The sequence below is a fragment of the Erithacus rubecula genome (assembly GCF_903797595.1).
Source record: "Erithacus rubecula genome assembly, chromosome: 27".
In the NCBI taxonomy this organism is placed as follows: domain Eukaryota; kingdom Metazoa; phylum Chordata; class Aves; order Passeriformes; family Muscicapidae; genus Erithacus; species Erithacus rubecula.
This window is the reverse complement of record NC_136679.1, coordinates 1,945,265-2,062,738: the sequence shown is the minus strand read 5'-3', so window position 1 is coordinate 2,062,738 and position 117,474 is coordinate 1,945,265. Positions and strand designations below refer to the sequence as shown.

Below are 117,474 nucleotides of genomic sequence, written 5' to 3'. Positions count from 1 at the left end.
GGAGGGTGTGGATGTGGAGCTGGGAAAGGTGGTGTGCTCACCCAACCCCCCAGGCTGAGCTCTGCCCCAGCCCCTTAAAAAGGCTCCGTTCACACCTGGGCAGTGCAGAGCTCACGGAGCCCTGCCCTGGAAACGCCGAGAGAATTCCTGAATTCCACCTGGGACAGCGGCAGCTGCTCAGGCTTAAATAGTCCAGGCTCCTCCTCCTCCTCCTCCTCCTCCTCCTCCTCCTCCTCCTCCTCCTCCTCCTCTTCTTCTTGTCTCTGCTGCAGTGAGCCCCAGGTTCTGTAACATTTCACTGCCCAATTTCACTTCATCCTTCCAGTTCCTGGAGTTTATTGCAATCATCACTTTTATGTGAAGGTTTTCCCAGCCCTCCAGCTGCACTTCAGCAGCATCTCTGGATTTTTCTAGAGGCATTAGCTAAGATCACACAGGAAGCTCAGTGTGTTGCAAGGGCCTGGGCAATCTATGAGACAGAACAGCAGAGAAAATCATCACCTCATAAAGCAGCTTCCACCTTACAGCAGCTCTGAAATAAAACATTCCTTTCAGGAATCATTTGTTCCATAACTTCTATCTCAGATCCTAGCCAGGATTTCCAGATATGATGAATCTGTCAGGCTTCTTCAGTTTTAAGGAGCTAAGTTTCACTCTTGAAGTACATTGCCTGCACAAGTTCTAGGGGGAAAATGGCATTAAACCTTCCTTTCATGTATTAAAAATGAAGCTATGAAATTGCATACAAGCATCCTCACTCATATTCAAACCATCCAAAAATGTTCTTTTGTTGAGGGAAGAAAGTTGTCTTCCTAAAATGAATGACTGATACAGAAGATGTAAAAAGCATCTATCCAGGAAAAAAAAAAACTACCAACAAACAAATAAAATACAAAACAAAAAAAACTTTCTGCAGAATTACACAGAACAACATTGATTTGTCCCCATGTCTCTGTATCAGGGGTGTCAAAGTTAAATGGGACATAACCCAGCTGCTTCTTGAACCAAAGTAGCTGAGAGTATAGAAGAGAATTTCATTCACTGTGTGAGAAAAGGATTTCTCACTGGAGAAAATGATTCCCCAGACTCCACTGAATGTCGTGGTGAACCATTTAAACTCCTACACCAGGGGAGGCCTTGCTCCCTGGGATGTTTCTGAGATGAAGTGGAGCAGGTGGAAGGTGAGGCATGTCCTCTGCGTGGGCCAGGGTGTGCTGGGAGGGGCCTCCACCAAAAGCTGATTCCATAAACAGTTGCTGGAACAAACAAAACTTAATTAGCAACAACCACCACCACAAAGGCTGAGTGAGAAAACAGTAATATCCCAAATCAATACAGGAAATTGGCTGTCACACGAGTTCCACCCACAAGGTAACAGACTGGGATTTGCTAAGGATCTAATCTGGGCAGGAGAGAAGGGATGAGAGGAGAAATGTCACAGTCTGAGGTTCAGGGTGCTGTGAGGTCTCACAGGGCACATGTGCAGCTGAACTATCCACTGCATTGGGCAAAGATATAATCTTAAAAGAAGAAAATGGAAGGTAGCAAATATTTCCTGCTTTTGGTCGTGCTGTGTCTGGGAATGGAAAACAAATCTGAAGGAAAAATGCTGTTTTGAGGTAGTTTATTGACTTAATCCCCAAACCAGGAACTTTACCTTTGTCGTCCATGTGTTGTAATTGTGCTGCATAGGGAAAACATCCTGATAAAATTCTGAATCCCCTTCAGGAACATGAACAATGACACTCCCAGCCATGCCAGGAGAGACCAGCCCCAATCCTCACAGCTTTCCCAAGTCTCTCAACCATCCTGTACCTGCATTTGGCCCAAGCACGTGAAGGGTTTTTATCTGCCACACTTCCTTCCCTCAGCCTGACACAGGGCTCTTCTGCAGTTGTTGTGATACCATTTTTCATAATTAATTTGTTATTTATAAAACCCAATTATAGAGGTGTGATTGAAATAATTGCTGCCACGTGGTACTTGCCATTGTTCACTGAGTTTTTATGAGATTTTACAAAGAAGTCAGAGTGGTTCTGTGTACCTACAACATGCATCCTGCTTTCCAAAGGCATAAAGCAATAAAGGATTATAAATAAGGAACATATATCATAGGATAGCAATAAACCTATAAAGAAATCAGCCAGAATTCTTGACAAATATCTGGGCATTAGAAGAGAGCTAGTCCTGCACTGTGGCAGTGTGTTGTTGTGCTGAGAGGGCAGTGACCAGGACCAGGTGAGTGGGATGAGTTTGTTTCGGGTGACTGTTAACCAGTGCACTAGATCTCAGCAGAGATCTCCCTAATTCAGAGCCACCCAACAGAAATTACATGTTTTGTGTTAATAAACAAATGGTCACAAACACTTAGAGGAAGGGTTAAGCTTCCTGCCATTGCCAAGCATCTCCCTTTGGCAAATTAGGGCTTGCAACCACACATGGAAAGCGGGTACTCCCTTCCACGGTGACACCCACCATCTCAGCTATAAATGCAGAGGAGGCTGGCTGCAACTTGGAGCTATGATTCCAGAACAACTGTAAGACCAGCTTTGACTTTTCACCTGAGTTATTTGCTGCTGCCACCATGAGCTGTGGCTCCAAGCAGCCCCTGAAGAGCTGCCTGCGGGGGAGCAGCGGTGCAGGGGCTGGAGGGGGCAGCTCAAACTCCTCGCTCTCCTCCAGGACTGTCACTTCCAGGACAAGTGGTGGGGGCAGATTTTCTGGCAGCAGTTGTGGAGGAGGAAGCTCCCGGAGCAGCTATGCTGGGGGAGGAGGTGCTAGCTATGGGATGAGCAGCAGCAGCTGTGGAGGAAGGCTGGGGGGTTATGGAATGGGCCACTGCAGCATGGGAACGGGCTTCAGGGCAGGAGGCAGCAGCTTTGGGGGAGCCTATGGAGGAGGCTTTGGTGGAGGTGGTGCTGGTTTCAGTGCTGGCAGCTTTGGCAGTGGAGGCTTTCATGGAGGGAATGGGGGAATCCTCTCCTACGATGAGAAGCTGACCATGCAGAGCCTTAATGAACGCCTGGCTTCCTACATGGAGACGGTCAGGAATCTGGAAAAGGAAAATGCTCAGCTTGAGCAGTTAATCAGGGAGTGGTACCAGAAGCAAGGTCCTATTGGCCCAAAGGACTACAGCCACTATTATGGACAAATTGAAGAACTTCAAAAACAGGTAGGATGTTCTTTGCCAGAGAAGTTTAAGCACTGACAGACTGAGAGATTCACAGGGAATGTTTTCCTAACTTGTTGTTTCTCTTCTAGATTGTGGCTGCAGCTGTGGAAACCCACAAGGTACTTTTGGACCTGGATAATACAAAGATGACTGCAGAAGACTTTAGAATAAAGTAAATATATATTTCTCTTTCACAGGCATTGACTTCCTTCCTCCTGCTTTCCTGAACTTATTTCATAGATTAATTCCATAAACAAATATCAATCCACAGGGACTTGGCTTCCTCCTGATTCCATGGCAGCACAACTGAAATAATCTGGGAAACTTCAAATTTTTCAGTTTTCTTAGAGTGATCTTTGACAGGAATGCTACTTATGGTTGCAGAGGCAGAGCTTACAAAAAGTTTTATTTTTAAGAAAACAAAAATTGGGATTTTCTGTCACTGAAATCATGTTAACCAGATAGATGGAATCTGCACAAACTTGCAGTAAGAAGAGACGATGAGAGAGACCACAGAACATATTTTAATATTAAAGTTTGATATTGATATTAAAATTTACATTTATTTAGTATTAAGAATAATAACTTTATGATATTCAGTAATATAATTAATTAAATGTTAAGTACTGGCTGATGATGGCTGAGTGATGCTGCATGCTCCAAAATACAGACACAAAAGCAGACACTGATACAGGAATAGGTGAATTTTCCATAAATAATGTCAGTTAGGATGAGGATGAGGGGCCAGGAGCAGGGCTGAGCTCTCTGCACTGTCCCTGGTGCAGGTATGAGATGGAGACTGGGCTCCGGCAGAACGTGGAGGGCGACCTCAACAGCCTGAGGCCCCTGCTGGACAACCTGACCCTGGCCAAGTCTGACCTGGAAATGCAGTTTGAGTCTCTGAAAGAGGAGATCATCGACCTCAAGAAGAACCACGAGGAGGTAAGAGCCAGCTCCTTGAAATGCACATTGGAGATGTGGGGAGATGACATCCTGTGCTGGAAATACCAACCAAGGGCAGGGCCAGGCTGCTCCAGTGTGCCCCTGAGCTCAGCCCCCTCAACAAGCATTGACTGGAAAGTCAAGGCTAAATAAGTGCAACACAAACTCCCAAATATATATATAAATATATGTATATATGTTGTTGAAAAGCTCCATTTGTGTTATTGCCCTTGGCCTGATTTTTCTCTGCAGGAGATGAAACTGCTGCAATCCCAGTCCAATGGGGATGTGAATGTGAAGATCAATGCTGCTCCAGGAGAGGATCTGCTGAAAAAACTGAATGAGATGAGGCAAGAATATGAAGCTATTATTCAGAAGAACCGTGCAGAGGTTGAAAAGTGGTACGAGAGCAAGGTAAATGCTGACAACTCTTGGTAAGAACTTCCTGTAGAGGAATGACACAACATCCATTGCTTTTATAAAGTAATGGTTGAGTCCCTTTGGTCAAAATGAAGTAAATCACAAATGGGCTTGAATTGCTCTGGCAGAGCCACATAAGCAAGTTACCAGAGACCCTTCTACAGATTGTGTTCTAGATGGTCCCATGATAAACTGCCATGTTGGCACTGTAAGTAAAACTCAAAAACTCCAATTCCCTACGTTAATTTTTCAGATGGAGGAAGTGAGTCAACAAGTCCACTCAAGCAGCCAGGAAATAGAATCAAGCAACCAACAGATCTCTGTGCTGAGACGTGAATTCCAGAGCCTGGAAATTGAGCTGCAGTCTCAGATCAGCCTGGTAGGTAACAACTGCTCCTCATCCCCTGATACACACAGAACTGAGGAGCTGCTGGAATGCCAGAGATAGACAGAGGATCCTTGGCATATCTGACACCACATGGGACTTTGCTCATGTTGGGCATAAGAATGATCTAATCCTGCCACATTGCCATCAGCAGTGCATTTTGTTTCCCCTGCAGATCGACTCTCTGCAGTCCAACCTGGAGGACACGGAGCGGCGCTATAACCTGCAGCTGCAGCAGATCCAGGGCATGATCGGGCCCCTGGAGGAGGAGCTGGCCAGCATCCGCTGCGAGATGGAGAGCCAGAACGAGGAGTACAAGATGCTGCTGGGCATCAAGACCCGCCTGGAGCAGGAGATCCAGCAGTACAGGGCACTGCTGCAGGAGGGGCAGCAGGGTGTTAGGTACAGATATCAGTTAATTAACTTCCTAGTTAATTCCTGTACGCAGCACTGGTGAGGTCACACCTTGAGTGCTGTGTCCAATTCTGGGCCCCTCAGTTTAGGAAGGACCTTGAGACACTTGAGTGTGTCCAGAGGAGGCAAAGAGGCTGGTGAGGGGTTTGGAATACAAACCTTGTGAGAACTGTGGGGTTACTCAGCCTGGAGAAAATGAGACTCAGGGGTGACCTTACCACTCTCTACAGCTCCCTGAAAGATATTTGTAGCCAGCTGGGGTTTATCTCCAGGCAACACTAACAGAACCAGGACACAGTCTCAAGCTGCATCAAGGGAAAATTAGGTTGGATATTTGGAAAAAGTTTTTCATTGAAAGAGTGATGAAGCACTGGAATGACCTGCCCAAGGAGGTGATGGAGTCACCATCCCTGAATGTGTTTAAAAGACTGGATGTGGCACTTGCTGCCATGGTCTAGTTGAGGTGTTGGGCATGGGTTGGACTCAATGATCTTAAAGGTCTCTTCCAACCCAGTGATTGTGTGAATTCTATGAACTTTCTATTGATGCAATCAGGGAAAGAGGATAGCAGCAATGTTTGTATTAGCAACTGGTGCAAGGCATTAATCATCAACTTATTTACTACAAGCACAATGGAATCCAGATCTTAGCTGGCAGCACACAAACTTGTACTTTCACAAATTTGTTTAGAATTGTAACCTGCCATTTCTTCCCTTAAGTACCATCAGGAAGTGCCATTATTTGGAAAAATGAAAGGTAAGAAAGAAATAACACACCCCTTCCTCCTTACAGCACTTCACAGGGAGGAGCTGGTGGTGGATCTTCAGGAGGAGGAGGAGGAGGTCATGGAGGAAGTAGTGGAGGAGGAAGCTGTTGGTCCCCAAGAAGCAGTGGAGGAAAAACTGGAGGATCATATGGAAGATCTTCCTCTTCTGAAAGTGGAGGAGGAGGGAGTGGAGGAAGAACAGGAGGTGGAACCTGTGGTAAAACTTCATCTGGAGGAGGAGGGGGTAAATCCTGCCTCTCCCGCTCTTCATCTTCCCAGTCCCAGCCTGGTGACTCCTGTGAAAGCCCAGGTAAAAATGGAATTTAAAAATACATCCTGCAACTCATAACTCTCTCTGAATAGCAGGAAAGGATATAACAACTTCCTTCCTGGAAATATTTTTGCTATTTTTTTCCTGATCTTGTTTTAAGGCCACTCTGACATTTGTTCTTAGACACTGACAAATCAACATGAGCAGCACAAAGGATGGCACGAAGAGTTGTGTCAGAGGATGGGTGAAAAGAGGAAATGGAGGGGAAAAGGGAAAATAGTGAAAAATCCAAAGTATGCAGGGAAACAGGAAAATCAGAAATGTCACTGGCATTAAGCAGGGGTTGGTTAAAGCAAGGTGGAATAGTTGGAACACTGGAGACATTTGAAGTATTAGGGGCATTGGCTGCAAAATACTGAAGCAGCAAAAGATGGAGAGTGACCAAAGGGTCTGATCCATAACTGATTTCCTGGCTCTAGTTCCAGGAAGTGCTGAAAACATGAAGCTCTGCCTGGAAGGAAACAAAACATTGGAGAGAGGAGCAACCATGGAGGAGGTGTCTGAAGCCATAAAACAGATGAGACGGGGTAAGGGTGCAGGTCCTGGCAGCACCTGGCAGACAAAAGCCTGCAAATGGTGAAAATGAGCAGGAAGATGTAATTTTTAAAAAGATTCAATTCCACTTTCGACTTTTAATGAAAAGATGGAATACTGTCCTGCTCCTTACTCCTCCTTTACTCCTTATAATGACCAGGTTCAGTCAGGCTCTGTCCCAAACACAGTTCCCACTGCAGACTGAGTTGTCTCTTGCCCCAAATGTCTGAAGCCACCAGTGCAAACAGCAGCAACACTGCACAGACACTCCTGATGCTGAAAACAAGGCAGTGAATTCAGGATTTTGCATAATGAGGAAGATTATATAGTAAAATTTGGTGTAGATGAGCTCTAGTTTTAAAAAAATTCCTACATAAGCTTTGCAAACTCCTCTACAGAATTTTATTCCTCTGATCAAACATCCTCTGCCATGCAACACTTCAACATATATTAATGTTTGGTAGGCAAGATTAAAGCATATTATGTGCCATCTCTCTTTAACTTATAAAAATCTACTGTAAATATCTGTACACACACAAGTGCAGATTTTAAGTTCACCTGTATTTGTTTTGTGTGCTGCAGCCACTCTAAATTTAAAGTGATTTGATGGCTGAGAACAGAAGCAGATCCATGTAATTAATTGCTAAATCTGCAGACACACTGTAAAAACTCAGGTCTGACTGTCTGACAACCCTGAGAACTGCACAGGTGATACTTAGGAAGTAGCATAAGGTTAAAAATGCTGAATACAACAAGAAATTCTTGTTTTTCTCCATCTTTCAACAGGGAGTTTTAGAAAGGCTGAGGAGTGATCAGCAGGACCAGCATCTTCCACTGCACCTCCCAGTGAGGCTTTGGACCAAGCAAGACTCCACTGAGCACAGCTGAGCATCCCCTGCCACGAGCAGGAGCAAACACTCATCCAACTGACTCAACCCCAGGGGCTCCTCAGAGCTCTCTGGATGTTCTGTCTGCTTCTTCCATCTGGGTTTCTGTTCCAAATCACTGATACCTGAGTTAATCTCTACTGTGATTGGTGTTCCTGTGGAATAAATGCTAATAAATCTTTGCTTCTCTCTGATGCAACCAGAAAGTTGTGTCTGGTACAAGTTCCTTTAGCAGAGTTTTTTGTTTGAATCAGTTACAAATATCAAGCCCATGATGTGTCAGATTACCCATAGGACCCAAAGTTTTCAGTGACATATTCACCACTTAAGCCTCACTGGGCAAAACTTTGCATTCTGCACTGCCAGGAACAATGTTCTACTGGTCCCTGCAGTGGGAAAATTCAGTCAAAACCCTTCTGTTATTTGCTTCCATCAGGGGCAAGAGAGTGGGTTTAAGGAACTGATTATTCCCTATAAAACCCCTTTAAAATATGAGCTCTGTTGGGAATTTCACTTGAAAATAACCCAGAGGGTTTCTCACACAACTCCTGCTCACAGACACATCCTTCCTCCTGTGCACTGCTCCCCTCACCTGCTTAAGCCCAAACAGAAGGATCACTCCATGAGTCTTTCTCTCTCAGTTTTACAACCACGAGGTTTGTTTTTTCCCTCTGAGGAAGGCATCAGCCATGGGAGAAAGTTGGGAAACACAGACTGAGTGGGAGACCGTGGGAACAGGAATCCTAAACGCCTGAGTTCCAGCAGATCTGTGCCAGTGATTCACAGTGTTGCCTTATGCTGGGCTCTAAGCCATGAATTGGTACTGGAAAACAACAACAAAAAATCAGATTTCTTTTTCCAGTATCTCTCTGGGGGCTGGAGGAGCCCAGCTCACCTGCATGAAGGACCCCTGCACACACAGGTGCTGATGGACCTGGCCTGACACCACAGCAATGACAGGGATTATTTGCCAGGATACCCCCAACAAAATCACCTTCTTCATTTTTAACCCCTTGCAGCATCACATCACACTTGTCTCTGTTATGCTCCTTGTCCCCTGAGCCTACTTTCTTCAATTGCTCTGCTCCTTTTCCACCTCTGGCAGGTGGTGACAGCTATTTCTCAAACCTGTCTGTTCAGGGTACTCAACTAGAAGCCCAAATTAAGGAATACTCCCTGCTTTTCATACCTTCTCTAAGAGCCAGCCAAATTAACCTTAGAAGTGTTCCTGCTCAGTACCTGCTTCCTGTCCCAGGGTGATTTACAGCCATCAGCTGCCCTCTGGCCTCACAGGGGCTGCTGGGGTGGCTGGACATGATTTACTCAGAGGAGTTCACTGCTCTCTGTCACTGTGGTACCACTGACACCTGTTGTTCCTGACTTTCTTTCAAAAAATATAACTTAACTTTTAGTATTTTATAGCCAGTTATTGAATTCTCAGGCATCTCTGCATTTAAGCTTGCAGAAGAGATTCTCCTGAATTGATCCCTGGGGAAGCAAAGCAGAAAGTGAATTTGGAGTGTGGGAAGGGCAGTGAGGCAGTTCAGGGGCTGAGAACCCAGGGCTGAGCACAAACATGTACAAGGGTGCAGCATGTTGCAATATTCACTGCAGTTCTTCTGCTGATTTAAATGTTTATTTTGATATGTTATAATAAGTTAAGAATTTCTGAGCCATAAGGATAAATAATATACTACTACTACTACTACTTTTGCTGCTCAGCATTGATTGTGCTGTCTTTTTGTTATCTAAAATCTGTGGCTTTCTCAACAAGATGTTTTTATAATGGTTATACATTTAATGAGTCTGCATCTACAATCAGCTTCACAATATGGTTTATTGCATGCTACAGTATGTGACTAAATACAAACCACCAATAAACTCATGAAACCCCCTACTCAATCCTGGCATCAGCACTCATCACAGACAAAAAGCAGACTAAAATGAGATGGTTTCTTACCAGACCCCAGAAGAAAAAAGCCAGTTTTAAGGATTCTTTCCTTTTTACATTTTGCATTACCAAATCTGTACCTGGCTTATCACTGGCACTTTCTTACTGAGAAAACAGGCTTACATGGAGGAACAGAGCTGGAAAATTCAAAGCATTGCAAAGCAGGAGTAAAAAATACAAACACTGTAGTACTGTCAGGTGTCAAAGCTTAGGGCAGGCTCAAAGTGGGACAACAGCAAGACTGAGGAGTGAGGAGAACTCTGCACTTTTTATTTGCATGCATCTCATTAGTCATTAATCAGCATAATAACCTTTAATTTTATGAGCACAAAGTGTTGCAATTCGGATACTTATCTGGTGCTCCTATTAGCACTCTGAGAAGATAATTGTGGTACGTGTTGGAACAAGAGCTTCAGAGCAACCTTAGGCAAAAAGCAACGTGCACACACTCTGCCTGTTTGGCTTCAGAGCTGCCAAGCAATCCATGGGTCCATTTGAAGGCACAGATGTAATTTCCCAATTGCCTGTGTGTGCATTGTGCTGATGTCTCCTTTGTTGAGCATTCACTGCCAGCCCTGTTAATTGCCAAATGCCACCCAGACCATCTTCATGGGCTGCAGGATGAGTACAGCAAGTTCATCATGTCACAGAGGTGAGGGGGAAGGCAGAGCCCACCTGGGCTGTCCCTGAGTGTGTCAATCCTCTGCAGAGCTCAGACAGCAGGACCTTCCTCCCTGGGCTATGCTGCAAGGAGAGCAGATGCCATGGATGGCCCCCTCCCCACCCCCCAGGAGCTGCAGCAGCAGAACCAGGCCATGATGCCACTGTCCATGTCCTGGACACAGGACACTGCACTGACCAGCTGTGGGTGCCCACAGCTCCAGGGGGCTCTGAGGCTGCACAGCCCAGAAGGACTGAGGTGTCTGAACCTCAGGAACCTTGGCAGGTGATCTGTTTTGGTACCAACAAAATGAATTATTCCAATGTAATTGCCTTCACCCTCTAAGAGTCTGGGGAAATGACAGTGGGACCACTCTGATTGTGCCTCAGAAACTGCTGGAAATGCTGACAGGAGGAATTAGCAGCCTACAAAGTGTCCCCAGCTGTGGGACACACACACCCTGACCCCCAGCTCTCACAGCTACGTGGCAAAGCCCATGTGTGCATTTTTAGGATTGAGGAACACTGTTCTTCCCATCAGACTCTTTGCATGGAAGGTCCATGTTATACTACATAAAAGAATGGTGGAGGTTTTAAATAGGCAAGCCCACTGCTTCCTTGTTTGCTTTGGTTTTTAGCTAAATTTCTTCAGAAACAACAGTGATTTCACTAGAGCATTCTGAGCTGAAGCAGGGCCATCTATGAGGTGAAAACAGACCCTCTCTTCTTATACAATTTCTGATAAGAGTGATGGGAAGAAGTCATTAAATAGATGAAAATAAACAAGTAGTTGCCTGTGGCAGCAGAATGACCTTGAATTAAGGGGAAACGTTTCAATTTTTCATTTGAAAAAATGAAAGAGAGAAAAGAGAGAACACATTTTCTCCAGGTCTGTTTGGAATGCAGCAGCTCCAGCCTGCTGGAAAAGTCTCCCAGTCTGCTCACAGGGTTTTTCATCACTCTGGTGATTCGGAGTCACTTCTTTGATCCTGATTAAAGGAAAGCAATAACAGAGTGAGAGGGAAGGAACGTGGGCTGGGCTGAGGCAGGCAGGAGAGCAGGTGGAACATTCCAGCACTCTGCAGACCAGGCTCTGCTGGGGGCTGCAGGAATAAAGGTCCTTACTCTGCTCCCACTGGGAAACAGCAGAGTTATATAAGGTGTGGATACTACATCAACACAGAAACATTAATCATTCAACTGTGCACCACATATGGGAAAAACATGAGAGATGATCCTAAATGGTTCCTTTTTAGGATTCCATAAGTTTACACCATCCATATATTAGTGAAAAGCACCAGAGAACAAAAACCTTTTATCTCTTTTAACGAGTTCAGAAATTAAAAATTCATTCTGTTCCACAGAACAGAGGTCTGGTTTACAAGTATTTGCACAGTCAAATATTTAAAAAGAATAATTAAAAAAATTAAAAATCAACCAGGAGGGAATTCAGTGTGTGCAAATTTACAGGAGGATGAAGTATTCATAGTTCACCTGTACTTTTCAGGTACTTTAGTGTCCTCCAAAGAGACACACAGGAATATGGCCCAGCCTGGTGGCCAGCAGGGCTCCTATGAAAACAAGGTGTTCCACACCAAGGTGGAATTACTAACAAAGACAAAACAGCAGCAATGCTAAAGACAAAACAGGAACACCCTACAAACATGTGATTTGGAAGTTGCCTTAGTTCTATAGGGAAAATCTGTGATTTATGATCCTACTTTATATACAAAGAGTGGTAACAATACAAAGCTAAAATGAAATGTCAAGGTGAGTGAAAGTTCTTCATCCTTAGTGGTTTGAATCTTTCTTTCCTATCATTGATGTTAATTTTTGAAGTATTTTCCAAGCCTGCAATAAGACTTGCCCTTCTCAGAAGAACTCTCCCATATGGACAAATCTCTGCTGTGAATAGTTACATATGGAAAAAAACACCAGTTTTTTAAAAAAGGAAATATTCTGGGTTCTCAGAAGATAAATAAATATATTAAGACATTATTTTGGCAATTTTTTTACTCTTTCTTTAATCATTCCAGGGACTTCTGCATTTACTACCACTAACAAACCCACAGATCTTCTATCTTGGCTATGAAAAGCATGTCTAAGGAATATCCCTGGAATATTCCAGGGATGGGAATTTGAACATGATAATCAATTTTACTCACCACAGCAGAGTTTGTGACAAAGGGTCCCACTGACCAAAGCAGCATTAGCCAGACCCAGAGGCAAAACAGCATGAAAAATGAAAAAACATTTTGCCTATAGGAAACTCCATCTTTCTGCACCAGTAACAGATTGTGCCAAAACCCAGAAACTGTTTATGCTGCTGAGGTGTCACTACCAACCTCCAGCTGAGAATCAGGAGAAATTATTCCATCACCAAACTGCTCGGAATCTTTCATCATCTTCCAGCCATTGAGAGATCAAATAGCAAGATAAAATCAGGAGGTTTTGAAAGCAATTGCATAAGCAGCAATAGAGCAATGCTGGCACAGACATGGCACAAAGGCCAGGACAAAGGATGTGGTCAGGAAATGTTAAATAATCTTGGATTTCCAATCAACATCCCACCAAGGCAGCTTTTGGAAAGCAAAGATTCTGCTGCATTGTCATCTCCAAGAGGTCTTGGCTGGGAGAAGGACAGCAGAGCACAAATGGCAGCTCCTCTCTGCACCTGAGCTTAGGGGAGGTTGCTACATTTCATAAGTACCTGCAGTCATTAAAGGCTCCACAGAGAGGAGGGGAGGCAATGAAGATGTTTCAGACAGAACAAACTGGGAAACTCTGCATGTTCTCCAGGGCAAACTGGGACAGGTTGGGCCCATCTATAGCAGACACAAATGCTGGTGGTATGCTGGTATTTGCACATCTGCCTTCAGACACTCAGCTTTGGCACCCAACCCACCTAGTGAGGATGGAAACTCCTCTGTCCAGGGTCAGCCTCTGGGATCAGGGCAATTCTGAAGGGTTGGCACACTTCTTTTGTGGTCTCAACAGTCTGATTTCTACTCATTTTTGTGAGAAGTCTTTCAGCTTTTCTCTAAGGATGCTATTTTCATCTCAAGGATCTTTGCTTTAAGAACAGTAGATATAATTATTTTATCACCTACAATATATGACACATTAACAATAGAGAGAATGAGCTGCTTTATATTAAATGATAAAAAGTCTTCCCACACACTAGTTTTTAAATCATTGTCTGCAATAAAACCACTTCTAATTGGGATACAATTGACTTTATAATACAATTAATGCACCCTTATCTTCTTTCCATTTTAGATCAACAGTGCTTTGGTGAAAAAAGTCCAATATTATTTTTACATTTGAATTCTAGGACTTGGCTGGCTATGTGCTGCCCTAGTGCTTTCTTCACAAAGGAGGGATTTTGACTTTTAAACAATAATCCCTCTGCATTGTGTGAAATACCCTGTTCATATTAAATAAGTTGTTCTCTTAGTGCTGGCAGGAATACATGAGTTGGACAATCCTTACAGACAAGTCACACAATCCTATTAATAAAACTCTTGCAGTAGCATGTATGGTGAGAAATGGAACATAAGCTGTGTAGAAAATCTGAAATGCACAAAGTTGGAAAGTACAAAAGAGAACAAACAACAGTCTTTAGCAATAGCAGATACAGAAGAAGTACCTATTCCAGAAATCACTAAATGAAAAGAAAGCTGCCCAAAAGAAGTGAGATGTTCAACCTTAACCAAGCCTCAGAAGCCCAGATGTGGGCTGGATTGCCTGAGATAGCTGCACAAAAATACTGTTCAGCAAATTATTCTTGGCACAAACAAGAAGTTTGGTAAATGCCCTGGGAGAAGGAAACACCCTGATGGTGACACCCAGTGTCAAATGTATAAATAGAGAGAGCTGGGGATGAAAATTTGCAGTCCTGAAGCTTATCAGGCTGTGCAGCTAAGTTTGGGGTTGCGGTTTGTCTCTTGCCTTCTGTCACCATGAGCTGTGGCACCAAATCTTCCACCAGCACCATCAGAATTAGCAGCGGAGGGGGAGGAGGAGGAGGTGGAAGATGCAGCGGTGGGGGTGGTGGAGGTGGTGGAGGGGGTAGGTCTGGTGGATACTCCTCAATGTCCTCAAGACGATACACCTCTTCTGGAGGCAGCGGGGGCTTTTCTGGGCGAAGCTTCGGTGGAGGAGCCTCCAGGAGCAGCTACGGGGGAGGTTTCAGCAGCGGCAGCTGCGGCAGGATCAGCCGCAGCAGCTACGGGGGCAGAATGAGCGGCGGCGGCTACGGAGGGGGAATGAGCTGCGGCAGCATGGGGGGAGGGCTGGGGTCAGCAGGGGCTGGCTTCGGGGGCATGGGGGGCGGTTATGGGGGTGGTGGCTACGGTGGAGGTGGATTCAGCGGCTTTGGGGGTAGTGGTGGCTTTGGTGGAGGGGGCAGCTATGGTGGAGGCAGTTTTGGTGGCATGGGTTTTGGGGAGGATTCTGGCTTGCTCTCCACAAACGAGAAGCTGACCATGCAGAACCTCAATGATCGCCTGGCGTCGTACATGGATAAAGTGCGGCGCTTGGAGGAAGAAAATTCCCAACTTGAGCAGCTGATCAGGGAGTGGTACAAAAATCAAGCTCCCTCTCAGAGCAAGGATTACAGCCAATATTACAGGACAATTGAAGAGCTGCAAAACCAGGTATGATGTACTTGGACTAACTTGGAACAGGTCCTTACTGGACTGGCACTTTCCTGGTGCAGCACAAGGCTCCCATTTGGGGTGATAATCCCCTTCCTGTGCTTTAGTCAGGAAGCAGAGTGATGTGGGGACCAACTCCTGTCCACATGTTCTGCCACACGTGCATTTGGGGCAGGAAGCAATGCTGGGTGCAGTGGCAGATCAGCACCAGTGCCCCATCCCTGTGCCATGGCCTGTGCCATGCTCCCTTCAATGCTGGGCTGCTGCTGCTTGTTCTTCACTCTTGAAGAGCAAATTTAATCCTTGCTTGTGTTGTGCTGTTATTGCCATATTAATTGGAGGTTTTTGTGAATATACAAGATGAGCCAGCATGTGCAGCTAGTCTCATTCTAGCCATTTAACAATCAGGTATCTCTTGTATGTATGTCATACAGTCATGTTTGTCCTCGTGTGAACTTGGCTCTTCTCAAAAGTAATGGAAATTCTGCTTTCCCGTTGTTTTTTGTTAGTTGGGTTGGAGTTCTTGTTTGTTTGTTTTTTCTTTTTTTAATAAGGAAATATTCTTTCCAATAAGGTATTTTTAATGGATATTCTTTCAACCAAAATTAACAGTAAAGGCACTTTCTTTTATCTGGAAGCAATAAACTCATCTCTCTCAAGAGCTCCTGCAGCTCTAATTAGGCTTGAAGGCTTGACATTGCCATAATCCCCTTCTGCAAGGTGTTTGTGCATAGGTGTTTCTTGTCTCTGTCATCAGACCGAAAACACAACTGGCTAAATAACACCTGCCCCCTCCCTTCCAGATTGTTGGTGCAAATGTGGATCTTAACAGGATGCTTCTTGACATGGACAACACCAGAATGACTGTGGATGACTTCAGACTGAAGTGAGTCACCCCCTTCCTGGCTCCATCCACTTTACCTCTCTTTATCCCCACAAGTTTCCACTGCCAATTAATCTTTGTAGAAGATGGAAACTTTTGGCTACAATCACAGAATAGAGAATTGTTGGGAAAAGCATTGTGAGAAGGATTGCTTTGGGTTTTCATTATTATTTTTCTCCAGACAAGTTCCTGAAGAGACACATTCAAGGGACTCCATTCTAAGTTCCTTCATCCTTACATGTAGATTTATAAGCATAATTCTCATGGTATATATAAATCTCACAGAGAGAAACTGTACTGAAATCAAACATAGCTATTGGAGACAGAAAGAGAATGGGCTCCTTTCTTCTAAGATTTGACCAGAGATGTAAGATGGGAACTGTCCATAGCTGAGATACCAAACAAAGAGGTCTGGCAGCACTTTTACTCTCTTTCCTGTCTGTCATTCAGGTATGAGACTGAATACACTCTCCACCAGAGTGTGGCAAGTGATATCAATGGATTACGCCCACTTTTGGATCAACTGACTCTGTCCAGATCTGACTTGGAGACACAGTTTGAGTCTCTGAAAGAGGAACTGATCTTCCTGAAGAAGAACCATGAAGAGGTAAGTTTCTTCACACTTCAGTAATTAAATCCAGTAATTAATTGCTTTTTCCACCAGCAGTAACCAGATTTTGGCCACTGTTGTTGATCATCCAGCTTGACATAAGTCAGCTTTGATGCTGAGGAACGTGTAGAGGGCACAGCTGCCCACAGCTGGTGTCATGAGAAACCAGGTCAACACCTGAGACCAGGGGGATGAACAGCTTTCAGTACAAACTACAGTTTGCTGGCTGAACTCATGGAAGGAAAATTGGATAGACAATATGGAGGAGTCAAAAGAAAGCATTTTTACTCTCTTCAATATTTCCCACTGAGAAGATCTATGTCCTTTTCCTTCCCTTTATTTGAACTGATGCAATTCCTCCTTCACCCATTGAGAACCTCATGGGTTTTTTGTGACTTTTTTTTTCAGGAAATGAGAGGACTGCAAGGCCAGTCTGGTGGAGATGTCAATGTGGAGGTCAATGCTACTCCTGGAATTAACTTAATGGAAAAATTGAATGAAATGCGCAGCGAGTACGAGAGGCTGATAGAGAACAACAGGAAGGAGGTGGAAAGCTGGTATGAAACCAAGGTAAAGCACAGGCAGGCTTTGGTCATGAAATTGTCACAAAATACTGGATCTATTCATAGCCAGTGAAAGGCAACTTATCATGTGTTATAATTACTTTAGGCAGTTTCCTATAACAACTGGAATATCAGTTATGTGGTAAACCAGGTAGAGCCTCTGTGTTCCAGCAGCCAGTGAATTATCAGGGTTTTGGTAGAGTGGCTTGTGGGAAATAAACAGTCTGCATGGCATCTTTATTCTTATTAATTGATTTCCTGATGCTTTCACGATAACCCCACAATGTTTTCTAAACATCAAAAATGCCTCAAATTTGGATGTTAATTTTTCAGATGGAAGAAGTTAATCAACAAGTCCACTCAAGTGGCCAGGAGATACAATCCAGCAACCAGCAGATCTCTGAGCTGAGGCGTGAATACCAGAGTCTGGAAATCGAGCTGCAGTCACAGATCAGCATGGTAAGGAAAGGCATTTTATTCACCTGCGACACAGTGTGGATGTGAGAAGAGCTACAGCCAGCAAGTAATCCATCCAAGGGGAATGAGACATTGGATGATTTATCTTCAATGATACACTTTTTTTTCTGAGGATTTGTAAAGATCTCCTGTTTTCCCACAGAATTAAGTTAAAGTCAGCACATTCCCATCAGCAGTGCATTTTGTTTCCCCTGCAGATCGACTCTCTGCAGTCCAACCTGGAGGACACGGAGCGGCGCTATAACCTGCAGCTGCAGCAGATCCAGGGCATGATCGGGCCCCTGGAGGAGGAGCTGGCCAGCATCCGCTGCGAGATGGAGAGCCAGAACGAGGAGTACAAGATGCTGCTGGGCATCAAGACCCGCCTGGAGCAGGAGATCCAGCAGTACAGGGCACTGCTGGAGGAGGGGCAGCATGACCTTGTGTACGTACTGACACAAACCAGCCCTGTGGGACACACAGCTGCTGGTCAGTCACCGGCAGGAAATGTAACAGTCGAGATTTGCAAAATAGATTTTGTACTGAAATGAGGCTGATGTTGGCCAATCACCTCCAAGGTGCGAGATATTTCATTCTGTTCAGAGTATAATTAATGCAGAAATTCTGAACTACCAGTTTGGGGCTGGACAAGGAAACCCAAGTAAGAGAGCCTGGTTCCAGGAAAGCCAGGAACTGAAAAGGGAGGAAAAGACTGTAAGCAAAAAAAAACCCCACCAAACCAACCAAAGTTTTCCAAATCTTTAGAAAAGTTTCTGAAAGTTCAAGCTACTTCAGCCTCACTTATGCAGTGTGCCAGCTTCTTCTCAGAAATGGTGCCTGAAACATCAGCTAAAGTTTCATTCTCTTCTTTCTGATTTTGAGCCATACACTGATGTATGTGCCAAATATTGCAAGGAATCTCTAGGTAGAATGAGGGGAAAAGCAAAAGCTCTTGCACTTGAGTTGAAGTTGAAAGAGAGGATAATTTTTGGCACTGCCTCAGTTGTTTTGCTGTGCAGTGCTGGGTTCTAACCAGCCCAGAGAGGTGCTGGCTCCTGGGCAGCAGCTGTAGCTCAATGGCTTTTGGATGACAAAGTGCTGTTGATTAACTTTTTTTTCCCCCTTCTTTCTCTCTCTTTGCAGAATCCCAGCAGGAGGAATGGGAGGAGGCATGGGAGGTGGTAGAATTGGAGGTGGTGGTTATTCTGGAGGAGGAAGAGGAGGAGGTGGCGGCATGAGTGGTGGATATGGAGGTGGTGGCAGCGGAATGGGAGGAGGAATGGGAGGAGGAATGGGAGGAGGAAGTTGTGGAGGAGGAATGGGAGGAGGAAGCGGTGGAGGAGGAATGGGAGGAGGAAGTGGAGGAATGGGAGGAGGCAGCGGTGGTGCATGCATCGGAGGAGGAGGAGGAGGAAGAACCTCGGGAGGCATCAGCAGCTCCCACTCCTACTCTTCATCTTCCCAGTCCCAGTCCTGCAGGAGTGGCGGTGAAAGCCAAGGTGAGAACTATGGTATGAGCAGAGTGTTCTCTCAGTCCCATCCTCACTAATTTATGCACTAATTTACACCAACACACTGTTCCAAAGGCAAACAATACAGAGCATAAACTAAAATTTATGGAAAGTATTAGATTTACTTTGCTTATGGCCACTCCCACATAATCCTGATGTCTGGGGGATGCTGATATCTCAGATATGGCAGGACTGATGAAGTTTGTGCTTGTTTTGTCTCTACACAGGATATGGAAGAAAATCTTTTGACTGAGAATATACATCAAGGATCCTCCAGCACGAGACTTTTCAAAAAGAAACTGGCCCAAATCCGCTGCATTCCCCACACTCCCAAGGAAAGATGATGCTCTGAACAGTTCCTGGGAGCTGCAGATTCCACCTGTCCCCCTGCCCTGCATGCTCTGTGCTGCTTCTGCCCACAAAGCTCTGCAGTTTCAGTCATTTGCACTCAAACTGCTGCTTTACAGATCCAACCTGTTTGGTACTCAGGTTGCTTTGAATCAGGAAAATGTCTCTAATAAAATTTAATTTCTGTCTGATGCAACCAGAATCCTGTATGTGGTTTTTCTTTCCAGTTAGAAAACACAAAGCCATGCCAAGACACACCTCCAGGCAGAGAGGTTGATGACACACTCCAGTAGTTGAAAACAAAATTTAGAGTTAAAACACAATTTCAGAGCAGTAAGGGCAAATCAGAATCTTCTTGGGTTGTGCCTTTTTTTTTTTAATAATGTGTTGGATGATCTTGTGAGCTGAGCTCTGAGACTCAACAGATGAATATCAGCCTTAAAGGGACTGCAGAACCTCAGCACTCAATGACTCCAGTGGTGCTGGCAGCACATGAGTGTCCACAGGGGAGCACTAATGATTACAGAGCTGTGGTTGTAAAATGAAACCAATGTTTCAATTCACAAAACCATGATGGATACTCATTGCTTTAACCTGGAGATGCACAGATAAGGAATCTGGTTTTGAAATTATAAGAAGTGAAAGAGAAGTATAATTCACAGGAACTTTACAAAGTTCATTTCCATAAAATGATAATATTGACAGCAACTGCCTTTGACCTCTGCCCATGTAAAAAGGCCTGGAATATTCACTTTTGGATACAGCTAGCAGTGCATCCCAGGAACTGAGGGGTCAGAATTCCAGTGAGGCTGCCCAAGGCAAGGGTGCATCTCACCTGCACACAACCTTCAGGCCGAGCTGCTGGTGCAGGGTTGCACACAAGGGAGGGGCCTCTGGGGCTGAGTTGAAAGAAAATGTGAGTTCTACAAAAGAGGAGCAGCACTGCTGAGTAACACAACAGATGCACATAAGTATGAATTGAGAGAACAGATGCAAAACTGATTTCCAGAAAAACATGCCACACTGCCATGTAAACTTTCTCAACACTTGGAAACCATTCAGGGAAACAGAAACACTTGATTTCCACCAAGCCCAAGTGTGCTGGTATTGTGCTGGCATGAACGAGCCTTTGCAGGCTTTGCAGAGATTTTGCTGCAGAGGTGCTGCCAAGGACATGGAATGGCAACAGTGAGATTCTAGTAATGCTAATATCCCATTCTTTGGTTTAGAAACTTGGACTACACACACCATCCAGAAAGACCCACGGTGTTCATGATAAATGGTCTGAGGATTAAGAATTGTGTGTATTCCAGAGCCCTCTAAGGGAGGGAATTGCACTGTCACCTCCTATAGGTGCAGGTGCAGGGACAGGGATCTCCACTGATGTCACTCCATGCTTTAAACTAACCTTGGGAGAGTATTTATTTCCCTGACTTCTAATTACTTTGCTGCCCAACAGGCACTAAATGCTACACATCATACAGTGATACCCAGAAGGGATTAAAACAGAATGAAGACAGCAGCTACTGAGAGACCCAGGTGGAGGCAAAGAAGGATTTCCAAGATCATTTCACATCTATAAGGCACAGTATTGGGTTTGTGTGGCAAGGTGTGGGTAGCAGGGGATATAGTGGGATTTCTGTGAGAAGCTTCCAGAAGCTTCCCCCGTGTCAGTGCCAGCCCAAGACAGAGCCAGCAGCGATGGTGGCACCAGAGTAACCAAGGGTGAACAAACCTGCAGCCAGAGAGAGGAGTGGGCTCATTTCTTCTTCTGCAATATGGAACCTTCTCCTAAAACACCTCTAGGTTGAATCCATCCTCCCTTTCTGGGGATAAGCTGATTTTGAGGTGGCAATTCACAGCAGGTCCCAGCAGCTCCTCGTGCTGCCTTTGCACAGTGCAGTGACTCTTCCATAGGAGCTGCAATGATGATATTGAATGCACAGCTGGAAATCCAAAAAGTTTGTTTCTGTTCAGGCTTTTCTCAGTTTCACAGGAGCTTGATTAGTAAAGATGGAAAAAGCAACTCACTGCCTTTCCCTATTGCACAGGCAGTGGAAAAAAGTACACAAGTATTTCTGACTCTGTTGGGTGGTGCAAGGTATTCTGTCATGGTTGCAAAACACCCTTCACTGTAATGAGTTCAGGGAATAATGATATTTTTTTCAGATCTAATCTTTGGCTCTTTTAATCAAACTAATTTTTTCATTGTATTATATAATTCAAGGATGTATTCTGAGAAATTACTATTTATATAGAATTATGAGAATACGCAAAGTAAAATATTTCTCTCAATTTCTTCTGAGTCCATTTAAAACCATTACAATAAAATTAGGAGCTCTTTGATAGGAAAGTATTTAATATCTTTCCTCTTCCACAATGTTACTTTTGTGGCTGTTTACACAGAGTTTTCTTCAAAAAGAAAAAAGACTGTGATCCACATGCTGCATGTTCAGAGAAAACTGAATGCCAGCATGACCTTGTTCAATACAGAGGGAAAAATTCAGAGACAAGTTTTCTTCTGTCACATATATGGGAATGAAGTTTAAAAAAATGCATTAAAGTATAGTTCCACAAAGCTGATGTAAATTTGTAATAAATCAATGAATGAAGAGTCTCCCTTGGAAGCTGTTTGTGTTACCAACCATGTCTGTGATCTCAGGTGGAAGACCAAAGCTGAGCCACTGAGTTTCAAAACATAAAAAAACTATGGACACAGACAATAAGTGGAGACTTCATTAGCTGCCGTTAGCAGCGAGATATTGCCAGATTAACAGAAACGGAGAGATATTACATTGTCCAACAAAGTATCCAACAAGGAGCCACCCACATAAAATTATAGTGCAGCTAGGTGTGAACCAACTGAGACATATTTGCACTGAATGGTAATGCCTTTTACTTACCTCAGACAAAATTCCTCTTAGCACATCATTTTTGGCATGAGCACTATGGCTGGCAAAGCCCATGGGAAGCTGGACTGCCTGGCAGGTGACACCCACCCGGGCAGGTATAAATAGCCAGCAGCAAGCACGGCCCGCAGCACTTTGATTTGCGGTATCTCGCCGAGCAGAGCTTTGCACCTGGGGCCGGAGAGCTGATCCCTTGCTCACCATGAGCTGCAGCATCAAGAGAACATCCAGCAGCTCGTACCGGAGCGGCGGAGCGGCTGGAGGCGCCTGTGGCGGCAGCGGCGGCCGCAGCTCCTCCGTGTCCTGCCGGCGCTACGCGTCCTCCGTGATCGGCGGCTACGGCGGGGCAGCGTGCGGGGGCTACGGCGGCGGCCTGAGCATGGGCGGCCTGCCCGGGGGCTTCGGCGGGGGCTTCGCGGGCAGCTGCGGCCCCGGCGGGGACCTGCTGCTCAGCGGCAATGAGAAGGTCACCATGCAGAACCTCAACGACCGCCTGGCCGCTTACCTGGAGAAGGTGCGAAGGCTGGAGGAGGAGAACGCTCAGCTCGAGCACCACATCCGCGAGTGGTACAGGAAACAAGCTCCCAGCGTTTCCAAGGACTACAGCTCCTACTACCAGACCATCGAGCAACTCCAGAATCAGGTACCATCCTCCCGCCACACCTGGCTCCATCTCCCGCATGCTCTCCTCTCCTGCAAGCCCTTCCTCCTTCCTCTTGGCTTCTTCTTCCCCCTCCCTCCGTCCCCAGCACTCGGCTCCACCGTGCTGGTGCTGCTGCAGGCACAAACGTGCAGAGCTGCACTCGCATCCCCTGGCTGAGCAAACCCTCAGAGCAGCCCAGGGGCACCAGGGCCCAGCCCGAGGCACGGCAGCTGCAGCAGCCACAGACTCGCTGGCTCACGCAATGGACATCCCACAGTGTGCAGGTGCCTCCAAACCAGCCCTGTGTGCTCTGCAGTGCTTCCCCCTGCTCCCACCCACACAGCTGCATGGAGAGCAAGGACAAAGCACCTGGATCTGAGCTCCCTTTGTCCCTTCACACTCCTACAGACACCAGGTGGAAGGACTGAGGTTTCCCCTCACAATCAGGTCACACATAGGAAAGAAACAGTGTAAACAGACACCATGAAGAAGTACATTATATGGAAAGGGCTGCAAGCACTCTTGGGGACACATGGGGCTATCCCTCACTTGAGAAAAGGAAGAGCATGTATTTGTCAGAATGGTCTGTGATAGCACAAGCTTCCCTGAAACGTAAATCTGGATCATTACCCTTCCATATGGCCCCTGTACTACTGCAAGAAATAATTTTAAGACACACAGTGACACCCTACCGAAGCTTAGAGCCTTCTTTCTGCTTGTCCTGGAAATCTAAACACAGAAAGACTCCTGTTCACCTTCCCCTTTTGCAGATTATTTCTGCCACTGTAGACAACAACAGAATGCTTCTGGACATCGATAACAGCAAGATGACTGCTGATGACTTCAGAATGAAGTGAGTACTCCCTGTGAACCTTGCATGGCTGTCAAAGCCCTCTCATCATGTAAGAACATAAGGGAGGACTGCTCTGGGGGTATTACTGAGTCATCCTGTTTTACTGGAATATTGATCTTAGAAGGATGTGTGCTATTGACTGTCAGCATCTCATTTCCCCATTTCTGTCTCTGTGTGTGTGACACAGGTATGAGAATGAGCTGGTCATCCGTCAGACCGTGGAGGCTGACATCAATGGCCTGAGAAATCTCATGGATGACCTGACTCTGGTTAGATCTTCACTGGAATCTGAGCTGGAGTCCTTGAAGGATGAGCTGATTGCTCTGAAGAGAAACCATGAGGAGGTATGATCCAGTGATAAATAGCACAGCCAAAGACATAATCCATCAGTTCTTCACAATTCCCACCATCACAGAGCACGTCAGTTTTACCTGATGCCATGGGATTGTCATTCCTTTGTACCATGGTGCTGCTTTTTCCCAGCCCACCAAATGACCTGTGTGTGTTCTTGTGTCTCTCTCTGGACTCCCTGCAGGAACTGAGGCAGATCCAGTCCCAGACTGGTGGTGATGTGAGCGTGGAGGTCAATGCTGCCCCTGGAGAAGACTTGACAAAGATCCTGAATGACCTGAGAGATGAATATGAGCAGATCATTGAGAAGAACCGCAGGGAGGTGGAGCAGTGGTATGAGGTCAAGGTATGGAGCAGTGCCAGAGTGGATCTGCTGTGGAGGGACAGCCCAGCCACCCTGTCCCAGGGCTGGCTGAAAGGGAGAGGCTCCCTGGAGATGTGAGTACTCACTCAGCCAATCTGCTCCCTGTGGCTCAGCAAGTGTCTCTGGGTTTGCCTCTGCAGATCCAAGAGGTCAATCAGCAGGTCACTTCCAGCAGCCAGGACATCCAGAGCAGCAGCCAGCAGCTCAGCGAGCTGAGGCGCGAGATGCAGAACCTGGAGATCGAGCTGCAGGCTCAGCTCAGCACGGTACGTGGGCAGCATCTGCAGCCCTTCCCTCCCTGGCACGGGCAGGGAGCTGTGGAACTCTGCTCCTCAACTCTCTCTTTGCCTTTTAGAAAAGCTCTCTGGAAAACTCCCTGGCAGAAACTGAGTCTCGCTACAGCTTCCTGCTCCAACAAATCCAGGCGCAGGTCAATTCTGTGGAGGAGGAGCTGGGCAGCATCCGCTGTGAGATGGAGGGTCAGAGCCAGGAGTACAAGATGCTGCTGGGTATAAAAACCCGCCTGGAGCAGGAGATCCAGCAGTACAGGGCACTGCTGCAGGAGGGGCAGCAGGATCTTGTGTATGTATTTCATATTACAGCAAGGGAGTACAAAGAAATCCTCATTTATTTATTTATCAATAGAGACTTTCTGTCCCTGAAGTTATATCAACATATCTTTCAACTGAATATTCAAAGTTAGTAGTTTCTGATGAATTCTCTATTTTTTTTACAGTGCCTCCCAAGGAGCTTTCCAAGGAGTTGGAAAATCCTCCCAGTCATATTCTGCTTCCTACTCTCATGCCCAGTGTGGGGACATGTCAGGTAAGTCGACACTTTGTCAGCATGTGATTATTAGTGGGTTACATCTGCCCCAGTGGCTGCAATGTATTTGGTCAGAAAAAGGTTTTGCAGTTTGGGTTGGGAAAAATTCTAAGGTCCATTAGCCTGGGAGTGAGAAACATCATTACACTGTTGCAGCAGAATCGGGAGTTAAAATACAGCAACTGTTGATCTTCCCTCTGCCTAAATACAAAATACTGTTTATAAACTTTATGGGATGGGAAATACTTTTTGCTTACTGGAATAATAAAAAATACAGTTCTGAGGAAGCACCGAGGCTGCTGCTGGGCATGGAGCCTCTGTGCCTCTGCTGCTGACACTGCCAGCTGTGAGAATTCCACTTGGCAGGAATGCTCAGACTTCCCCTCAAGGCAGTGATTTGCTCTGTGTTCTCAGGGCAGTCAAGAGTGTGCTAGAGCAGCAGGAGAGACCCTGGCACCATCCAGCTGAGATGCAGCAGTGAGAGATCTGAGAGTTTCTGCAGCACCAAGGGCTGGGAGGAGCAGCCTGGTCACCTGCCCAGCAGCTCTTCCCCTGCCCTCCAATGCTTGGCTTGCTCAACTTGTCTCTGGCAACTCATTCTGCATTAAAGGGCTCACACTCTGCTGGTAACTCTGCTCTAATAAACCTTTATGTCTGCAATGCAAATCACAACGTGTCTGAGAAAATAAATTTAACCAACCTCATGTGGGTATTTATCCAGATCATCCAACAAACGTGGGCTGTGCAGTTTTATGGGGTACTTGGTCCCAGGACAGTCCATTTTGCACCAGGAAAATGGACACAGTGCTGGGATAGATCCACTGGGTGAAAGCAATTATCAGAAATGTGACCATGGCTGTGTGAGGTGAGACAACAGCAAGCCTCTGCCTAGGGGAACTGCTGGGTGAGGCTGCAGAACTCTCTTCACAAGCAAGAGGTAGAAGGTTGAAAATAGAAATCTTGTTGGCAGTTCTTGACATAATTTTTCTCCTTCCTGAGACGTTAAAAATAATTTACCATTTTGTGTTTTAGTGGTCACTAAGGGACTGCTTCCTGGCCCCTTGCCTTGCCACTTGCACTAAAGAGAATGAATGATGTGAGTGAAAGGAGAAAGAAAATACAAATTATGGGAAACTATCAGCAGATTAGCTGTTAATTTACTAAACTGTACCCAGTGGGACTACTGTGAGTTATCTGAGTCCATTACTGTCATCACAGCCAGATTACTGTGGGAAGGAAGGTGTGACTCAGGAGAGGTTATTCCAGTATGAAGGGGCTTCCTCACAAGTATTTCTACACCTTTTGTTGCACAGAGAATGACACATTGCTGACTTCTGTTAGGAAAAACTGGCAGCAAGACAATGGATCTGTTTCTTTCAGTACTATGCACCAAAAACATTCCAATATTTTATGACAGAAATTTCAATTTAAATACTGATATAATACCAAGAACCCAATTTCTGTTAGTACACACAGCTGGCTGATACTCTGCCTTAAGAGAAATGAGAGACACATTCCTTTCACTGAAGGTATTTTCTATATTTTACTGCTTAAGAACATAAAATATGCAACATAGAGATCAGAGAGCAATACTAAATTAGGACAGCTCCTTCAGAGATATTTTACTTTCTGAAGATCACAGTGAAGCCCATTCTTAGTCTCTGATTATTGTGCACCACATACATTAAACCAGCCATGTATCAATGGTTGGTCCATTCCTTACTGATTAAACCTGGTTTCTAGTATTTCCCATTTAATTTCAGACTGAAGGACTGATCTGTTAGGCTAATGAAATTAAACACTTTCTCATCACAACCAACTTAGAAGAGTTTGGTTTTGTTTAGGTCTTCTCTCAGTAACCACACACCTTGGCTCTGCCAGCACAGCACCCTGGCTGCAGCCTGCAGTGAGTGTCCACAAAGAATTCACTTTCTACTCCTGTTGAAAAACTGACTTTTATCAGTCCAGCACCAGGAATTTGTCTGAATAAAAGCCTGTCTATGAGTAAAAAGTTCATTTCAGCTTCAACAGTATAGAAAGGGATGTAAAGCAAATGCAAACACGACTTTTTGTCTCCAAAGGCTGCCAGAACTCACTCAGGTCTCAGCTGTATTTACTGTAGCTGAGGCAGCTGAAGGAGATATCTCTTATGAGGCCAGATTACAGAACCTTAAACTACAGCTAATGTATATAACTAAAGAACTGAAAGGTTATTTTGCTTCCTTCTAATGTTCCAGAAGCACAGAGAAGCATCAGAATGATCAAAAATGATCAGTTATCTCCCAGAGCACTCCTGGGCACTCCAGAGCTGCAGTGTCTGTCCCCATTTCTGAGCCAGTTTGGGGGTGTGAGGTCTTGGTGGTGGCAATGAGGAGAGTCCTCAGGCGCCTCAGGATCAGCTCAGTGAGGAGTCCTGCTGACAATGCCCTCCACACATTCCTGCTGATCCACAGGGCACTAACCCCCACCTAGGGATGGGCCAAGGCCTGTCCTAGGGACAGCACACACCACAGGTGTGCCAAGGCACAGCAGGACCCACAGCCTCTGTCTGAGGCTGGCAGGAGCTCCAGAAACCTTGTGCTATTTCTGTGATCAGGTATCCTGACACCACTGCTGCTCCCAGTGCTCACTTCACTCATCCATGTTCTTAGAAAAATCCATACACTTGCTCAGTGCTCTGAAAAGATGTACAGAATATGGAGGAAAAAAGGCTTTGGCAGGGAGGAATTTAGAATTCAATTAGTTGCCATCATTGATAACATGAGCATATGAAAGCAGGTAGAGAGAAAGAGAACATGAAAGGATCCCTCTGCTGGAAGAGCTTAATTTCCCTTGGGGAGTCTCTAAATTTGTCCTTTTTCAGTGGTAGGAAGGACTATGACTAATGATTTAGATCAACCACAGAATTAAAATAGCTCACATTCAATAGGATTTTCTGTAGGTCTGTACATTTGCAAGTTTATGAGCTCACCCCATGGAGTGACATAAGAGAAAGATGAGCCCATAATGGGGGCTGTGTAAATCCTACAGCTCTGATTGCACTGAACAAATGCACAGGCTGAGCAGGACAATGGATGATGGATGAGGAATGTACAAATGGAGCTCCTGACTAAACTCTTGGGAGTAGCACTCTTCTTACCAAGACCACATTTGACTCATTTACTGGAGAATTAATTGCCAGTAATTGTATCTAGGATTGTCCTCTCCCTCTCCTGTGACTGAGGACAATCATCCAGTAATGGCATCACAGGCTCTGTGGAAACCACAGGCTGCTTTTGGTTCTTCTGCCAATTTGGAGTATCTGTTTGTGGCTCAGCATCCAACTTCACCAGTGAGTAAACAGCACTGGGAAAGAACTCCCAGCAGAACTCCTACTTCAAACAAACTTCTGACTTGCAGAGGTGCCTGGGGTGCACTATGAGCAAAAGGTCTGCCAGGGGAAGATGTGATTTCAAAGCTCTTACAGAGCCTTTGAATTGCTGAGGAGCCTCAACATCTTCTACAGCAGAATGTCTGACCTCCTTCTGCCATCACAAGGACTATGAAAGGCAACGGCTCCTGAACAGTTTTGGCTCTTCTGGCTTGTGAAGTAAATCAGCAGGTCCAAATTTACCACAACAGCCAGCTCAGGGCAAGAGCCATGTACACAGGAGAGTGCCAGAAATGCACATGGAGACAAAGAAATAGCCCCAAGTTCCAGAACAGAAAGTCTAGAGATTGAATATTTGGGATGCAGCTATGGCAGAAAGGTTGGTTAGATCACTTATTCAAAAAAGAAGAGAGGAATAGAAAGAGAAAAGGCATCTGGTGATAGTATGAAATTACAGCATTGGGAAATGTCAGAAATTGTTGGGTCAGGTATTGTGATGCAACGATGCCGAGAAGGAGATATAAAATCAACACCTCTGGCACTGATGCCAATGAGCAATAAACATCTCATAGGGGAGAATAAAAGTGCATTTCAACAATCTAATGAGGAAAATATGACTAAGGAATCACACCCTGTGAGAAAATAATTTTTATTTTTTTAATAATGATGACTCAGTCTCAATAACATATGCAAAACACCTGGTTCTGACGTGTGGATAATTAGAGAGCTACCAATAAAACAACAATCATAATTATGCAGATCAAAGGATTACATTATCTGTGATATGGGGGTGGTGGTGTGTCAAGAAAGAGGGTGAATGGTTTTTCATGATTCTTCAGTCAGCCATAACACACATTAGTAGCTTTTATGGATCTCATAATCATTATGGCTAAGAAAAAAAATCCTGCTTGAGCCACAACTGCAGGGTGTGTGTTAGTAACAGTATAAATGCAGAAACCAATAACAAAATGAATGGGTAAATTATAACTTTCAAGTAGAGATGGATTCCCATCAAAGTTCAACCCTCACATAATGAGGCCTATTGTCTTTCAGGCTTAAAATTCACATTTTTCCAAAAGTTATTTAAAGGCAAAATTTCCTTTCTAAAGAAGGGCTTATCACAATCTGCCCCCTTACAGAAATGGTGCAGTTGTTCAGCACCAAGGGACAAAAGACTGAAGGTAAGGGGGATCTAGAGGGTCATCACACCCACATCTGTCATATAAAGATAAAATCCCCAACATCAATTGCCCAAGATCAGACTCTCTCTTCCATCCACAGCTCTTGCAAGGAAACTCTTCAAGACCCTTCTGTCTCCCACAGTTAAAATTTGCCTTTAGTTTCCAGCCCAAACACACTCAAATCCAGGCTGTGCCCTTTCCTACATGGACAGCAGGATTGTTCTGTATTTCAAACAGCCCTGCTACCTCCTTCCTCAAGAGCCACCTGATAACAATCTCAACCTCCACCTGGCCAAGCCAAATCCTTGCTTTCCCAGGACGCAGCCAACGCAGACATATAGATACATATTTCAGATTAAGATAACCTCTGAGTGATTAGAAATTTGCACAGAAATGTTTAACACTCACAAATTTAAAATGGCATCATCGCATGCTCATGAGACAGGAAGATTTCCTGGAAGTGATACCACCAGAGTTTGGTGAGAACAGAAATAACATTACTGCTGTTAGGCTCATTCTACTGTGATTTACCACTAAATACTCTGACAGCGCCCACACTGAGCTTTCTTTTCTAGGGAAAAAAAATTCTAAACCTAAATTCTAGATTCTGACCTAAACCCAAAATTCTTAGAGATTCTATTTCCAGAAGTGGCAGTTCCACAGGCTAATTTGAATCAGCCTCATGCAGAGGGTGCCTGAGTTCATACTTCTCCAAATCTGAAACTAAAGCAGAGCGATTAGGTGGTGCTTTCACCACCTGTTTTCAGGACAGAAGAAAATTACTCCAAAGAACAAAGAACAACTATTAAAATGAGTCTCACTCGCTAAGTAGCCAGCAACAAACTATCTCCAACAAAATCTAACTCACAGCCACCCACCCGAAAATTATAGTGCAGGCTTGGTGTGAATCAGCATGCAAACACACGACCTGGGGGGAGGGCTGTCCCAAGCCCCAAAAGAAATTCCCCTTAGCACATCACTTTCGGCATGAGCACTATGGCTGGCAAAGCCCATGGGAAGCTGGACTGCCTGGCAGGTGACACCCACCCGGGCAGGTATAAATAGCCAGCAGCAAGCACGGCCCGCAGCACTTTGATTTGCGGTATCTCGCCGAGCAGAGCTTTGCACCTGGGGCCGGAGAGCTGATCCCTTGTTCACCATGAGCTGCAGCATCAAGAGAACATCCAGCAGCTCGTACCGGAGCGGCGGAGCGGCTGGAGGCGCCTGTGGCGGCAGCGGCGGCCGCAGCTCCTCCGTGTCCTGCCGGCGCTACGCGTCCTCCGTGATCGGCGGCTACGGCGGGGCAGCGTGCGGGGGCTACGGCGGCGGCCTGAGCATGGGCGGCCTGCCCGGGGGCTTCGGCGGGGGCTTCGCGGGCAGCTGCGGCCCCGGCGGGGACCTGCTGCTCAGCGGCAATGAGAAGGTCACCATGCAGAACCTCAACGACCGCCTGGCCGCTTACCTGGAGAAGGTGCGAAGGCTGGAGGAGGAGAACGCTCAGCTCGAGCACCACATCCGCGAGTGGTACAGGAAACAAGCTCCCAGCGTTTCCAAGGACTACAGCTCCTACTACCAGACCATCGAGCAACTCCAGAATCAGGTACCATCCTCCCGCCACACCTGGCTCCATCTCCCGCATGCTCTCCTCTCCTGCAAGCCCTTCCTCCTTCCTCTTGGCTTCTTCTTCCCCCTCCCTCCGTCCCCAGCACTCGGCTCCACCGTGCTGGTGCTGCTGCAGGCACAAACGTGCAGAGCTGCACTCGCATCCCCTGGCTGAGCAAACCCTCAGAGCAGCCCAGGGGCACCAGGGCCCAGCCCGAGGCACGGCAGCTGCAGCAGCCACAGACTCGCTGGCTCACGCAATGGACATCCCACAGTGTGCAGGTGCCTCCAAACCAGCCCTGTGTGCTCTGCAGTGCTTCCCCCTGCTCCCACCCACACAGCTGCATGGAGAGCAAGGACAAAGCACCTGGATCTGAGCTCCCTTTGTCCCTTCACACTCCTACAGACACCAGTGGAAGGACTGAGGTCTTCCCTTACAATCAACATTTTTCATAATGGGATCACTTACAGCATCAGGGGCAAAGCCCACAGTGCCTCCTACACCCAGAGTGCAGTACCCCATGGGCATTGACCATTTCCCAACATATATTTTCTTCTGTTCTTTCCCCCATGATTATACTCTTTCATCAAAATATTTGGAAAGCCAAAATCTTGCACATACCAGTCCCTTTGGCATGGCAATTCAGGAACTTTCTGTGGCCCCTGAACTACTCCATGAAACAATTCCAAGACCAGCAGTAACACTCTACCAAACCTTTGTGTAGTCTTTCTGCTTGTCCTGGAAACCCAGACAATGAAAGACTCCTGTGCACCTTCCTTCTTCCCCTTTTGCAGATTATATCTGCCACTGTGGACAACAACAGAATGATTCTGGACATTGATAACAGCAAGATGACTGCTGATGACTTCAGAATGAAGTGAGTACTCCCTGTGAACCTTGCCTCTTTTGCCTCACAAATTTTATGAGACTCATGAATGTAGGTGTATGAAGCCATGTCTAAAGAGGAATGATCAAACCTACACACTGTAATGAAATGAATGTGCAATGCTTTCCTCTGTACAGGTATGAGAATGAGCTGGTCATCCGTCAGACCGTGGAGGCTGACATCAATGGCCTGAGAAACATCCTGGATGGTCTCACTACCACTCGGTCCTCACTGGAATCTGAGCTGGAGTCCTTGAAGGATGAGCTGATTGCTCTGAAGAGAAACCATGAGGAGGTATGATCCAATGATAAATAGCACAGCCAAAGACATAATCCATCAGTTCTTCACAGTTCCCACCATCACAGAGCAAGTCAGTTTTGCCTGATGCCATGGGATTGTCATTTCTTTGTACCATGGTGCTGCTTTTTCCCAGCCCACCAAATGACCTGTGTGTGCTCTTGTGTCTCTCTCTGGACTCCCTGCAGGAACTGAGGCAGATCCAGTCCCAGACTGGTGGTGATGTGAGCGTGGAGGTCAATGCTGCCCCTGGAGAAGACTTGACAAAGATCCTGAATGACCTGAGAGATGAATATGAGCAGATCATTGAGAAGAACCGCAGGGAGGTGGAGCAGTGGTATGAGGTCAAGGTATGGAGCAGTGCCAGAGTGGATCTGCTGTGGAGGGACAGCCCAGCCACCCTGTCCCAGGGCTGGCTGAAAGGGAGAGGCTCCCTGGAGATGTGAGTACTCACTCAGCCAATCTGCTCCCTGTGGCTCAGCAAGTGTCTCTGGGTTTGCCTCTGCAGATCCAAGAGGTCAATCAGCAGGTCACTTCCAGCAGCCAGGACATCCAGAGCAGCAGCCAGCAGCTCAGCGAGCTGAGGCGCGAGATGCAGAACCTGGAGATCGAGCTGCAGGCTCAGCTCAGCACGGTACGTGGGCAGCATCTGCAGCCCTTCCCTCCCTGGCACGGGCAGGGAGCTGTGGAACTCTGCTCCTCAACTCTCTCTTTGCCTTTTAGAAAAGCTCTCTGGAAAACTCCCTGGCAGAAACTGAGTCTCGCTATGGCCGCATGCTCCAACAAATCCAGGCTCAGATCAACTCTGTGGAGGAGGAGCTGGGCAGCATCCGCTGTGAGATGGAGGGTCAGAGCCAGGAGTACAAGATGCTGCTGGGCATCAAGATGCGCCTGGAGCAGGAGATCCAGCAGTACAGGGCACTGCTGCAGGAGGGGCAGCAGGATCTTGTGTATGTTCTCTGTTTGCAAATAATGGCACAAATTTTATCCCAAGCTTTTTTTCTCTTGGCGTTCATGGAAGACAGAGCAGGATATTTTACTTGTCTGTAGCTGAAATCTAAATTCAGCAACTTGTTTTTCAAGGCATCTGCACTGAAATGTGTCTATCAAAAACTTCCTAAGCACATCAAACACCAAGGGAAACACAGAGCAGATTGTTACTATCAGGTTTTGAGTTAATCAGTTCCTCTTGACCTGCTTGTGCAGAGTGAATTCCATGAGAGGAATCACTGTGCCAAACCAAACTGTAATGAAGTTCCTTCTGTCAGCAGACAAACAAGCACAGCTGCACTGTGAGAGTACAAAAATTATTCTGCAACACTCTCTTGCTGTCTTTTACAATTTTCTAATAAAATACAGCTGAAGGGAATGAAATGAAAAAACATATATAAAAGTATATTTGCAAGATCCCAGAAAAGCTGAGCTGTTACATGCACTGCACATGATGTCAGCATGTATTTATTGTTCCCTTCATTAAAACTTCTTTCCTTTTACAGATCATCTCAAGGAGCTCTCCAAGGAGGAGGAACATCCTCCCACTCTTACTCTTCCAGTTCCTACTGTCATGGTCAATCTAGTGACAAGGCAGGTAAGAAACATCTTCCAAAGAGCATGCAAAGTTACAGCTTCCACATTTTGTGTTTCATCCCTTTCCCTGTTAATACCAGCCTCGTGCTATGGCTTTCACATCTGCAATTGCAGCAGGGATTAAACTATTCAATTTCAAAGCTCTTAATTTCAAAGTGGTTTGGCTCCAATTCCAGAGGCAGGTTAAGCTCCTTTCCCATGCTTTTGCTAACAAATGGATATTTAAATAGTGGCTAGGTCTGAAATGTCAGTGCTGCAAAGAGACTCTTGCTTTCCCAATCAGAGCAATGGTTTCTTCTTTCTTTCCACAGGGCAGTCAAGAGTGTGTTAACTCAGCTCCATCGTGTTGGGTTCCCTGATGCAGTTCCCAGTGCAGCCTGGCCCCCAGCATGGTACTGCACCCACACACACTGTGACCTGCCCCTGCACACACTGCTCTCCAAGTGCTACTCATGAAATCAAAATTAATGATTACTAGGCTTTTCATAAAACTATCTATTCCTCCCTCTTCATGCTGTCCATCACTGTGATCACTGTGCTTACACACAGTGCACTTGGTTCTCTACTGAACAATAATCCCTCGAATAAAACTTTACCTTTCTGCAATGCAAAGAAAACTCTGTGTCCAGCAGTCTGTTTGGTATATTAATATTCTGTTTACATTTAGGTGTAACAAGATAGTTACACAAAGAAATTAAGGTTGCATGAATTTTGTAATATGGCTCCAAAGAAATATGTGAATCCTAAATCATATGATGACTGGATAAAATCCTGGAGATAACCACATCCATGGTTATTAAACTCAAGGGTGACACCTATGGGGAAGAGAAAGGGGTGGGGGAATGCCTTTTTCACAGCATATGTTGCAAGTCGTTGATTTCCCAATTCAGCAGCTGAAGTGAAAAATCAGGATTAAGTAACCCCAAAATTTCATTAAAATTTTGTCAAATCAAAACAACTTTCCTTAGAGGTGCTGAACAAGAAATCAATCCTATCCAGGCAGCCTTTTCCCAGATTCTGGGTGAGAGCTCTGCCTAATCTTGTACAATTAGAGCAAAGAGTTAGATCAGGAAACGAGTGAGGAGTATGAAAGTTCTACTAACCCAACATTCAGTTGTTGGGATTATTCCTCCTGCCATGCTGGAAAATCTGAACTCATGTCTTTTAACTGGAAGTTCCACATGGAGGAGTGTGTTCCCTTATTCCACAGGGTCATTCCCAGCTCCGTGGTGTGTGGAACTCTGGGTGGAGAACGATTCAGGTTTTGTTACTAAACCTGCCCCACTTCGTGCACCACACTCAGCTCATTTGGGCTCAACAGAGGAAGAAAACGGGTGAAATATCTCAGTCATTTCAAAGTTATAAATCTGCATTGCAGTGTTTGGTTTGCAGGCCTGAGGAAGCTGCTGAACAGGGTCAGCCACATAGCAGGGGAGTGACTGCACTGTCCCAGACCCTGGGTGGGTCTCAGAGGCTTCATTGTTCCCTGAACGCCTCCTAAACCACCGACATTTCTTATCTTGTCACTTCGGTGTGCAAAGAGAGTCAGGACAGGTAAAACATCGTTTTGGATAACAAGGTATTATTTTAAAATGCATCAAAACTGTTCCATGTTACAAACCAAGCTGAATTCTCAGCACAGCGGGGAAGGGATGAGTCAGAGAAACTATTTCCATGGGAAACAAAGGTTTGTAAAGTCAAAGCAAATCTGCCTCTCCTTAGAGTCACAACAGGATTCTTCTGCTCTGTGCAAGTAACATAAACTCCCTTATTTCCCCTATCAACCAACGCTGAGTATCCCAAAACCCCTCAGCACCAGCCAGCTCTAATGGACTTTGGGATCAAATACTTTCTTTAGGCACAATTTAACCAGGAAGAATGTCTGTAATCCCAGAAAGGTGCCATTTGTGCTCTAGGCTGTCTATTGGGATCATTCCCGAGTCCCCTTCTTCCCTTCTGCTCTTTTTTAGGTGGGACACATCTGCAGTCCCGGAATGCTGTGGTGGAGCCTCATCCTGCTCCAGTGACATGTCCCACAGCTCAGTACAAGGGACAGGATTTATCTCTGGGTGACAGACTATTTATTTACCGAGATTTATCTGTGGTCCGTCCATTCGGGTTGGCTCCCCGGTATCCTCTGACGGCAATTAAGGAAATAACAAGTAGAATTTGTTATCAAACTGCTCCAAACACTCTCAAAATTAAATTAATTAATTAATCAGGCCTGGGATACGGTTTGTAGAAGGAAAGAACCGATTAATTAATACGAAAATCGGCACTTTTTTGTTTTCATTTCTTGGATTCGATGGCTGTGCTTAGCAGCGGGGCCTGCAGGGGGCGCTCGGTGCTGCTCCCGCTTCCCAAATTCCCGCGGTTATGGCTCAGTTCTGGAAATGAATCACCCCCAGACGGATAATACAACATTTTCAGGAGGTTTGATGAAGATAAGGAGGATTCTGGCACAGCTGCAGCGTTCAGAGCTGCAGCAAGGGCAGCTGTCAGCTATGGACAGGCACAGCAGCCACTGCTACTCCTGCTGCTGTTTGCACTGTCCTGCCCGGCTCTGGCACTCCTGGCTACAAGGAAATGGAACCACGCAGGTGGCAAGGCAGATTTCCCTCTTGGCCCACCACCAAGGCAAGGGATGAGAAAAGAAACTGTGACTCATTGAGCCTGTAACAAAGAGAGAGGAGAGAGAAGAGAGGAGAGAGGAGAGAGGAGAGGAGAGGAGAGGAGAGGAGAGGAGAGGAGAGGATGAGGAGAGGAGAGGAGAGGAGAGGAGAGGAGAGGAGAGGAGAGGAGAGGAGAGGAGAGGAGAGGAGAGGAGAGGAGAGGAGAGGAGAGGAGAGGAGAGAGAGGAGAGGAGAGGAGAGGAGAGGAGAGGAGAGGAGAGGAGAGGAGAGGAGAGGAGAGGAGAGGAGAGGAGAGGAGAGGAGAGGAGAGGAGAGGAGAGGAGAGGAGAGGAGAGGAGAGGAGAGGAGAGGAGAGGAGAGGAGAGGAAGCTGCTCCTGTGATATTTCTGACATTTACCAGCCCACCATAACCATGAAAATTGCAGCAGCCACGTTAAGTGTGAGAATTCATGCAGGACACTCCTTTCTCTCTGTAACAATTTCTGTTAGGTTTCACATCATATATGACACTTTGGAGTGCTAATCCCAACAAACATCGAGATTTCTTTAAGTGCTTCCACACTGTGTCTGCCTTATCCCTGGAAGTGCTCACAGCCTGGCAGGAGGGGCTCAGATCACGCTGTTCTAGTGGAAGGTGTCCCTGCCTGTGGCAGAGGGTGAGAGCTCTGAGATCCCCTCCCCCAGAGCATTCCATGACTGCACGATAAAGGACAAGTGACAGCGAACACGTAGTCTCAGGCACACTGGGGCTGACTCTCAGAGCAGTTTTGGTAGTGCCTCAAGAGAGGTTTCTGCTCGCTGCAATTACTGCTAATGGCAGAGTGTGGGCTCCGCCAAGCCTGGCTCCAGGGAACACCTTTCCTGGCACACACCTGTGCTCCCAGCCCTGGCAACCTGCACGGGCTGCCATCAAAGGCACCCACAGCCTCACTAATCAACCTTTTCTGACAGCATTCCCAATCTTAGCTCAGTTCTTTCCCACAATCAGATGTCAGGCTATTGAAAATCACAGCTCTACCCAAAAGTTCCTATAAGGGTTTGTATAAGCCTCACAGTGCTCACACACACACACAGAAGATTTTTAGCCAATTCCAACAACTCCTTTCTGTTGAAAATGCTGTTAGAAATCATGTCACCAGATTTTATCAGTTATTAAAGCTGAATCCATTAGGAAGCATGAAAAGGCACTCAGAAAGCACTTCAGTCACTTGCTTTGCTGGTGGTGAGCTGCCCAAAAGACAGCTGGCACAAACCTCAGTTTTTGATCAAAGGAAGATTTAAAGCTGAATATGGATGTCAGAATCTGGTGGCAAACCATGGCTCTTAGTTAAGGTAACAGTCAGGACTGCCTGGGAAGGGACTTGCCTGGTACACACAAACAGGGGAAACACAGTCCTTTATGAAAGTGGCACAAACTGTCCAACAGAGTGAGAAATCCCCTTTTGTTCCCTCAGAGTTGTGTGACCAGCCAGGGCAGCCAGAACCAGGGCTCCAAAGGGGTTTCCATGGGCTGAGAGTTGCCATGAGAACCATGTGTTAAAAACACCTCCCTGGCAGCAGCTCCACAAACCAGAGGCTGCAGGGCTTGCCCTGATAAAGCAACAGTTGGATTTCCTCACTGAGCCCAACCAGATACCTTCAGGCTCTGAGAAAAACTGAGTATGAAACCACTGGTAAGATCAGGAAAGCCCAAATGTAAGGATTCATCAGGAGGGTACTAAGAGAGCTCCTTGTGTTCTAATTAGATCCAGAACTAATGTTTGAACTAATGTTTAAGGCTTGCACAGTCAAATCTCTGCCCTTACTGGAAGCTGTGACTTACGCCTATGGTCAGAATATATTCTTACAAAATTAACAAGAGAAATAATAATCTACAAGTCTATAAATACAAGTATATGCATGTAAATATATATGAACACATAGATACAAATAATAGACAGGAACAGAATAAAACAGCTCAGCTCTGTGCTATGAGCCCCATCTACTCTGTGTCCCTCCCAAATGTAGGATTTCTTTGTTGGGCAGGAATTTTCCATGTGGTGTATGGGAAGATCCCTGTGGATAGCCCCAGGGCTCCTCCCTCAGCAGAATCATGGCAAGTGTCCAACAGCCACCTCTCCCCCAGCCTGGGACAGGTTCAGTCCCTTGGGCTTTGGCACAGGTGCCTGGGCTGCCTTTGCTGCTGCCTGCAGAAACCTGACTTTTGGAACACATCCTCCTGACAGTTGGCTGCTTGACTCTCAAATAATAGTTTCCAGCCCAATCATACCTTGCTGAGATTTACCAGCCAGATAACAGGCTAAAGGAAGTGTGAAAGTACATCCAGTGAGTCGATTTGCACTCCCTAGAGCTTGGTGCCCCAACTGAGCCCTCCTTCCCACACAATCTTTAATCACAAGATAAGAAAATCTGGTTTCTTTTCCTGTCTCAGGTACTTTACTCTCTGATTTGCTTTATCATTAAAGTTCTGGAATGGAGGAGTCAGGAGTTTAAAGCTAGTTATGTTTCTAGGGAAACAGGGACAATAGTGAAGCATTTCCACACCACAGCCAGTTTCAAGGATTTGTGAAATATTTACACTGCTCCCAGTCAAGTATTTGAGCTCTTCAGGAGGTTCTTTTATGTATTTTCCTCATACCAATCTGTTCAAATGTCCTATAAACTGCAATCATTGAAATTAAATTCTGTCCCTCAATAGCATTGCAGCAGCTTGGGCAGGAATCATTCCAGTTCAGCTCAGATCATTGATCCATCATTTCTGTCCTGCCATGAACAAACCAGAGCCCTGGACAGAAATGTCTTGTCCTGTGTCTTATTCTCACAATTTCTGATAACACAGAACCTTTACACAACCTTATTTCTTACCTCTTTCAGTTCAGAAACTATGCATTCCCTTCACCACAATCCTTCTACTTTGCAAAAATAGTAATTTTGAGCAAGTTCCAGTGTTGCTCTGCTCTTCCCAGCCCTCTTCTCCAGCCACTCACAGCTGTGTGTGAATATGCTGGGACCTGTCTCTTCAGCACAGCTACATTCTTGTCTCACAATCTGTTGGCACATTCAGTGAATATATGGAACTGCCAGGTTTGTGAGGATTTAAAAAAATAAAAGATTAATGATGGGTTGTAAAAGCCAGACAGCCAGGAAAGGTATCTTGGGCAAACCATAACTGCAGTTACCTTGCTATCAGCAGCAGATCAGAGCTTGCTGTCACTGGTTCTTCCCACAAGGAAGTTAAAAAGAAAAAATAGAAAATTTTGTGCTTGAATTAAAAAGCTGCAAATATTTCATGCCTCTGATCTTCAAAAGGGGAGAAAAACATCCCAAGTTATAATTTTAAGAGGGCCTGTGACATGATTGGTTGGGAGGGTGGACAAAGTTCATAAGAGCAAGAGAATGGAGAATAAAAATGTGCACATGAAAAAGCAGCATATTTTCATTGATGGAAGCAAAGGCAGAAAGGAAGAATTACCAGAAGGGACGAACAGTTAAAAATTGAAAAGGTAAATCCAGAATAATAAATTAGCTTTGCTCATTCATCCACAGATGCAACCATGGAACTGCAGGCACTAACCAAGTTTGGTTAAAATGTTCAGCAAGTTCATTAAAGTGTAATTGCATTAGCTACCCCTGGAAGCAAATTCAGTAGGATGTGAAAAGACAGAAGGATATACCAGTGCCCTCAAGGGCAAGAAAAAAAGGCTTCACAGGACAATGAATAAAGCTACCCTGAAACAATATGAATAATTTTATAAAGCAGCAATGACTGGCAAGGCAGAGAAGATAAAGGTAAAGCAGAACCAGGTCTCAGCCAGGAGCTTGGGTGTGACTGGATGACTTTGCTTGAAAAAATGTGTCTCCCTTCCCCTCTGATAAGATAAGGGAAATTCCCTGTGCTGACCATTCCTTATTGGGGAAAAGCTGACCCTACCATAAATTATAGTACTGGGAGAAAAAGAAACCTACATTGAATGCTAACAGCACCTTCTGCAGCTTGCCACACTGAAGGCTTTTCCAAGCATTTTAGCACACATTCTCACTATAAGGGAGTCCCTACAAAAACAAACATGCAACCATTAAGGTAGAACAAATGAAAAGTTACAATATTTAGAAATAAGTCTTAGCAAAAATGTTTGAGGGAATGATTTGGTACTAGAGGCTTATTTGTATTTGGTGTTATAAATCAGATTAATCCATTGACTGTGTGTCCCAAGCCTTTCTTCTCCTGACACTTTCAGCTGTACTTCCAAAGTGCCACTAAGAATTGCAGCCCATTCTTTGGGAGATTCTTCCCTGTAAGCTCATGCAAACCTGACCTGGCTGCAGTACCTGATCAATATTCTCACAGAGATTGCTGGTGATTGCTGCTTTTACTCCAGATATTGCAGGGGGCATCCAGAAGCCTTCTGGATCCAAATTTTCATGAGCTGGATCATAAAATATCATGCAGCATCACAGCTGCACTTTTTATTTTGCAAAACCCAGAGGTACACTGTGTTGAGGTTCTGATATGGGAGCCCAGGGAATGCTGCACGAGTACCTGGAGGGAGACATTCATATCTCCTTGCACCAGGAGACAGACCTCAAAAAGAACACACTGCTATTTATTCTCCTTTCAGCTTCTTGCTTTTCTGTTCAGTGAAGAAAAGCACATGCACTGATGCTCTTTATGATCTAAGTAAGGACTTTAATAAAAAAATAACTGTTCTCCAGTGTCTGTCTCTCAGTCAGCTCCTGACACACTGTTCCAGCTGCTCACAGCCCTTGGAGCAGTTACTGGCTGGGCAGGTTTGTCCCACCCAGGGCTGAGCAGGACATGCAGGTCTCCAGAAGGAACTGGTGTGTCTCTGGCAGCAGGAGTGTCTGTGAGGAAAGGCTGCAGTGTTCCAGTGCAGGATGGAGAGCTGTGGAAGGTGTGTACAGAGAGGAAGGAGCTCTGCTGTGGTGTCCCCAAGCATGGCACATATCCTGTGTATATCCAGTGATATATTTCACACCTGAGTCACTGCAGAATTCCTCCTCTGATACGGCCTCCTCATTACCTGCTGATACAGGTGCCTTGGCCAGCCTCCCATTTGCTGTTTGCTGTTTCCCTCCCTGCATTTGCCCCACAGTTTGACACCTCTGTACACAGGGGGTGCAGCTCATTGTGTAGCCTGAAACACCTGGAGCATTTTTCATGGGTGTAGAAAGGCCTGGCTGTTCCCAAGAGCTGCAAGTGCTGCCAGGCCAGAAGTTCCTCTTTCTCCAAAACACTTCAGATGAGTTCCACAGAATTTGGGGGGAATGAGAACAAAAGAGAATGGAAGGAAAGCTCTGAGTATCTCCTTGTGTATTAGGGATGCTCAGGGAAGAGTTCACAGTAAGAAAAGCTTTTGAAAATCCATCTTGGATAATAGAGGACCTGAAAATTTTAGAAATAACATTTTCGTGACTCTCAAAGACCAGAAGACTAAGTAATTATGTTTCTTCTCTTTGCTTCTCTCTTTCAGTAACAATCAAAGGACTCAGTGTGTAATCAGACACTTGTTTCTCCTCACTCCCCAGGTACTCAGGGATGTCACTGCTTCTCTCTGCTACAGATACAGTCACGGCAGCTTCAGAAAGATTTTTGTGTCTGTAGAAAACCAGACTCTCAGACACAGCACTTTCTCTGTTAGCTCAAATGGAACTGAGAGTAAAGACAGAATGAGTGAAAACTTCCTTTCTGAAAGAAGAACTTCTCAAGGGGAATGCCGAGGGGTGGGAACGTGAATGTCCACACACACTGTTCAGCACTGGGGCTCGTCCAAGCCCTGTTATCAGGCTGAATCACTGTTAAAACAAGGCTTTGTGTGACTCCGCTCTGGCCGCGGCGGTGGCCGCAGTGGGTGCGCTCCTAAGCCCTTTGTTCCCATGTAGGTAAACTCTAACCAGGTTTAGGAAAATTCCCCTCGGTCGGGAGGCGCCTCCTCCAAATCCCACCTTTAGCTTCCAGCGGCCCGGGGGAGGGGATCGCGCCCCGAGCGTGGAATACCGGGAAGGAATCGGCCCACGGCGAACCACTGACCAATAGGGGAACCGGCGTGTTGGCAGGAGGCTCAGGGCTGATAAATTCCATGGGTCTCAGATAACACATTCTGGAGACAACTCCCATTGTCACCGGCATAAAAGCGGTGCGGTGGGGAGCGGGACACTCTCCTACCTTGGGATCAGGAGCCGCTGAGGTGCAGCTTAGCTCAGGTCGCTGCTCTTCCTCCCCATGGCCAGTTACAGCTTCAGGCAAACCAGCTCCTCGGTGGGGGGGCCCGGCGCCTCCTCCCTCCGCTACAGCGGCAGCTTCAGGGCCCCCAGCATCCACGGCGGCTCTGGGGGCAGAGGAGTGTCCGTGTCCTCTGCCAGGTTCGTCTCCTCCGGCCTGGGAAGCGGCCTGGGGGGGGGCTATGGTGGAGGCAGCTTCAGCAGCAGCTTCGGCTATGGGGGTGGCCTGGGCGGCGATGGGCTCCTCTCGGGAAATGAAAAGGCCACCATGCAAAGCCTGAACGATCGCCTGGCCTCCTACCTGGAGAAAGTGCGTGCGCTGGAAGAGGCAAACTCTGACCTTGAAACCAAAATCCGAAACTGGTACCAAAAACAAGGGCCGAGCCCAGCTCGGGACTACAGTGCTTATTTCAAGACTATTGAGGACCTTCGGGACAAGGTAGGTGTTGATATTTATCAAAAGTCATCTTAGATTTTCACTTACAGAGGAGGCATGAAAACCCAAAAAGTTGCTTAGGGAGCCCTTAGAAAGCACTGCAGGTCATGGGAAGGAAAGGGAGGTGAGATGTGAATACAAGGGGGGATAAAGTCAACATCAGTATGGAATTATCTACTCTTTTGAATGCTAGCCAAGAGCAGGTACAAACCAGGCAGTGGGAGATGCCTGAGTGCTGAAGTCTGATAATTTAACAAAGCCTATGTTTATACACACACATATGACCAGTTAATGTATGTATGACCATATATAAACTGATATGTAATGAGTAATGAGAGGCAAGGAGTGTCAGCAACCTGCCTGTCTCTGCAGCCCCTCACCTGCCAGAGAGCTTGAAAACCCTCAGAGGCCCAGGCACAGTGCTTTAACCATGAAAATAAAAATGGGTTTAGAGCAATTTCTTTTTCATATTTCCCATACTTAACCTTGGAATTAAGTGAAGGGAAACATTTGGCGAAGGAAAAAAGGAAGCAGCAGACATGAAGTAATCAATCCCATATATAAATGCAGGATTTGCCCCAGGAGCCTTTGGGTACCTGATAACAGATTGCTGAGGTGATACACACCCTGCATAACACAGGGAGTAGCTGATTAACTATGTAAATAAATGAAAGAAAACTTGAGGTTTAGTTTTCTGAGTTCAGCCTGGAGTTCATGACCGCTCCCACGCAGGTTGCTTCTCCTTGCTGCAACCCATCCACATTTGTTCCTGATTTAAAATCTGAACTCTGCTGATGGCAGAACTGGCAATGGGATTTCCTCCTATTAGTATTCTTTTCCCTCCTTTCTTTTGCTCCCATTAGTTACGGGTAAGAAACCATACAAGTGGTTTGGGGATGATCTTTGGAGTTTTAGAAGTGGCAAGCATAGAAGATATGCTTTCCAGGTAAAACTGAACAGATTCCTTCTAAATAAAATTTCCTTCAGAGGCTTTAATGATGCATTAAAAGAATCAATAAACACTATCCTGAGTATTCTAGGAAATAAAGAAGATGGTCTCTCAAAGTCCTCTCCCTCTCAGCCAGCATGTAGTTTTGTCTCATTGTGGAACTTCTACCTAAAGCCACTTCACACACCAGACATGAGAATGTGTCCAAAACAGAATCCTGGCAGAACTACATGATAAATCTGTGTGACTGTTGTTGTAGATCACTGAGCCTTCCCTACACCTGTATTTGCTGTAGCTACAGACTAAATAGACTCTTTACTCTTATCTGCACAGCAGGGAAGCTGATAACAGTTATTTCAGCCTCAGTAATGAGCTCTCATTGTTTGCAGATCCTTGATGCCACCATTGATAACGCCAGGATTGTGCTGCAGATTGACAATGCCAGGCTGGCTGCTGACGACTTCAAAACCAAGTGAGTAATTTCTAAAAGGGAATTCACAAAATTCACAGATCTCATGAGTAGGCAAAAATCCTTGTTGAGCCAAAGGGCAGTGAAACAGGAATGGGATGCCCCTAAAGCCCCTATATAAATATTGGTTTGATCCTGTGCATGGAGTCAAACCCTTCATGTCTTTGCTAAGAGCACCATCTGCACACTGACAATTTTGCATAATGTGAAATATGTGAAGAAAGGTTTAATGCTTGATGACATTTGCTACACCATAAATCCTACAAACATAGATACATTCATCCTGTGTTTCTTGTGATTAATCAGTGAACCTGAATGGGTTTGTTTTGCCTTTTGAAGGTTTGAGACTGAGCAAGGTCTGCGCATGAGCGTGGAGTCCGACATCAACGGGCTGCGCCGGGTCCTGGACGAGCTGACCCTGTCCAGAGCCGACCTGGAGCTGCAGATTGAAGGATTGAAGGAGGAACTGGCCTACCTAAAGAAAAACCATGAGGAGGTAAACCCCAAGAAACATGTTTGAGTTTGAAAGTGGCACTAGAAAAACAGCTTGTGGAGATGTGGAGTCCCTCAGGATTGCCCTGGGCTCTCCAACAGTGAGGGAAATATTTCTGTGTAGACTGGGATCCCTCCTGCCAGTACCTCAGGAGGGTCAGTCAGCCTTAGCCCTTGAGGAAAGGACAGAAGGTTCATAATGTTTTCAGTTTACAATTGTACCTCTTTTGTCTTCTCTGCCACTCCCCACAGGAGCTGAGTGCCCTGAGAGGGCAAGTAGCCGGTCAAGTGAGCGTTGAACTGGACTCTGCCCCAGGCATTGACCTGGCCAAGATCCTGGCAGATATGAGGGAGCAGTATGAAAACATGGCTGAGAAGAACAGGAAGGATGCTGAGGCCTGGTTCCACAGCAAGGTAAAACCCCTCCATATTGTACAAACACTAACAAAAAAATCCATGAAAGAAACAACTATTAAAACACACAGAAAAATGCTATGGCAGCCCCAGATCCCCCACATTTCTCACACAGTGTTTCCCCTGTCTCAGACTGAAGAGCTGAACCGCGAGGTGGCTGTTAACACCGAACAGCTGCAGAGCAGCAAGTCCGAGGTCACTGACCTGCGCCGCACCCTGCAGGGGCTGGAGATCGAGCTGCAGTCCCAGCTCAGCATGGTAGGTCACAGTCTGCCCCACTGGAAAGGACCCGTGTTCAGAGTCCTGCACTGGCAGCAATGTCTCCTGCGTGTGTTTCCCCGGCAGAAAGCGGCGCTGGAAGGCACCTTGGCCGACACGGAAGCGCGATACGGGGCACAGCTGGCGCAGATCCAGGCGCTGGTTGGCAGCATCGAGGCACAGCTGGCTGAGCTCCGAGCTGACATGGAGCGCCAGAACACCGAGTACAAGATCCTCATGGATATCAAAACTCGGCTGGAGCAAGAGATCGCTACGTACCGGCAGCTCCTGGAAGGCCAGGAGTCCCAGTAAGAATCTTTTGTTTGGCCTCTCCTAAAACTGGCAATGTCATGGTGCTAATTTGCTGCAGTACCTTGTAAACACAATTAAATACGCCTGGAGTTCTACAGTTATGATCAAACTAATTTTTTTGGACCGTGGTGGAGCTAGAAATGTTACAGTTGCCATTTACATGAAGTGAGACCTCAAAGAGTTTCTGAAGAGGAAGGGGAACTGACAAGCAGCACAGTAGATTAATTGCAACTAACAGTTGAAGTGATCAGCTCCATCAAAGTCAGGAAAAGTGCAGTTAATAATTTTTACAGAATATGAAATCTAATTCCAAATTCCCATAAACTCCCTGTTACCAGGCAGAGAACCTTTACCCAACAGGAGCCAGTGTGGGATGAAATAAATACTGGGTAGAGAAGTGAAGGCAATCACTGAGTGACACAGCTCTATCTCATCTCATACTGCCTCAAGGAGGGAAAAAATGAGACAGAGGTTGAAAGGTTTTGGTTTCCTCTGTTATTTCTTTTCCAATGCAGTTTAAAAATACATTTCCTACAACAATTCCCTATCCTACTCTGAGAAGCAGAGCAGAGATGGGCATCTCTTCCCTGGCTGCACACAGTGTACCTGATTGATAGAGAATTTGCTGTCACCCATCCTCGTTTCAGCATCAGCATTTGATGTATTAACTCTCCTTTCATTTTTTCTCTCTGTTCCACAGGATGTTTGGCTCTCTTTCGGGAATTGCTGGTAAGAATCCTTTCTCTTTCAGGAGAAGTTTTATTTTCTAAAATGCACATAACTGCTACTTGTGTCTGTTCTAGAGACCAGGGTCTGCATAATTTGTCACAGAAAAAAAAAAATACAAATAATGTCTCTGGTTAGAATGGAAAAAAAATCAGCAATTAAAAGATATCAGATATCAGAAAAACATCTCAGACTCTGCTAGAGTAAATGCTAAGTAAAGCACAAAACACTTAATCATTTCCCTAGATGAAAGGACATGGGAATTGAAGCTTGGCCAGCTCAGGGGAATTGCAGGAACATGCCAGTAAAACCTGCCTTGAGCTGTTAGAGGTCAGCGGTGCCATAAAAGGGATGAGTCAAATCCAGGTGGTGGAGAGGAAAAGTTCTGAGAGAAGGGAATGAGAGATGAGGCCCAAGCCAAGTTCAGTGCCCATCCCAGAGTGGCCTGTGTGAGCTGGGTTAAATACCTGCTGTTCTTTCTCCCCATGTTACTGCAGATAAAAGAGACAAGCACTGAAGGTCCTTCAGAGGTCAACTGCAAGCTGAGAAAAAGCAGACAACACATGTAGATTGAGATGGAGAAATCACTCTGCACTGCTGGAAATGAATGTTGAAGCACAGAAGGTTCTTGGCCACACAAAGTATAGGCAGATTCATTCATTTAGTGATGATTAAGATGCAAATGGGGTCAGCTTTGCAATTATTTCTAGGTTTTTGCATGTACTGAATTGCTGTATCTACTCAAATAAAGATGATATTCTTGCAATCTTTGCTTCTTTGGAATTGTTGTGGTATTTCACTGAAGTTTGGCTTTACTCAGGCAGGAATTAACCAGCCAGCCTCCCTGAGAGTGCTCACAGTGTGGGGAGTTTGGGCTCTATTCTGATTCTTGCTGACTCCTCTTGCTGGCAGGAGTTTGGAACAGAGGCAGCAGCAAACCCAGCCCTTGGTGGGGAACACAGGAGTGACCTGGATTTCTCACTTCAGTGCTGTGCACTCTGCAGAGCAGAGGCAGTGGGATGGGAAGTGGTTCTGGAGAGATATTTCATAGGGTAAAATACAAAGTAAAATGCTGGTTCATAGATAATTCCTGCAGGAGCCCACAGGGTGAGCCACAGTCGGGAGAATTTTTCATTTCCATTCCCCATTCACACTGAGCTTGCAAAACTTTAGCAGCAATTTCAGCCCCTCAGCCTCTGATGCCATTGCAAGGATAATTATCCCAGCTGAAATTCCAAGTGGAATAACTTTTAGTTCCAACACCCAGAAATCACTGATTTTATTTCCTACCATCTCTCCCCAAACTGACAGCCAAGGAAACTTTTCAGGGGCTGTGCTAAAAGCAAACCAAGGCTCCAGCCCAACCAGCACCTTCCCAGCTCCTGCTGTTACCAGAGGCACAGTTTGCCCCACAGCTGAAGGGAATGAAAACAGGGATATACCCAGACTGAAAGTACCCCAACACTTCCCTCCCCCAGAATGGATCAGTTTGCAGTCTGTATTTCAGGGAGACATCATAAAATCCTTCAGCCCTTCTCTCCTTGGCCCTGGGAATGTCCATGTTCCCTTGTTCACAACTAGATGTTCACAACAGATTAATGGAGTGTTTGCATGCTTGGAGCACCCAAAGGCTCTGGACCTCCTCTCTCAAGGTGGGGCAATCCTCTCCAATCCAAAGGTGCTGGTGTAGGGTTTGGTTCAGCAGTGACTCAGGTGACCTTTCAGCATCAGCTGTCACTTCTGACAGTGCCAATCCCAGCTCAGCCTCTGGAATGAAGCATGGTGGCATTAAGCAGTGGCTTCACTTTGACAGGGGAAAACTGTGACAGGAGAGAACAACAGCCAAAAAAAGTAAGACACAGAGAAAGGGATAAGATGGGGAGAAGAGGGGGAAAGATGGGCAGAATCAAAGGGAACAGGGGCCCAAGAGGCACAGGGGGTGCAGGGGATCCTTCAGGAGCTCACCCATTTCTGTGGGGTTCACTTCTGGAGGAGCCAGGAGAAGATCTCACGTATTCAGTACAGGCAGTTGCTGAGTGCAGACACATTAACACATTCTTTGTACCAAACTTATTCCCCACAACATCCAGACCTGGAAACCTCCCTACATGAAAGAACAAACAGCTCCAGGTTTGTTTTTTAATCTTAACAAATCCCATGCCCTGAGAGCAATTTCTTGTGACAAAATCAGTCAGGGTGGGAGCCCACTGTTGCACATTTCTGGTATTGTCCAGTTGCAAATGTGCAAATCTGACAAGAAATTCTTATGCTTCAAAAATGCAAGCTATAAAAACTCTGAATTCTATTTTTTATAGCTTAGTTTTTATTTTATTTTACAATTTTATTGATTTTGTCCTGTATCTTTAAGGCAATGAAGGATTTCTGGTGAAATGTTTGATATAAATCACTCACACTATAATTTTAGAGTCTGGTTCGGGAAAAAAATGTATTTTCTAAAGGTATGTCGTGTCTCCTCTGAATGATGGTTTTATCACTCATAGAGTGATCACTGAGATGACAAACAAGCTGCTGCTTGACTGGAACTTGCTGTCCTGAGAGGAGGGGCTGGAGTGTGTCAGCTCCATTAATCCCACAGCAGAGGTAACAAAAGAGTTGGTGCAGCACAGGCATGTCAGGGAATGTCTTCCAGGAAAGCTCTGTGGAAGATGACAGCCAAGGAGTTCAGGTACCACAGGTACAAAGCTGAGACTGTGCAAAGGACAAGTCTGTGTGTCAAGACATTGAATAAGGAATTTCTGAGCAAAGGTAGTGAGAACAGAATAAAGGCATAAGCTTGAAAGAGCCTTATTTTTTTATTTTTTTTTTCAACAGGTGATAGGCTTCTATTTCCTTGTAGAGCCTGTAAGGAGAAAATACTGTAGAAATCATTGCCTAAATTATGTTATGGCGCATGATCTGCTTGATGTATTTTGTTTCCAAACATTCAGCAGAAAAAAACAGCTTTTATCTAGCTGGTTGTTTAAGTGTTCATCTGACACTGATCCAGAGTGATGCCTTGGGACATGTTAGAAAGCAGCAAAGTGTGTTTCACCACTGACCTTCCAAAGGAGTTATCACACCTGAGTGAAAGAAGACTCCATGAAAACTCCCCAAAGTTTCCTACTAAATTCTGTGGTGTTTTGTTGCAGGGTTTTTTTAATGGAGTGTGATTTGCTTATTGTGGGTTCTCTCAGTTGAACAGCCCCTGGCAGTGCACACACTTCAAGGCATTCACATTACTGGGGTCTTTAAGACAATTTGACAATTTTTTATCTTCAGAAGGGCTTGTCTGAACTTGTTTCCTGAGCCACCAACCCTTGGAGACACAGAGATCTGGCAAGGTACACAAAGCATTAATCTGCCCTGTGGCAAAGGGCCAGGCTCAGTTTGGAACATGTTTCCAGAGCAGTGAACACCCACCCTGTGCTCTGCTCAGCCCGGGGTCAGTGGCTCAGCCTGGCAGGGCACATCCCTGCTGGACTCTGCCTCTTCTTCCCTCCCAAGTGCACATCTCCCAGTGAAAATGCTGTGCACTCCCTGCTCCTGCATTAACAGCTCAGCTGGAAATATCAGAAACCTCCTTGGTTTATTCCAATCCCCACCCTGAGCTCTAAGCTCAGTTTCTGTACTGTCAAAGACTGAGCTGAAAACACAGAGCATCTTCTTATGACGCTTTTAGCAAACACATCAGTTTTCTTCTCTAAGCTTTATTTGAGGTCCCTGTGTTGCAAAGGGCACTCTGCACCCAGCCAGCAGGGCAGCTCTGCTCTCACACAGCTCTGTGCAGGGCAGGCAGGGCTGAATTCCTCAATTTCACTGGCAATTTATTACCTCTGTAATGTATTTCTGTTTCAGACTCCTGCTTTAAATTAAGGATTAAGGTGACTCCTCTGAGTGTTTCACAAGAGTTATCTTCAAATACTACTCCATTTCCTGGTGCACATTGGCATTAAACACACGTATTGCTATCAGAACTGTGTTATCTTAAACCCATTCTCTTTACATTTTTCAAAGTAACAGGATTTTAGTCCTCCCACACTTACTCTTTTAACTGAGCTGTTTCAATCTGTATTGCCTTTCTGGACTATTTCACAACGATTAATGAATTTACTGTTTCCACGCTCCCTTGCCCAGTGATGGATGCTGCTTGTTCCTCACACAATGCCATGACTAGATGTTTCTTGTACTAAAAATTCAGACTACAAAATCTAAATATTAGTTCCAAGAAAAGACCGAGAATAAGAAATATCTACTTCAATTCCAAAATTTTAAAGGGAAAAACACAGATTAAAAAGAAGGAATAACGGTGAGATGAAGAGATGATTGTACATTTTTCAATGAATGGATAATTTTACTTAAGCCTCATTTTTAGAAAAAGTTGGTTTTCTGAAGGTAGCCATGGTAAGCATTGCAAATAGGCAAGTGGGTGGGGCTGCACTCACTTTGTTTTTCCATTCTTGAATGTCAGAGAAGTAAACTCCAAGTTTTAGAACTATAGCCTGAAGAAATAACATCTGATTCATGCCTTTTGTTTAATTAAAAAAAGAAACCCCAAGCCCAAGCCCCTGCGATGTGCTGCCAGCACTACTTGTCAGGAATGTCATCATAGTTGGCCTCACCTTGAGGGAGGAGAAATTTTGGAGGGAGGGCTGCAGTGGGGTTTCTCTCCCAACACCCCATCATGAGGATATAAAAGAAGCACCAGGGTAGCCAAGGCACAGCTGTCTTCTCTTGCCAAGCTGCCTAACTGACCTTTGCTCCTTCTCGTGCCTCAGCCATGGCCACTTCCTACATGAGCTCTTCCTCCACCTACGGGGGCGGCTTTGGGGGCGCTGGGGGCAGCAGCTCCCGCCTGTCCTCGGTGCGCGCCGGCGGCTCCTGCCGCGCCCCGAGCATCCACGGCGGCTCCGGCGGCCGCGGCGTCTCCGTCTCCTCGGCCAGGTACGTCTCCTCTGCAGGAGGAGGCTGTGGCTTTGGAGGAGGCTATGGAGGAGCCTTTGGAGGGGGAGCAGCCTGTGGCTTTGGAGGGGGCTCTGGCTTTGGAGGGGGCTCTGGCTTTGGAGGGGGCTCTGGCTTTGGAGGCGGCGCTTGCTTCGGTGGAGGGTTTGACCTGGCTGGTGGCTTTGGTGGAGGCGATGGGCTCCTCTCTGGCAATGAGAAGATAACCATGCAGAACCTGAACGACCGGCTGGCTTCGTACCTGGACAAGGTGCGAGCCCTGGAAGAGGCCAATTCAGATCTAGAAGTGAAAATCCGAGACTGGTACCAGAAACAAGCTCCCACCAGCCCCGCCCGTGACTACAGCAACTACTACAAGATAATTGAAGATCTCCGAGACAAGGTATGACATTCGTGTGTAGAGGAGTTGTAAGAAGGCAAGACAATTATGGAACTGCATGTTCCATGTCTTTAAAATAAGATTGAATGATTACAAAAAAAAGTAGTGAATTCCTCCTCCTGAATACATTGAGGTCCTGAGCATTCTAGGAGAAAGAATAGCCTCTTCTCAATTTAGACACCAAATATCTTATCCTGACAATGTGATGTTTGTTGAAATTAAAATGATTGCAGTAAAAGCTAGCAAAATGTGTTTAGAATTGTCAATATATTTATTCAGGAATCAAATAGTAAAGAATGTGACAGGCAGGCCTCAAAGGCTGGAAAGATAATTCTCCTGGCTACAGATAAGACCAGGTGTTGTACAAACACATTTCCCTGTTATGGTTCTAATCTGTGTTGCACAGAGTATCACAGACCTCTGGTTTGATCATGGAATGTTTTACCATTATTCATGGGACCCTTTCTCTGTGTTTCTCAATTTCCAGATCCTTGCTGCTACCATTGACAATTCCCGGGTCATTCTGGAGATTGACAATGCCAGGCTGGCTGCTGATGACTTCAGGCTGAAGTAAGTTCACCTGGAGCACATCTGTCTTCACTCTGCTTTTCTTCACTCTCTCAAAACAGTTTTTTCTTTACTAACTTCAGATGAAAAACACCCTGGCAAGCAGAATCCATTGATGAAGGACCAATTCAGAGAAGAAACCTGACAGAACAGTCAGATTCACTGAGCTGTTTGCATGATCAGTTATAGCCCATGTCTTCATTTTTTTGTGATACTTAAATATTATTACTAGCCTGAATCATAGGGGAAAGAAGGCAGGAATAGGTGGAATTTTCACTTAGAAGGAACTGATTGGCAGGAAGAGATTGCTGTGGAGCTGCAGCAGTTCTCTGCTGGAGTCTGAAATTTAGAGTAAGATGAGGCTTTTCCAGCTCCCAGGCTCAGCAGTACATCAGATGATAAATACATGATAAATACATCAGATGATAAAGGTCTATGTGCAGCTGCCTTCCCTGCAGCAATGCACCTGCAGGTTTCTGTTTTCCCTTCTATGTCCCAGGCAGCCCTGTGCTTTCCTACACACCAAATCTGGGAGGACACTGCAAAACCCCTGTCCTGTGTGACAGTGTTTCTGTTGATGCTGATAATCACTACTAGGTTCTGCAAGGTGAAATGTCACGTTCTCCTCAGGAACAAAATCATACAGCATTGTCTGTGCTTCCTTATGCCGTAGCTGGATATTAGAAAAAAACATCTTTATTGCTTTTACACTTCTAAATCTGTACATTTTCATCTCCAGTCCACTGTTCCTCCTGTATGTGATCATTTTATAGCTGTATCAAATACAAACTCGGACATGTTCCAGTGCTTGTTTCTTTTCTGAACTGCAGGTATGAGAACGAGCTGTTCCTGCGCCAGAGCGTCGAGTCCGACATCAACGGGCTGCGCCGGGTCCTGGACGAGCTGACCCTGTCCAGAGCCGACCTGGAGATGCAGATTGAGACACTGAAAGAGGAGCTGGCTTACATGAAGAAGAACCATGAAGAGGTGAGAGTCCTGACAGTGCAGGGAGGAACACTCCCCTTTGGAATTATCTCTTGTAAATGAAACATGAAAGTTACATGTCAGTACATGTGTCCTGTGTGAGCACACAGAGAATAGGGAAGCTGGTGCAACGAGAGAGAAAATGTGATAAATGTTTGATGTGTGATCCATCTGTGGTACTTCATAGCACAGGGAGTGTCTACTGAGGTGGTGCACTGATCTTTCTGTGTCCTCTGCCTTCTGCCCATGCAGGAAATGAAAGAGTACTCCAACCAGCTGAGTGGAACCGTCAATGTGGAAATGGATGCGGCTCCTGGCATCGACCTGACCAGAGTTCTCGCTGAGATGAGGGAACAGTATGAAGCTCTGGCTGAGAAGAACCGTAAGGATGCTGAGGCCTGGTTCTTCACCCAGGTACAGTCACACCAATGAACAGCATAGCATTACCACCCTGGCAGCTCCCTACCTCCCTTTCTCAAAATGATTGATTTTTTATACATTTGTATGTGACTTAACAGTTGTTTTTCCTTTCAGACTGATGAGCTGAACCGTGAAGTTGCCACCCACACCCTGCAGATACAGAGCAGCAAGTCCGAGATCACGGAACTGCGCCGCACCCTGCAGGGGCTGGAGATCGAGCTCCAGTCGCAGCTCAGCATGGTACAGAACTGCCCCCAACACACCCCAAGGCATTGCCCCACCCTGTCCCCTTCCTCTCCTCCACTCCCCCTCCGTGGGACAAACTTCATTCTAACCTGTTCTGACATTCCCGCTCTTTAGAAAGCTGGGCTGGAGGCCAACCTGAGGGACACCGAAGGCCGATACTGCGCTCAGCTGGCTCAGATCCAGGCGCTCATCACCAGCGTGGAGGAGCAGCTGGGCGAGCTGCGCTGCGACATGGAGCGCCAGAACCAGGAGTACAAAATGCTCATGGACATCAAGAGCCGCCTGGAGCAGGAGATCGCCACGTACCGGCAGCTGCTGGAGGGGCAGGACTCGCAGTACGTCACCCTGTCAGCGTTATCTGATGAGCAGATCAGGGTCACGGCACGCTCAGTGCAGCGGCAGCGGCGGTGCCGGGCTGGCTCCGGCCACGCTCCGGCACACGCAGCCTCTGCAGCTCTGGCAAAGAAAAGGCCCCGCTGCTGTCAGAGCTCACGCTAAATCTGTACATCGGTGGCATGGAGGATTTCAAAAGATAAATGCCACCGTTTTGACATGATGAATTACAAAAGGCACCAGGTCCCATATATATGTCTCACTTAATCCCCTGGTTGCACTGGAATTAGAGCCTTCAGCCTGAGACAGCCTACAAAAACCTGTTCCCAGTATTTCATTAGCTCCTGGTTTTCTCTATTTGTGCACAGAGGTGAAAATACTCATCCTCACACACCAGTACCCCAGCTAGAAGAGCCTGGAACAGACTCCAGCTTACTTTAGCAAAATCTACATTATCATGCCCATTTCTCATATCTGATGTATACATGGAATTCCTTCTGCTATCTGAAAAGGAATCAGCTCCTTATATAGTTTCTAGAGGAGGCATTCTCAGGAGAGGAGCAGTATAAGGAGACACCTCAGGACAAGGAACTGGTCTGAGCACTGTTCCCATTCCCTCTCAAGTACACAGGGGTGGATTTCAAAGCTGAAAGCATCTTAACACCACCTCTAGTGACAGCACACCTCAGCCATTGAGAGCAGCCGTGTGAAACCCACACAAATTCCTAAATGGGTCAATGGTTTCAGGGGACAGGGTCAGGAATGGTCATTAATCAAATTTTTCTTTTCTACAGGTTGACAGGACTGAACCCCAAGGATGGTAAGAAATATTTTTATTTAATGAGGGGCTGAAATGAACAGACAAAATAGGATTAAATAAACCTTTTAGCCTTGGATTTCTTCTTACTATCACAATTCCATTCTCCCCACAATGAGCATACTCTGTATCATGTGGAGACAAAAATATAACACTTCATTTTATGTGCATTTTTGAAACCAATAGATTGCCAAAATTATTGCATGAACAGCTCATGGGATTCTAAAATACCCAAATTTCCAAAGATTCCTAAGTTCCTCTGCTGATTCACATAACATACAAGATACTTCCAAATCCATATCTGATGTGCACTCCTAAGGTATTCTGGATGAGGACCAGGAGGGAAAGTGGATAAGATGTAAAGGCAGTTCTGCCTTTGATATGTTAAATATCTTGTGAGGAAACAAACAAACACAACCTCATCATTCAACTCCTCAGGGTCTTGGCAGGGCCTTATTGTTTTTCTGTTCCCTATTTAATTATTTTTATTCCCCCTACAACAGCATTTGCAAGAGGTCGTTCTGGCGCAGAAGATGATGGAAAATCCAGTTCTACCCGTGACAGAAGATTCCCATAAAGAAATACTGAATCCCCCCATGGACCAGTGCAGCCTCCACACTGGCTAATGCTGAGAGAAAGAGTCTTTCACTTCCCCAAATCAAAAGAATGTATCCAAGAATGCCTTTCCTTAGATTTGCTCTGATTTTGTACATGAGCATTGGCTGGCTGGGGCAGAGATGCCAAGCCTGTTTTCTGCTGGTGCTCTATTGTGTCCTAACAATAAAGTTTCTGTTCTGCTTCTGCAAATAAATCCAGTCTATTGGTGGTTTTTTGGGGCCATTGTGGCACTGCCACACACAGCCCACAGGCCCTCCCAGATGGGCTGCTGGAACCCCATCGGGGATACTCTGGGAATAACAACAGCAATAACAACAGTAACTTTAACTGTCCATTCATCACTGTCCTTATTATTGTTTTTAAAGTGCCTCTAGATTCTGCCAGCCATCTGGAGCTGGTATCAGTTTAAAAGAGAGAACATAAAAAATCCTTAAGATCTTTGTTCTCAATTCCAAGGACACAACACAGCTGCAATTCATGCACAAATAAAATACATCTCTGAAAAAATACATATATTTGTGTTCCTGCACTGCCAGCAGCACCAAGGCAAATTCCCTCAGCTCCTAAGAAAACAGCAGGCACAGTCCAGGTGAAACAAATTGGTCAGAGTTTGCTGCAACTGTTTTGGTTTTCATCCATCAGGAAGAACATCCCCAGCCTGCTGTTTTAGCCACAGCACTTTCTCCCAGCTACAAATCCCCCACCAGAGGAACTGAAGGGATGCTGATAAACCTTGAAGAGCCTGGAGAACCCCAGAAGCACAAAGCAGTTACCTAAGAGCTGTACTTTGCTCACATAATGTGTCTGGAAAAGCCTTAGCCCCATCACTGGACATTCAATTCAAACAATAGTATCTGCAAAAATTATATCATTTCTAGAATTACATATTTTCTTTTCCTTCCAAGCTCCTTAGAGATGATATTTTTGTGTCTTCTATTTTCTGACATTTAAGAAAAAGAAATACACTTCTGGCATCACCAGTTTGACCATCAGATCTTTGGTGCTGCTGGTGAGAAATGCTAATCCTGCTTGTATTCCCACTGGGAGGAATTCTTAGAGGTTCTGGAAACTGCAGCAAAGCAACATCACATTCCAGTAGAAAGGAAAACCAAATGGTATAAATGATTTTTTTTCCTGATCCAAAACCTAGGTGGCTGTTGCTTGTATCACTGAAACAGCAAGAGAGGGAATTCCTACAGCCACAGGCAGCTGTCCATCCATTTGTACTCCACATGGAGGAGTTGAATCATTCAGTGATTATTGCAGGACATTGACCTGTACAACGTAGTCATCCAAATATTCTGCCTGTATTTAAATGGCAGCCTCGAAATTCAGCTCAGTTTGCTTCCCATGTTCTAATTTGGTAAAACAATTCCCAGCTGAAGCAAGCTGGGACTGTGGAGCAGCAGCCAGGGAGCAGAGCAGTCCCCATCCAAGGGTGCCATCTGCTGACAACAGTTCATTTCCTTACCCCGAGTGTCACTTCCATGCTCTGTTCTGGATTAAAGAGGTGACTGACCCCAAATTCAGCACTGCAGCCTGACAGTCATGTCAGTGTTTTAAGTTGTTTGGTCTTTGTCATTGATCCTCAAAATGTGGAGATGAAAACTGCATGGCATTTGTTCCAGTTTGGGAAGGCTGAGCTTCAGGGGAAGCACTTTCCATGTCCCAGGTCACCTTTACTTTGGATGAATTGTAAGATAAAATACAATTCTGGTTTTCATGATGTGGTAATTCCATGATATTCTCAGGACTGAGGCTCTGTGGTCTTTCACACTGCCAGCCTCACTGCCAGGCTGGGTGGGAATGCCATGGAGTCATTTCAGGTGAAACTGAGGATTCATTTTATTTCACATTCTATTCTGTACATCCATCTGTAATTCCATCTTGGTGTGATAGTTCATAGACACCAACTTGCTAAACTGAAAATTCAATCTGAAATTTCAGATCTGGCGAGATCTGCCAGATGTCATCAGTTCTATTATAATTTGGGTTTGTTTCTTTTCAAGTTAGGGCCTCAGTTTTTGTCTGATGCTTCAAGTTCATCCCCCTCCCCAGCAGAAGGGCTAACCTCGTGCTGCAGCTATGGATAGTGGCTGTAACCAGAATATTTGGGGAGAGCCAAACCTTGTACTCACTGGAAAACTCAATTTTCAGTGATTTATTTCCCCAAATAGTTAGAAAGAAGAGGATTTCTACGGCAGGAAGTGTCTGAGGAAGGAAGAGGAGCATGTGCTCAATGTAAAGGGAGCTGGGGAAAAGGAAGGAGCAGGTTCTGAGCAGAGCCGAGCCCGAGCCACAAGGAGGAGCCCGAATCCTGCTCCCTCAGGAATGAGGAGGTAGCAGGGAAGCTGGAGTGCAACAACTCCTTATTGCTGCAGCTTTCCAAATGGAACAAGCAGGGAAAACACATCCCTGGGTGTTCCTCCCGGGACAGTGGAACTCTGCTCCATGTGGTCCTCCCCAGCAGGCAGGACGAGCAGCAGGGCCAGGGCACACCCTGGGAAGGGGGTCAGCCTTCACCAGGTAAGGAAAGCAGCTGCAGCATTTCTGGGAGAGCCTGTGCTCACTCAGCTTCCTGCCTTTTCCCAAATCTTCCTCCTCTGCCTCATCCTTCAGCCATGGACTAGAACAAGACAAGTCAAACCCACTAAACTCAGCAGCTGTCACAGGACCATCCCCAGTCTACACCCCTACCAACATGAGGAACAGGACAATCTGAGACTTTGGAGAAAGACTATTCCTGCATGATTGCCAGGTCAATTTTTAGGGCTAGTAGCTTTAAATAATCTCTTGAATCTTTTGAGTGCTGTTACAAACTCATAGTGTAAATATTTTCAATAACTAAGATAAATGTCTTAGTAGTATTAATGCTGGGAACAGCAAGAAATCTTCACATTGCTGCCCATTGAGACAAGACCACTGAAACAGGACTGCACCTCAGATCATGAGAAAATCAGTATAAAAGTATCTAATTCTCATGTATTTCCCCTGGAAATGGCAGCTGAAGGGAACAGCTGGGCATTACTGACTCTAGACTGGAGATTTTTTAGTTTAGAAGCTGGATGATTTCATGAAAGCCTCACATCTCCCACAGGCTGAAGCTGTTAGGATGCAATGCATTTGAGAATCCACAGATTTGAGGATCCATGGATTTCTGTAATTCCACAGCCTGAGAATTACCCCAAAAGTATCTGCAGAGCCCCATCCCTGCCCCAGCTTCCCATTTATTCCCTTCATGAGCAGGAAAACATAACATACTAACTACAGGGTTAGAGAGAAGTCTGAGGCAGAGCTGATCCTGTTCCACACCTACGGATTTTGGCCACACCTCACTATTATCATATGAAAAGAAAAAGAAAAAAAAACCCAAACAAGCGAAAGGAAAGCAGCCCGGTATGTAGCTGATTCCAAACAACAACAGCGTGCAGGCTCATAAATGCTTCAGAATTGACCAAGAGGAAGCACGTTTGGTGATGACACAATCTTGTTGCTGTAGTCATTCATCGAAGGGAAACTCCCACAGGAAAAGGCATAAAGCTGCTCAGGGAAGGCGAAGAGGCTGCTCAGTGCTAGACAGCCAAACCTGGGGTTCGATTCACACAGAGCTAAGCATGAGCACCAGCCAAGGCCCTTTCCAGTTTTTTTCTGGGTCCCTCAGGGGTAGTTTAGGGTGTGGTTTGGCCCAGCAAGAAATTTCTTACAGAGCGTCAAGTGCAGATGGTGGTGCCAGCAGCACACATGCCTCCTTCTCCTCCGCCAGACCCTTCTGGCTGGCTGCAGGAGGGGCACCCTGGGGAGGCTTCGGCGAGCACTATGGGGAAAGCATCTTCCTGGGTGGGAATGAGAAACAGACTATGCAGAACCTGAATGAGCGTTTGGCTGCCTACCTGGACAAGGTCCGTGCCCTAGAAGCAGCCAATGCTCAGCTGGAGAGTTGCATCCTAGAGTGGCACAGGACAAAGTCTCATGGAAAGAGGCATGACTTCAACCAGTACGAGCAAAACGTCACTGACATGCAAAGACAGGTAAGTCAGAGCTGGGACTGTGTCATTCTGTGCTCTTCTAAGGAATTGGGGTTCTCCTTTATGCTGATGGCTTTCCTTTAAAGAAGATAAATAAAAGCTTTGAAATGTTAGAAATCCTCAGGAAGATAGTTCCAGGATCTGGGCATAAACATTCTTTGTGTTCACAAGGAGGAGACTGGGTACAAGAAAGGCTGGAAGGGGGTGAGGGGGATTCTGCAGAGACTGGCAGAATAAAGGGATCTGTGTGCTGCCAAGTGTTCCTTTCTGAACTGAAACTGGGGTTTGAGTAACTGCAGCTGGCAGAACATGGTCTTTTTGACTGCACAGGTCTTGAGCAAATTACAAAGCAGGAGGAGTGCAGAGCCTGCCTCTGCTGCCGCTGTCTCCAGACAGACTGGGGCATTCCAGCTCTTTGATTCCTGTGGTAGCAGACAATGAAACTACAGGAGTTTTGGGACCAATGAGCTTATGTAATCAGATGGAAAAATACTTCATTGTAATTAAGAAAATAGCAGTGACAAATTCCTTGTGGATGTTTTCACTATAATTAAAAGGAGAATTTCTGGTTCTTGCCAGTAGTTAATATTAATGTTCAACAGTAACTCTTTCAATCTCCCAAACTCACGTGTCTTCAAATTTAAGCATAATATTAATCTGTATTCATAATGAACATCCTTAGCACTATAACCATGTGTGACTAATCAGTGTAATTAACTTTACATACCCATATGGGGCAAAACCCAAAGCTCTTCCAAAAGCAATGTTGTCGTTTGCCCTTCACTTTTTATAACACTTGGCATTCCAAGACCCTGAGAAATTCTTTTTTAAAAGGCTTGGAAACGGTATTAATTTACATCTTTGCTGACTGGGGCCAAGGACTTAATCAAACTCCACACTCACAGCTAAAAGTGTTGCCTCCAGGCAGTAGATGAGTGCTCGGACCACAGCCTGTGTACAGAGAGCCAGAACTGTCATCACCCACTTCTGTTTTAAGGATAAAGAAAGGTCACCATCCCCAGACCTGCCACCTGGGCACTTTGCTTTTAACAGAAAGAGAAATAAAAACTTGTTCATCAAGAACATATATGTGTTCAAGTGGATTTGGAATTAGCAAATCAGACAGATTTAGGAAGACAGTAAGCATAAAACCATGATGCTGGTTGGGCCAGCATCATTTAAAGCCTTCACTTCTGAATAGGTTGTACCCAAACTGTTTATTTTTAACACTCACCCCTTAAACAGCTGTCTCTGGCCACAGACAGCTGGAGGCTGGTGTCTGTCCTGGATGTGGAAGGAAAGGCCAGGAAAGGATCATTTACAGGTGACAATTCAGTGATTGAACTCAGAATTTTCACTTTCTCTATAAAATATTGCAGCATGTCTGCCAGTAAAATGAGTGAAAATATAGCATCTAATTATTAACCATAATTAAATTAATTAAATGTTAATTTAAAAGGTGAAACGAATTTAGCACCTAAAATAAAACTTAGACTAAATTTAGGGTCCTATATCCAATAATCCAGAATGTCTATGATACACTGCCTGTCTGAACTTGGAGGCATAATCATTTGGATCCTATATTTTTTAACCACACTCTCCTGGATACCTGAATTCAGGATGAATGCCTGATGAAGCAACAAGTTTTAGGAAAAGCCTTGTTCCAGCCTGATTCCATCCTAGCCCAGATACACAATGAAATAGCACCTGTTCCTCAGGTAACTGTCTTGTTCATCACCTTGTGCTGCTAGATAAGCAAAGTGATCCACAGAGCATTCCAGGAGATGGGACAAAGGACATGAGAGGTCAAGTCAGTGCAGGAAGCCTTCTTGGGAAATCCCTGTTTTGAGAAGAAATTGGAGTGCATTTCCTATATAATAATGTGTGAGTTCTTAATGAAGCTGGCAGTTTGCAGACTGGTCCCAGAGGCACAGTTCATGATGGATGCAGTAAGGAATTCTGTGTGACTGTAAAGAGATAAGTGACACATGTGACATCCCCTGCTGGCTGCAGAATGACCACAGCAGTGGGCAAAGCACTGACCAGTGCTCAGATCACACAGAGAATGGCACAGCAATTCTGCACACAGCAGAAAGTGAAGAACTCATGTTGTTTTCCCCTTGCCTTGTACATTCTCCAAGGCTGGATTCAAGAATTGCCTCTTCTCTGTCACAAATTGCAGGCAGCCAGGCATGCAGGGCATTGTTATAGTTCTTGAGCTGGCCTCGATTGTGTCCCAGGGCAGTATCCGAGGTGTGCTGCTAATTGCCCAGGAATGCACAGTCTGTTAGCAGATTAGTTAAACATTCCACAGCACCTTCTTCTTCACTACAGAGGTGAACCTTTGACACTTCAGGAGAATTCTGTCATTTCCTTGTTTCTTTGTGATTCATTGAGGTGTGGGAAATTTACTCCAAGGTTGTTGAAAGCTCTGTAAATGACTTTACAGCTACAGTGCCCCTTGGTTTGCTCTGTGGATGCTGAGGGAAGGCAACCACGCTTCTCTTTCCTCTGTGTTAGAAAAGGACACGATGCTCTGCACTTATGATTTCATGATAACTATATATGAGTTCCTGCTGAAGTTCTTTCAAAGATTTGTCAGGGAATACTGAGCTTTTCACATTCAGATCTATAGTAAAAAGCTATTTCATGTTATCAGGGACACATGAGCCTTTCCAGTGCACACCGAGTGCACCAAAGGAATGAAATTGTGCTTCATCCTGCACCTTTCGGGGTGATTTTCAAATCCCAAAGCAAAATCAGACACCTGAATCAATCACTCCATGCTGCTGATGAATGAATGGACCACAACAACCAGATGCCAGTGGAATTGCTGAAGCCTGTGGTGGGTTGAGGGTCCTGCCAGTGAGTGGCTGCCACCATCACTGCTGTGCATCACAACCCCAGCTCAGCAGGGTGTTCATGCACAGGCTGCTTTTTAGCATAACATTAACTCCAGTATTTTGATTGTAGTCAGACACAGCTTAATGGTTCTTAGTGAAATTTGCCCTAAAGATGCCCAAGGCAGCTTTGTCAGCAATGCTGAACAGGATCAGAATCCACTCTCAAAACCAGAGGAAGGCAGTGACTACAATTCTGTAATAGACCATGAAGTTTGTGTAATGGAATTCATACCCTCTACCTGGCCAGGAATAAGATGATGTTTCCCATCCTCAAAAAAGTAAGAAAAAAAGTAAAATAAGATTATGGACAAAAATAGCAAAACTTCTAGGTGAATCAGGAAACTGAACTGCTTTTATTCCTATGGTCTCCTTAGCATGGGAATTCCACCATTTAGATGCTTCCTATGAGCAGCAAAGAGGCTAAACCAGCACAGATGATTTACTGTCACCCCATGGCAACACCAACCCTCCTGTTGGATTCTCTGTTTTCCAGATTGAGGATAGCAAGATCACCAATGCCAGCATCCTTTTACAAATTGATAATGCTAACATGGCAACTGAAGACTTCAGGCTCAAGTAAGCTCTTCTTTGATTTCCTCATTAGATTTGAGAGAAGATTAAACTAAACATTACTTTTTCTTGCTAATCCAATAGGGAAGTGATTTTACTGAGGTTTTCTGCTGATACTAGATTAATAAAAACAGTGTGAACAGGGGGAAAAAACCAAAAGTATGTAAAACCCACAAATGATTTCTGAAGAGCCTTGAGTCACCCTGTTTATGATACTTAGTGCAGGTCCTGATGAGCAGGTTTGACAGCAGACACTTGATGCTTGTGACAAAAGGCACTTAAAACTGTCATCTGGGATTACAAATTACCCCCTCTAAGTACTGCACTTCCCAGTCCAGCCCAAATCTGTTTCCTGGACTTATCACCTCTTGTGCCCAGCTCTGCAGGGAACATCTGTCCTTGTGTAGCTTCTGCTTTGGTAGCACACTGTGGATGTTATACAGATTAACAGCTGGTGCATCACTGGCTCCCAGCACAGTCTGATTTTCAGTACATTGAAAGAGAATTCTCAGATCGACTAAAAAGACAAAATGTTTGTACAGAACACTTTCAGGCAGGTCTTTCCAAAGGAAAAGATTTGACACTTCTGTAAGTGACTTCATAGGAATCAGGAAGATTTGTCTTATTTCTAGCAGCTGGTGATCAGCTATAAAAAATATCACAGTTTTTGGAAAAATTGTGACAAACTTGGAAACCCTGAGCACTGCCAGTCTTTCATTATCAGTTAGTAGTGTCACAAAAGGAAGCAGTGGAACTACACTGAGGGATGAGACAGACTGAATTTATTGGGTGAGTGGAGAAGCACCAATAGAGCCCACAAAACATGGAGTTAAAGGGAGAGATGCTGAAGAGCAAAAGTGCTTCCCATGCCCAAGGGAAGGCAGAGCAGCATCTCCCTGCCCTTGGCTCACTACAGACACTGCAGGAGGTTAGAGAGGAATATTAGCTGGCTTCCATCACGTTTTTCTTGTTTTTCTGAAGGACTCAAAAGTTACCATTTTGGAAAAACTAGAGCAATCAGTGCTTGCTGATACTGTTTTTCAGAGAATTGTATTCTCAAAGTTTTCATAACCTAGTAAAAGTGAAAAAAAGAAATTTTATTTCCTACCACATAGGAGTTATAAGGGATAAAGGAAAACTAATAAAACTCATTTTGTTGTTAAAATTATTTTTAAAAAATATTTAAATAACGTATATTAGAAGCAGAATTGGTTCCTTTGGTTGGTTGTTCTCTCTAGTTCCCTACAGAGACTCAGTTCTCTTATCCAAGAGCCTGAACTGGGCAGTTCTCAACATGCAGGCTGTGTCCTCTCTTTCCTCATAAAGATACGAAGCCGAGAAGTGTCGCAGGCAGGGAGTGCAGCTGGATGTGGAGAACCTGAGGAAGGAGCTCGATGGCATGACCATCATCACCACAGATCTGGAAATGGAAATTGAAGGCTTGAGAGAAGAGCACATCCTCAGGAGGAAGGACCATGAGGAGGTAGAAAAAGTTCCACTTGGTAAAATCCTATCACAGGAATCTTTACTACCGTGTAATTAACTGAGTAAGACCCGCAATCTGTAAGTAGGATTGATGATTCAGGATCTAATCCTGTTTCTGAGCAGCCAATGAGAGTCAGGTGAGGCAAAAAGTCTGTGTCTGCTTTACCAATTACACTGGGGTTTCAGAGAGGACAGATTGCTGGAGTCTCTCCCACCCATCTGTCATACACAGCTAATAATAACTGACATATTGGACAGAAATGTTCTCAGAAAGAGTTAGATATAAATACACAGAGTGCTGCCGGGTTTTAGTCATCACAGACTTTTTCCTCAGTTCTGAATATATCATTTCCCATACTCAAAGAAGCATAGAGGGGTTGAGGGTTGGGAGGGATCTCTTTAGGCCCCCTTGTCCACCCCCCACTAAACTCAAGCAGGGTCACCCAGAACAGGCTAACCTGAACAAAACAAATCTCAAATTCTTGAAGGATCAAAATTAAAAAGAATGGTTGGTAAAGTCAGGCAAAATTACTCATTCTTGCAAAATCCCAAGCACAGTAATTATATAATTCTCAAAAGCCACACTACTCTGAATTCTGCAGAGCTACACTCAGTGCTCTCTGTTATTCCCACATTTATAATTCCACTGTTTGAAACATGCTGGTTTCGCTTGATCTGGTGTTTGCAGTTATTACCTAACACCGGGCCAAACGTCCTGCTCAGTGTCTGTGGCTTATTAAAGCAGAGAATAAAACACAGGGTTTGCTCAGGGGCAGATGCAGCTGCTTTTGGCTGACCCCCTCCCAGCCCAGGAGAGTTCCTGGACACAGGGGACAAGCAGAGCCATCCCTGTGTCCAGCTGATCTGCATTCTGTGATGTCATACCCCAAAAGGCTCCTTTGCTTGGGCTCTTTGAAAATGGTACCAGGCACAAAAGGTTGTGCTACACAGAAAGGAATGTTACCCTACCTGCCTGACTGGTCCTGTAATTATGTTGTTTACACAGTAATTATATGCTTTAATCCAATTATTCCTTTAACAATTACATAGAACTTTTACATTACTCTCCTGTAAACTTAGTTATAGTTCCATAAATATTAACATAAAGGGTAAGAAAGATGAAATTACTGTTAGATTTTCATCAAGGTTTTGGGTTTCTAATAGATAAATAAATAAAAAATGTCAGTGCTTCTTCATTGAGTCCATTTCTTCCAGAAACATTCTATGAAAATATCTCCTTGCATGTTTTTATTGAGTTCTGCCACAGAAGCAACTATGTCACTGGTTTAAGTCACATCATAGTATAATAAATATATATTTTTTTCAAATAATGTTAACATAATGTATATATAACAATTGCCCCCCAAACCTCTCTGGGATTCTGTGGCTCTCAGAAACTTTCTACTTCCATAAACAATTTTGCTTGTTCCCTCTGCTAACACATGAACAGGATATGGAAGCCAATCGCTCCTCACAGGACTTCAAAGTCAATGTAAAAGTAAACGCTGCCCCTCCTGCAGACTTAGGCAAGATTCTGGCAGAAATAAGAGAAGATTACGAGGCCATAATTGAAAAGAATCGTCAGAGCCTGGACAACTGGTACAAAGAACAGGTAACAGCTATTCCCTGCTCTTTTGCAAACCCCCCCTGTGGCTGTACCTGCCTGAGCAGAGTCTGTCAGCTTTTCTCTTGCTGCTGTTCACAGAGTGCAGCAATGTCCCTAGCAGCAAGCCCTAATCCTGAGCAGATCCAGCACAACGAGAACGAGATCAAGGAGCTGAGGAGGACTTTGCAGTCCCTGGACATCGAGCTGCAGGCACAGATTAGTAAGGTATCTGCTGCAGACATCTTGGGCTGCTCACTCATTCCATATATTCTCAGAAGATGTCATGGACCAATTCTCCATTTAAATCAGCAGCCTAGCATAACTTTATTGCAGTTGTCAAAGTATGAGGGAAAGTGGAATATAGATCATGTTCAGCTTTGCCAAAATATGCAAAATAGATTCAGCAACCACCACCAGGAAGTGAAAAATTTATGTCTCTTCTTTTGACAAAACATGAGGAGGAGGAGAAGAAGAAGAGAGGGGATAGCTGACTCCAGGTCTAGACAGAAACTGAAACAAAAGACAGACAGCAACATCAAGAATGCAAAAGTCATATTTATCAGCCCTGTTATCAGGCATGAAATACACAAACTGTGAAAAATATTGCAGGGGAACTTCCACAAACAATACATAGCTCTTACACAGGTTAAAGCTCATATCCCAGAGACCTGGAGACTTTGGAGCAATTCTGGATAGCTCATGCAGAACAGACAGACTGACAGCAGTTTCAGGAGCAGAGCTCTGAGCAGAACGGATATGGCAGGGATAAATGACTCACTTTTGCCTCTCATGCACACACGGCACAGCTTTGTGGTTCTGCTGCCTTCACAAGAATAGTTATGCAAATACATAAGTGTTTAAATTACCACAGCCTTAATTTTGCAATCTTCTAGCTAGAGACCAAATTTGCTGGTATTTCTGTGTTGTATCTACCACATAAATAATAATCATGGTCTTGGTATTATCTGCCCTGTCAGAAACACATGCTGGAAGACACCTTGGCTGACACTCGGAATTACTACGCTGCTGCACTTCAAAACATGCAGCAGATCATCTCCAGGTGTGAGGAAGAGCTGAGCCAGGCTCGTCATGACATGAAGCAGCAAAATAACCAATATAAGGTTCTTCTTGGGATCAAAACACGCCTGGAAAAGGAAATTTCCACGTACCGCCTGCTGCTGGAAGGGAATGCTGAAGGGTAAGGCAGAGCTGCCCTGACTGGAACAGATGAGAGTCCTCATATTTGGATTATTTATTTGTTTGTTTGTTTATGCTTAATCAAAGCTTGTGAGTCCCATAGTACATCAAGGGTTGGTATTTTAATGTGACAGATCATAATAAAAAGTCAGAGCCATTTAGAGTGCAGAGACACTTGTATCCATGTAATTTGGATTACTTAAATTAATATAACATTTTATTAAAAAAGAATAAAATTCTCCATTCCCACAGCATGGCCATCTCAGCATAGGAGAAGGCTGGCCTCATTTTTATTCTCTCATCTGATTTGTATGAAGTCAAAAAGGAAGATCAGCAGCCTTTACAACTGCAACTCTCAGGCAGGCAGGCAGGACAGAGTGGCCCCAAGTGTGAGGGTATTTGTAAGGAACCAAACTGGGATCAGCCCAAGCAACTCTGAATACAATGAACCAATGACCCTGTCCCTGGGTGCAGTAGTCAATGTGCACAGAGATGATTTCCAGTGAGAATATCTACCAAAGGGAAAGCTGACAATATAAAGTATAAAAGCATCATTCTTTTTCCTTTTTTAAAAATTTTATCTCACAGTGGGATGAGGTCTCCTTAGAAACAGTGAGAAGGGGGTGAGTAACTTCTTGAAATGAGTGTAACATTGTCTTCTATTTCATTATCTTCACAGGACAGCAAGAAAATCTGAAACTAAAGGTAAAATCTCCTTACTTTGTTCTCTGTAGTGACTCTTAATTACTGTCATTTCCAATCAAATTTTACTCAGGGCAGTTTGAAGCTCAGCTGAGTGCTGTGGAAGGTGTGCATGGCAGGCTCCCCCAGGCCTTTGAGCAGCATTTCAGCGGTTCCTGGCTGCTGTGAAGGGCTCACTGCAGAGCCCATGGGCTGCCTGAGCCCCAGCCCTGCCAGCCACACACGTGGCCACAGCTCAGGCTCCAGACTAAAGCTTTCCTGGGATATGAGGAGGCAAGGAGGCTCCTTGGGAGACTAAAACAGCGTTAGGGCTTGAGAGCAAACCGAAAATCTGCATGTCTGGAAACTCATATTCTGGCATGGGCATGACCTGCAGACATCCAGGATAATCTGCTGGATTTGCATTGGCTGGGCTGTTCCTTTGTTATTCATTTGCCCTGACCTGGACCAGACCCAGGGTGACTTTCTGGCAGCACATCTCACACAGAGCAATAACAAATATTGACTCGAAGTAAAACAAGCAGAAAAAACTTCGCCGAGGAGGCAGCAGGCAAATGACTAAACGAAGCTTTCCCTGCATCACCTCATCTCAGCATTGCTCCTCGGCTAATTAAAGTTGCTTTTCTTTCAGAACACTCCGCGCTGAGCAACCGAAAGCTGAAAGCGATTGTCCACGACAGTGTGAACGGGGAGGTGGTGTCCTCCACCGTCAACGAGCTGCCCCCTCAAGCCTGAATGAAGCTGTGCCGAGCGGCGCGTTCCGGCAGCAGCTCCTCCGGAGCCGCGTGTGCCGCGCTGGGTCCCGTGTGCGCAACGCGGGTCCTGCAGTGAACCTGCTTCTCAAACGAGCTGCAGCCCAACACTGCCAAGTGCCACACACAGCTGCCTATAGCTGACATTGGTAGTTTAAAGAGCTTTTAGTCACCGAAAATGCTGAAGAAAAGCTGTTGAATTAAAGTGACTGGCTGAGCTAGTGACAGATGTATTGTGCACATCTCCCCAGGGCAGGAATACCCATCTGGGATTCAGTTATCGCTATGCAAATTAGCTATAATTTAAGGGGAATAATCTCTCAACTTTTTTCCTGGTCTTATGCCTCTCATCATATACCTCACTACAGCCAATAAATTTTTATCCATTATTTGTTCTGGTCCTTGGAATATTTGATTTTGCTTTCCCTTACATATGCCCAGTCCACTGTGATAGTGTCACTGACATGGCTCAGGACAGCCAAAGCCTCACTGTTTCAGGAGGGACAATACTGGAAAAAACACAAAAAAGAAAAGAGGAGACACAAGTTACAAGTGACATTTACATGAGCAAAACTATTCAATTTCCCTATATACAACTTACCAATGTCACCATTTAAAACAGCATTATGAGTAGGAGTGTTGCAAAGTCACTTTACTAAAAATAGTCCCCCAGAAACGTTTCTTTATTCTTCAGTTTGAGAGAAATTTTCCAGCACTATCATTAGATGCTTTCCCTCAGACCCTGTAAGTACTTTTTCAGACACTCATTCTTTCTTGATGACCCAGGTAATTCAAGAAACCATCTCAGTTATTTGGTCTCAAATGAATGTTCACTGTCTCTGTGGAAGGGTTTTACAGTGCATGCTAAGGTCAGGGAGAGCTGTCAGCCTTAGCCAGACTCAGGCTCCCTCCCTTTCTCGGGTCAGCCCAATGCCCGAGTCAGCAGCAGACCCTGACAGCAATAGAGCTCAGCAGAGATAAAATCTGGGCAAGGGAAAGAGAAGTATCATTAGGATGTTTAAATGAGGAAGAGTGTAAGGCAGAAGGAAGAGACCAAATGGAACATAATGAGTGTGTCAGGGATTTGCATTCCAAAGTCACCGTCGGCGTGTCCAGGGCAGTTTCGCATTCATGAGCGACATTGTCACCAAGCCCCGTCATCCCCACGAACCGTGGACTCTCACAAAAGGGCTCCTGTTACCTGCCTTGCTTTGAAACAGACCTCACAAAGGAGAGGGGAAATCTCGAAGGAAATGCAGATTAAACTGAACAAAGTCCACTTGTGTGATACAGTGATTTGCTACTGGCGTGTTGTAACCAGCTCCTGATTCCCCCTTTGCCCCCCGCACCCCAACTCTCCACCCTTGTTGCACAAAGAGATCCCAAAAGCATTGGATGGATTACCTAATGGTTTCTTTAAACTGGGTAAAACTTGTAATACAGGATTAGTAACTCCTGGCTAATTAAGAGTGTCCTTCCTTATGGCTTACCAGATTTAACAAGCCAGACCTGGTGTTTGCAGCATCTGGACAAAATGTGCCCAGGTCTTCTCAAACAATTTCCTGTGTTATTTAAAGATATGGTCATTTATCAGATTTACATAGCAGAGCCACATCGCTGTGACACAAATAATTATAAAAACTTCTAAGTTGCCTTTTATTTCTACATCAAAGGAGAGTATGTGCTTTGTGCTGGGTTATTGTGCTGAACTACAAGAAAGAAGAAGGAAAAGCAAATCATTGAAGTGCCTTATGGAACACGCCTGTCCTTATTTCACATTCCTGAGCAGTGCTCTGGTGTCCCCTCATGCAGAGGTGAGATGCACTCCCTGTGTCACGCTCAGCTATGGTCCAAGAGGTGCTGGATAAGAGGCAGCAGAATTGCTGTTCTCATCTGCTGAGAGGCAGCAGAATTCCCACTCCACCACTCTGATGGTTTTAACCTTCTCTTACACCTGTGCTGCTGCTCTCTGTACAGGTCAGACCAGTAGAGCTCAGAGCACCATCCTCACAGCACACTCTGTTATTGACACCATGGTGCACTGATAACTCACACAGCCATTCAAGTGTCTTTTACTAAGTGGAGCAAAGCTAACTTTCAACATACAAACAGTAGTTACACCACATTCTGTTTGTTCCTGGGGAAAAAAATTGCTTATTTCTGGAGAATCTTTCACAGCTTCAGAATGCTCTGCACAACTGCAGATCTCCTTTGTGTTGAACAGCTCATGACACTGTGTCACCAGCCATGTGTGCCCTGTGTCTGGTGGTTACTCATTACCTCTGAATTTGTGCTCTGGTAGATAAGCTATGCATTCCTTAATGTATTTAGGGTGGGTCTGCACCCTAAATAATAAATAATGATGCTAATACTTACCACTTGCATGCACTGTTAACATCACATTCTCACACCATGCTGAGAGATGAAGTCAGGGAGATAATGAATGGGGGCAGTATTATCATTCCCCTTTTATTGCCTGAGAAATTGGAAAAATAGATGACATAACTCGCTCAAGGCTGCAAAGAAAGTCACTGAGAGCCACTAAATTAGAATCCATCACTTCACAGCTTCTACTTAGCCCAACTATTAGATAATACAACTTCCTGAAGAGCCATTCCCCACTCACAGCAATCCTGTCAGTGTCTGATGGCTCGGAAGAGATAATGCCATTAATTCATTCCAAGTGTTTATGGCTGGTCAGGACCCTGCACATACTCAGATGATGTTCTTCAATGCACCTGTGCCAACAGCCTGAAATGAGTCCTGTACAGAACCCTGTGCTGGTGGCTCTGGCAGCTTTGTGGTGTTTGGGAGACTGTAAGAGCACAGGTGGTGCTGCTTCTGATTTCAGAGCAGTGGCTTGAAGGGAAGGAAATATTCAGGACTGTGATGATGTATGGCTTTAAAAAGTCTTTGTTAATTCATTGTATTGAAACTGATTGAACTTTGCCAGCTCATATTTGTTCTCCTCCAGTATTCCATACACACAGAAGTGCCATTTAAACAAGGCACATGGAAAGTGCAATTTGAAAAAATATAAAGTATAAAAAAAACCACCCTCCAAGTGAATAAATTCTATTTCCCATAAATGGAAGAGGACAGCAAAGAAATATGAGCAGGAGAGAACAGCATTTCTCAGTCTTAGGTGAATGATGCAACAACACTTCTGCAAACCAACAAGATACAGGAACTTGGCCTATAAAAGGAGGCTGAAACCATCAGCGTTCACAACCAGCTCCTTGCAGTTTCACCTGCCATTTAAGGCAGTCCTGCACAGAATAATCCTCTGCATGATTTCCAAGAGCCTTGACTGCACTCCAGCCTGGGCATGAGTCACAGCTCATTTCACTCGTAGAAATGTTAAAACTTATTAAGGTGTATTACAATAGGCAGCTTTGGTAAGTGAAGTGTTGATCCCCTGGAAGAAGTGTGCGATGAGGTAATGCAGTCATGGTTTGTGCTATTAATCACACATTCTTCTGGGGAGCTGGCCCCACACTGCTGGGGTTCAGCCTTATTTATCAACAGCCACATCTGTAGAATGAAAATTTTTTGCTTTCTGCCTTCCTGGTTAATGCGGATGCAAAATTAACAAAGTCATTTCAGAAAGAGAAGAAAAGAAATCTTGGCTTTATAGCACTGCTAAACCCACGAGTTCTATGGACTATTGAAGCAGAGAGAATAGGTAGAAGAGCCGGTAAAACATTTCACAATGTCCACACCCTGACCTATAAAGGTTTCTAAAGTTTTGCTAGGAGATGCCTGTTCCTGTGTATGAATCATTTAGAAAAAGGATGAATCTATAAACAGGGAAGCAAGAAAAGAATAATGCTGGAGAAGCTGCACCCCCTGTCCCCCCCATGTCCTGCATTGTACCACAAAAGAATCTTAATTATTGACTCTACCTGGACATTTGACTTGGTAAAATCCCAATTAAAAGTTTTACCATGTGTTGTTTCCTCAGTAAAATTCTAGATTCTTTTCAAGCTGCACCTTTATGATATCATTAATTGTGTGACTATACTGAAATGACCTACTTGAGCTCCTGGCCTAGGACTGGCACAAATCAATTGTCTGCAAAAACAATTCCATGAAATAGAAGCGTCAGTGTCAGACATTTTTGGAGTGTCCCTATGGCAGGAGCTGCCAGGATGAGACATGACCTAATGGTGAGGCAGGTGCAGGACTGCTTCTTCTGGACATGTTAATTTGCTTTTTGAATGTCTGAATATGCATCAGAAGCTTAAAGGCATAAAATCATAACACCAGCTGTGGTAAAGACACTTTCAATAACTATATAGACTTCGGGGGTAAATTTTTTGGCTTTCCAATGTCCTAAGGACAAGTCCAAAGGAGTCAATGTGACGGGCTGTAATTAGGCTCTATAGAAAGCAACAAAAATGAGGAATATAATTTGGAAAAATGTGTTTCAATTAAGAGGTATAATTGGCTGGAGCAGGCAGGGAAATGGAGAAACAAACAGGCTGAAGTAGCTACAAACTACAGTTCTTCCTTAGAACAGAAGTTAAAGGTGTGATGCCTTTAGAGAAGTATCAGCTTTGGCTCAGCTCTGTACCCCCAAACCAGTGTATGAGAAAATACAACTTTAAATGCATCAAACAAAAAACTGGGAGTGACTCTTGCCAGAACAATTTCAAAGCAGAAAATCTGCAATGCTGCTGCAAGCAGACAGAAATTGTGATCATACCTGTGCAGAATGAAAACACATTGTTATGTCTCATTCATGAGAAAAATGACTAATTTTTGAAAGCTGTACCAGCACCCAGGCTCTGCTTCCAGGTCAATCTCATAAGAGGCAGTCTCAAGACATTCTGAGAATGTATCCTCTGCTACTGTACAGAAAAATAAATAAATGAATAAATAAATAACACAACCAAAGAAACCTTTTCTTCAATGTCTACAGTTTATCACTGCCTAAAAATTGAGATACTCAAGCACCAGTTATATAAAAGGGTGTAATTCAAAAGGATAATGAACACTCCCTGTCCTCTAAGACTCAGATGCCAGAATTTAGGAAAGATAGCCCATTCTTCTTGCCATTGCTTCCAAACCCACTCCACACACAGCACTGAACTCCTTAATTACGGCTGGTGGCTCTGAAGAGAAATATTCCTCTTAAACATTTGGCCGCAAGAGCGATGCAACTAAACTTCCTGTGTATATAGGGCCAGGGAAGTGGATGAGACATTTTGTTATGTAATCTCTGAGTTTGACTCCCTGGCTCAAGGCGCCCGGGGAGGGCTGGAGGCAGCTCCGTTCCGAAGGCCGGTGGTGGCCTCTAGTGACAAGCCGGCAGATCCGCACGGAGCCCGCAGCCCGTCCCGGCTCCTGCCGCTCCTCCGCGGCTCCGGCCACAACTTCCAGCTGGAAATTTCTGCTGCGGTAATTGTGCAATGAACGTCACTGACAGTGCCAGACTTCCTCTGAGAGGAGGATTTTCCGCCTGTTTCCTTTATTTGGCTTTTTTGGTATCTGCTTTCCTGACAAAGATCTTGATGCTGGGAGGGGATTTTGAGTTCTAAGCAGACCATAGTTTGCTCCTGGTGGTACAAACCCCGGCAGTGGGGATGCCGTGGGATCGCTGGGATGCAAGGATGATATTCCAGAGCAGTCCCCAAACAAAAAGCTGCAGCTGTGCCTCTGCCCAGGCACCTCCTGGCACCATGAGTGCAATTTTACCCTGGGGGAAAAAATGAGTTTTCTTCTTATCTGGGGGCTCCAAGTGTGACAAAAGTGAGATCCTCAAGAACTGCAAGATTTTTTTTTTTTTAAAGTTAGCAAAAATCTACACAGATATGAATATATGCAATACAATGTGTTTGTATGCATCTTTTAGGTTGTATGATCAGTGTGCACCTATATTTGCACAGGGCCATAAAAATTGTATTTGCCTCTTGAATCACAGAAATATGCAATATTTTTCATGGACACTGAACTATTCCAGCATTATGGGACTGAGAGAGTCAGTAGGCTGAAATTCTCTCCAGTTCACTGGTTTTCTCATTCCCCTGACACTTCAGTTGCACAGGGTTTTTCCAAGGGAGAGAGATCTGCCAGCAGCCCTGTGTTAGAGCTGATCTTAATGGCACTTTTGGGGAAGAAAAAATGAAGGTTCGTTTGTGTGGCCTGGAGCTGTTTTTGTTGGCACTGAGATCTGATCCCGTTGGAGGAGAGCAGCTGAGACAGGAAAGGCAGCTCCTGACTTTCATTTTCCACCTGTGGCTGGGGAGGGATGGAACCCACACACTGCCTCATGCACCACTCCAGGAGCTGGAACACCTCTCTAAGTACCATAAATATGTAATGTTTTAACTTACCCCTCTGGTCAAAGCTCCAAGCAGAAAGAAATAAGATGCAGTGGTTTGATGACTGAGATATTTTCATTGGACAAAAGATAAAAAGGAGAGGGAAATGAGGGGAAAAAAATACGTGAGGCAGACAGTGTAAGATCTTGAGCTGCAAATGTTCAGGGCTTAGGTGAATCCTGCTGAGTTGGTGACATCATCCAAAACTTTCCTCTGATCCCATTCAGCAAAGCACAAAACACTTTGCTTTGCTCTTTGGAGAGAGCAGGCTTCATGGGCATTGGCATTAACAGGAGGTGCAAAGGTAGGAGGGGAATATCTCAGACCCAGAAATATTGAATACTGGAATAAGGCTGGAACATGAACCATGGGAAGCATCTCTCTTGAATGCACTTTGCACAGCAATGTCCTTTCAGGACTGTAGTGTAGATTCAGAATAAAACTCTTATGATGCTCAACCAAACACAGGGACCAACTAATGGATCATCTCTACAGACTGAACTAAAAGACTTTGCTTTATTTCAGTCTCTATGTCAGCCAAAAAAAAAAAAAAAAAAGCATCTGTTCCACCTGAAGGCAGCAAAAACACAGACCCACAGTTGGGTGTGTCATTTTTCCTTGAACTCTCCAGACAGGTTGCCCATGGCTGGTTAGCACAGGTGAGTCAGCTGGAATGGCATCCACATTATCAGAGCCCTGCAGAACTTATCTCCATGGCCCTCTAATGCACATTCAACTTCTGTCACACAGGTGACATTTCTTCAGGAAATCAAACAATTCATTAGTGTTGCTATAAATGTTTTATTGTGTCTATAGGCAATCCACTCTGACCAAGCATGTCACTGAGGGGAAATGCTACGTGTGAACCCACAGATTGTCCTCTACAGCTCCCACAACTTCAGCTCCCAGCTGAAACTGCTCTGCTGAGCTAAAGCACCAGCAAACTGTTACTGCACTTCTTCAGAGCTGACAAAACTGCAGTACTGGACAATAGATTTTTAGGTTGCCCAATATCTATTTAGATAACCTACTCTTACAATCAATAAAATAAAAAATAAACAAAAAAAAAGAGGCAGTCCATGTTCTTGCAGATAATTCCTGGGCATAGTCCAGGGGTGGAGGACACCAGGGCCACTCCCAGCTGATGTTTTAAGGAGCCCCTCACCCTCCAGCCTGGCTGGGGCCTCACTGCCCTCACTGCCATGGCTGCAGCTTCAGGGCTCCCTCTGGCCCTTTCCAGTGACTGATACAACCATGGAAAAGAGTGTACTGAATCAAAAGCAGGAGCAAACCCCTCCTCTGATGTGAATCTAATCTGACCCTAGCAAGTATTCTTGCAAATATTCTAGCTTTTTGAAGAGGATAGAAGCATGCAGAAAATTATAAGACCAGAGAAATTGTCAGTAAACAATCAAGGGATGAGAATTAAAAAAAAAACACTAAGAAAATTCAGCCTTGTATCTTTGTATGTCAAGTTTGCTCCTTGCTTCCTCTTGCATACATCTTGGATGCTTCTGCTGAATAGTCTAGAGGAAATAATTGCTGGAATAAAAATAATAATTCAAATAATTATATAAATATAAATAATTCATCTTGAACAAAAGCAGCAGAGCCATAACACAAGGCAAATGTCTGACCTAAGCCTGATGCTCACCTTAATTCAGATCAGTGACTTCTTTTTTCATTTGCTCACTAAATGAAAAAAATAAAACCTCCAAATGATGTTTAGAAAAAATATCACCAAGATAGCATGGAAAGTAATTTTAATACTAAGAAGACAAAGTAGAATGTTTGCTCTTAAATAGACTGCCACACAATCCTGCAGAGATCTAGGCAGTGAGATACAGAGCCAAGGGATGTAAGAACAGCAGGATCTCTTCTGTGTGCCTCTTACAGTCTAAAGGTGTAGACCCTGCTCTACTAAAATGAGCAATTCTTACTCAGCCTGAATAATTCCAGTGGAAAAAAGACAACCCACCCTGAGTCTCTGTAATGGCACACTAAATGTGTAATTTGCCAGTGTACTTTGGTTTCACATCTCATAATGGTTTTTTTATTGCAAGTTACACCCAAAGAAGTTCAAGGTCTAAAGACACTCCACAGTATCCTCCTAGAAAAAAAAAAAAAAAAAAAAAAAAAAGTCCTGTCCTGCACACTGATTGCTTTGGTTTGGGAGCTGTGTTTCCAGAACAGTTTAACAGTTTAACTCTCTGCCTTGAGCCATGACCAGTTCGACTAATTCCTAGACAGTCACTTAGAAACTTGGCAGTACTGATTCCCTGATTTATTGGGTATTCCCAAATACCCAGCTTCTCTGGGTTGGTGCTCTCAGAAAGTTGAAGGTGCCTCCAAATACACATTTCAGTGCCTCCAAAGCTCTGTGTCTCACCAATTTCCTTGCCCCAAGGTGGGAGATCAGTATGTACAGCAGCTGCTCTCACTAACACAAGCCATGTGTGCTCATTGTTCTACCTGACAGCACCAGTAACACACATAAGCAGTTTCAATGTGATGCCCCAGGAGCTGCACACTGTCCCAACACACACCTGCCACCCTTCCTGCAGCACTAACAAGTCCTCAGGAAGTCAGGTTCTTCCCTTGCTGCACAAATTCTCCATTCTCTTCTTCTCACTTTCTGTATCAAGGGTACAGCACAGTCAGCCCAGGAGCCTCCTCCACATGATCAGCAGTAGGATTGTTGAGTCTCTTCATGCCATGGAAAGGCAGCTGGTTTCCTGTTAATAACACAGCCCTTGGGTTGGGGACAGATCCCTTAGCATGGCACTTGTTAGCTGGAGGTCTCTGATGAGGCAGGAGGGAAACTTGTTTTGCTTCAACCTCAGCCAAACAGGAGTGCTGGAGGCTTGTTCTGCTGGAGGACTTCAGCATCTCAGACATGAAACACAGTGGGCTGTGAAAGTTTCCAATATTCTCATTCCTCCTACCTCACTTAAGGACAAAGAAATACCTTTGTCACTCAATCTCAGCTGTACTGAAAGCTCAAATTCCACTTGCAAGGGTTTTCTAATAGCAGACAAATGCATATACAATCCAAGCTGATGGCAACAGCCTCCACTCTTCACTGACAGTGCAGACATTGGTTTGTGCATACTATGAAATGAAGCCACATAATAGTATAGCCTCATTTCTAATAATTTGTAAACTGTTCTAGACTGTCCTGAGGCCCAAGTTACTGCTTACTCAACAGAAATATTAATATTTTAAGTGTCTTGCCACACACAGGCAATTCTCATTTTAAATTCATGCACTGTGCAGAGGGCTAAGAACTTGTTCATTTGTTCCAAAGGGTTTCAGAGAGGGTTGGCTGCAGGTACAGGGTTATAAATGATTCAACAGATCATTTTCTGTTTATCTGTTACACAAAATAACAAAGCAAGCAAACTACCCAGGGAGTGTTCCTCAAACACAGACAAACAGATGAGAGCCCCTTCAAATTATGGGGAGTGGGAGCAATATCCTGTGTGCTCTTTGTGCTGATACTAGTGCCACTCTGCGTCAACATAGGTGGGGTTTGCAGTCACTGTGCTTCCTCTTGGACCTGTATAAAGGTGCACAGGGCACACTCAGCTCCCAGCTACCATCCCCATCTGTGCTGCTTTACCTGCCTCAGGCCAGAAGACAAAGAGCACAATGGCATTCTCTGCCAGCAGCATCCAGTGGAGCTCGAGCAGCCGTGTCCAGCCCTCTGCACCCAGCATCAGCAGTCTGAGCTCCAGGAAAATGTCCGTGCAGAAGATCCAGGCACCCAGTGTCTATGGGGGAGCTGGGGGCTATGGCACCCGCATATCCACCAGCAGCAGCTCTGGCCTCAGAGGGGGCCTCCAGCTCAGCATCACTGGCAGTGACGTGCTGCTCGCCGGCAATGAGAAATCCACCATGCAGAACCTGAACGATCGCCTGGCTGCCTACCTGGAGAGGGTGCGCTCCCTGGAGAAATCCAACACCCTGATCGAGAGGCAGATCAGGGAATGGTATGAGAAGAACACTGTGAGCGTAGGGCACGACTACAGCTCCTACTTCAAGACAATTGAAGAACTCAGAAGTAAGGTAAGAGATTACAGAGCCTTCCATAATCATAGGAATTGCAATTATCAGTGAGATAGAGAATAATCTGCTGTAGAAAATTTTTTTCCGAAGAAAAAGTTTATTTTTGATCATTTGTAATACCAGACATATGCCTGCAGATGAGAGTAATCTCATACCTGAAAAATCTGTGATTCAAAATTTACTAGTTCTATGATATTTGCCTTAGGTGGCTTTAGACAAAGTACTAATGGTAATCCTACATATTTATAGTTTAGCAACAGTCTATTTCAAAGTGGTTTTTTAGAAAAGAAGGGCAAACACTCAGAAAAAAATTAAAGACCACTATTTAAAATAGTAAATTACTACCAGAAACAATGAAATATTCCCAACAATCAACTGACAGGTGTGTCAAATCATGTTTCCAGAACTTCCTTCAGTCTTTTCCCTTTTATTTTTTCATCAGTTCTACTTCCCAACACTTAAAAGCAGATCCCTTCAGAGTGCAGTTCATCCCAACTATTTGATATACTTATTTTATGGCAGGACAATTTGTCTTTTGGACATCCCTAATTCCTTTCATGCACTTCAGAAGGAATTTAGCTTAAAGCCAGCTGACCAACAGACAGCTGAAGTGAAGGAGGATGAAGTCCATTTACAGCATTCATTCCCAAGAAAGGATCAAGTGTGAATTTCTGTGCAAAGTTTTAATGCTAGTCCACCATTCTCTTTAGATTGCAGAGGCCCAGATGGAAAATTCCAGGCTTGTCCTACAGATTGACAATGCCAAGCTGGCTGCTGATGACTTTAGACTGAAGTAAGTACCATGATTTTGGATCAATTCTCTTTGATGCTCCTCTTATTTAGGAAAGCTTCCCCTTAGTGGAATCGGTGCCAAGAAGTGAACATTTTCCAACTTTAACTTAAGAAAAAATTAACTTAAGAACACTTCACAATGACCGTGGTAGTTACTGATTCTAACATTTACTCCAAACTGTTGTATTCCAATGATGACAAAAGGCACTGCATTGTACAGGTTTGAGAATGAGCACCTGCTCAGGCAGAGTGTGGAGAGCGACATCACTGGGCTGCTCCGTGTCCGTGATGACCTGACTCTGACAAAAGCTGACCTGGAGTCCCAGATTGAGAGCATCACTGAGGAGCTCGTTTTCCTTAGGAAGAACCACGAGGAGGTGAGAGCAGTTGACCACTGCCAGGGAGAGGGGTTTTGAGTGGCAAACACAACCAACCTCACTAGGAAGCATTTCTATCCTTCCTGGAAGCTGTATAACCATGTGTGGCACTAAGGGACATTCAAGGTGTCAGGTATCAAAGGCTGAAAACTCCTCCATTCCAGGAACGAAGGGGTGAATGCTTTCTTTAAGAAAACTTTACAGAATTACTATCTCAAAATGTACTCAAACGGGAGGCATGACTTCTGCCCTCATTCCACAGGTTAGGTTCTGAGGAAACCATTTTCATGATATATTTATCTATGATACAACATTTATTGCTATAAAGTATTCAAACTCTTCTAAGACAAGGCGCAGTAAACAGTGTTTACAAGGTGATTCAGTTGCCTTGCCCCAAGGTACAATTAAGGATTAGCTGTCTGTGTGTAGATGTTGAGTTTGTGTCCAATGGCAGCTGCTCTAACACGGTCCCCACTGCTGCAGGATCGGGCCAGGCTGCGCAAAGAGGCCGGCGGCTCTGTGAACGTGGCAGTGGATGCCGCTCCCGGCATCAACCTCGCAACTATTATGGAAAACATGAGAAAGCAATATGAAGAAATGGCAGAAAAGTACCGCCAAGAAGCCAAAGAACATTATGAAAATGAGGTAAAGTCAACTGTTTAAACACCAGCAAGAGCCTCAGTCATGCCTGGCTGGAGTTCACAGTCTCTCCATTCCTCATTCCAGATAGCAGAGCTGAACCAGGAAGTTGCCATCAATGTTGAGCTGCTGGAGGGCCAAAGGAAAGAGGTCACGGAACGGAGACAGGTCTCCCAGAGCCTGGAGCTGGAATTACAGTCCCTGCTGTCCATGGTAAGCCACAAAAAGCAAAATAAAGACTAGCAAAGTAAAGACTCTCTGGATAACAGAGAGTTACACAGATAAATAGAGGAATGAGGGGCTTTACAATCAAAATGTTATTTTAACAGAAAAATGTATTCTTTGAATAATATATCACTGTTCTTCCCATGGACTATAGAAACTGAGCCTGGAAGCCTCTGTGGCTGAAACAGAAGCACGGTACAGTCACCAGCTTGACCAGATACAGCAACTAATTTCCAGTCGGGAGGCCCAGCTGAGGCAGCTCCGGGCTGACATGGAGGCTCAGAACAGTCAGTACAGCATCCTGATGGATGTCAAGACTCGCCTGGAGATGGAGATCGCCACGTACCGCCGGCTGCTGGAGGGAGAGGAAGTCGGGTGAGCACGCACACGGCTCTGAGTGTTGGTTTGGGTTTTGTGTCAAATCTGCCTCTCTCCAGCTGCTTTGGGGTGGGGAAGCCCATTGCCCAGTTCTCAGCCAAAGAATCAGAGCAGGCTGCCTTTCAGGCTGGGCTGCTGAAGCTGCTGTGGAGTTTTGAGGTGGGCTCTCCCAGCCTGCAGAGTGTCACGCTGTGAGCTGGGCAGCTGGGTGGATGTTCACATGCCAGGAACACCAGTAATGCAGTTTTCAATCAACTTGTCTGTATGGGTTAAGCAGAAAGTGGAACTTCCCCCAGATTCTACCTGTTCAGCTGTTCTGGCTCAGGAATTAGATGGGGGTGTACCTGTGTGAGCTGAAGTCCTGGCATTGCAGAGATGAATCTGCAGATTAACTGCACCTACAGCTTATGCTTAGCAAGTTTCACTTTACCTGAGAAAACTCATTTCACTGAGTTATCTCCTGATTAAATACCTTGATGAAAGGGGATTAGCTGTCCTGATCAAACACATAGGAAATGCACAAAGGTGGTTCTTCAATACATGAGTTGCCATATATTTACATTTTCTATTTTACAATTTGAACAGGGATTTGGAAGCGATAGCGTCGATAACGGAGGCTGAAAAAGGTATGTTCACCAACTTCTTTCTGTTTTGATAGCTGCCTATTGAAATGTTATGGATTAAATAGCCTGATGTAAAACTGCAGCTTCAGAGCAAATAATCAGCCAGTGGAATCTCACATCAAGAAAGCAATCAACTGTATGGTTAGCCTATGGGGAATATACAAACCTGGGTTTATATATACAATTCAGGTGTAAAATCACAGGTTCTCCTTACCTATTCTGCAATTTGTTGAGTCCTCAGAGAGCCAAAAGAACAACAGAGATTTACTGAGTTCCCCTCTGGAGAACTGCAGAATCATCTGCTTCTCCCTGCTGGCTGCACAGGGGGACTGAGGCTCCCAAGTAACATTAATTCTGTCAATGTACATTGCATTAAATTACTTCTCTTTTCAATTTTCCTTAACAGAATCTAGTAAATTTAAGAAGATCAAGACAATAGTTGAGGAGGTGGTTGATGGCAAGATTGTCTCCTCTGAGGTCAGAGAGATTGAAGAGAAGATATAAATGGCACCCACAGAAAAGATATCTCTGAGTTCACTGGAGCTGATGCCAAAACTAAAAGATTTATAAAGAATCTGATCTAATTCACCCAAAACTCCAGAAGGATTAAAAAATGCCAAAACATAAAACCTTTTGTTGTGGTTGTTGTTTTTATGGGGAAGCATTAATAAAAATCTGTAAGTCACAATATAGAACAGTTTACTTACATAGTGACCAAGTACCTTGATGAAAAAAAATCAAATCAGCCTGATATGAATGTATAATTGCATCCAACACTAATAAAAAAGTAATAGGTTTATAAAATGCATTAAGACATTAGTTCAGCATGCCTTTTCTGAATGTGAACTCCCACACAAATATAAAGCAGCTTCACTTCCTTAAAACCTGATTTTCAAATAAATAAGAAGTGTCAATTTGATTTTCACAATATATTAACAAGAAAAAATAAATTGAAGAAGCCTATTTGATATTTTTCACATCCTATGAATGATTACATCTCCAGGGACAACAGCAAGCCAAGATATTTTATCAGTAGGAATATATTTGAAATGATCTCCCTCTCTCTCAAACCCCCCTGTGCCAATAATGTTCCCTGTCCCATAGAGAGGCCCCTGTGCCACTCCTGGATTCTCAGCCCCAGGAGTTTACATTTGCCTCTTGAGAACATAAACACACAAAGCTCTTCCCTATGAAACCTCACCTGTCCAGGGCTATGTACTGTACATAAACAGCTGCCAAGGAGCTAATCCTCCTTCACTGCCCTGAGTCACTGGGACCAGGCTATCAGCTCATTTCCACAGAAATGCTTCACTTACACCTTTGATCTTCCGCTCTTTTCTGCCCCAAAAAGCACCCCATGCTCCTGGGTGCGGATAAATCAAAAATTAACACATTTCAGTTCACAAATCCAATGATATAATTAAGCCAGGACAAAGGAAAAAACAATTTTCCATTTATCAAAATAACTTCAAACGAAAAATATATTGGCTTGGGAGGGTTCCCATGCCCAAACCTGCACCCAGGAGTGCTACATTTGATCTTTAGATTTGTATTATAAAAAGCACCAAATAAAGAAATCAGATTTCTTATTTTGAGATAACAGCAAACTATTTAGCAGACACAGTGGTCAGTTCCCAGCTCCAAAGTACAAACTATAATATTCTATAGATTATATGCTATAAACTATAAACATGTCACCCTGAGGTATTTCAATGATGAAAGGGCTAGGGCATAAACCCAATTCCAAGTCCTTTTTAGTACAACCATATTCATTTTTTCAGATTAATGATCACCCTGAAGCTGCTGAACATCTGTGAACCTGAAAATCCATGTGCCCTTAGACACCTGATGGTCACTTTTCTTACTTCCTGTCAAGCATCCAGGAGCACTAATCCAGCAGAGGTTCCTGCCAGAAGAGTATTATGAAAAGAAAGACATTCCTGCCACACAGGCTGAGAAGCAGGGATCAAAGGGATCACTCTATTGACTTAGCAAATTCCTGTAAGAACAGCCCCAAATGCAGGAAGCACCGAATCTGCAATGACAAAACAATTATTTAGGAGGGATTTAAATGCGAAAAGACCTTTTTGTGCTCCATTGCACATGGCAGAACACAATCGTGATGTCTCAGCTCCACCCCACCCATTTCCCCTCATACAAATACCTGGAGGGCAGCAGATTTCCACTCCCATTGGCAATTTCGGTTGGCACGTATCATTTCGGTTGGTCAGAACACACTAAACTGACATGCCCTCCAAACAGGAGGGAGAGAGAGTGTGAAAGCTCTCCCGAGGAGGTGGGGACTCCTCCCGAAACACCCCCTGCCGTCCCTCTATAAAGCTGCCCGCGCCCCGCCGGGCGCTGCCGTCTGTTGTCCCCTGCAGGGATCCGGCACCTCGTGCACCATGGCCCTCTCCGTGCGCGCAAGCGGCGGCTCCCGGCCGTTCTCCTCTCGGAGCGGATTTGGAGGGGGATCTCTGAGGATGTCCAGTTCCAGTGGTGGAGGAGGCTATGGTGGCAGTGGGCTTGGATTTGGTGGGGGGTCTGGTGGAGGGTTTGGTGCAGCTTCTCTGTTGGGCTCAAGTTCTGGCTTTGGTGGGGGCTTTGGGAGCAGCTCAGTTGCAGGATTTGGGAGCAGCTTAAGCAGTGGCTTTGGTGGAAGCTATGGAGGTGGTTTGGGTGGTAGCTATGGAGGTGGTTTGGGTGGTAGCTATGGAGGTGGCTTAGGCAGTGGGTTTGGGGGAGGTTTGGGAAGTGGTTTTGGCAGCAGTTCAGGTGCTGCTTTTGGAAGTGGCTTTGGTGGTGGCTTAGGGACTGGTTTTGGAGGTGGGTTTGGCCCTGCTGGTGCTGGTGATGGTGGCCTTCTTTCTGGCTCAAAAAAAGAAACCATGCAGAACCTCAATGACCGTCTGGCTGCGTATCTGGACAAAGTGAGGTCTCTGGAAGAGGCCAACACCGAGCTGGAGTCCAAAATCCGTGAGTGGTATGAGAAAAATGGCCCTGGAACTGGCACCCCTGGATCTGGGAATGACTACAGTAAATTCTACCCCCTCATTGAAGATCTTCGAAATAAGGTAGTAAAGCAATGTATTTAACATATCTTGATATTCCTAACTCACTTAATAGTATGAATGAAAATAACAAATTTCTTTCAGAAACCAAGAGCACACTTATCCTTTGGTACTGACACTTGCAGTAACCTCTGTCACTGGTGACATGCTGAATTTTTCCTGCATAGTAAAGCAGTTCTGTAGCTGTGTCACAGTGATTTGTCTAACCTGAATAAAACAGAAGGCAGTGATGGAATGCAGTTCTACAAACCCTTGTAGAACACAAAGTTTAAAGCCATTATGAAGCCATGAAGCCTTTGGGCAGTAACATCATTCTCTGAACACTGTTTGTATTCTAGATCATCAATGCAACCATTGACAACGCCAGGATCATTCTGCAGGTCGATAATGCCAGACTGGCTGCTGATGACTTCAGACTGAAGTAAGGATATCTTAATGCTACAAAAACTCCTACTCATATCTTAAAAAAAAACTTATTTTGTATTAAAAATCTCTAGCCTTGTAGAGTACTTGTAATATAATTATTAAACAATATTACAATAACTATGTGTATTAAGTTTTCATATTAAAACTAAAATAAAGCACAGTAATAGTTTGTATTTGACCTCACTAGCCATATAAAAAATAATCTTTAATCCCTTTATCCATAGATATGAGAATGAAGTGGCTCTCAGGCAGAGTGTGGAGGCTGACATCAATGGTCTGCGCAGAGTCCTGGATGAGCTGACCATGACCAGAGCAGATCTGGAGATGCAGATTGAAAGCCTGAATGAAGAACTGGCTTATCTCAAGAAGAATCATGAAGAGGTAATTTTTTTCCTTTGTGAAATAATAACAAGACACATGAAATTGTGAAACATCAAATTACTCCTGTATTTAATTAAGCCAATGGGAGTTACTGGGTTTCATTATAGGTTTTGTTTGCTGTTATTTTTTGAGTTTGCTAAGTGAAAGAGTGTGAGGAACAAGATACAGATTCTTGTTGAAACAGAATCTCTATCACATATATTTCTTTACATATATTTTAGTAGAACTATTTTGTCTTTATTAACAGAACCTTCTCTTTATTTTCAATCTCTGCAGGAGCTTCAGGGCATCCAAAGCAGTGAATTTGGCCAAGTCAGTGTGGAAATGGATGCTGCTCCAGGGACTGACCTGACCAAGCTTCTGAATGACATGAGGGGACAGTACGAAGTCATTGCTGAGCAAAACCGTAAAGAGGCCGAGGCGTGGTTCAATGAAAAAGTAACAAAAAAAGAGCAAACTCAGCAAAATGCATGGAAAAACGAGTTCAGTACTTGGAACAGTAAAGTTAAACCCCATTTTTCCTTGTCATTTCAGAGTGGGGAGCTGAAAAGGGAGATCTCCACCAATACTGAGCAGCTCCAGTCGGGAAAGAGCGAGATCACGGATTTAAAACGGACTCTCCAGAGCCTGGAAATAGAGCTGCAGTCTCAGCTTGCCATGGTAAGTTCTGGGAAGCTGCTGACTGCTCAGAGCCAATTCAGCAACTTCAAAAGTCTTTTTAGATCCTATTCCATAGAATTGAGGATTTGCTTCCGATTAAATCCTGTATTATTTTAGTTCCTAAATAGCAGTAATGTATTTAACTGGATTGCAAAGAGCATGTCACAAAGCAGATGAGTTTTTACATCACATTTAGGGAAATAACAAGGGACACTTTTCAAAAAGAAAATAAAACCTTCTAAGTAATGCAGCTGTACTCATTCCCTTAAGCTACTTCAGTTGGTTTTATAAAGAGATTTTTTTTTTCTTAACCAGAGATAATTTCATATCCTTACACAGAAAAAATCCCTGGAAGACACTTTAGCAGAAACAGAGGGTGGTTACTGTGCCCAGCTGTCCCAAATCCAAATGCAGATTGGGAACCTGGAGTCCCAGCTTTTCCAGGTCAGGGCTGACATGGAGCGCCAGAACGCAGAGTACCAACAGCTCCTGGACATCAAGACTCGTCTGGAAATGGAGATTGAAACCTACCGGCGCCTGCTGGATGGAGAATTTGTGTAAGGAACTGCTTGACACAAAATATCTCCTTGGGTTTATTTTCTGTAGCAAAATCCTTTCCAGGAAAAAAAAAAAGGTAAAGTAAGTGGAACATTCTCCAAGTAAGGCACATACAGTGATCTGAAATATCACTGTGACTGAGGAGAGTGAGCCATTCTGCTCACTATTTAAATAATCTATCAATGTCACCATGAACAGGGAATTCATCCTGACCCTATGGAACATTCCACAATAGTTCATGTCTCTGATTCCCTTTCAGGGGTGCTGGACAGGCAGTTACATTTGAAAGCTCATCCCTGACAGGGTCCAAATCTCAAACACAATCACTGGACTCTTCTCAAGGTAGGTAGAACAAATAAAATTTTGTTTCTAAGGTCATTCTTATAAATCAAATTATAAGTGTTATCCTGTTTAACTACATCATAGAGTTCATTAAAATCAGAAGCCAGCTGGAAAGGAAAAGGGGATACTTTCATGTGTTGCTTTGATTTATCATTTTTAACACATTGATAAATATTTTTGTTTTGTTCATGATGTTTAGATCCAACCAAAACTAGAAAGATCAAGACAATTGTGGAAGAAGTGGTAGATGGAAAAGTTGTTGCATCCCACGTTAAGGAAGTTGAAGAGAAGATATGAGGCACAATCTGATGTGGCAACAGAACCATTTGCTCCAAGCCAAAATGGATAAATAATTTTATTCTTTTGTATGAAGTGATAAAAGATTTGGCTTTGTACTAAGAATCTTTTAGATAAGACAGATTCCTTGCAGACATGCAATATATTTCCTGCTTCACTCTATCAGCATTACCTGTATGATTTCCATGGTGTTCTTCAAAAATATCATCAAATCTCTGTTCAACAGAAGCACACATTTAATAATTTGCCTTTTTATAATCTTTAATAATCTATTAATAAAATAATTCAGCTGTTCTAACCTCATTTTCCAGCTTACATCCCTAATAAAAAGAACTCAACAAGCTTTAAGGTATTTGTGTCCCTTTATTCTCCATGACCCCCTCCAGCTGTGTGGTGAGCCAGCAATAAAATATGAACATTGAAAGCAGCTAGAATTCAAAGTTCCATAAGTCCTAGGAAAAATGCAATTGCTTACACCTGCCTACCTTTAGCCTTCAGGAATCTCATAGCCAGGTGTTCCCTTTACATCTGAAAAAAAATATAGAAAAAGAAACATTAGTTTATACCATCCCAAGTGCAATACCTTGTCTGATGGATTCCTAATGGTTTTCTTATGTAACTGTTCTCACCCCATCAATAACAAACACTGACAGTATTTTGGGTTTAGAACTACACAGAACAAGGATAATTCAGACACTTGTAGAAAAGAGAATGGACAACAAAAGCTTTCCATCTCAGTCCAGGTCAACTGGAAGACAGTCAGCTAAGGAAAATAAAATCCAAACACAGCATCCTTTCACATGTGCCAACAGACATAGCCAAGAACAGGGAAGCCTTTTTACACCAGGAGACTTTTAAGTGGCACAATATTTTGACTTCTAAAAGGATATGTGTCTTGTGAAAGTTTACAGCCTGTTTTATCATTTCTGTTTTACCATTCATTTTAGGCTCTCACTTCTCTCTTCACTAAATTTTAAATTTCTATCGAAATTGGAATTTTTTTTAGTGCATATCTGATACTGTGCACTACTGAAAAAAATCAAATAAGCAAGAGGTAAAATGAAATACATAGAGCCATTCTTAGCAGACAAGATCACACAGTGCTGCAGTGAGCAGGAAATGAAGAAACACAGCACACCAGACAAGCTGTGCTGGACCTGCCTGGGAGCTGTCAGGAAAGGGGGAAGAGCCCCACACACACTGTGTGTTGTGTGTACTGAGCACACCAACAGCTGGCACAGGTACTGAAACACCATCAGAGACAAGCCAGACCCTTTTCCTGACAGCAGTGAAGTGTTCTGAAGTGTACATTCACAGAACTTTGCCCTCTGTAGGAGGTGAGCCAAAGCCCCTACCACAAGTTGCACCAGCACTACTCACCACCAGTAATGCTGGTTCCTCTCCCTCTTGTGTTTCTGCCCACAAAAAGGATGCTCAGGAGCTCAGCTCGTTTCTCAAACAGGATAGTTCTCAACACCAGGTCAGACACCCAAGGCTTCATCTCACTGAGTCTCAAACACCTAGGGATGGAAATTGTGTGACATCCCTAACAATAGTGGAGGCACCTGCTAGCAGCACTGCCTGTAACCCAGCCATGCAGCTGAGAGGCTCTGTCCTTTCATGTCCTCTTTACTGAGCAGCTGCAGCTTTATCCTTTGCCTTCTCTCTCTTACCCTCACATTTCTGAGGATATAAAACCCCAGTTACAGCGTAACAAAAACATGAAGACATCGATATATTCATTTCGGAATAGTTATCTTAGTGCTATCCTCTGCTGCCTCAAGCAGCTGCCAGGCCGGGCTGGCAGGCCCGGAGCCCCCCGCGCTCCCCGAAATGGGCCGCTGGCGCTTTAACGGCCCCGCGGCCGCAGCCCCGCGCCGCCGGCAGCAGAGCCAGGAGCCGGGGAGGATGGGAGGAGGAGGAGGAGGAGGATGGAGCCGGCTCGGCTCCGCAGAGAGATCAGGGCAAAGTATGAATCGCTCATCACCCGAAATCAGATAAAGACCGTCAGCTCAGCAAGGACGCAGGTAATGCCTCCTCACAGCCACACACCTTGCAGAGTACGGAGCCATTCCCTGGCCGTACAGTTCCTCCCGCAGCCTCTATGAGGTACAGTAATTCCTTTCAATGCAGCAGATTTTCGGGGAAGGGATGTGCATTTTACCGCAGTAAGATGTGAACTAGAAGAATCGGAAGTAGATTTTGTTAAGGGTATGGATTCATGCTGAACGAATGCTGTGTAATTCATCAGGATGCTTTTCTGTCCCTGCAGCTGGGCGATTGCTGGGATTTTAGGGATGATGACATAGACTGTACAGGGTAACCTCTAGCTCCATGTAGTTACCTCAGAGGAAAAAAGAATCCTTTAGAGAATCCTTTTATAAACAGTGATCTTTGCCATTTTTAGCCCTCTAGCAAACTACACTGTACCTTTGCAGGAACTATTTTCTATTGCTCACAGTAAAAACTATGTTTTGCTCTTCAGCAAATATCAGTTGTTCTCTCATACAGCTTGATTAAATATTACCAGCACACAATGCTGCTGTTAGGGATGTACATACAAACAGCTCTAATCCCAACTGAAACCAAATGGCAAAACAATTGAGTCATCAAATGTAAAGAAATTCAGGGGGAATCAGGTATTCTATCACCTTGTACTCAGGTATTGCAGGAATCCCAGAGGTTTGTTTTAAGGACAGGCCAGACGCTGCTGCAGCCTGGCTGATCCACCAGCAGTGCCAGACACTCAGCACCTGCACACCCGACAGGAAAGCCAAGTTTATCTTTGTGTTGGCACAAAGCAGCCAATGCACATTGGTTTGATCCCGTCACACAAATTCTGCAGCACCCAGGCAAGAAAGGGGAAGAAAAGAACATTGGGGGTTCACTTGTGGATAATTTTTCACAAAAATGATCATCTGGCAAAGTTGCAATAGGTCAGTATGTACAGGGGAACAAAACCGTTATTTTTCTTAGTTCATAAGACCTGAATTAAAGAGACTCTTTTCATAGAGTCAACATCATCATAAGAACCTGCATAAAGCAGTAAAATATGCAGAAGTGCAAGTGCTGTTTCAAGGGCTCAGGGCATCTTCACCACTTGCAGGGAAACTCAGAACCAAAACGAAAAAACCTTCTGTAAGCCAAACAATCATTCTGGAAGTTGCATGCAGGAACATACTATCAAAATCAAATATAAGTTTAAATCTAAAATGACCCTACACATGATCAGGAGTGGTTTTGAAAAACTACTTTTAACAGGATAAAAGGAAAGAAAAACCAAGACCCTGAAATCAAAACTGCATTAAAATCAAAGCACTTTACTCAAACTCAGAAGCTTGAACCATCTGCACCTCCTCTAAGCCCTTTTACTCCAGAGGTGAGTAAGGTCTCACTACAATTGGGTAATTTGCATGAGAATTCCTCTAGGACAAAGGTACCACAGATAGAGATGTGGGCAACCACTTCCTGTCCAAAACGGTGGGATAAAGGCTTTCCCTCTACACAGTACAGAAAATATTAACTCCTCCCTGTGAGCTTTCACACATTTATACAACTCTCACAAAAAGTCCAACCAGGCATTTTTATGTGGCAATTTATGATCGTTATCTGAGTATTGTTGATATTATCTTTTGTACATCCCCTGTAGTTAGAAGAAGGTACCAGTAAAAGAATGGACAAAGATGCAGAAGCACTAAAAGCAGCCAGAGCAGAACTGTGTGAAGCCCGACGGCAGTGGCACCACATGCAGATCGAAATCGAGTCTCTCCACGCTGTGGTAAGAGCCAGAAATGAAACTTGAAATCTCACAGAAAAAAAGAAGCCTTGTCCTGGATGTAAACTGTCCCACAGTTTCTGTGACAGTCACCATACAGCAGAAATCCAGCATAGGAATGCTCAGCTTTGGGGGGCTCCAGCTCCTCACGGAGCCTTTGCTCACACACACTGACCCAGCACATGCTCTGGAGCAGGATCTGCCACTGCAGACACACCTGGTGTCCCATTTTACACCTCCCAAGCACATACTTGCATGATACTCCTCCACCAAGCTCCTGGTTATTCTGCCTTACCAATTCACAGCATGTTTATGACCTTTTATTAATGTGTGGACTAGATTTATCAACTTATTCGTGATAAAATGTCAGCCATTTGTTCAATTCAGCAGTACAGAAAAGCTCCAAGAGCAGACAGACACTTTATACAGTACTGACCTGCACATTGCTTAACTTTAAAATCAGAGATCTGTAAATTCAAGGAAGTGGATTGCTGTGCAAGACATGACTTCACTTTAATCTGATCTTAAATTACCACAGATTTTATTGGAAAATTTCTCACCAATGTATTACCTTGAAAGCTTTGCTCCTGTTCTTAAAGAATAATCTTACAAGAACTGATGTAAAAATAGAGTTTGTTAATTAAACCATGTATGTGTGTAACACCTTTACACATAAACTTTCCAAATCTTAAAATATGACCGAAATTTCACAGGAAAAGGGTTTGGAACGTTCACTGCGGGCCACGGAGCAGCAGTACCACATGCAGCTACAAAATTTGGAAGGTGAGATTGAATGCTTGGAGAAAGAGTTGTTGGAAGTGAGAAGGGGAATTGAGAAACAGCTTCGAGAGCACGAAATTCTCCTGAACACGAGGATGAAGCTGGAGGAGGAGATAGCAACATACCGCAGTCTGTTGGAGCAAGAAGAGAGCAGGTACTGGCTGCTTAAAGAGCTCAAATTTGTCTTCCATTTCTGAAGGTCACAATCAGAATTGGAAATACATGAACTAAACACTAAAAAAATCACAGTATAAAATCTGAGAAAAGGTTTCATTGTAAGGTAGCTTCGCTGACTGCAGAGTTTCTGGCTCTCAGGGGGTCACTGTGGGTCAGTGTGGGTCAGTGTGGGTCACTGTGGTCACTTTGGGTCCCTGTGGTCACTGTGGGTCAGTGTGGGTCAGTGTGGGTCAGTGTGGGTCAGTGTGGGTCACTGTGGTCACTTTGGGTCCCTGTGGTCACTGTGGGTCACTGTGGTCACTGTGGTCAGTGTGGGTCACTGTGGTCAGTGTGGTCACTGTGGGTCACTATGGTCACTGTGGTCACTGTGGTCACTGTGGGTCACTGTGGGTCACTGTGGTCAGTGTGGGTCACTGTGGTCACTGTGGTCACTGTGGGTCACTGTGGTCACTGTGGGTCATTGTGGTCACTTTGGGTCCCTGTGGTCACTGTGGGTCACTGTGGTCACTGTGGTCAGTGTGGGTCACTGTGGTCAGTGTGGTCACTGTGGGTCACTATGGTCACTGTGGTCACTGTGGTCACTGTGGGTCACTGTGGTCACTGTGGGTCATTGTGGGTCACTTTGGGTCCCTGTGGTCACTGTGGGTCACTGTGGGTCCCTGTGGTCACTGTGGGTCACTGTGGTCAGTGTGGTCACTGTGGGTCACTGTGGTCACTGTGGTCACTGTGGTCACTATGGTCACTTTGGGTCCCTGTGGTCACTGTGGGTCACTGTGGTCACTGTGGTCAGTGTGGGTCACTGTGGTCACTGTGGTCAGTGTGGTCAGTGTGGTCAGTGTGGGTCACTGTGGTCACTGTGGTCAGTGTGGTCACTGTGGTCAGTGTGGGTCCCTGTGGTCACTGTGGGTCAGTGTGGGTCAGTGTGGGTCCCTGTGGTCACTGTGGTCACTGTGGGTCACTGTGGTCACTGTGGTCACTGTGGTCAGTGTGGTCACTGTGGGTCACTGTGGTCACTGTGGTCACTGTGGGTCACTGTGGTCACTGTGGGTCACTGTGGTCACTGTGGTCAGTGTGGGTCACTGTGGTCACTGTGGTCACTGTGGTCAGTGTGGGTCACTGTGGTCACTGTGGGTCAGTGTGGGTCACTGTGGTCACTGTGGTCACTGTGGGTCATTGTGGTCACTTTGGGTCCCTGTGGTCCCTGTGGTCACTGTGGGTCACTGTGGGTCACTGTGGGTCCCTGTGGTCACTGTGGTCACTGTGGTCCCTGTGGTCACTGTGGGTCACTGTGGTGCCTGTGGTCACTGGGACCCTGTGGCAGGGAGTCCATGTCTCAGACCAGGACAGAGTCCTGCAGGAACTGCACAGATATTGTCAGTAACTTCCTCCAGTTCTGGGCCATGATCAAACAGAACTTCTTGTGATTCTCACATTTTTAAATTTCTCACAGCTGTTCATGTTACAAGCCAGGAATTAAAGTAATTCACTACTTTTAGATGGCTGTAATAATTTTTTGCAGGTTTTGCAGCTCAGTACCTGCCCAGAAGGATGACAAAAAGCCCAGCACTAGCAAGATCACCTTTACGCTGCCTTCAGGTGAGTTTCAGGCACTTTCTCAAGGAATTTTGGCCCTAACTGTTCACAACTACTGAAAAATTCCTGAATATTAAAAGAGGACGTTTTCCAATGTATGGGAAATAATTCCAAGTCCTGTGTACTGCCCTTCTGCATGCTCACTGTATACCTGCATATTCTTTTACAGAGGGTGTAAAGAAGCACAAGCCAAAGAAGGTGGAACTGATGACAAAACAAGCAATCCTAGATGGAAATATCATGAAGGAAAGTGCTGAAGCTCATGGCACTGTACAGTAAGATAAACAGGAATTTCACAAAATAACAGTTGGAAGTAAAGGGTGGAGGTTACTTGTCAGTAGCTTTGAATTTTCCGTTATTTGGTATCTGTTATATGGTGCCCACACAGCCCAGGAGCTTCAGGAACATGAGAGTTCCTGAAGGTGCACTGCACTGAATGGCAGTGTTTAACAATACATCACATTTAAAAGTTCTTTTTATTAGCATTGGCTTCATAAGCAAACAATACCATGCTGGTGCTTCTGATTTGTAATTTCTATTTCTGTTAAGAATGAAACTATGAATAATTCATCTCACAAAGGCTGAAAGCAAAGAGCCCAGACCACATTTGGGAAGTCCCTCTGGGGCATATTTATGCACATAAATTCAGGCTCAGCTGCTCCAACTTGCTCCTTGGAAACTCCTACGTTTCCCCAAACAGGGGAGGGAGAGCCTGGCTCCCAAGCAGGCATGTGAAAGTCTGTGGATGTGTTATTCACCTGAAATTACTTTAATAATATTGGATTGCCCCGTTTTTTTGTTGTTTTTTTTTTCCTGCTGCTCTTTAAGCTTTTTCTGTAGACTAATTTAATGTTACCTTTAAAGACACTGTAGTGGGCTATTCCTAACACTAAACCATAATCAACTGCTGAAAAAATTAATGCCATCATAAGGTCCACCAGACACACCCCATAGGTGACATTTATTTTTGTGCATGAGCTTTGTTCACCACACACAGATCTGCAGAGAGCAACTCTGCCAGGTGCTGTGTTCTCAGCTGGGTGAGGCCCCAGAGCCTGGCTTTCAGATCTGAATTCTGACACACACATAGAGAATTGAATCAACAGGACTTGTTTGATTCAATATTCCTGGATCAGCTGGCTTTTCAATTCTCCCTGTTTTAGTTCTGGCCTTTTTTCTCTTTAATGTAATATAGCTCCACATTCTGAGGTTTGAGTCTAAACTAGATTTTCTCCTCCTTATTCTGAAGGTTTTCAGATGCAGGAATTCTGTCCTGCCCACCACAGTACTGAGGTTTCTTGGAGAATTTTTGAGCCTGGATTCCAAACTTTCTCCTTGGAAACAAACTGCCTAACGTATTTGGAACAGTGGTTTTGTAGTCATGTCTACCTAAAGTACAAAAACAAGAACATGATGAACCCTCACCCTTTATTTAACTTCTCTGGAGAATGAATCTGTAAAACAAGACACCTCTGGTATCTCAGTACTATATAAAATAACTCTTTACGATGTCATTTCTCTCTCTGTTTTAAAAGCAGTTTAAAAGACAGATTACTAATATAGCCTAAAAAAAAAATCATAAATCCATTTTCTTTCTTGTTTCAGGACAGAAAAAGTGGATGAAGTAATTAAGGAATGGGAAGGCTCTTTCTTTAAGGACAACCCTCGCTTAAGGAAAAAATCGGTTTCCTTGCGTTTTGATCTGCACCTGGCAGCCACAGAGGACGGGTGTTTGCACACAAAAAAGAAAACTCTCCCTGACATTGAAGTCAGGCTGGTGATGAGGAGATCCTGCAGCATCCCATCCATCAAACCTTAACCTCAGCCAATTCCCTCAAAGTGCATCCACAATGGGCTCTGGAAATGAGCTGTAGATGGACTCCCATGGCTGCTGCCTGCTACAACCACAACATTTTACCAAGCACTTGGATCAATACAATAAAACCATAGAAGTCCTTTAAAAGAAAGGGTGAAGAGCAAGGAGGATCCAGGTCCAAGAAACCCAACTTTTACTGGTTTTATACTCTGGGTGCAGCTCTTTAATTTTCTCATTGTTGTTGTTTTGTAGAATTTCACCAAATGTTACAAAAACTAAACTAGAACTTTGTAGTTTGACATATTCTGCCTTTGTAAAAGAGAACTTGTTTTCTCTTTCCAAAAATGAGAAATGCCTATTTGCTTCTCTTAATTATTCAGTATTCCATTCATATAATGACTGATGAATTCTTGCAATAATTTATATCACAGCTGCCATACTTCTAGAAAGACATTTTAAAATAATACTTTCTAACAGCCAAGATTACTTACAAAAATACTCTTAAAATACATAAACTACTAACAAAGAGTTTTCTTTTAAAAGTGGCTACTATTTCTAAATTCATTTTTTCAGGCAATGACTGAGCAAAAATGTCTTTCCTCTACATCCTTACACATCCATTTTAAAAGTGTTGTTACAATCCAGTATTTTAGCCATATTTTTCAACTGATTTTGAAGCAGTAATTTCCCCTGAAAAATCATTTTCTTCTGTGTCCACACACACCTGTACTACCAATCTCTTAGCCAAGGCAAATGAAATTACTCCCCTAATTGTTCAAATGGGAGGAGTCAAACAATGCTGGTATTCCATTAATTTTGTTTATTATAACAATGTGCATTAAAATATCCTCAACAAATTCCTCTTCTGACAAACACTACAGGTAAGTGAGGCTGTTGATCTAGGCCATGTGACAAGTCACTGTTACTCCAGGGTACAACTGTTACTACTTCAAATTAACTGGGCAAAATAAGGGCTACAAATTCAAAATACAATTCAACCAAACCCCTTAAGCACCCCCCACTCCTACAAACACAAATCCCTACAGAAACCCTGCACCTGTACACAGAGGAACAGCCATCCTTGTTTTAAAACCTTATGGGACAAATTTCAAACAAAGACTCCAACAAGATTGTACAAAGACAAGAATGATTGTTTGTGAGGATTCTGAAGAGGAGGGATGTCCCAGCTCCCACTGGAACACTGGGATTGCTGGGGCTCAGAGTCTGGAAAAGCCACACAAAAGATTTGCTGGATTACAGCAGCATGTAAAGGATTGATTTCAGTATCTGCCTTATTAATTATGGCATGTGGACAAAAGTGATACTGCAGATTCTTTCCGAGTTAATTTATGCTTCTGTCCTTTGTTCATGGCAAGAACAATGCATCGATATTGCCCCCATCCTGTCTGTACTGTATCAAACTTGCTAAATATCCTTAACCTGAATCATGAGCTGATGTTACCACTTGAGTACTTGGCATCCTGAATGTATCAGCCTGCTCCAGTATTTTCACTATGCAGCTTTTTTTTTTTGTGTGTGTGCTTAGACTCTGTACATTTTACAATACTTGAATTGAAACTAAGTTTTAATTGCTTTAAGGCACTTTAAACAGGGATACGAATTTACCAAAGTAAATGATAGTACTATAATAAAAAAAAAAAGTATTAAAATTGAGTTTGTCAGTTCGTATTTGTGTGTGTCAATGTGTCAATGTCTTCCCCTTAAGTGGAAAGGAGTAAATGAGAAATGCAAAATAAAAGTAGCAGATAGGAAAATCTGTAGTAATGTAAGAAATGTTTCCTAAGATCCTCTCTGCAATTAGAAAGACACAAATTTCCTCAGAATCTTTACCATAAAATGTGAGTGTGCTCCTGCTACAAAATTTACTCTTTTTTTTCCTGGTAAATCCAGTCACCCTGGCTATTTTCTTCACATGAGATTTCCTGACACTGACTTCAGTAGCTTCTGCTACTCTACACCTGGTTCAAGTTCAAGTTTTCACCCCTTTCAGTAAGTATCTATTTTTGCATTATTCACAAATTCCATCTCTTCAAATATTTAGAACTCTCTTTTGTTCAGTAGTGAACTTCCACAAGTGTCAGTGTGAACCCCACATGGGCATCAAAATAATATCTCACCCTCATTTATAGGTCACTTTAAAGCTGAATTTAAAAAAAAAAACAAAAAAAAAACCACTGAAGCTTAGTACTATGGCAGAAAATTCTTCATTTCTGTGGTTCTAATTAAATCCACACCAGCTGAGCCTCTGCCAACCAGCACCTGCAAATGGCTGATGTAAAAACAAGTTTCATTGTCTCAACCTACTTCCCAGTGAATGCCTGTCCTCATTCCAGAGCTTATGAAACTGCTGGTAATTAAAACAGTTGGGTAAGAATTAGTTTTTACATCCCCCCCTGGTGAGCACAGTGCAGTATAAACAATTCCATTAAATCAGTAAAACTACTTATATATTGTACAGCATATTAAAAAATATGCTGGCAAAACCTTTCACTATCACAAGATGGAATTGAGGCAGAGAGCAGAGTCAAAAAAAAAAAAAAAAAGAGGGAATAAAATAAAGTAGGAAATACACTGGTGGCTTTGAAAACATATGGTGATTTAGAACTATTAGTATGGAATGTGAGTTTCCATAAATGTACTTGAACACCATAATAATTCAGTTTTAAAAATTAATACATTTAAAATTATTCAAATTTAAAAATTAAAGTTAAATTAAAAATATTTAATAAATATTTCAATTTTTAATTTAGCATTAAATGCAATTTACACTATCAACAAAACCATGCTATTAATAAACTAGAAATGAATGTATGAAACTAGGGCAAAACCTGGTCAAAAGCAGGGGGGAAACCAGGTTATTTATCATCTCTTACAAGTATTTTCTCACCTTTTCTTTACTTTTTCCTGCCCCAATGAAGCTGGTGAACTAGTGTGACATATTTTGCTGGCTGAGGAATCTTTCCAACTCTTGCTTTAATATCAAATTGAAGTCACAGATTATTCTGCTGCATGTCAACAAATGTCCATTGTGGGTACAGTCAGCAGAGTTTAAGCAGATGAGGGCAGAGCTCGTTTCTTATTTGTTCATAAAAATAAGTTTATTTCAGCATGAAAACAAACTGACTCAGTGGAAATGTAGGCATGAAAAATGGATCCAACTTGCAACAACACATATTCAGTTAGTTTTTCTTCTTTTCACCTTCTACCATCCTTTTGGGTTAGGCAGGTACCATCCTCCTTGGCCTTCCTTCAGATCCACCTCAGTTCTCCCTCATGAATGTCTAGAAATATCTTATTGGCCACCTGAGAGCATTTCAATGCCAAACATTCAATTTCAACATCAAACATTCAACATCAAACTTTCAATTTCAAGTTTCACGGCCAAAATTTTCATATCTAATTCAGTCACTTTGGTAATTTTCAGTGTAAAAGGCTCTTTAAGCTGAATGCTGAGATCTGGAACCCTTCACACCCTCACAGCCACATGCTTCACTTTGATATTTGTGAGGGTTTTACCTGTGTGTGATATCTTTGCTGATTTCTGCAAGGAAATGGGGACAATTCCACTGCTCCCGCACTACTGGGTAATTTATAATCCTGTGTGATTCAGCAGTAGAATGTTTTGAGTTGGGCAGGCTGATTTAGTTGACAATTACCATATTTATTATTCGGGATCTGGCTGCCGTCCCTAACGCCATCCCCTTCCTGACATTCTCCCTCACATCGGCTCCTTCCCGCTGCCCTCAGAGCTCGTCCTGCTCCACTCAGCGGCCTCTGGAAGCGCTGCCATCCCAAACAGCCATTCCGGCCCTTCACTGACCGGACCAGGATCCCCCAGCACTGACGGACGCGTCACCTCACTCCAGAGCTGCTTTTATGGGATATTATTCTGGCTCGGACACGATCCCGCAGCGTTTTCCCGTGGCCTCACGGCAGCCCGGGGAACTTCAGGGAGCGTCCGCTGCTCGTGAGGGGAAAAAGGCGCCAAACTCCCCTGAGGGGCGGCGAGCCGCCCATGAGGGAAAAAGCGCTAAACTTCCTTCAGGGGTCGCGGGCCGTCCGTGAGGGGAAAAAGCGCCCAACTGTCCTCAGGGGTCGCGGGCCGTCTGTGAGGGAAAAAAAGCAGCAAACTCCCTCAGGGGTCGCAGGCAGCCCGTGAAGGGAAAAAGGCACCAAACCCCCTCAGCGGGCGCGGGGGGTCCGTGAGGGGGAAAAGGCGCTAAAGCGCATCGGGTACGACGCGTCCACAGGCCGCGCCCGTTCTGCGCCGCAGATTCGCCACCGGCAGTCACCATTCGCAGCACCGGAGTGCCCGGCGCGGGGGAACGGGACGAGCGTGGCGCTGGGCACTGCGAGCCTGGGGCGCCTCGGGAGCCCCGGTGACACCCCGTGAGGCAGCACCCCCGTGCCGCTAATGGCGGGCGGGGCCACACCTCGCGCGGCGCTCAGATTGCATCCCGCAGATTCGCCACGGCCCCTGGAGTCGCCGCCGTCCTGCAGGGTGCAGAGACGGCCACGTCCCCTCGCTGGGGCGCGGAGCAGCCGAACAAACCCCTCCATAGCGAGTAGGGAGTCACGGGCGGGCAGGAGCGGACGTGTCGAAAGTGCGGAGCGCAGCGCGCAGGCGCCCTGGCCGCCGCCCCGGCCCGTGGGAACAAAGGAGCGCGGCCGCGCCGAGCGGGTGAGTGCGGGGGGCCCGGCGGGGCCGGGCGGGGGGCTCGGGGTGGCCCCGGCCCCTCTCCGGCAGCGCTGCGGGACTCCAGAGGGCTCCTGGGCCCGGGGAGGGAGCGGTGGGGCCGAGAGACCCCCCCCCCCGGTGGCCGCCTTGGGCCCGCTCAGGCTCCGCTCGGTCTCCCCCAACCAGCCCCGTGTGCGAGCCCGGAGCTCGTCGTTAGCAGGGACTCTGAAGGAGGTGTCATTATTTGAAGAGAAATGCTGGAAAAAGCTGTTTCAGCGCTGTTTGATGCGCTCCCAGGTTCGGTGCTAAGCTGTTTAAGCATTGCCTGTCAGACCGCAGCAGCCGGGTTCGGTGATTGTACGTACCCTGTGAAGGAAATACATCATTTGGTCATTTGTGTATTAATACCAGATTTCTAAAACAGCGAGTGTAAAGTAATGGGGTGTGTTCTTTTTATTCCTTAAGGGGCAGAATATATTTATTTAGACCCTTTAATATGATAGTGACCTAAACCTGTGTTCTCTTGCACAGCTATTTAAGGCCAGATTCTTTGGAAAGTCCATTAATTTTTCAAAGAGATAACGCCGTGGTTTCTGAAAATTCTTTTGTTTGTATTCCAAAATTGACAAACTTTGATAATCACTGATACTGATAACAGTCAAAGCTTTGATCTGGTGGGGGGAAAGACACAACACTTACTAGCGTGATCTTCTTTTGTCTTGCAGAAGTACAAATATAATGTCAGGTGGCTGAAAATTTGACTATCAAAATGTCAAGTAAGTTTTTTTTTTTTTTTTAAAGATTTTTCTTTCTTTAACTTGATATTTTAAAAGATCTGGTTCTGCAGAACCTGTTTATGAGATGATGCCATTATTCCTGGCATTAAAAGAAATTAACAAGTGTAGTGACTAAACTCTTGGCCTTAAATCCTGCTGTGGTTGATTCCTGGCATGTTGTTTTCTTAGAAAACCCAGGTATCAAACCTCTAAATCCTGTTGGACTGCATTTTTGCTTTCCTTCCATGTAATTGGTGTGCATATAAAAGAATTTCATATTCTTCAGTCTTGTGCTTGAATAAAAGGCTGGGACTAGAGCAATGGGGGGGGTTTCAGTTTTTCTTTCTTTTCTTTTTCTTGTGTTGCTTTTTGCTGTTCAATGGCAAAACGCAAAGTCTTTCAGAGTGGAAGTTGCTTCTTTTGTAAATTCCTTTAAAAATGTTGGCCACAGTAGATGCCTTAAGAATTCATTCAGATTTTCAAGGAAAAAAAAAATGTGCTTACGTTTCTATCTTAACAGAAAGGCCATCTTATGCCCCACCTCCCACCCCAGCTCCTGCAACCGTAAGTATAGTGATTTTTCTCATTAACACATAGCCTTTAGTAATTTCCCAGAAAAATAATTAAGGAGTTGGATCACCTTCCTGTATGAGAAACACTATTCATGTGATATAATTTTGTTTAAATTAAAATCATTCTTTTTTGAGAAGTTTGGGAAAGAGAAGCTGAATAAATTTGTTTTGCCTTTAAGGCTGCATCTTACAAACCCTGAATTTTCTGTGGGCAGTCACTTGTCTCACAGTGGGTTGCAGCAGTACTGGAATAGTTAAGAATCAACTGATATATTTGTTTGTAAAACATCCTACTCAGCCTGTGCCTAAATCATGGGCAGACAGTGCATTTTTCCACATTTCAGTTGTACTGAGCTGCTTTTAAGCGGAATGTAGGATTATGAAACTTCCTGTTGTATTGGGGCAGAATAATGCAACACTCCTGATGCCAGTCTTGCATTCCTTGAAGTCACTGATGTTTTGGAGTCTAGGGCATGGGAAATACTTTACTTTCTAGTAAAGTGGTGTGACCTGACACAGGAAAACATGAACATGAATTTGAATCCTATCCAGTGACATTCCTGGATGTACAAATGTGCTGCAGTACCAGTGTGCTGTGGGCAGGAACTGTTTGGAAGTAAATGCACATCTTTGGTCACATCTGTGGATAGTTTGGGTTTTAGAACAAATCCTTCATACAGAAGATTGAGCAAAGATGCTATAATGATTTTTTTTTTTTTTGTTACCAAAGTGAATTGGAAAATTTACCCAGCAGTGTGTCCTTGATCTCTGCAGAATGGGAGTTAGAAGGAATACAATCCTTCAAATTTATGCCATACTTTACAAGAAGAGGCTTGAAAATTATATAATGCATAAACACAAGTTATGTTTTTACAAGTTTACATAAATAAAACCTGATTTGTATAGATTGCTCAGAGTTTTCATTTTGCACACAGCAAAATAGATGTGTGGCAATGTTAGAAGGAACATGATGGATCTGCTCTGACCACTGGATTCCTGCATCAAGAGCTGTGCATACACATGTGATTCTTTTGGGATGTAGCATGGATACAGATGTTTAATGGCTCATGTTGATGTGGTGCAGTCCTTCAGAAGGATACAGTAAGCACATGTCAGAACTGCAACCAGTGACATGCATCTTTTATTTTGTATTTTATTTTATAGAGTCCTTCACGTGATGGTCTGTGCTCTGTTATTGCAAGTCATGAAGTAGCCAAATAACCTTGCTTGTTCTTCCACAGCCAGTTCCAGGTGCTGCAGTCAACAAAATCCCAGTAATTCTCAGAACTGCAGTACTGTACCTGAAATAAAAATTCTCCATGTGATGCAAGGTAGTTCCTGGTAACATTAAAATCCTGTCTTGCAGAAATAAAGAATTAAGCAGACGGAGATTACAATTGTCACCTGGTTTTATTGAAGAGGTGTAGTTCAACATATTCAAAACCTGTTGTTATGGTAATGCAAAAACCTCTACAGTGCCTTATGAAGCAGTGAATGTGTATGTTATGAGCCCAGGCATACAGATGAGCACATCAGCTGCTGTGACTGAGTTAAAAACCTTGGCAATAAAATCTCTGTTGAAGACTGACTGTTAAAGGATAATTTTCCTCTGCACTTGTGTGTTTAGAAATAAACTCCTACAATGTGTCTGCACTGACCTGAAACCTTCTTGGTTGCTGTAGTTAGCTCCTAGAACACTTCTGTTCAGTGTTTGTATGTGTCATACCTTGGTTCTTAGAGTCCTGAACCCATTTGTCAAATTTTTATAACTGTAATCTGGAACACGGCCAGTTAGTGAATCCCTGTCAAAGAGTTCTAGGAACAATTATGCTGGAGAGTGGGACATTGTGGGAATGACATTTAAATGTCCAGAAACACTCCAGGCTCTTGTGAATTCTAATGGAATCATAGAACCACCACAGTCAGGCCTTAAATTACCATTAAACAGTTGATCTGTTTTTCCAAGAAAATCTAATTGGGAAAGGGGGAATAATGGAAAAAAGAAATTTGTCTGAGGAGGGGATTACAGGGAACCTGGTGAAACTTGAGTGTCCATTGCTAAATGAGAAAGGAATGTAAAGAAACAAGATTTTTTTTTTTTTTTTTTTTTTACTGCGTGACTGAGGTGAGAACAAATCAATCCACTTTGATGAATGAATGAAGATGTATTGATTAACTTCTGAATTGTCTTGGATTTGGTGATGTGTTCAGACCAGCTTAAAGTTTCTAACTTGCAGGTCTTACAGATGTAGAGTTCCTCAGCTCTGTCAGTCTACAGCCTGCCTTACAACAGGGGATGTCTCTGAGAATTGTCTTCAGCCATTTGCAGGGAGCACAAATGGTGCTTTGAGAGATTTCCTCCCCTGCCCCATTTATTGGGAAAGCAGAATTCTGGGAAGAAAAACAGGCAGGAATTTCCATTGGTGTAATAAATGTGTGTACTGGGGAGTTCTGCCCATTACTGGGTGCTGTGTTGCCCTGTAATTTTCATCCTTGGGAGACAAGAGTCTTCTGTATTCCTTGGTGGCTTATGTTGGAAAACTTCATTATCCATGAGCTGAATTGACAGAATATTTGTTTAAATGCATTACACAGTTAATAGAAATGAAATCACCAATTTCAGACAGAAATCTGTAGTGACACATTTGCTTAAAAGTCCTGTTTCCTTACTAGGTTTATACTGGAGTAAGTTGTGTGTGTTGGGAAGACACCAACTGCTACACCTCATTGCTTGTTTGAATTCTGGTTGCTTTTGCATGCCATATTGCAGTTCATTTTCATTTCAGTGTTTTCCTCGTTTGAGCTCATTTCTCATTCGTGTTTTTGTCTCATTTGTTTCCATCAGCAAATGCCCAGCACCCCAGGGTTTGTGGGATACAATCCATACAGCCATCTGGCCTACAACAACTACAGGCTGGGAGGGAACCCGGGCACCAACAGCCGGGTCACGGTAGGAGAATCAACTATTACATCCTGCAGCAAACACCAGGAACTGACCAGAAATGGCTTTAGGGTTAGGATCTTCAGAGTCTTGGCTGCTGCCACTTCTTGATAAAAACCAAAAACAACTTCTGATTCTTACTCCTCACCTTTCCCCCCTTCCCCTTCACTCTGAAACCTTTTGCAGGAAAATGGGTTTTTACTCAGCAGGGAAAGCTGGTAATGGTATATGTTGCAGACATCCAAAAACACAGGCTTTGTGTGGTCTTCAGTGACCACTGTGTGCATAGGAGAAGGTTCTGTAGCTGGGTATGAATTTTTGGAGGGAGGGAACTGCTCTTTTTGCTGAGGTTCATTGGTACAAAAATAAGGAAGAACATTTTGCAAAGTGGAGATCACTGATAGTTGTTGCATCATCCTATAAAGCAATGCAAGAGGTACAGGCCTTTATTTTTCTTTCTAATCTTCTAGTCTGGTAATAACTGCACAGTCCCAAGTTCAGTCATTATTTTTTCAACAGAAGTTTGATGTTGATAATAAAATAGAATCCTTTCAGCTCGTATATGTGTCAGTGTGTGGGAAATGGATGTTACATTCATTTTTCATGGAGTAAACAAAGTGAGATGGAGACAAGTGATGAGGGAGGTGACAGCTTCTTTCAAACATGAATCAAGTCCTAGCATTGTATGCACTTAGGGAACAAAAATAGACAGTGAAAATGTAACACTTTTATAACACAACAGAAACAGTAAATCCCTGCTATTTTCTTAAATACGTCACAACTTTAAGGTTTTTCTATGCAGAACTTTGTACCTCAAAACTTCTGATCAGTTTGGAACGTGATACAAAGATTTCTCAAGGATCAAATACATGGTGCTTTTGAAGAAGTGTAATCTTTTTATGCCTCTTGTATAAACATTCTTTCAAACTTCATATATGAAGTTCATCCAATTTGTTAAAGCATTTACAGAAAGGACCTTCCCTTACAAGCTGGAATTGACTGTCCGAATGAATACTTTCCTTATAGAAGACTTAAGTCAGGTTTTCTCTGAGAACTTCATTGTTTCTGTATGTCACAAGCATACACAGCCTGCTCTGCCATGCATATCCCAGTATATGGATGGTGCCTTGAAGCCCCTCTTAATTTAAAAGCATTAAACAGTTTCCGTTAATGTTTTTCCAACCCATCTGTATGTGTATCTATGTATACATTTTGGTGATGCATATACCTCATGCACATTATTTATACACAGTTCTGTATGCATTGTTCATAGAGCTCCATAAATTCAGCAAAACAAAAAAAAAAACCTATCAGGAGGAAAACTGAGTATTGAACATGAGCCTTCTGGGCTACACCTAAGTATTGATCTACAAGCCACAACCCTGAAATATCTTGAATCTGCTTTATATTTTCATGTAAATACTTCCACTTAATAGAACTCCTGGCATGTGGAAGTGCTGGAAGAGTGGAGGGTTTCAGACCCTGCAGTTGACAGGGGCTGTGATGTCACTGCACTGTTTTAGGGACAAGCCCTGTCAGGTGTTCTGTGGGTTGAGGGGATTCAAGGGGACCCAGCAGCAGCATTAAAAGGCTCAGTGGCTTTTGTGTGGTGCCAGCACTGTGTCTGGCAGTGTAAAGCCAAAGGAAGACAGAGCACAGGAGCATATTCCAGGCTAATTGGGACAATTCATTACAGCTTGGCTACAAGTAGAGCACATATTTACCTGTTAGCTGCATGGGGTTGTTTTCTTTTCATAGAGAGTCTATTTATTTGACTCCAAATTACCACTGACAAATTTTACAGAAAAATAATTGCTAAAATAATTTGACAATGTCTCTTAATGTTTTTAGATTATTTTCATATCTCTTTTCACCTGGGCAGTAGCCTCGTTAAATTTATCAATACAAATAAAAATTAGTCATCAGAAGTGAGAAAAAACAACCTGCTGGGATTAGTGTTTCCATGTCAGTTCCTAAGATGTGTAGTTCAGTTTTAAGAACATGGAACCCTTTTGAGGATTTATCTAGCTACTACTCTGTAAACTTACAGAAAAAAGGACAAACTTATATTGGAAATTATTCCTGTGAGGACCAGCTCTAGCTAGTGCCTGTTCACTTACAGACTGGGTAATTCTTTTGGTGATGTTGCTTGCTTCTCTTGGTGGGGGTGTGTGAATGCACGAGAATGAGTGCTTTCCAAAAGTAGTGCGTGTAGAAACTGTTCAGCAATCCCATTAACAAATGGATTTATCCAATTCTTTTATAGGCTTCCTCTGGTATTACCATTCCAAAGCCCCCCAAACCCCCAGACAAGCCCCTGATGCCCTACATGAGGTACAGCCGGAAGGTGGGTATGACAGTGTCAGTAATAAAGTCAGTGTTCGTTTGTGCTAACAATTAATTGCTATGATCTTAGTTTCAGCTTCTAAACGTTGACTCCTAACAGCCTGCGCTCTCTTAAGGGGATGTAAAGTACAGAGTCTGCCCTGCAGAACAAAGGCAGCAGTAGTCTGGTCACACAGTTGCCAATTTCTGGGGGGAAAATTGCTAAAATGCTAATTCCTACCACTGTCTGCTGACAAGGATCCACCCCGCCACATTCAGAAGTTCCTGTGACTTACTGACAGAACTTTTTTATAAAAAGGAAATATTCCTTGCGTTTTCTGGGCTTGGTGCAGTGCTGTAGCTGGACTGAAGAGTAGCAATGAGTGGACTTTGCATGTTCTCCTTCACCACCCTAGCCCGTGGCAACGTTTGCTTCGCTATTCTGTGAACTGTTTGACAGAAAGTAGGAGAGAGACTCTTGTGGAGTCTGGAATCTCATGGGGCATGGGGAGGGCATGGCAGCCTGGCTGAAGCAGGTGAGCCAGAAGGAATTTCTTCCACTTCTGGTAAAGTATCTTTACCAGCATGTCTGTCTTAGGCCAAAAAACATCAACACACACACAAAAAAAAAAAAAAAAAAAGTCAAGTGGCGCAGCAAGAAATTACGCTGGCAGCTCTCCTTTTTTTTTTCCCTATAAAGTTAGGAACCTTTTTGGTGGAGTCAGAACTTGTTGGAACTCAGATTGATCAGCAAGACTGAAATATTGTGAAATGTTACATTCTGATCTGAAAAGCTCAGTCTCTTTGTCATAATCTACTGCTGGATGTGTTTACTCAGTAGCATTTTTTTTTTCCCCGAAATGCAGCGATGTTCATTTAAGAAGAGAATTGAGAGGGTTAAAGGCAATATTCCCATGAGACCAAAGCCACTCAGCAATTGCCTGGTTCAGTAGCTGGCTTCCTACTGACTTCCTGCCCCAGAAAATAATCCAGATAGTTTAGCCAGACTCATTCCTAACTTTATCCTGTTTTTCATGGTGATTCCAGAAAGAACACTGAGATGACAATATAAAATGTTTAATTTGGAAGTATTTAGATATCATTAGTAAAGCTCCAGCTGTTTCTGTTAAGGTCTGGGACCAAGTGAAGGCGTCCAATCCTGATTTGAAGTTATGGGAAATTGGCAAGATTATTGGAGGAATGTGGCGAGATCTCACTGATGAAGAGAAGCAAGAGTATTTGAATGAATATGAAGCTGAAAAGGTAAATGGAAGAAATCTGGGATGTTTATTACAGCTGATTCTTCTAGGAACTGGTCTGAGAAGAAAAATTCATCTTCCCCATGCAGGGGTGTTTGAGGCATTCACGAGAGCCCTGTATGTAACTTAAATGGAAGTTTGTCCTGACACATCTCTTAGATTTTTTTTAATAACTGTGCATCAACTGTGACTGATCAGTTTTTAGACCTAATTCAAAATGAAGTGTATTTATAATTGAGTGTCGATTTTAACTGTTTAATGAATGGATTTGATTGTACATCAGTATTGAAAAGATTCTCTCAACACCAAAATCCTCTTTCAAAACTGGTGCTCTGCAACTACTGCTGTTGTCATGAACATGTTCCTAAGAGACTTCCAGTCATGTGGGGTTTGGTTTTCCTGGTGGAACTCCACGCTGTGGCATTAGTATTTTGTTTCTTAATAGAAAATGCTACCACTTGTAGAGTTTTCTTGTGCTTTTGTTTTGGTTTTATTGTTCTTAATGACAAGGATGACAGCTGCCTTGTGTCTAGATTGGTAAGTGTTGAGCACCTGTACAAGACTGTTCTTGTGATTCTCAGGTACAAAGGGAGAATTGTCCAGCTGATGTGTTGTGCTTACACCTGGCAGGCACCTGAGGCTCTGGCTACCTGGTCAAATCTCAGCTGGTTTTATTCCAAGGCAATAGAGAAGTACTGCAAAGCTTGGTGCTCTTAGCTGAGAAAAAAAAAATATCCAGGAATTCTATTTTTGCCTTGGTAATGATGTTTAGATTGTAAGCTCCTTGGGGCAGGGGCCAGCTGGTTTCTGTTTGTGCAGTGCCAAGGCAGAAGGATTCTGGTCCTGATCATAAACAAGCGTTTCAGGTACCTTTAATAATATAAATTATATCCGTTTTTTTCACTGAAAGTATCTCAAATCACTGTATAAAATCTTAAAAGTGAGATTAAAGGAAGCAATTCAAAGGGAAAAGGTATTTCAAAGAAAGTGAAAATAGTGCTGCTGTCCTGCTGCCAGGAGGAGACAGGAGTCTGGCTGCAGCTTTCTGTGCCATCCCAGAGCAGGGATGAGTCAAAGAACGGACAAATCTTAAGTGATTTTGAAAAGTGGTTCATGACATACTGGCATAAGGAAAGGGAAGAAATCAGAATCACAGATGTAGTTAGAACTCCAGAGAATTACTGAGAATATTCCATGTTTGCTAATTTCGTTTTACCAGAACTCGATCGTAAATGTTCTGAGGTGTTCAAATTTGAAATCTCAGAAAACAAACCTATCATGAGACTTCCAGGTAGTAAAACCAAAAAGGACCTAAAAACCAGCCATGTTTTTAAAACACGAACAACTGTAGAAGAAATTCTAATTTTTAAAAAAAGAAGGACTGAGAGAATCCGATCATTTGTATCTCAGCCAGACGTGAGTTACACAGAGTTGTGTGGCCGGGTGGGAATCACCCAGTGGTGCAATCAAACCGTGTTGGTCACTTTCCAGATCGAGTACAACGAGTCCATGAAGGCTTACCACAACTCCCCTGCCTACCTGGCCTACATCAACGCCAAGAGCCGCGCCGAGGCGGCGCTGGAGGAGGAGAGCCGGCAGCGGCAGTCGCGCATGGAGAAGGGAGAGCCCTACATGAGCATCCAGCCCGCTGAGGATCCCGATGGTAAGGAGCTGCTGTGCACTCCCAGTGGGACACTCCTGGCAGGACAGGCTGTGGAGATAGAGAAAACCATCCTTGCACACTGCTTCACCTGGCTTCTTTCTGCTTTGGTGCTTTCATGCTCGTTTTCATTGCCATGTTTTAATCCATGCGGCTGACTTTGTTGCCAAAAGTAAGTGGCACCCATGGCAAGAGTTATTCCGACTCTTCTTAATTAACTGTGAACTAATGCTTAATATTTCAGACCAAATCAGTGTGCTTACAGCTCTCTAATGGCTTTAGCACATGCTTTAGTAAAGGCTTAGATGCCTGATTTAATCTGGCTTGGATGGAATGTTGTGCTTTATTACCAGAAGCACATAAATCTGACAGGCAGAGTTCTGGTGTGATTATGAGCACCTGAACTTTGAATGTGTTCAACAACTGTCATTTGAGATTGTTTGGGGAGTGAGGTGCCCTTGCTGCTGACAAGTTGATGAGAAAATTCTGAAAGTTTATTTGACTGCAAGGAAATGCACCCCACCCAGTGGGAAAAGTCAGCCTCACACACCTTGTCTCATGGCTGCTTTTCACCAAATACTTGTTGGAACCTGAGGGTGAAAAATGTACTCAGTTACACCCTTTTTTTTTCCTTCCCCCTTGTAAAAGCACACCCCTGAGATAAAGCTCATGGCAAACAGCACTTTCCCCCTTGTAAGGTAATTGCAACATTTAAATACATTTCATGCTGGAATAGCTGGAACCTGGGGATTTGAGATTCTGTTTTGTGCTACCTGAGCAAAGTAGACTCGGGCAGAACCAACCTTTGCTTCTTTTTCCTTTTTTTAATCTGATACCTCAGTGAGATACAATATAACACTTGGAAATAAAGAAGCTTCTTAAGGTTTCTGTGAATAGTTGGGATAGTCATCTCCAGTAGGAAGTAGGGGTACTTAATGTAAAACAAGTGAGATTTCTGGACTTTTCTACATGGCATTGTTCTGGGACATAATTCATACTGGTTGTTTAACTGGTTTCTCTTTAGAGAAATGCACTTACTAAATAAATAATCGAATACTCTTAATACATGGCTTTGAATTTTCAGTGATGAGTAAATGCATCTCACTGCTTCATGCTTTCAGTACTCAGTGTTTTGAAAAAAGAAATGTTTTTGATATGTGCTGCAAAGATTATTTATAGAGGAGCCACTATCCTGCTGGCATTTTGTTCTGGAAATATGATTAATCAGAAATGGGTCTTTTATTTGGTGTATTAATAGTCCCTCTTACTGTGGAAATGTGGAAAGCAACAGAGTGAATAATTAGGTCAGTTCCAATTTCAGCTGTGGTGAATGCATATGAAATCAGCTTTTAGAGCTGTGCCAGGTAAATGCTGCTCTGGCCATGATGCTCTGAGTGCGTTACTGTGAACTTTGTGACATGACAGCTACTGCTGCTAGTGCTCATATTTTGTTTTTTGTGAGTGATAAGGTGGGTAAAATGTCATCAGCCTCTCATTTTGTGGGACCAGAGCAGTTACCCAGATTGCTGTTGCAGATTACGACGATGGGTTCTCCATGAAGCACACGGCCACCGCTCGCTTCCAGAGGAACCACCGGCTCATCAGCGAGATCCTCAGCGAGAGCGTGGTGCCCGACGTCCGCTCCGTGGTCACCACTGCCAGAATGCAAGTGCTGAAACGCCAGGTTCAGTCCCTGATGGTTCATCAGGTAAAGAGAAAGGATGTGCAGGCAGCTAAAACACGGTGGGGTTGGGCTGGACTCCAAGTTTTGGATCATTCGATTGCCTGCATGACTGTTCTTGCTGGGTGTCAATGTTTGGTGTGCTCCAGGAGCTAATCCCTTCTGTGCTGTTTTGTTCCAGAGGATCATGTTAAACTGTGATATCCTAAGTGTTATTTCCATAATTCATTATTACACACAACCCTCTGTATGCAGTGTAAAAATCTGCTGGTTAATAAGTACTGGTAGGGTTGTGATTTTGGATACCTGGCAACTCATCTTGTTTGTAATGATTCTTTTCTTGCAGTAAATTGTCCCTATTCTAATATTTTTCATTGAAAGTTAAATTCATAGAAAATATATGGTGAAGTCACACCTGCATGTTTCACCCAGCTTTGGGCACATGTCTGTTTTCCAAACACTCATGTTACCAAAAGAGCTCTTTCAGCATGGTCAGTGTGTGTGTGTGTGTGGGTGAAGCAAGACCAGTAGAGAAAGTAGAGATTTGTTGGGGTTTTTTTTTAATTACAGAAGATTTGGAGGGGTGATTATCTTTCTTTCCTGTGAATTGTGGTCTTTCTCTATTAGGGAATATAATTGATGTGGAGGGTGTGTCTATACCTGTGAGCTGTGTATATACAGACCTGTGGGATATGTATACACAGACCTGGGGGTGCAGAATAGGAATGAAAACGTGCAGGTTTGATGCTGGAAGCTTCACCTCAGGTACACAGTGTGTCATTTACAATATGCTTATACTGCTGCTCAGACCCATTTACTGTTCCTACTTTTCAGTATGAACTTCTCAGCTAGTGTGTATCAGAGGCAGAAGGATGTTTACATATTAGACCAATATTTAAAAATAAACCCATGTGAAAATTTGTATGCATAGCTGTATCTTAGCCCAGTTTTTAGGTGCCTGCACAGTGAGGTTCTTGCTGTTTGTTTCACTTCCAGCGGAAACTCGAAGCTGAGCTGCTGCAAATTGAGGAGCGTCACCAGGAAAAGAAGAGGAAGTTTTTGGAAAGCACAGAATCTTTCAACAACGAGCTTAAAAGGGTACAGCTCATTTTTCTCACTTACTCTGAGGAAGCTGCTGGTTCCACAGTGGTGCAAGTGCTTCAGTTCTCTGTTCAGTTCTGAGCAGTTGCCCAGCTGCTGGGGCAGTGCCCTGGTGTGGGTGGTACAAAGCACAGGATGGTTTCCTGCTCCTTCAGTGACCTTTAGGGGGACATTGGGCCAGTACAGTTTAGAAGTGCCTCGAGGCTGGGCTGGGTGCATTCACTCAGAGCAGCTGGATGAGGATGGCCTGAAGCCACAGTGGAGGGCACACTGCTTTCCTTGGCTGTGTTTAAATAACAAGTTTTAGGTTGTTTTATTTATTCTCTCTCCTCTTTTTTTTTTTTTTTTTTTTTTTTTTTGTCAATATGCCTGTATCTAGCTCCCTAGTTACTTTTAACATAAACTTTGTAAAATCAAAAGGACTGTGCTGCATGTAGAAATAATGAACTCATCATTGGGCTTTCAGTGATGATTTATTTCTCAGTGTAATTGAGGCAGCAAAAGAGCTAAAGAGTTTTCCTTTGTTTTGTTTTGTTTTTAATTGCTAGTTATGCAGTTTGAAGGTGGAAGTGGATATGGAAAAAATTGCAGCTGAAATTGCTCAAGCTGAGGAACAGGCTCGCAAGAGACAGGAGGAAAGGGAAAAGGAAGCAGCTGAGCAAGCTGAGCGCAGTCAGAACAGCCTGGCAGCTGAGGAGGAGCAGGCAGCCAGCAAGGGGGAGGAGAAGAAGGAAGAGGAGAGCACTCCAATGGAAACAGGTAACTGCATCTCAGCATCTGCTGCAGAATCCTCCAAGCATCAGCATTAGTCTCTGAGAGCAGTTCACTGCATCTTGGTGAACCCAAGCATTTGCTTACTTCTCATTAAATTACTCATTTTTAAATGAGGAGGTGGTAAGATCCCACAGAGCCCCATTTCATTATTTGTGTGTGGTGTACTGAGGGGGGAAAATACTAAACCTGAAGTCAGACTTTTATTAACTTGGAGCAACTGGGAGTGTTTCCCTGTCCCAGTGTCAGTGTCCAGCCAGGATGATGCTTCCTGTGCAGCTCTCAGGCACATTTTCCAGCTGCTTTGTGCTCTGAACACAGTGGGAGTGAGAAGTGCTGCTAGATTCAGGAGTCCCAGTGAGTCACTGCTGCAACAGCAGGAGCATAAAGAAAGAGAGGGATCAAGGAGTTTGAGTTCCAGTGCTTCTGCTTTAACAAGGCACATGGCTTTCTTATGGCTGGAATTCTGAGGCCAGGCAGCTCTGGGTGACATCAGGATGCTGTGGCAGGACCACACACATCCTCAGCCCTGAGAGATCCCTGAGCTGTGCCTGTCCCTGCATGTTCTAAGTAGCAGAAGTGACTGCTATGGAATACTCAGATTTATTGTGGCTTCTGTTCCTTCCTAAATCCTAATTGCACAATCTAAATAAACACTGGCATGGCGATGACACTGAAAAACATATTTTTCCAGAAGAGCCTCACCCAGAAGAGAGCACAGAGAGCCAGCAGAACGGTGAAGAAGGAACCTCCACCCCAGAGGACAAGGAGAGCGGGCAGGAAGGGGTGGACAGCACAGCCGAGGAGGGAACCAGCGACAGCAACACGGGCTCGGAGAGCAACAGCGCCACCGTGGAGGAGCCGCCGGCAGAGCCCGGCGCCGAGGAGGGCGACAAGAAAGAGTAACCGATGACTCACCCAGCTCCTGTGTCCCTCTAATGAAGTGCTGTCTGATCTCAGAGCGTGTTGGAACTTCCCTGCCTCTGTCACTTGTCTCCAAAGGATACCAGGGCTTAATGAAACGTCAGGTTATCAGTGTAGCAATGTGGAGGAGCCTGCAGGGGCACAGGGTGTCCTGCAGCAGGTAGAAAAGGAACCTCATGAGTCTAAACGCAGTTATTACCTTGTGGAGAGGTGCTTAAATCACTTGTAATCCTTCCCTAGAAAGACACCACTGGTTTTGGTTTCTGTATGAGAAATCAGGCCTTCCCCTCTCTTCTGGTGCCATGGACACAGTGGCACTTTTCCCCAGAGGCCCTTCCTGGCCCTTTGTGGCAGCAGTGAGGTGCAGGTGTCACCTGTGCTGCAGCCCTGGCCTCACTGCACAAGGGACCTGCTCCTGGCAGTGGCACTGGCTTTCTGGAGAGGCTGCAATGTGGCTGAGGCATGCAGACCTGTTCTTACTATGGAGCAAAGGGTGTCCCCTGGAGCCTCTCCTTACCTAAAAACCCCCAAAGTCCCCTGTGTCCCACAACTACTGCAGTTCATGCCAGCAAGGGCAATTTCTGCTGCAGCTGCCCCAGTCTGTGATTTCAAAGAAAGCTCTCAGGAGCAGCTCCAGAGTGAGGCTGAAAGTCTGGGGTTTAGGGTTTTTTTGGTGTAACTTGTTTTTCTAGAGTAGCTGCTCTGCAGTGGTGGAAACTTGCTCATGGTCTGTGTGTGGCATGTCAGGAGATCCAGTTCCAAAGGGCTCAGTGTAGCTTTGCAGGAAATGACACATCATGAGGGATTTTTTTTTTCTGTGGTGCAGGATTCTTTTCAACAAGCCTTTGCTTTTCTTTCCCAATTAACTTCTTTATTTGCTACCAAGAGACCCTGGTGTGGTCTCAGCTAGAGACCTGGCACAGAACAGAGCAGGAGAGTGTTTAGACACACACATGTTCTCTGAGCAGACAGTCACTGATATGGCACAAATGGTAAAAAATAGTAGTTTTGCTTGTCATGAGCTTTCAGAGCCTCTGGAGGCTCTACAAATGTACTGAAAAGGCCATAATTTGCCCTATATAAGCAAAAGTCCACAAATAAATACACTGAATTATGGCAACAGCCATGGGCCACTTCTTGACTTTACAACTAAGGGAACACATAATGTTTCAATGAACCAATGTGTATTTGCAGAGCAGTGGGTCTATCAGATGGTGTTTTTTAAATCCTTTTTTTTTTTTTTTTTAATTGTCTAAAAATAATAAAACTCAACATGTTTGGTTTTTTTTTAAACTCACAGTGGTCTGTTCTTGTCTTTTAAGGTAGTGCCAGTGTTTGGTTCTGAGCTTTCATCAGCTGTTCTCCATCTCAAGCCAGAGGAAAATGATCACACAGGATTTTATTTCTTACCCAGTACCAGCTGCTGGCTGGACTGGAGCCCCCCTCCCTCCCCCAACCCCGTGGGGCCCAGGTGGTGTTCCACACCTGAGCTGCTGCAAACCCTTGTTGTGCAACAGCTTTTATCTGCAGCAGCCCAGGGTTCTGTAGGCCGGGGGTGCTTTTCATCTGCTCCAAATTCTCAAGGTGTATGTAAATAACTCATTATTGG

General features: G+C 44.4%; 10 protein-coding genes and 1 long non-coding RNA gene across 13 annotated transcripts in view; 10 read left to right on the top strand and 1 right to left on the bottom strand.

Moving 5' to 3' along the window:
• Window positions 1-8,048, top strand: part of LOC306812901 (uncharacterized protein) — a gene marked incomplete at its 5' end in the record, with an annotated part of 27,625 nt that extends 19,577 nt beyond the window's left edge. The window contains 10 exons of the mRNA XM_079327821.1: window positions 2,219-2,238; window positions 2,531-3,172; window positions 3,262-3,344; window positions 3,958-4,114; window positions 4,367-4,528; window positions 4,788-4,913; window positions 5,095-5,321; window positions 6,126-6,409; window positions 6,850-6,957; window positions 7,751-8,048. Coding sequence (XP_079183947.1) covers window positions 2,219-2,238; window positions 2,531-3,172; window positions 3,262-3,344; window positions 3,958-4,114; window positions 4,367-4,528; window positions 4,788-4,913; window positions 5,095-5,321; window positions 6,126-6,409; window positions 6,850-6,957; window positions 7,751-7,776 — 1,835 coding nt within the window. The 3' untranslated portion in view covers window positions 7,777-8,048. The remainder of the gene's footprint in view (window positions 1-2,218; window positions 2,239-2,530; window positions 3,173-3,261; window positions 3,345-3,957; window positions 4,115-4,366; window positions 4,529-4,787; window positions 4,914-5,094; window positions 5,322-6,125; window positions 6,410-6,849; window positions 6,958-7,750) is intronic.
• A 6,376-nt stretch (window positions 8,049-14,424) lies between these two features.
• Window positions 14,425-19,666, top strand: LOC306813039 (keratin, type I cytoskeletal 17-like; the record flags this gene model as incomplete). The annotated part of the gene is made up of 8 exons (XM_079328054.1): window positions 14,425-15,120; window positions 15,924-16,006; window positions 16,454-16,610; window positions 17,022-17,183; window positions 17,510-17,635; window positions 17,851-18,077; window positions 18,776-19,131; window positions 19,371-19,666. The coding sequence occupies 8 exons, from the start codon at window positions 14,425-14,427 to the stop codon at window positions 19,394-19,396; spliced, it is 1,833 nt and encodes a 610-aa protein (XP_079184180.1). The 3' UTR covers window positions 19,397-19,666.
• Window positions 19,667-22,602: 2,936 nt separating this feature from the next.
• LOC306813043 (keratin, type I cytoskeletal 16-like) lies at window positions 22,603-26,117 on the top strand (the record flags this gene model as incomplete). Its single annotated transcript, XM_079328059.1, has 8 exons — window positions 22,603-23,043; window positions 23,814-23,896; window positions 24,084-24,240; window positions 24,432-24,593; window positions 24,752-24,877; window positions 24,967-25,193; window positions 25,348-25,436; window positions 25,851-26,117. 8 exons carry the CDS (start codon window positions 22,603-22,605, stop codon window positions 25,868-25,870), a joined length of 1,305 nt encoding a protein of 434 aa, XP_079184185.1. The 3' UTR covers window positions 25,871-26,117.
• A 5,014-nt stretch (window positions 26,118-31,131) lies between these two features.
• Window positions 31,132-48,055, top strand: LOC306812900 (uncharacterized protein). The gene is made up of 15 exons (XM_079327820.1): window positions 31,132-31,587; window positions 32,385-32,467; window positions 32,614-32,770; window positions 32,962-33,123; window positions 33,282-33,407; window positions 33,497-33,723; window positions 34,270-34,357; window positions 43,211-43,672; window positions 45,008-45,090; window positions 45,427-45,583; window positions 45,832-45,993; window positions 46,126-46,251; window positions 46,339-46,559; window positions 47,264-47,292; window positions 47,787-48,055. The coding sequence occupies exons 1-15, from the start codon at window positions 31,147-31,149 to the stop codon at window positions 47,804-47,806; spliced, it is 2,544 nt and encodes an 847-aa protein (XP_079183946.1). The 5' UTR covers window positions 31,132-31,146; the 3' UTR covers window positions 47,807-48,055.
• Window positions 48,056-51,995: 3,940 nt separating this feature from the next.
• On the top strand, window positions 51,996-56,799 carry LOC306813041 (keratin, type I cytoskeletal 19-like). The gene is made up of 8 exons (XM_079328056.1): window positions 51,996-52,630; window positions 53,115-53,197; window positions 54,025-54,181; window positions 54,431-54,592; window positions 54,713-54,838; window positions 54,959-55,179; window positions 55,972-55,997; window positions 56,498-56,799. Exons 1-8 carry the CDS (start codon window positions 52,067-52,069, stop codon window positions 56,569-56,571), a joined length of 1,413 nt encoding a protein of 470 aa, XP_079184182.1. The 5' UTR covers window positions 51,996-52,066; the 3' UTR covers window positions 56,572-56,799.
• Window positions 56,800-60,140: 3,341 nt separating this feature from the next.
• KRT23 (keratin 23) lies at window positions 60,141-69,856 on the top strand. The gene is made up of 8 exons (XM_079328060.1): window positions 60,141-60,640; window positions 64,034-64,116; window positions 65,437-65,593; window positions 67,046-67,207; window positions 67,301-67,426; window positions 68,179-68,399; window positions 69,078-69,103; window positions 69,732-69,856. Exons 1-8 carry the CDS (start codon window positions 60,227-60,229, stop codon window positions 69,833-69,835), a joined length of 1,293 nt encoding a protein of 430 aa, XP_079184186.1. The 5' UTR covers window positions 60,141-60,226; the 3' UTR covers window positions 69,836-69,856.
• Window positions 69,857-79,829: 9,973 nt separating this feature from the next.
• KRT20 (keratin 20) lies at window positions 79,830-82,852 on the top strand (the record flags this gene model as incomplete). The annotated part of the gene is made up of 7 exons (XM_079327819.1): window positions 79,830-80,246; window positions 80,957-81,039; window positions 81,259-81,415; window positions 81,899-82,060; window positions 82,142-82,267; window positions 82,434-82,654; window positions 82,717-82,852. The coding sequence occupies 7 exons, from the start codon at window positions 79,830-79,832 to the stop codon at window positions 82,850-82,852; spliced, it is 1,302 nt and encodes a 433-aa protein (XP_079183945.1).
• A 2,818-nt stretch (window positions 82,853-85,670) lies between these two features.
• Window positions 85,671-89,491, top strand: LOC306813040 (keratin, type I cytoskeletal 12-like). Its single transcript, XM_079328055.1, has 8 exons — window positions 85,671-86,354; window positions 86,690-86,772; window positions 87,002-87,158; window positions 87,435-87,596; window positions 87,693-87,818; window positions 88,158-88,375; window positions 88,636-88,718; window positions 88,918-89,491. The coding sequence occupies exons 1-8, from the start codon at window positions 85,686-85,688 to the stop codon at window positions 89,013-89,015; spliced, it is 1,596 nt and encodes a 531-aa protein (XP_079184181.1). The 5' UTR covers window positions 85,671-85,685; the 3' UTR covers window positions 89,016-89,491.
• On the bottom strand, window positions 88,236-101,227 carry LOC306813052. The gene is made up of 3 exons (XR_013776932.1): window positions 100,065-101,227; window positions 89,501-89,543; window positions 88,236-88,358 (listed from the first exon to the last, which is right to left on the bottom strand). It is a non-coding gene; the product is annotated as an uncharacterized lncRNA (long non-coding RNA).
• On the top strand, window positions 90,923-98,837 carry KRT222 (keratin 222). The gene is made up of 6 exons (XM_079328064.1): window positions 90,923-91,042; window positions 92,665-92,793; window positions 93,504-93,724; window positions 95,267-95,343; window positions 95,510-95,615; window positions 96,946-98,837. Exons 1-6 carry the CDS (start codon window positions 90,947-90,949, stop codon window positions 97,157-97,159), a joined length of 843 nt encoding a protein of 280 aa, XP_079184190.1. The 5' UTR covers window positions 90,923-90,946; the 3' UTR covers window positions 97,160-98,837.
• Window positions 101,228-101,770: 543 nt separating the features above from the next.
• SMARCE1 (SWI/SNF related BAF chromatin remodeling complex subunit E1) lies at window positions 101,771-117,158 on the top strand. 3 transcript variants are annotated; one of them, XR_013776930.1, is made up of 12 exons: window positions 101,773-101,858; window positions 102,581-102,631; window positions 103,152-103,195; window positions 106,049-106,153; window positions 108,411-108,491; window positions 109,601-109,732; window positions 111,220-111,391; window positions 112,924-113,096; window positions 114,066-114,167; window positions 114,719-114,929; window positions 115,636-116,144; window positions 116,196-117,158. XR_013776930.1 is itself a non-coding variant. In XM_079328062.1 (11 exons), the coding sequence occupies exons 2-11, from the start codon at window positions 102,625-102,627 to the stop codon at window positions 115,845-115,847; spliced, it is 1,236 nt and encodes a 411-aa protein (XP_079184188.1). In that variant the 5' UTR covers window positions 101,771-101,858; window positions 102,581-102,624; the 3' UTR covers window positions 115,848-115,900. The 3 variants fall into 3 exon arrangements, 2 of the variants coding, with proteins under 2 accessions (XP_079184188.1, XP_079184187.1); XM_079328062.1 differs by lacking the exon at window positions 116,196-117,158 and having other exon boundaries at window positions 101,771-101,858; window positions 115,639-115,900; XM_079328061.1 differs by lacking the exons at window positions 101,773-101,858; window positions 116,196-117,158 and adding an exon at window positions 102,155-102,297 and having other exon boundaries at window positions 115,636-115,900.
• Window positions 117,159-117,474: the final 316 nt, after the last annotated feature.

Coding starts and splice junctions, on each gene's coding strand:
- KRT222 (XM_079328064.1), top strand. CDS start 90,947: ATGGAGCCGGCTCGGCTCCGCAGAGAGATCAGGGCAAAGTATGAATCG. Junction 95,344..95,509: donor CACCTTTACGCTGCCTTCAG/GTGAGTTTCAGG, acceptor ATTCTTTTACAG/AGGGTGTAAAGAAGCACAAG. Junction 95,616..96,945: donor GAAGCTCATGGCACTGTACA/GTAAGATAAACA, acceptor TTCTTGTTTCAG/GACAGAAAAAGTGGATGAAG.
- LOC306813040 (XM_079328055.1), top strand. CDS start 85,686: ATGGCCCTCTCCGTGCGCGCAAGCGGCGGCTCCCGGCCGTTCTCCTCT. Junction 86,773..87,001: donor GCTGATGACTTCAGACTGAA/GTAAGGATATCT, acceptor CTTTATCCATAG/ATATGAGAATGAAGTGGCTC. Junction 88,719..88,917: donor ATCACTGGACTCTTCTCAAG/GTAGGTAGAACA, acceptor CATGATGTTTAG/ATCCAACCAAAACTAGAAAG.
- SMARCE1 (XM_079328061.1), top strand. Junction 111,392..112,923: donor GCCCGCTGAGGATCCCGATG/GTAAGGAGCTGC, acceptor TTGCTGTTGCAG/ATTACGACGATGGGTTCTCC. Junction 114,168..114,718: donor TCAACAACGAGCTTAAAAGG/GTACAGCTCATT, acceptor TTTAATTGCTAG/TTATGCAGTTTGAAGGTGGA.
- LOC306812900 (XM_079327820.1), top strand. CDS start 31,147: ATGAGCTGCAGCATCAAGAGAACATCCAGCAGCTCGTACCGGAGCGGC. Junction 33,124..33,281: donor AGCAGTGGTATGAGGTCAAG/GTATGGAGCAGT, acceptor TTGCCTCTGCAG/ATCCAAGAGGTCAATCAGCA. Junction 45,584..45,831: donor TAAAGAAAAACCATGAGGAG/GTAAACCCCAAG, acceptor CACTCCCCACAG/GAGCTGAGTGCCCTGAGAGG.
- KRT23 (XM_079328060.1), top strand. CDS start 60,227: ATGAGCACCAGCCAAGGCCCTTTCCAGTTTTTTTCTGGGTCCCTCAGG. Junction 65,594..67,045: donor GGAGGAAGGACCATGAGGAG/GTAGAAAAAGTT, acceptor ACACATGAACAG/GATATGGAAGCCAATCGCTC. Junction 68,400..69,077: donor CTGGAAGGGAATGCTGAAGG/GTAAGGCAGAGC, acceptor TTATCTTCACAG/GACAGCAAGAAAATCTGAAA.
- LOC306813041 (XM_079328056.1), top strand. CDS start 52,067: ATGGCCACTTCCTACATGAGCTCTTCCTCCACCTACGGGGGCGGCTTT. Junction 53,198..54,024: donor GCTGATGACTTCAGGCTGAA/GTAAGTTCACCT, acceptor TCTGAACTGCAG/GTATGAGAACGAGCTGTTCC. Junction 54,182..54,430: donor TGAAGAAGAACCATGAAGAG/GTGAGAGTCCTG, acceptor CTGCCCATGCAG/GAAATGAAAGAGTACTCCAA.